General features: G+C 42.8%; 6 protein-coding genes and 1 long non-coding RNA gene across 15 annotated transcripts; 4 read left to right on the top strand and 3 right to left on the bottom strand.

Moving 5' to 3' along the window:
* Positions 1–3,031: 3,031 nt before the first annotated feature.
* On the bottom strand, positions 3,032–30,800 carry LOC118211407 (immunoglobulin superfamily DCC subclass member 3-like). Its single transcript, XM_035388601.1, has 14 exons — positions 30,707–30,800; positions 18,665–18,970; positions 17,051–17,195; positions 16,755–16,885; positions 16,429–16,566; positions 15,915–16,073; positions 9,438–9,603; positions 8,442–8,692; positions 8,163–8,327; positions 7,581–7,769; positions 6,812–6,928; positions 5,212–5,341; positions 3,783–3,915; positions 3,032–3,152 (listed from the first exon to the last, which is right to left on the bottom strand). The coding sequence occupies exons 1-14, from the start codon at positions 30,750–30,752 to the stop codon at positions 3,042–3,044; spliced, it is 2,187 nt and encodes a 728-aa protein (XP_035244492.1). The 5' UTR covers positions 30,753–30,800; the 3' UTR covers positions 3,032–3,041.
* Positions 30,801–42,992: 12,192 nt separating this feature from the next.
* Positions 42,993–49,727, bottom strand: creb3l4 (cAMP responsive element binding protein 3-like 4). 3 transcript variants are annotated; one of them, XM_035395041.1, is made up of 10 exons: positions 49,392–49,727; positions 47,634–47,765; positions 47,191–47,452; positions 46,782–46,918; positions 46,315–46,404; positions 45,660–45,766; positions 45,395–45,463; positions 45,187–45,271; positions 44,908–45,004; positions 42,993–44,184 (listed from the first exon to the last, which is right to left on the bottom strand). In XM_035395041.1, exons 2-10 carry the CDS (start codon positions 47,760–47,762, stop codon positions 43,847–43,849), a joined length of 1,314 nt encoding a protein of 437 aa, XP_035250932.1. In that variant the 5' UTR covers positions 47,763–47,765; positions 49,392–49,727; the 3' UTR covers positions 42,993–43,846. The 3 variants fall into 3 exon arrangements, with proteins under 3 accessions (XP_035250932.1, XP_035250920.1, XP_035250914.1); XM_035395029.1 differs by having other exon boundaries at positions 49,261–49,726; XM_035395023.1 differs by lacking the exon at positions 49,392–49,727 and adding an exon at positions 49,066–49,249.
* A 2,901-nt stretch (positions 49,728–52,628) lies between these two features.
* On the top strand, positions 52,629–57,064 carry LOC118213639 (zinc transporter ZIP1-like). 3 transcript variants are annotated; one of them, XM_035392664.1, is made up of 4 exons: positions 52,629–52,949; positions 55,522–55,714; positions 55,950–56,080; positions 56,257–57,064. In XM_035392664.1, the coding sequence occupies exons 2-4, from the start codon at positions 55,534–55,536 to the stop codon at positions 56,980–56,982; spliced, it is 1,038 nt and encodes a 345-aa protein (XP_035248555.1). In that variant the 5' UTR covers positions 52,629–52,949; positions 55,522–55,533; the 3' UTR covers positions 56,983–57,064. The 3 variants fall into 3 exon arrangements, with proteins under 3 accessions (XP_035248555.1, XP_035248549.1, XP_035248539.1); XM_035392658.1 differs by having other exon boundaries at positions 52,630–52,949; positions 55,426–55,714; XM_035392648.1 differs by having other exon boundaries at positions 52,631–52,949; positions 55,466–55,714.
* A 1,869-nt stretch (positions 57,065–58,933) lies between these two features.
* LOC118208052 (CREB-regulated transcription coactivator 2) lies at positions 58,934–84,440 on the top strand. 2 transcript variants are annotated; one of them, XM_035382323.1, is made up of 15 exons: positions 58,934–59,159; positions 66,685–66,786; positions 67,288–67,401; positions 67,853–67,914; positions 68,989–69,057; positions 69,674–69,774; positions 70,105–70,131; positions 71,104–71,183; positions 71,339–71,388; positions 72,137–72,369; positions 76,292–76,755; positions 77,119–77,640; positions 78,267–78,353; positions 79,476–79,680; positions 80,520–84,440. In XM_035382323.1, the coding sequence occupies exons 1-15, from the start codon at positions 58,992–58,994 to the stop codon at positions 80,720–80,722; spliced, it is 2,487 nt and encodes an 828-aa protein (XP_035238214.1). In that variant the 5' UTR covers positions 58,934–58,991; the 3' UTR covers positions 80,723–84,440. The 2 variants fall into 2 exon arrangements, with proteins under 2 accessions (XP_035238214.1, XP_035238220.1); XM_035382329.1 differs by lacking the exon at positions 68,989–69,057.
* Positions 84,441–84,981: 541 nt separating this feature from the next.
* On the top strand, positions 84,982–123,563 carry LOC118208030 (DENN domain-containing protein 4B-like). Of its 3 annotated transcripts, none has more exons than XM_035382298.1 (29): positions 84,982–85,290; positions 98,316–98,630; positions 99,776–100,028; positions 101,483–101,552; positions 102,030–102,199; positions 102,946–103,187; positions 104,069–104,135; positions 104,694–104,752; positions 105,058–105,202; positions 105,534–105,709; positions 106,117–106,217; positions 107,360–107,575; positions 108,134–108,279; positions 109,602–109,735; positions 110,081–110,195; positions 111,638–111,844; positions 112,710–112,838; positions 112,964–113,108; positions 113,249–113,404; positions 114,353–114,581; positions 114,722–115,007; positions 115,730–115,825; positions 116,374–116,549; positions 116,916–117,072; positions 117,590–117,829; positions 118,103–118,202; positions 118,467–118,632; positions 119,681–119,739; positions 119,990–123,563. In XM_035382298.1, exons 2-29 carry the CDS (start codon positions 98,335–98,337, stop codon positions 120,133–120,135), a joined length of 4,482 nt encoding a protein of 1,493 aa, XP_035238189.1. In that variant the 5' UTR covers positions 84,982–85,290; positions 98,316–98,334; the 3' UTR covers positions 120,136–123,563. The 3 variants fall into 3 exon arrangements, with proteins under 3 accessions (XP_035238189.1, XP_035238195.1, XP_035238203.1); XM_035382304.1 differs by having other exon boundaries at positions 98,313–98,630; XM_035382312.1 differs by lacking the exon at positions 84,982–85,290 and adding an exon at positions 92,932–93,049.
* Positions 123,564–124,084: 521 nt separating this feature from the next.
* Positions 124,085–129,046, top strand: LOC118213471 (protein JTB-like). 2 transcript variants are annotated; one of them, XM_035392488.1, is made up of 6 exons: positions 124,085–124,226; positions 124,778–124,917; positions 125,037–125,077; positions 125,308–125,396; positions 125,802–125,881; positions 126,185–129,046. In XM_035392488.1, the coding sequence occupies exons 2-6, from the start codon at positions 124,844–124,846 to the stop codon at positions 126,339–126,341; spliced, it is 441 nt and encodes a 146-aa protein (XP_035248379.1). In that variant the 5' UTR covers positions 124,085–124,226; positions 124,778–124,843; the 3' UTR covers positions 126,342–129,046. The 2 variants fall into 2 exon arrangements, with proteins under 2 accessions (XP_035248379.1, XP_035248378.1); XM_035392487.1 differs by having other exon boundaries at positions 124,150–124,319.
* A 4,322-nt stretch (positions 129,047–133,368) lies between these two features.
* LOC118217690 lies at positions 133,369–142,516 on the bottom strand. The gene is made up of 5 exons (XR_004763266.1): positions 142,361–142,516; positions 137,499–137,591; positions 137,288–137,373; positions 136,031–136,138; positions 133,369–134,709 (listed from the first exon to the last, which is right to left on the bottom strand). It is a non-coding gene; the product is annotated as an uncharacterized LOC118217690 (long non-coding RNA).
* Positions 142,517–142,944: the final 428 nt, after the last annotated feature.

Here is a 142,944-nt window from a genome sequence, read left to right as displayed (position 1 = left end):
TCAATTAATGTGAAAACCCAGTTCACTAAGACACCTACTACTTGACCTAAAAAAATCAGAAGATGAAGCCATATTTTCCTGAAATCAAGTCTCACATAATTTTGTCATTTCTAACTGGCCCCTGCTGTGCTCAAGGTTTAACAACTGCCAGCAATTCACAGAATACACACCTACACAAATACAGCCATACGTATACATTCCTGTGCTTTGGTCATGAGGAAGTGTCACACAAGGTTCAGACTACGAATGTTAAAATATGTCATAGGTATTTGGTTGTATAACTATTATTTTTCATAAGACAGTTATTTGGCAATTTCAGCTCTACCGTGGTAAAGAGAAAAGCAATTATACTTTTTGTACCAACATATGAAAATATATCCCATTTTCATTTGTTATATTTTAAAAGTTAAATGTTAATTTCAAGAAAAGAAAAGAAAAAAAAACAGTTCCATGTCCTAAGAAGTCATCTGAAAGGACATACAAACTTGGCTTACCTCCAGTAAGGAGAGTCAATTAATTGTTCATTATTGCTGGAATGAAATTTGTGTTTTTTGGCTTTGGTTCATGGTAAGCATCTTTCTGATGCTTCTTCTTGGATCAGTTGTGTCATGAAAATGGCTATCCCTTAGAACAGGAACTGTACGAAATAAAATAAAAACAATACTGACATTTTTTTTCTTTTCTTAATGAATGTTATAAAGAAAAAGAATGAAAACCATCAAAAGTTTACATCTTTGGATATCATTCGGCTTGGTTTTCACGTAGGTTATTTGGAAAATTTAAGAAGAGAAGAAGGTCTACAGTAGAAGCTAGTGTCGTGCCTGGTGCTTTGAGGGGAAAATGACAACAAATATAATGTTGACAAAATCACTCATTACAAGAAAACCTGAACCAAGGTTTGCCATCTTCCACATGGCAACCACAGGCTCTTGTCTCAATAAATGACATCACTGGGGAGCTGGCCAATCACCATGGCGTAGTACTATCACCTGTTTGGCATCAGCAGAGCCTCTTAGGCTCAGAAAAAGGTGGTTTTATTCTTTTGGCAAGGGGTTGCTTCCAAATGTAGACTTCTGAAGGACACGCTAAAAATGTATTGGTACATCATTTTTTTGGAGTTCGGCAGAAAAGGCCCAGAACGTCTTTCATTTCACCTGGAACGGCCCAGAGGAATGCAGCTTATTCTTTTGGGTCCATACTTTCCACCATTTTTAATGCCAAATAAATTGAGGGGAAGATCGGTATGCTTCAACGGCTCCTGTCCAGTCGAACAATGTTGTTCCTGCAAGACAGCTGACGCATCGTCATCAAAAATTAGCCATGTCGAATCCTACTGTTATGAGGAGCCATGGTATTACAAGCCATCTGCAGGTGCCTATGAATCAATCACCCATCTACATGGAACTCCAGTATTGGTGATTCGATTCAGGCATGCTTTTTCCTGTTACGGGATGCAGTTCTCCACCTTGCTCAAAACTGCTCCTGAAAGGGGATGAGTCAAAGCGGTCACATCTCTTCTTGAAGCCCGACCGTGGAGTCAAAAGCAGACAAAAAAAGCAATGGGAATCAACAACAAGGGCAAAAAATCATAACAAAATGTCTGGACGACCGCCCTGCAGTTTTGGGAGCGAAACCGGACTGTGCAGGGCTTGTGCTCAGGACGGAAGAGGGCAGGCCTGGCCGGGGCAAATTGAGAGAGGGGGCATGGTGGCATTCAGTAACCAGGGCAAAGCTGTTGACACAGTCTCCCGGGTAACCCTCTGAATGCAGGCAGCAGTGGCTGGCACGGGACACTCACATTGGCACATAGAGAACTGGAGGAAGAAGGGAAGGGGATTTTGGTTGAGGTAGGACAGCTGCACCGGCAGCTTTGTAGGCAAACGGTTCTGTAATGGCTCGGACATTCTTGTCTCGCTGAGGTAGCTATCTTTGGAGGTATCGACTTTCAGTGGGGTGGTGAGGGGGGGGGGGGGGGGGGGGGGTGAGGCTGGCTGAACACACGGCTTCCCCAGATCGGCCGGCCTCGAGGCCAGTGTGGTGAAGAAACAATCACATCAAACAGGACCAAAGTTCCATAAAGCTACAGCAGACTAGAGTGTGAAGCTGTGGTACCACGCATCGTAATACAGGAGTAAGGCTACCTTGAGAAAACATCCCACTGACGAATCAAGTCAAGGTTCAGAAAGCAGTACGGCTTGCAATGGAGAGGTAGAGGCCCTGTTCTGTTCGAATGAGGCATTGAGTGTGCTCCCTTCCAAACCTGGCAGTAAGGAAGAACCAATCATTTTCCAGGATATGTCATAAGTTATGCTTAAACTTAAAATGCGTAAAGGTCAAAGTACATCTGTTTATGGTATTTGGCACAAGGTAAAATCTTAACAGAATAGTACCGGTGGAAATAATATTTCCAAATGAAGCAAGTGTAATAAAATATTTTGGCTTTAACAGGCACATCCGTTATAAAAATGACTATGTATTTACAATGTTTGGTACAGCACAGAGAATTGGCATTAAGGATGAATGTTTGCTATAGCCATAATGAGGTATGACTGACAACATTTTACCTTCAGGGAAAATGAAGCATGTAAAATGTCAGTCTGAAGTACGGCAATCATACAGCAAGATCTATCGCTCTGTTCTCACATACACGTGTTAGCACACAGAAAGGCATTCAGCTTTGGTTTAAGGGAAGAGAGGAATGAAAGATCTTTTTTTTTCTCACACAGATGAAATGCCGGGCATGTCTAAGGCGAAGCGCAATCGTGGCTTCAAGGTGACAAACGCTATGAGAGGAACTCGTCACTTTGAGGGTTTGACTGTGCGGCAAAATGCACTTCAAAAAGGGCTCCGTTACAAGGCGAGGACCTCTCTGTTAGCAGCTTCTGAGGCAGGTAAGACTATGGCTAACCCCGGGCATCACAGGGACACCAGGGGGTGTTCAGGTGGGCAGGCGAAATGGGGAAGCCAGTGAGCAGCCATTTGTTTTTTTTGGGGTGGAGGGGGGTGTGGGGGTGGATGGGGGGTTGGTGGGGGTGTTTGTGCTAGCCGGTGCCCGTGCCAGGCTGCCGCGACGGGTGCTGCTCGATGAGGACCTGGCATTGACCCGGGTGAGACTGGCCCTGCCCACTCGCTGCTCCTCGAGTGTCACAAGTCTGTTTACAGGAAGACAGCAGAAAAAAAGCCTTTAACCTCAGATCAATCACAGGCTCCCAACAGTACTAATGTTTAGTCCTCTTTTCACAATTACATAGAAAAATGGCTTCAGGGTAATGATAAGTCATCTTGTCATATTTAGGCCACTGAGCTGTTGCAGCATTAATTAATGAATAAGCAGCAGTATTTGAAAACACTAAGAAGACAAATACCAAAAATGTGACAAACACTATAGAATTACAATCAATACTGTCTTATGATTTATATTAGAGATCAAATGCATTACCTCCTTGATGATGTATGTTGCATCATCAAATCTGGCCCATCATATCAACCATAATGTTGTCAGGGCTGATGCCAATACATTTGTTATAAGCTATTATCTGCTAATACCAATGCGTCCTTCGATATTACTGTGCAACCCTGTGATCAGTGAACATCTCAGCTGTATGTATTAGCAAAGGCAATATGCATTTTCTTTGGTGAACAAATTACTTGACAGTTGAAAAGTGCATCATCATATTAATAACCATGAGTAGTTAGACAAAGAGTAGGCATGAAACGGCCCATAGCCAAGAGAACCAGGAGCACTTTGCTGTTGGAGGAGAGCTTTCATGCTGAGCTCTTACCTGCGGCACTAGCTCTATGACTTCTGGAGAGCGAGTGACCCCTTCCTTAGAAACGCTCCTCTGCCCCACATGTCCCGCGGCCTCCCCCTGGGGCACAGACCAGCTATCCTGGGTGCCCTTCCTGCAGAACAGACTGGCGCGAGAAAGGGCTATGGGTCAGTTTCACAGTCAGAGCCGGCTCTGTTCCTCAGAGAGCGACCCTCTCTAAAGCCTCTCTGCTACACATCAAAGCCCCATTCTCACTCTGCACCACCGCCCTGTACCATCACACCCAACAGAAAAAGACATTCATTATAGAAATATAAAGTGTGAAAATATACGATAATTCATGCTGCAGATACCCTTAATTGCCAAGCAGTTTTTACACATGACCCATATGTTTACTGTGGAAATTCAGGCCAGGCCACATGCCCAGGTCAAGGGTGCAAAATCAGTGCCCTAATCGCTCACTAGGAATTTAGCTTACAATCCTCTGGATTGCAGGGTCAGCACCTGAACCCGTACCGCAGCAAAGCTACGGAAGGCAGCCTTCAGCCGGTGAATTTCCACATTCCCTCCCGGGAGTTTGAACGGAGTGAGATGTAGGCGTGGATGCACCCCGACTTCAGGACAAATGGTGGTAAGGACCATAGCAGTGTGCGCAGAATGTGAGGCATGCGCAGCCGTGATTTATGTGGCTTTGTTGCGGGAATATTCAGCAGGACAGAATAATGCTGATGAGTAAAGGTGCCACAGGAGGTGAGCTCATGAATTTATTATGGCCTCCCCCACCGCCTCTGATTTACATGATAGGGATGGTAAAGCACTCTCTGAAGAGAGCGCACACAGGAGTCACCTGACAGGGAGGCACGGCTCCCGTGGCGATGACAGGGGAAAAAAGTCATCAACCTGATCGATGGTTTTCGACAGACCGAAGTAAATGATTGCTTATGCGATTTTTATAGATTGGATTAAACTCACTCAGGCCATTACAGTCTGTAAAAATCATAATGTACAAAGCAATCAAATTACCACTGAAGTTATTGCTTTCTACAGGGGTATAGCTAGACAGAAATTCTATTTACTGTGTTCAGGGTGAAAAAAAAAAGTAAAATATAGACCCACCTCAAATTCATGTTTAAAACATCATGCGGCTTTACTGTACTGGGTTATTACTTTACGATCGGATGTAATGTATAAAAATGAACAAGCCATAAGATTATGATCGGCTATAATGTCACAAACAGGAATATAAATTACGCACTGTGTGGTACAGATTTGTCGAAAGCTGGCCTGGGGAAGGATCAGAATGTGACAGATTCTGCTACACGATTTCAGATTGAACGCTAGCGGCATGAAGAGCAGTGCCTCAGCAAAGGGGACGGAGATGGAATGCGTCAAGTGTGCTGTGCTGAGCCCCGCCCCCAGCTCCCCCTGAGGCTACCCGTACCTGCGGCGGTACCCGAACATGAGGAAGAGCACGCAGAAGATGATGCAGGCCATGCCGATGTGGATTCCCACCACAATGCCCGTCATGGAGCCCTCGCCCTCCTGCTTGCAGTTACACGCAGTCTCTCCACCTGCTCAAAGACACGAGCACAGGGTCAGCACTGAGCCAGCTACAGACACAGACACAGACACACACACACAACAACACACACACACACGCACACACATGCGCGCACACACGCACACACACACACAGACACACATGCACACACAAACATACTGAAAGCCATTTGCACTGAAGCAATATAGCAGTACTAAAACACAGAGACAGCAATACAATGAACAAGGAAGCATTAATCAGACTAAGCTTTGTTATTCTGCAGTGCTATAGAACAGGGGTTCCAAAAACTAGGGTCTAGGGTTTAATGAAAGGGCCCTCAGGAGGTTTGGGTATAGTTTAGATTATATTAATTCCGTTTACCAAAGGTTTGTGAACCTCTGTCGCTATGTACAAAGGGAGCGTATGTATTAAACTCAATGGTCAGTTTAAACACGATGTACACAGGTTTATACCGAGCTGTAGAACACTGTTCAGTCACACACCTCCCTACTTGTACGTGACTTGACCTTTCAATACACAGTGATTCCTCAAGCGCTGACTATATCCTGACCCCTGTGCTCAGGAACAAGCTATAAAACAGCGCTGCGACTGTGATCCCAAATAACACTGCCGTTTTAATTACTAATGAGCGCTTGTGGCTAAGAGGCCAATATGCACACAGGCATAATGAGATTGTAATTCCACTTTAGCCCACACAGATAACCTGGTTATTGGAGACTACGGGGGCTGGAATGAAGTGACATCATTCTCCATTCCCTCCATGTGCAAAAACAAATCAAGAGAAACAAAAACAAAAAAGAAAAGCCTTGTTTGTCTTCCAATGCTAACATACGTACAGTGGAGCTGAGCTTTTATGGTTCCCACACAGAGAATCCCCATTCAGTTGAGAAGCCATTAGCTGAGAACTCACATTACCTTCACCTCATTACTTTTATCACAAGAGGTGCTTCTCCACACTTCCCCCTATTCTTCTCCTATCTTTCAGGTGGGGAAGTCACTGTATTGCTATTAGTAATGGGTATAGTTACAGCATACAGCAGGGGCGCGCTTGAAAGTCACAGTCAGGTTTCCATGGTTTTCTTTAAAATCATCAGCCAATTTAGAACTAGGAAAGTAGGTGTGTGGATTCTTTAGCCAATCAGTTACTTAAATTATACACTTAACTCCTGAAATTCACCAAAAAAAACCCAGCACACACCAGTCCTCCAGGCCTATAGCTGTCTGCCCATGACTTATATGCATATAAGTACATGGTACCAACTTGATAAAAAAATTCACAATGAAAAAAATATGAGGAGGCAAATATAGTAGTCTGGTTTTGGACACTACTGCAAACCTACAAACAGGACTGTGTGAAGCTGGATGTGGTGTAATCAATGTAACCAATTAGGCCGATACCACATGCAGTGAAACATGCTTTGTGTGAAATCCAAAGTGTGTCCGCTCCACTTGACTCAGGATTTTGCTGTTTGAATCTTACCGGTGCTGGTCTTGGCACTGGTGCCCTCCTCAGCCAGAGACACGAGTCGCATGTTGCCATCACTGTCTCCATTGCCATTATAGGCCGCCAGTTTGATCTCGTACACGGCCGCAGGTTCTGAAATAGAGTTTTCCAGCTTATTATAGATAAGGAAGCATTTTCTGTTAATCTCTCTATAAAACGCAAAACTGGCAAATTTGGGTCCAACCCTCTCTTTTTCCTGCTGTTGTCTTTTTGGACCATTTCACCAAGAGCTGCCGCACTGAGTCTGGTACATCATTAACTCTAACCCCTTTGTACTGTGACTTGTAACCAATGGGGAGGGACACTGGCACCTCTCCTACATTCACACCTCTCGCTGCATGTCATTCTGACCCACTAATTAACTTATTCATATACAACATAAATGAACCAGTGCTGTGTACAGTTAAATTTAAAAATCAAATAAAAAGCAAATGACAAAGACAACCCTGGCACAAATATCTTCGCTCCTGTTCAAAGCCAGCTTACTTATAATCATATACATATTTAACATTACAGGAGAGCTTATTGGCAGATTGTATAATGTACCATGTGTGCTCAATGCTTAACTGCAAAATATCTATGAGTAATTAATTAACCTATTATGAAGCACTCTGTGGCAAATCAGCAAACAGGCAGAATATTTTATTAATCTACTAGGTGGGTAACCGTCACTTCCAGGATATGTACCCTGGCCTGATTAAGTGGCATTATGAGTAAAGACATCACGTGTGGGGGCCTCACTGACCGAGGTGGGAGATGGTGTGGGTGTTGATTTGGCTGGGCAGCAGATAGGGCCCCTGGAAGTCTGGGTCGGGAACCCTGCGGTGGAACAGCTTGAAGCCGACCAGTTTGCCAGCCTTGCTTGGGAGCTCCCAGAACACCTGCAGAGCGGTGCTGTTCAGAACCTTGGTGAAGAAACTCGGGGCAGTGGGCACTGCAGGAGAGAGAGAGAGAGAGAGGGCAGAAAAGAACGAGGGAATGGGAGGGGGCAAGAGTGCGTAGAGCAGTAAAAAGAGGTTAAAAATAGATGAAAAGAGGGCCCAAGGATGGATATGGGGATGGAGAGAGAGCAGCAAGCAGAGGTAGAGGACAAGAAAGACAGTGAGGCAGCAGGATAAAGAAAAGGAATGGCAGGGTGAAAGAAAAGAGAAATGGAGTAGGAGAGCGTGCCAGAGAGAAATCGCAAGTTAGCGGCAAATTATTAGTAATATGACATTGCCATAAAAAAGAAAAATGCATTCTCCGCTTACAGGTCTAATAAAAGCACAGCATTTATCATTATTTGTATCCCTGCGCCATCACATTCAGCTCGCACACAGTGACTTACCACCCCCTAGTGTCGTAGCAAAAACAGTGTTGGACTGCTGGCTGGCTCCTAAGGGGGAATAGGCTTTGAGGTAGATGGAGTAGGTGGTGGCCGGCTCCAGGTTGCTGAATTCGTGCTGAAACGTGCTCTTACTGACTGCCTCCTGTAGCTCTCGACTGTCTGGCTCTGTGAGGGAAACAACAGCACGGAATGTTCCAGAGAGTTACAGTTTTAACAACGAACCGTCCCGTCGTTTAGTCATCCCCCCGGACCCCGCGCGCCAGCCCGCGGGCCCCTCACCTCCGATCATGCGGATGTGCAGCACGTAGCCGATGATGCTGTCGGTGACCTCGGGCGGCGGCTGCGCCCAGGACAGCTGGAGCGCGGTGGTGGAGAGCGCGGTGGCGGTCAGGTCCTGCGGCGCCTCCGGCAGCTCCTTGGCCAGGGAGACCGCCAGGCGGGCGCTGGCCTGGTTGGTGCCGGCGCTGTTCTCCGCGATGCACTGGTAGATGGCCTCGTCTTCAGAGGTGATGCGTGTCACTGCAAGGGTGCTGGAGGAGAGAATAAATAAAGGATATAAGAGAGCGCGTAGGAATGCTCTTAGTGCTCACGAAACAGAATTAAAAACAAGCAGTGAGCTTTCAGCAACTGTTGCTATATAATACTCCAACTGAACCTGTGAACTATTTGTCTCATGCAAAAAGCATGAGTGGATCTTACTGAAAAGACATAGCACAGTGCTGACATCATGTGGCAGACAGGAAGAACTGCACTAACTGCAGTTTTTCATTTAATCAATCAATTTAATATACAAACCAAACCTTTTATTATTTTAACTAGCCCATATTCCACAGAATACTAAGCATACAAACAAAGCAAATATGTCCTTTTTATTTCTTTTATTCTTTTTTCCAACCGTTTTCATTGCACCCTCATGGGTGTTGCTAAAACATCGTCGGATTTGCTGTTTTGACGTTTGATAAAAATCACTGAATGGGCCTCATTCACAAAACCTTTCTTAAATTATTCTTACTTTTGTTCTTAAAAATGTTCCTATGAAAAACCAATATGTGATTCATGACACATGCGCAGACCTTTGTTTTTGTGCATATCCCAGGTGCATGAGATGATGAATGCTGACTGCACATTTTATGCGCAATACTGTTCATGTGATTAGCAAAAGGAAACAACCAGGAACAAACACAAATAAATAAAAAAATTATGAATTCCGAACATTATGCCTCATTCACGCTTTGAATGAAGCTCAATGTTCTGAAAATTTTTACTTAAGCTCACCTGTTATTGTTGGTGAGTTTCACATTGTCTCCTGGAGTCAGTATCTTGCCATTCTTCAACCAGATCAGATGAGGCTCTGGGACACCCTGAGCTAAGCAAGTAAACACAGCACTGCCCCCTGCTGGCTTTGAGACAGATTGCGGCCACTGCAGGAACTCAGGGGGAGCTGGAATAGAAGAGAAAGATCATTTTCAGAATTGTGCAATATCAAAGCTGCACAGTAGGAGGCAGCACAGGCTTTTGAACAGGCAATAGGTAATCCACTGACCACAAATTCTTTACGTAATGCGTTGAAAGATATTTGTAACCAGGCACCGATTTGTCAGGAAAGAGAATTCCAAAAATAGGCAGAGAGTATAACTCAGCAAGCCTGCTCATGTGTATGTTTTTTCAGTTACCATTTAATTTTCTGAAAACCTTTTTCAATAACAGAATAAAGTGCTAGAAGTACAAATTTGTGTGAAATATAAATCCCAACAAAGAATAATTACAGGGATAATGAAACAACTGCTGTGTTATAGCAGGCCTATGTAAGCATGTGTGTGCATGTGCTTGTGGGTAAGTGTGTTTGAAGCAGACATTTATGGAACAAAAGGACTGCTCAAGATGGAACAATGTCCACACTTACACGAAGGAGATAGAGACCAAGTCAAACATGGACAAACAAGCACGCAGGCAGACACACAAATGGACAGACATAAAATCACGAATAGACGGTAACCTCGGGGTGAAGTCTTGAAGAAGGCAGAACCTTTGACAACAACAATGACAATAGGCTCTCACGAAATGGACAGTCTCCCCACACGGAGGACAGATGTGGGTTCAGCACTAGACTTGACACCCGGTTCAATGCAAACACAATGGGCATATATATATGCAGAACCTGGATCCACGGCCCCTTGCATCTCATTGATCTATTACCAACCCCACCCCCACCCCCACCAGAAAAAGAGGCTCCTCTCAGACCTATTGTAGCGACTCTGGGAAGAGAGTGCGGGAGGGAGGGGGTGTGGGGGCAGGGGGTGCGGGGGAGGCCCCGTTTCAATGGAGAGACATTAATCAATCAGGATGGATTTTATCCCCCCTGCTCTTACCCTCAGGCCCCCATCTCTTTTATTGAGTGGGAAAAAAATAGATTATTTATTTGATGGGTTCGTAAAATCTTAAAAGGGGACCGTTTACTGAGAACACAGTTGACTTTTTTTTATTATATTGTTATAACTTGTAAAAAATTCTATAAAGATACTGGCTGACATTAATAATAATTTTATTAGGAATGTCAGGCGATTTTGTTATTTGTGTTCTAATAGGGCATTGGCCTGGGAAGGAGAGGCAGGTGTGCGGTATGAAAGCCAGACAGAAAATGAGTCACATGTCTAAATATTACCATAGAACCCCTGGGTAAGGCTGCTGCTCCATGTTAAAGGACATTTGAACTTGACCATGTGCATCAACTTCACTGTCTATCAGCTGTGCACTCACTTAATGTTCTGAGGATAAGCCCTGAGGATATATGAAATATATAATATGAAACTGTTCTTTGTGCCATCGGTGTGTAAATACTATAGTGTGCACTCCATAATTTGCCAAGTAATATAATTTATGAAAATCAATAAGGAAGGCCCTCACCAGGTATAAACTAATAAAGCAAGGTTAACTCCACATTGTTCAAGGAACAGTGGTCACCTGACCCTCAGTTACCGAATAAAACAGGCATTTCTTTCAAAAAAATGAATTTAAGGATCTGTGGCTCCACACACAGCCAAATTCCCAGCGTTAAATGTACTCTAACAGAGTTAATGTAGGGACCAAATGCACACTCTTAGAGTGAAAAGCATCCATGTTAGTTTTGCACTGAACATCTTGCTGTATATAAGCACCGAGGCGGCCACTGCATTCTGATTGTTGCCTGGTGTCGCCAGGGCTTATTGTCAGATGCATTGTCATCGTGTTTACAAAGCAGAAGCCCTAGACTACAGCTCTCCAGCGAGGCAGGGATGGTTAGGGTTAGGGTGAGGGGGTGAGGGGCGACCAGTTCCCCAGTAGGAGAAGATAGATGGGTGGATTGTGGGGCTGAATGGGGGCCACTCCAGGCCTCTATACAGGTCCTGAATCGGACCCTGCACGGGGGGAGGGGTGTAATTAATCTGGCCGATCAGACACACTCTTCCAGCCTCGAGTGCTCTTCACACTTGAACTTCACTGGGATGGTTTATTTGTGAGGAGAGGGGCATCCTGGTCTAGGATGGGCCCGCGATTCAAACAAGGGAACCCATCAGCTCCCTGTTTTTCTTTTCTTTCTCTTTATTTTGACAGCACAGGAAAAAGTCATTCAGTTTCTCTTTTAATTGGCAGCTGATTGGCTGAAGGCTTATCTGTTTCTGTTTACTCTACTCCTGGAACACAGGAGGAGAAACATCCTGTGAATATACATCTAGCAGATCCTCGGGATCTATTGAAAAAACTAAACAATCTTGCTGAATGGTTCATGTCTCCATTTGTAATAATGTGTCAGTTTACAGTGCATACCTTCAGCTTTAAATTCTTTAATATGCATCACCTTACATGTGTTATGTTTTCAATGACTGACACATAGTATATCAGAAACAAAATAATATCCAAATGGATTCTTCTTCTGTGCGATAAAAGGGCATCTGACTCAATTCCTGGAGGCTGACAGTTATGCTGGTTTTTTGTTATAAACTGTAATTAAATTCTTATTTAGCTGAATCATCAGTTGAATTTTTCACATTTCTAAAAATGTCATGTCACAGCTCACATGCTGTCACATGCTGAAGGCTTATTCTAAACATTTTAAATGAATAAAAACATCCCTTATTGCTAGTTGTACAAATAAAATTATATTACATTCTTAAAAACAACCATCACAACAAGGTCCATCGCTATAACTCTAATTTCAAAGTGCCTTAAAGGCAAAATCACGACCCATAAAGAAATAACTCGTGTGAAAGGGTCTAAAGAATGTTGAATGAAGCAGGCCTTTTTCTGCCTTGCATATGAAAATGCACATTAAAAAGCCCTGGGATGAGAGAATATGGACAGACTGCCTTCAGGAAAATCTGTTGTGCAAACACAATAGCCCCCGTCCCATGTGACCCTGTCCCTTGAACTTGGCAGTTTCTGTGTCCCCCTCAGTCTCGGCTGTGATGAGAACAACTGTCCCCAAAGGCCGGGGCGCAGGAGCGAGGGGAGGGCCGTCACCCTGCTCCATCAGGACCCATCAATCTCCTCCCCTAACCCAATGCCCCTCCCCCCACTGCTCCGCCCCCAACCCCCTCTCTTTCTCAAACACACACACACACGTTTCCTGGGGGCCTACTGGGAGAGGGTCAGAGGTCAGAGGTGAGGGGGTGATCCTTCACTCTGACATAATTATTCCCTCCCCCTTCCTCCACCCTGCTCTCTCACTCCCCCCCCCCCCCCCCCCCCCCCCTCTCAGATGGGTACCTATTGTCCATCTCTGGTCTGCATCTGTCCAGGCTACTCCACATGCAAGCTGGTCTGTGTCTGCCCACCCCCCCTCCCCCCCAAAAGCTATGGCTAGGGAGTTCAAGGCCAGGGACACGGGATGGGGGGCTGGGGCCACATTCAGCATGTGTGAAAGGGCAGACCTCCACACTGCTCCCCACAGCCCGTGAACTTGGGGGGGATACATAAACAGGCCCCAGCTAGACAGCCAGCCAGACCTTAAACTTGACCATGGAAGTGGGGGCACAGAAGGCAGAAGGCAAAGGGTGTCCAAGTTCAAGTAGATTCTTTGAACCCATCAAGCCTTTTACATTAGCAGACAGATGGTGTAGATAGAGACATACGCACACGCACATATATATGGATATGAGCTCATACACATCAACTCAAGGAGTAAGTGTTCAAAGAGAGAAAAATAAATGATGAGCAGAAAACCTTCACATGCAAGGATTGACAGAACTATATCATACCAAAATAACATAATCAGGTACAGCAATGGAGCAAACTGCCCTGATAGATGGAGATGGAGAGAGTAAACAACTACACACAATGGGAGATAATGAAGGGTTAACAAAACCAATAGACTGAACAGCTTAAACTACATATTGCCCAATAAATACACACTGATAGACGCAGCAATAGATACCCCAGTACAAATCAATACAGAGACAGAGAAATAATTTAATCCATAGTCTCTCATGTATCGAGTAATAAGATAAATTTTCCGCAAGGAAAATGTTTTTCCTGTGGCTGAATGTACAAAGAATTATATATGTTACAGAAGCTAGTCTGTTTTAAATACAAACTCTGTACATTGGATGACCCTTTGCAATGTCTTCATTTTGTGCTTAGAAGTTATTACTGGAATGGAATGTCCAATATGTGGTGCTGTGACCATTGTTTTGGGTCAGACATGTACTTTACTGTACATGTATTTTGTTCACATCCTTGTCCATTACAAAGTATGATGCAGTGTTTAAGATGGGGAACTATGCAAATTTTTCAATTGAAAAAAAAAATGACACACATGAATGTAAAGCCTACAATCACTAAGTAATGATTAGGTGCAGGGATAAAAGAACTGCAGAACAAACTCACAGACATGAAAACAGAAAGGTACTGTCTGCAAATGTAAACAGCACAAAAAGGGACACATGAAAGCACAATAGCAGACATCTTTCAGAGGACACCAGCGTTTGGGTTCATAGTCCCTTTTCCAACATCAATCAATAAATTAATAAATGTGTTACACAGCCATTTCCCTATAAGGGTGCAGCTCCAATCCTGTTGTGGGGGTCTGATAGAAGATGAATTGACTGGGTGTGAAGAGAGATTAAACATAAATACTGGATGAAAACTTTTACATGCAGATATTCTGAATCATTGTACCTACATGCTTTGGATATGTATGCTATTTTTATCCATATATATCTTCATTAAAGTTTCTTGTTATTGTGAGCTGAACAGGACCCTCCAATTGTATTAACAATAAGACCCCGAAATATCAAGAGAATTAATATGTAGACAGGTTCATGATGATGGATGGATTTTGTCAGTGCAGTGCAGTGGGTTGTAGCTTTGGAGCTGAGGGGTCCATTACCCCAGTCCAGCTGGAGCCCAATATCAATGGTTAATTATAAAATGGGGGTTTGTGTCTCACACCAATGGCATAAAAACCAAGCTCCTCGGCAGCGGGGCAAAGGTGAGCACGGGTGGGTGCGAAATAACCCCTAAGGTCACGGCCAAATCCAATGTAGGTTAATATAGTCTGGCCTGCCTAAATTCACCCCCACACTCATTAATTCCTTTCCATCCCCCACACCCATGTTTCTCTGTCTGTGTCACTCACTGCCAGCGAATGGCCACAAATGCTAACGGAACTGGGGTTGGACCCTTTTCTAATAGATGAACAATCATTTCGTTCTTATGGGTTGAAGAAGTGCATGGGCCAAACAAACAAAACTACATTAATTAGCCTTAGGTTAGGTTAAATAAAGGACCAATGAGTCAATATTACGTGGAAGTATTTCAACAAAGATAATTTTCCATTATGTTATTTGCTTGCATCGCAGACATCCATATACAGCGTGTCTTAGACAGTTTATATGTCTACATAATACAGAATATATACCAAAACAATGCAGGCATGGCGTCTTTCATAAGGGTAGATCACCCGTCAATTTGTGTCTCAAGCCTGCAGCAGATAGAGGCAGTATTCCTTAAACATTACTCCTGTCCACAACATGTGGTAAAAGCCAATAGCAGAACCCTAATGTTGGGGTCTTAACTGTTCTGCTCTGTTCTGCTGTAAAGATTTTCCTCAGATGGCAACCATTAAGAACTATGTGAGGAGCACAGGAGACTGTATCCCATTCACCTTTGTGGAATTTACTCACTGATCGCTGTTAGTGAATGCAGAAATGCCAAATGTCAAATAGAAAATGTGAGTGCTGTAATACTATTCTCTACAACTGTACTGGACAACAAGAACACATCCTTGCTGTTATTTCCATGGGTACTAACATGGTCAAACAGATGTGACAGTGTATGGATCTTAGACAACAGGGATCTGTAGTTCAGGTGGAGATCCATCCATCGATCCATTATCTAACCTGCTTATTCCTAGTGAAGGTTGCAGGGGGGCTGGAGCCTATCCCAGCATGCATTGGGCAAGAGGCAGGAATACACCTTGGCCAGGTCACCAGTCCACCACAGGGCACACACACCATTCACTCACACACTCACACCAAGGGGCAATTTAGAGGCAATTTGTGGGAGGAAACTGGAGTACCCAAAGTTAACCCACGCGGACCCAAAGAGAACATCCTGACTCCACACGGACAGGCCCCCAACGGGATTGGTAACCCTGGGCCTTCTTGTGAGGTGACGGTGCTACCCACTGCCACCCTGTCTTGGAGGTGTTCTGCTTAAACAGATGTGTGTGGTAGTGTGTGCTGGTGCCCCCAGCTGTGCCGTCCAGATGCTCACCTTGCACTACCAGTCTCCCTAAAGCGGTACGCCTCATCCTGGTCCCGGGCCGGTTGGCGGAGCACACGTACACCCCGGAGTGCTGCAGGGTCACGTCCGAAATCATCAGGTTGCCTGTTCCAAGCACCTGGATGCCTTCCACTCCAATGGAGCGTCCATCTGGCACACATGCAGAGGGGAGAGAAGTCAGAGCCATGGGGGTACGGGTTACAGATGAGCCTCTCCTTTTTAAAACCCTGTACAGCACCTACACAATGTTCTTTATGTGCCACAACCCTCCATTAAAGTTTTTATGATTTCAGTTTCCTGAATGCAAGGTCTGAAAACTACAAGCCAATGATATTCACTGGAGGAACAAACAAGGAATCATCCTTGTTTGTGCTATGGCAGATGAACACAGCCATATTAAAATGGATCATAAAATACTGGCAAATCTTTAGTTTTAGTGGCAGCTGCTATGGCCCCACAGCTGAAGCCTGTGCTGTGTGGAAGGAGAGGGAGAGCCCAGTCTTACCCAGCCTGCTCCAGGACACGATGGGCCTGGGGTTTCCTGTGGCGATGCACTCCAGGATGGCTGTCTGGTGGACTGTGATGGTCAGGTTCTGGGGACCCGACAGGATCACTGGCTCCTTGTAGGTCCTTGGGGCCGCGACTATGGCACGTTGAAAAGAGTGGGGTGGAGGCAGGAGGTGAGAGAGAAAGCAAAAGAAAAAATAAAAAGGAAAGGAGGAGAGGGAAAGAGAGAAAAATAAGATACCTAAATACCATTTGTGATAATGATAAAAACAAGACTACATCATGTGGCTAGCTGGTGCCAGGAGAATTTGGTGGCTCACTCACCCATTACACTGAGCTGGGCCTCGTGGCTGTAGCGGGTGTTGGCAATGTTGGTGGCGACGCAGCGGTACACTCCGCTGTCTGCCCGCCTCACGCCCGTGATCTGGAGGATGCCCGCAGGGAGCAGGGTGTATCTGCGGAGGAGGCCGGACGGGTCATGTGACAGATCTTCACTCTCTTTCAAGAGGTTCCACTCCAAAGCTCAAATCTTATTTTCGATTTTTAGCAAAAAACTCTTAGCGTAGAATGAAGGTGCCAATGCGAGATTCCCACATTCAGCGTGTGCATGCATGCGTTACCTTTTATCCTGAGTGCCCAGAACAGTTCTGTTCCTCTCCCAGGTGATGCTGGCTTCTGGTATGCCGTTCACCTGGCACTGGAAGCGGGCGACACCCCCCTCATCCACGGACATGGACTCGGGGTGAGTGTGGAACTTGGGGAGAGCTGGGGGAGAGTCCAGCGATTACCTTCCAGAATGTCCCATGCACGCTTTTTTTCCAAGAAAGAGTTTTTTTCCCTGAGCAGTTTTAATTAATTAACTAAACAAGACAGACAATATTTTCAGGGAATTCCTGCGCTCTATCTATCTAATTAAGAAATTAAAACAGCATATTTAGGATTAAAATGAGATCAAATGGGATTTCCACAATTCTCCAAAATGTTCAAAATGTGTTTCCATTTACCGTTTTCTCAAATGCTAGGTAGAAATGTCCATTTATATTTTCCATTACATTAGGGCTCAAATGGGCAAATGGCAAAGCCCAAATAACCTTTTTCATAATCAATATGAGTGTGGTAGTGTGTGCATGTTGGGGAGGGGGGTCTTTAAATGAAAGTGCATTACCATGGTAACCTCTTGCCCAGAGGGAGCACCACCACCCAACCCTGTGACAACCATAATTCTGCTGTGTTACCCATAACCCCCCCTGGTTTTATTTGGCCGAAGGGAGGGGTCAGGGGGAATGGGTAGGGAAAAGGTCGCTTACTCTTTCAAATGGGATGGGGAGTTATTAAATGTGCTATCCCCACTGAGAAGCTTGAAAGATAAAGGGAGATGGGGTTATGGTTGTCAGGTATGATTTAGGTGTACACTGGGCAGAGTCAAATGGAGCACAGACACAAAAGCGTGTTTTGACCAGGATGGGACCTTGTGTAACATGTGAAATTAGTTTTTAATGTTCCTACAAAAAAAAATTCTGGTTATTTTTCAAGACTGTTAAAGGATCTATGTGAATCTTATTTTGCTGCCACTTTTTAAAGACCCGGTGGAAAGATTTCGACTGAATATTTTTTTAGATAAGAGAATATTTTTTTGTCATCTACGAAACATATTTTTCAATACGCTAAAAGGTTTCTGTGTTGTATATGTGTGGTACCACCGCTATTTTAAAATTGTTATATTGTACATCTGCCACTGCAAATAATAATCAATATGATTGTCCTTACTGACATACAAAAACAAACTGAAGACTTGGAGCAAACTGGAACTGTCCCTTCATAGTGTGACATAAATGTGACATAATATGACTCAAAGTTTGAAGTAAATGGAATTTGACAGAATTCCATTTAGCAGAATTAATTGATTTCAAGAAGACTGAGAGACTGCAAATAGGATTGGAATGGCAGTTAAAAAAGGGTAATTTGGTGAAGAACTTTCTGTTACATCCAAAGTAAAATACATCTATAAATACAAAACGTCACATTATGTACTTTACATCGATGGAAATCAACAGTGAGTGGCCAAACAGATTTATCTTCTTAAAGTTCTAGCGTACTTGGGCCAAGCACCGAAGGAAGACCAGAGGGCCCCATAAAATGAATGCCACAGAAATAGCAAGACACGTGGCAAAGATCAGATGGTGTCCAAGCAAATGTAAGATGGAGAAGTGCCCCAGCCCAGATCGCTCACTCACACGCCAGCTGGACCCGCGCCTTGCGGCTGACCAGCATGCCGTAGCGGTTCTGCGCGGCGCAGTCGTATTCGCCCGCGTCCGTCTCGTTGCTCTCCCTCCGCTTCTGGAAGTTCTGGATCAGGAGCGTCCCATTGGCCAGCACGCTTGCCTTGTGCCCAGTGGGCACTGGCACCCCATTCCTGCGCCATGTGACCGAAATAGGCCCTTCCCCTTCCACCAGGCAGTCCAGCATCAGGGGGCGGTCCCGCACCGCTATGACATCATTGGGTTCCATCAGAAAGGCCAGTTCTGAGGCTCTGCCCACCCCTGGGAGAGAAGAGGGATTTGGTGGTCAGCATTGTGCTGGCTGCACAGATGATAATGAAGATGAAGATGAAAGAATGATGCTGACAGAGATGAAGATTGGCTGGATGATGTTGTGAACACAAATGCAGCGGTGAAGAAGATGAAGATAAATAAGTCACCCCCACAATGATGATTTTTGTGAAAAATGAAGCTGATGACAAGTGAGCGTCATCATTAAGATGAAATAGGTGGAAAGGAGCAAGTGAGAACAAGATATGACTTGTTAGGGATGAAAACATTTATTTTTCATCACATCCCGCACCATAACTATGGTGAAAAATGTCTCTTTCCCATCAACGTAATATCAAGCAAACCCTACTAGAATAATCTGTCATTTGAAGTTGTCAATAAAACAGCCTAACCTGAACATGACTGACACTATCTATCCATTCCTACTTTTCCAATGAGGCAAAATTGAATTGTCAGTTCACATGCTTTTGGCAACTACAGGAGTGCACAGCCTGGTGATTGCAGAGGATCGGTTTATGTCCAATTACACAGGCAGGAAGCCCACTTTACACTTGCGCAGAATGTACACCATTCCTTGACGCTCAACAATCCAGACAGCAGACAATGAAAGATCTGAATTCGGTCTTTTACAGTGGTCTTCATGATCTAAAACACAAGGTGAGGCAAAGGGGCAGGAAGGTTATTCAGGTTTATAGACTAATAAAAGTGCTGAGGACTTATTTTATGATGGCCACTAATAATTGGGATGGGGTGAGAGTAAGGGACTTGTAAAGATAACTGATAGGATTCTCCCCAAGCAGACACTGATATCATCGATCCAGGCTTTTGCATGTGTGAGTGTGTGTGAGTGCATGCATGTGTACTTTAATTATTTCCCATTAGCAAGCTAAAAGGGAACATCATACAACATCTTTAAAGGGCATCGCCATTGTCCTGTCATTACTGTAAAAAATCTACCATAGGTAATAAATAGGTTAACGAGCACCATCAATTACATAGAGACATTCATTGTGGAATGAAACACAGAGGCAGTTTTCCTTTTGATAGATTTTTCCAGAACAAAATTACCTCAACTTTGTCATTTAAGCCCATCACCTGACACCTAACTCAAGTTAAATATGTTGTGTAGACCTAGTGCAGAAAGTGCAGTTGTGATTCTTTTTAAAAAAAAAAGCTATTTTTAGACTAACACTTTGTGAAATGTGTTCCAAGCCTTTATTTATATTCCTAGATTCTGAGAAAATCTGTAGCTGAGTGTTTTATATCACGCAGTAAATTTCATACCATCATTAAATGAGTATCTCTTTCCAAATCAATAAAATTGGCATATTTCTCAACACAGGAGACCCCTAATGAGCCCTCTGAGATTATGCATGCAAACTAGTGTTCAAGGCAAAGGAATGAAAGAAAATTAATAACCTACAAGGAGGCCTTCTTCCTTGCAAATAGCTCTTGGTTTATATCTCTGCCATGCCTTGACTTTGCGGCAACCAGCCCCTCATTTGCTTAATAGTGCCTTAATTACAGCCGAAGATCAGTCATGTTAATTAGGGATTAACGGGAGAAGAGCACCCTGTGAAAAAGCGGCGATCGCTCTCTCCCTCCCAGCGCCGGCCCGCGGTACCGCGCCAATGCGAGCGAGGCCGGATGAAAGGCGATGGGAACCACATGGAGGCCCAGCAGAAAAGTGGGACACGGCAGACACAGCGGTGAGGCCGTCCCCTCCTACGGAACGGCCCCGGCGCTGTGTCTGCTGGTGACAGCTTCATTCTTGGGAGGGAAGAACTTTGTGAAGAAGCGAAAAAAGCAGGAGACAACAGCGCAGGAGGGGGCCCCCCAAAAATGGATGGATGGCGTTGGGGACAGGGGGCTGTTTGAGTAGATTTTTCAGGGTGAACTTGCACTTGACATTCCCTGGGCTGATTGATAGCTCTGTTAGTGTTCCTCTCTTCTGTGCAAGATCTACGGCACCCCCCCTTCCCCGACTCCCCACCCTTTCACAATGGGGCAGAATGCCATGGAGTCATTGATCCAAAGAGGGCCACACAATACAAGAGTTTTTGGAAGAGGAGAAAGGGGGGTGGGTTGGGGGGTTATGTTGGGATGACTTCTATTGAGTTGGAGTGGAGGAGTAGTCTAGTGATGGCACCCCATCCCCCAACAACCCCAAAGTGTCTCCCCCAGCCACCATCCACTCTCAGGGAACCATCTGCCCCCCTTTTACCAACCCCCCCCCCTCACCCACCCCGCCCCCCATCTCAGTCTCCCCTTTTCACTCGAACTTGGAGGTGACTTTCCCATGCCACCCGATCACTCAAATCATGCGCTCGTCCCATCTCATAGTCCACCCCGCCGACACGCCCGTCTCCCCATTCTTCTCCCCATTTCAGGATCTCCAGACATGGTCTCCCCGCCATGACCTCAGTAATGTCCAATACCCCCTCTCCCAGCTGTTATAAGGGGAAAAAAACAACACTGGCTAAATCAAAATTCGCACTTGAACTTGGGTGATGGGATGTGAAATTGAGACGCTTTCAGCCACCGCATCTGCCTCAAAGTCTGCGGCATGTGAACGCCCTGACCCCACCCCCCGTCTAGGCTAAACTTCATAACATTGTCTACGACCAGCAACCTGCTCAACCACAACATACTAAACTCATATGACCACATCAGCCCTACCTCTGAATCTCAGTGTCTCCATCATCGACTGTCCACCATTTTCTCCCATTTACAAACACCAGCCCATCAGAGGCCTTAATCTCCCACATTTGGCTCTTCTCCAATGCATGCTGTGTAGCACTGATTGCCAGAACTTACTCAGTGTGCCAAATTAACTTCCCTTTTCTGCCACACCACTCTTAATCCAGTGTCATGGCTTTATTCTAAATCCAGCAAGGTTCTCATACAAAAGCCTTCATGGTAGCACTACTACATGTTCATTTTTTGCAAAGCAGCATGTCAAGAATGAAAGTATGTTTAATACCTTAAAACTGTTCAAGACCTCAGCACTAAAGTACAACCTTTATAAAAAATGCAATAGTTTTTACTTGAATTGAGATTTTCATATAGCATATAGTGGGACTAGGTGCCAATTCTAGGACCATATTCAAAGATTTACCTTGCGTCAAGCACCAGAAGCTCATATTCACAAATTTACAATGTGTTAATGAATTACCATTCACCTCAAGTATTATTTTGTTGTTTTTTCACCAAAGTGACCCTATCCAGTTGGAAATGGTGATTGTCTACTAGACAAGCCTAGAACAGGACAAATGTTATATTGTGCGTTTGCTTTGTTTTCGCATTTTGAATTAATGGATTTTATTTTTTAATGGATTAAATGAATGGATTTTATATTCCAGTGTAGAACATTTATAGTTAACAAAATCGCCGCTTTTATTCTGACCTGGGATTTTAATGTATCTGCCGCTGAGGAGTCAGCATTTAGTACTACACATCCCACCCTACAGTCTGCACCTGGAGCACACTGCTATTCTGGGGGCAGAAAAAAATCTCTGCTCTGCTGTGTTCTAAGCCAGAGCGGCTTCCCATGTTTCTGTTCTCTGGGGTGATATCCAGCAGATGGAGGGGCTTTGACTCAGCAGAGGCCCAGGCTGCAGACTCCCGAGGTGCTAACGACAGCCTTTGTGATTCAGCGGTCCCAGAGGACGCCTGCACCACACGGCAGACACCGCAGACTTCAGCGCACCCAACGCCTGACACTGTGAGGCCCCAGCAGCAGCCTCTTGTTGAGGAAGTGTTGGCTTTGGATACCTGGAGATCTCAGCACTTATAATACAAGCAGAGTGTACAGGGAGCAATGAATTACAGGGGTTTTTTCCCCACACGATGGCCTTCACCAGACTATAAAATTTCTATTCTTAGATATATAGAAACAAAGCAATGAACTCAGCAATGATCCTTTATAAAGGATTGGTATGAACCACGGCCATAGCAGGTGCTTTCAAAATGATGAAAGTCACCATTTGAAACCTATTACTTTTCCCACCTTGATTATGGAAAAGCGATAGAGCACTAGTTCATTGGGTTTTTAGGAACCTTTGCTCAAGGATAACTATAACAAAATCAATACCACTGGTATAGCCAGCCTAGAGCACAGGAAAAGGCAAAGGGTTAGATGGGTTCTTCATTAAATCAGGCCTTTTCAGTTGGCTTTCCCAGATGTATTTTTGCATCACGAATGGCGGGCCATCTCTCCCAGACTTTCTAGTAAAGTATTGTGGGACCTCTGTGCCCTTGGGTGTGACTGAGTGTTCAAGTTTAGGGATGAATTTGCACCCCATCTGGGGATGCATAATGAAAAGACGGGTTTGGAAGGCTGTCCAGAACAGTGGGACCCACCACCCCCCCAATCCCCAAAAAGGCCATCCTTCCCACCCTACCCCCAGACTGTGACCCCAGCCCCTTGGGGGTCATGAGAGAGTTGGCGGCGGAGCTGGGGTGGCGGACAGCTTGCGTTTGGCCACCAAAGCCCCCCGTCACCGCCCCCCTTTGTCTATTGTCCCCACGGCTGCCCGTGAACTTCACAGTCCATTGTGACCGTTGTAGTGCTAAGCCCCCCAAGAAAGCAAAAGGGTTTTGGGGAGACCAGGATAAGGCAAACACAAGCAAATCCCTTCATTGATTGCATTCCCTTCTCTCTCTCACTCTGTCTTCCATGGATGTTGGGGGGAACCAGTAAACCCTGGATGCAAGTCAGGACCAGAATCCTAAATTGAAATGTCCCGTCCTATTCCGCTCACCCTTGAGTAGTGATGCATGGAGAGAAAGGCGAAAGAGTTCTCGATCTTCATGCTCAATATACAGAGACCAAGACAATCCCTATATGAGCAGTGAAACACTGTTGGGATGTTCTTATACTCAAAGCTTGGTCTCAAAATATAATAGCCCTGTGCTATTAACTTCTCTTTGGGTAAATGCGTTAGACAAATGGGATGGTCAGGTTTACAGGTCCATAAAACTTTCAGGGTGCAGACTGCAAATCAATGCATGCAAAAAGAACACTGTCCTTTTTGGCTTTAGTATGTTGCATATGGTATTTAACTGCCTTAGCACCTATATGAGTGCTCCAACTCAAAAGTGTGGGATGCAAGTATCTCAGCATCCTGGTCCCAGAACTGGCTGCATGTATTTATTCACAATATAACCCCCCCAACCTCCTACAAATAAACAAATAAATAAATAATAGAACAAAAAATGAGAAAGCCTACGTTGAAAAACTTTTCTCCATGCTTGGAAACACAAGGCCTTTGTGCAGGATTACAAATGTATACGCGGCCAAAGAACCCCTCCCCTCCCGCCACCCTATTATCTCCAATAAAGCTGGAGAATTGGAGGAAACAATGGCTGAATACAGACCATGCAGGGAAGACACTGAGAACCCAGGAGAAGGATTCGAATCCGGGGGCAGCATGAAGCGCAAAGCCCAAAGCTGCTCCTTTGTCCCACTAATGGGAGTTAAACTCGCTCACTTTTGGGCAGCCATGAGCTCCTTTGAGGCAAGCAACGCAAACATGCTAATATCGCCCAACCGCCTTTGTTTAAAGATTGATCGTCATTAACTGGCGTCTGCCAAATTAGGAGTCATGTAAACATGCAACCGTTTCCGATTGGGAGCTAAACAAATGGTTCCAAGCCATACATTTACCTCCCCCATCCCCACGTGAAAGGGCTGGCTAATTTCTCTGTTTAGTACAGTGCAAGTGCTGCTGTTGCTTCACATGATATTACCAACAAACAAACAGAGCTGTATTAACTTTTATTATTAATATGCTTGAAATGCCAATTGTCCTGTTCTGTGGTAATATTTCCGAAACCGGCTAGCCATCCTGTTAACCAGGATTTCTGCCCTAACAACCAAGCATCAGAAAGTGTATGATTATGGGTTTGCTTTTTCTATCAGTCATTATTTATCTCTCATGCCGTTGATGGTCTCACAAAACTCATTTATAAGACAAATTAAGTTGAAACGTAGAATGCAGGTGTATTATCCAAGATAATACAGACAGCATGAGCGACCTGCATTTGCAGATTGGATGGCCTTTAGTGTTCAATACTCAGAAAATTTACCGGCCTGCCAAGCCTGTTACTTAGCAATCAATACCCAAGGATGTCTAATATGAGTGAGAGAAAACCACATCTCTCGCCCCCTAGTCCTTAATTATTGAAGTGATGAGCACCCTAAGGGACAGTTATTATGCCATTAAGGTTTAATTAAGAAACTGAGGCACCATGGGTCAAAGTCCCAATGAACCAAGGACTAAGAAGGTCGACATAGCCAGTGCATACTGTTCTTCCCATTTCTGTCGCCTATACTTTAACTGGGTAATTTTAAACATTCCATAGCTTTTGAATACCACATTCAGACCTCATTCAACCTTTTTTAAAGGCCAATATCGGTTGATCAAACTGCATCATGAACCATTTTATCATTTAAACTCAGAGGACCTACATGATTGGTTTGAGTGTCAATGCAAGAAATATCCATTTGATTTGCACTATGTTTTTGTTATTTGTCAAGTGTGTGAAGACTGATGGATTTCAATTCAAAGAACATGGAAAGGGGTTTGACTTTAATTAAAAACAACACTGGTATAAAGGTTACTCAAGTTTTTTTTTCTGATCACTCAGGGGACATAGGTACTGTTTTAATTAAAATATCTGATGTATTGCAGTGAAATGGACATGTGTTCTTTAAAATGGGATTGTGTGGATTAGCATTCAATCATGTAGGCTTCTTTGGAAATCTGTCAATAAACACATCCATCAATAAACACACACACCAAGACCAATACAGTACATAAAGGAACCTGAAGGACAACTGATATAGCACACATGGGTCTAGCCTGTTGTGTGTCTATCTACTCTACCCACACAAGACACAAATGAAAAGGTGATTTAGAATCATAATGATTCACTTCAAAAAATGGCTTGTAATTGTGTTACATCGATACTAATGACAGCTTCTGAAAAATAGATGTTTGGTGATGTTATCAGCCTAAGGGGTTGTGACTGTAAATTATGTCTCCATATCTGACATAACATCCACAACTACCACAGAAGATGACAAAAATAAAAATGTGTTTAGGGTCAGAGACAGAAAAAAAGACACAGATATGTTGTCTACCTTTATATCGAAACCTGAAACATTAATCCACAGATGTTCACCTGTATCATTGGTAAACAAGAACATAAAAATATTGTGAATACCAGCGTCTCAGCTTGCCTGGTTATGGTCTAACAGTACCTTTAGGGCCAATTCGTCCACTGTTCAACTGGTGAATGAAAACCCTTAATTGCTCCTGTTGGAAAATCTCCTGTGTTCATGTTTAAATACTTTATAATGTTGAAATGAAGACAACACCCATCTTCACCCCACTTCATGGTTATATTTTCTAAACTACAAGTTCCAGTTCAACAACTTATGATCACTAATCAAATCAGTGATCACTGGCTCAGAGAAAGACATGCCAAATAAAGTGGACTGCAGTAAAGTGGAGTTTTCTATGTGCTCCAAGGTGGTAATCAGACAAAATGGTCACATTTGTCAGCAAATTCACCATGTGGATAGTTATTAGCATAGATATTTAACATTTTAAAACACAAAACGTGTACTTCACTGTCTGTGAAAACCTACCACACACAGAATTTTGGGAAGATTACCCATGAAGCTACCATTGTTACTTCTACGATATTAGAGCAGTGAAAATAAATGGGTTTTTCTGTGGGAAAGACACTCTGCACCCCTCATGCATATGCCCTCACAGCCATTCCCACACTTCAGGACAAAGTTTAGCCCTGATTGTGTCGCTACACGGATCCCTGCCATGGCAGCACACAGTCACATCAGCTCATAAATGTAGTGTCGCTGGGTTCCCCCTGTGCCGACATTGAAACTCTGGCTCCCGTCCTGGCAGGATTCAATTTGACTTAATTGCAGATCCTTCGGATTAGCCCCCTAAATCAGAGGGGTGTCTTGCTGGATTAAAAGGGTCCTATCTGTGCCAGGACAGGGTGTGTGGAGGTGTGAGCAGGGGGTTTGGTAGTCAGGAGCATGGTCCCAGGCAGCTGTGGAGGGATTAGTGTCCCCCCATTTAATAAGATCTCAATCAGGGGCGCTCCGCAGAAGGCCAGGCCAGTCTCATGGAAATGAAGGCGTGAGGGCTGGTCCGTGTGGTGGCTGGGGTGGGCTATTGTCATCGTCTACACGGCTTTTCCCGGCTGGTCTGTTGACCACAAGGGGGTTATAAGGGTTAATCTCCCCAGTCTCGGCCCCCCCACCTCTGTCTTGGTCAGGCCCCCAAACCCTAGTTTCTCTGGTCCCCATCACAGTGGGTACACTGGTTCTCTCCCTCTTGGTTCTGAAACTACAATGGGAATTCCAAAAGGTCTGTTCTGGGGCTCACGGCAGCTACAGGACAGCACAACGGCTTTTGAGAGTCACTGGGTGGAGGTGTCACCAGGAACCAAAGTAAATGTGCTAAATGAGCTCGTATATTGCCTTTGGTTGGAAATCACAATTTTTTATTTATACCGGTCTAATCATAATGTGACTGACAAAATAATCATTTGAAAAACTAAGATGGACAAAATATCAGTCAGGATGTCCTAAATGATTAGGGGAGGACTTAAAGTCAATCCACAGTAAAAGTTAATTCAACTCTCGAGTACTTATGAGAATAATTGGGACCATGTGTACCTTGTAAAAGTGAAATTAACACTGAACATTTTACTGTGTGCCCCTTCCTCATTCATAACTGGGCATAAGGAGAGGGGGATGATAAGACACATTTTGATTAAAGTCCTGCCCAAGACAGAATTACACTAATGTAGTCCTTTAAACTTGCAGTCTGATCATTAATGTGTGAATGGAACTTGTGCATGCCTTGCATGCTGTCCTAACAACCCTGCAATTATGTGCCACAGCTTGATCAGTTTGGGTCTCATTATTTACTATGAGCATCAACTCGCCCACAACAGAGCTGATTAGAATCTTAACAAGAGCTGAAAAAACCAGGAGTTGGATCATTGTGCACTGATATTTCTGGGGGTGCACTGTTAAAAAGTTATTTTATAAACGCAATATCAATGCCCAACAACATTACTCCCTGACTCAATCTTCAAGTGAATCTAATTTTTAAAAGAAACACTTTTGGAAAGAGAAAAGCCGGTGCATACTTGAAACATGACTTGGCCACTGGTCACAGATAAGCCTCTAATTGGATAATATGGGGATGGGGAATGAGTTAGACATATGATGTTATGATATTTGATAACTGAGCTTTACTGGCCTTGACTTACACAGACAATTGATTCCCTGGAACACATATGCCTGGTCAGGTGGGCAAGTAAAAATTTGCCAATGCCATTAAAAGATTGTTTTGAAAATTCACAAATATAACTGGATATTTCTCTACAGAAATATTGTTTGCCCACTATGATTACTTGAGGGCTAGGTTTATACCTCAGGAAATAATCTCTATTTGCCCCTGCATTCATGATAAAATTAAATATTGATATTCAAACTATAGTTGCCAATGTCGTTGAGTGTAGGTTCATTAAGCTTAAGTAATAATGATTAAAATATTTAATAATTTAAATATTTAACTTAATTCCGCAGTTTGAGCTTTAAAAAGTGCAATACAGACGAAAATTTCATTAAAAGGTTATATAATTCGCTGTTTAAAAAACGGGAACTGACTGCTTTTTCAATGCCCATTACAAACCATAAAAGGTCAAAGAAATATGCACGCCCTGTCTAACCAAACTAAATAAAAGCCATATAATTCATATGAGAAGAAATTGGCGACTGCTCCTGATTGCTAGTGTTCCTGCAAGTCTCTTGTAACCAAAACAATGTTGTAAATAAATAATGACCCCCGTGATGCCATGTTTATCTTCATACAGGTTTAATTGCCTCGTTAATTGGGTCAAATAAACTTCCTGGTTTCCCATGGGTTGTACACAAAGCATATGCAGTATTATCAGCGGTAATTGGGTTTTATACAAGAACAGCTTCCACTTATTACAGCTCCCATTGTTGGAAAAACGTGGAAGTTACAGAAGTGGTTCGGAGCAGTAGAAGTATTTTCCAGTCTCCAGGTAAGTTGGAACGTATCGGTCAAACAAATTTGAGAAAGAATTCTTCAACTACTTACGCATTTTCTGGTATCTCGAAAATCCAAGACATAACTAATATTCAAAAACTAGTCTATCATATGAACAGTTTCTTGAGACCTGATTGTCCCTAAACGTCTGACAAAACGTAGCCTACCAAGTGTGCACAACTTAATTGCGTAAAACATACTGCCAAATTGCGTAACTCCAATGTAAAGGAAAGCGCAAACTCCAATCCAGCGATTTACACCTGACAAACGGCACAGTTTTCCATTTAAACTGAAAACAGAAACAATTTAAAAATGTGCACAGCGTCAGTCTTAAAGGGTTGTCTTCAATAAAACAGAAGGAATAATCGGAGCAATAAACGTAGTACAAAAAAATTCGTGCGCAATTACACATGAACTTGAACTTGTACTTTGCCGGACAGTATGGAGGATTGGTGAACTTCAACATTGTGAAAGCCACGCATACGGTGCAATTATTTGAGCCCCCACATTTCCACATATTCCTCAACATTTCCAAATATTTTCACCAGATACAGCCTACTAATTACCCGGTGACAATGCGATAGATATGTGCACGCGTACCTCCATTTGTATTCCAAGCAAAAGCAACGCATCTTGGATGCTCATGATCACAATGAGATTCTCTTATAAAGCATTATAACTCATACTTCACACACAGAATAGACTTCAAAAGTACACACACTTCTTTCATTATCATTTTTCAGAAAGGTTATATTGCATGCAACATCTTTCAACACATACCCTAAACATACTTCAGTTTATGATGTAGCCTAAGATCAAGTTGGACTCAATCAATCTTTAAAGTTTACATTTAACCCATTACGTACTTCCCAGCATAAACTGAGCCTTCCTCTTATTCTTGTTTTACGTCGGCTGCAGTGGTAAACATTTAACTACGCCACCACTTGACTCTTAGCCTCGCCGTACTCTAGTCTAGAAGTTGTGATGTCGATGTTAAATCTTTTTAATAGCCCATTGCCATACCCATACACCGTGAAAATGTCTTGTTCGCCGTGATAAGAAACAGGGTTCACTGTACTATCACGTAACACGCGGTCAATCACTAGGCTACTACCTGTAATACTGATATTCAAACCTTAATGTCGGTTATTCGTGACCTCTGCAGTGAACAAATATAGCCATCGGTTTGGGTTAGTTCATAGAGCCATAGGGCTTTTCAATAGAGTTATAATAGCTAACATTCAAGGCACAAATCAAGAGCTTGCTGTGATGATCTTCAAATAGCAACTGTCTCGTATAATCACTGCAAAGCACAACCTGACACAGTCAACGTGACATTTTAGCCTACATCTCAAAGATGAGTAAAATAAAAGTAAAGCATTTCAACACACTGCGTCGGTAAATTTAACAGAATCGTATCCAAAGATCTGTATAGGGTGTTTCCCTTTACATATGCTTACCAACATTTTCTTAGCTTTTAAATTAGGATTTTCAGACAGCGAAGCATCACTAATCAGCCATCTCCAAAACTAAAAAGTTTCTGGTTCTAGAGACCATCGTAGCCCGCAAATCAAGATGGTATTTTAAAAAGCACACTTACTTGAACAGGTAAGCATCACCAAAAAGGCAAATAAAATCCGTGCCATTTTCAAATAAATCCGTTATCAATTCGCGGGGTGAACAAGGACCTGAAGAAACACCGGATGTATTTTCATTTGCCCAGAGAAAGTACAGAAAGATTTGTAAAAAAAAAAAAAAAATAGAAAAAAATATTTATCTGATATTTCCAGAGGCGAAATGTTCAGTAAACTTTCTTATCTGAAGAATTTAACGGTACAAACTCAAAGAGACATATCAGCTTTTGTCCAAGTTTTCTTGTCCAGCGTACGCCGGGACAGTGAACTGGCCTCGTCCAAAGCTACTTTGAGAACAGTGCTGGTTTTTTCGTTATTCTATAGCTTAGGACCCTCACAGAGGACAGCAGGGATTAGTTATGCGGCGTTATTGTTGTCTCCGCTGACACCCCGGTCAATGAATGGACATTGATACAACAGCTTTCGCCACAGAGGCAGGTTTGGGTACCGTGAGCCAATGAAAGGCCAGATGGACACTAAAAGGGCGGGACCGTGTGCTTCTCCACTGCGCGAAGCTACAGGGATGTAAATTCATTCATTTGAATAGAACCCAGACCGCTTGCCTGCACCAGTATCTGATTTGGTGGACAGGATTTGAAACATCAACATAGCTTTACCACGTGCAGGATATGTAATTAACCGCATTTTCCCGCGACAACAACAACAACAACAACAATAATAATAATAATAATAATAATAATAATAATAATAACAATAAGAAGAAGAAGAAGAAGAAGAAGAAGAAGAAGAAGAACCTTTTCCATCCTCACTATTAAGACATCCTGGTGGTACCTGACACAACTTTGTATCTGTTAGTTTTACCAGTTGAGTTTTATAAATATTTTAATATGAACAAAATATAAATTTGTGATAACTTGTCTGTTATGGTCTGCCAAGCTCTTTTCAATAGGCTTAAATAGGAAAGGACACTGTGATAACTGTGGCTAGGGGTCTGCTGGAGTCACAGCCAATTGGCCATACTCTTGTCTTGAGATGTGGAGTTTCAGTTGGCAGGCCAATTCCTAAGCCCATAGTGCATACTCCTTGTGCTGCAGACTGAGCAAAAGCATTGCACATACACACACTGTACCTTAGGCTGACGTTGCAGCAGTTGGACAGTCAACGAGTATGTTTCCCAAATTGCATTCCAAATAAGTTTGAAAGTGAAAGATAAGGGGGAAAAGTAATACAACAAACCATACAAGTCTGTTGTGCTGCTTTGTCTGAAGACTAACTGGTAAACTATTCCCAACAACTCCATGAAATGTTGTCACCCAGTGAGCACAAGCCCACATCTAGATGGAATATCGACATCTAGAAAGGTGGAAATTTAGTTTGACACACGTTATGACGTAAATGGATGAGGTGAGTTAAATTTAGCTCCAATTTAGCTCAGGTTTTATCCAGACATAGCCTAGCTATGTCCTTGCTAGAAAACTTTCATTTTTGCAACCAAACTTAGCCAGGTTTTCCCAGAGTGTCTAGATGGCTCTGTATACTACTAATTAAATCTGAAGTGTACAGAAACATCTTATCTTCTCAGGTTCAAGCAAATGCAAAGTGAAAAACTGGAAAATTCTTGACTGGTGAAGTCATTCACCGGATCTGAATTCAATTGAGCATGCATTTCATACGCTGAACAAAAAACTTAAGGCAACTAGCCCCAAAACAAGCAGGAGCTGAAGCCTGTTGGGTCAAGCAGTCAAAGGATGCAAAGGATAAGTGAAAAAGTACTACACATGGCTACTTTCAATTATATGACATTAATGTGTCCCAAACATTACAATGTACTGAAATTGGGCGCTATGTATAAAAAGGGCTATAATCTTTACGTGGTGAAACCAATAAAATAAAAGCTAAAAAAGTGTGCTTTAATCACATGTGAATTGTTTGATTACAAATCTAAAATTGTGGAGATCACTATATGTCTTTTTTTGTGGAGGGCAGGTCAAAACCCACTCCCAGACAAATCAAGAAATGTGACAGGAAATTATGTTTTAGATTTTTTTTATGTTCTTAAAGGAATATCCATCAGAACTCATTTGAAAATTTTCTATGCTAAAACACTGGGCGGCAGTGTAGCACAGTGGGTAAGGTATTGGGCTTTTAACTGAAAGGTCTGTTGTGCCGTTGAGCAAGGTACTTAACCTGCGTTGTTTCAGTAATATATCCAGCTGTATAAATAGATACAATGTAAAAAATGCTATTTAAAAGTTGTGTAAGTCAATCTGGATAAGAGCTTCTGCTAAATGCCTGTAATGTAATGTAACATTCCACCTTACTGCAATTAACATATGACAACCCTGTTCAACTGAGCAATAAGCCATGTGTCACAAAAATAAATAAGCAAGCTCACAATTTGTTTTGATACCAAGCTATTATAATCATAATTACTTATGAACAGAGTCTGATACAGTGCAATCAAGACAATTGTTTGACATGTAGCTTGCCGAAAAGCACTATTGTCCTCTTGTTGGTGAAGTGAAGAACATACAAGAACATACAGGCAGATGCAAACTGCTAACCCTAGCTAAACTGTACAAATTCACAATTGGCCCTGGGGATCCGGGAATCCTGGGATTCATTTCAACTAAGCTTTTAATTAAGCTGCTTTGTCTGAACAGTTTGCAAAGTATGCAACTATTTCCCTTCATTCAATATGAATTATTTTCAAAATAATATATTCTTGGAGGGATTACTGTGTTTTCTCTGTTTCATTAAACATGTACACTCACCAGCCACAATATTAGGTACACCTGTTCCACTGCACGTTAACACAAATATCTAATAAGCATGTGGCAGCAACTCAATGCATTTCGGCATGTAGACATGGTCAAGACAATCTGCTGAAGTTCAAACCAAACATCAGAATGGGGAAGAAAGGTGATTTAAGTGACTTTGAACGTGGCATGCTTGTTGGTGCCAGGGTTTTCATCTCTAGGGTTTACAGAGAATGGTCTGAAAAAGAGAAAATATCTAGTGAGCGCAGTTATCTGGCTGAAAATGCCCTGTTGATGGCAGAGGTCAGAGTAGAATGGCTAGACTGGGTCGAGCTGATAGAAAGGCAACAGTAACTCAAATAAACACTCGTCACAACTGAGGTATGCAGAAGAGCATCTCTGAATCCACAACACGTTGAACCTTGAAGCAGATGGGCTACAGCAGCAGAAGACCAACCCGATACTAGTAAGGTGTACCTAATAAAGTGGCCGGTGAGTGTATGTTTGCGTCTTAAACAGATTATGTCTGGCTGTATCTAAGAGCTTAAGATCAAAGGCCCCAGTGATAAATTAATTATTTTCAATCAATAAAGATGTATCTGCTAATTTTACTAATTTGTTTGAGGGGCTCAAATGAATAATTACCTTACAGAAGCACCTTTAGATATGTATTGCATTTATAAAAAGCAATTACAAGTTCAATAACACATACCTGTAGCAATAGAACAGACAGGTCCTACCTTTAAGTGAAGAGTTCAGCATTAGTTACACATCCAGCAGCATGAGGGGCCTTAGTGCCAGTGTTGTTTTATATCTGGATTTCTTCAAAATCCATCTTCAGCATTTACTATATGCAGGGTGCAGCAGATCTAAGTTGAAAACTCCATTTGTGCAAGCCAAGCATTCTAAACCTGGCATTAAATTTGCCCTCACCACCTGTTTAAGCATCCAGGCCTTGGCAACCCCCCGTTGCCCCACCCCCCATCAGCATCAGTTCTCATCTAGCAGGGACTGAAAAGGAAGCCAAATTGTTGGAGGACTGTGCGCTGCCCAGCATGACACAACAGCTAATTAACAAGCATTAACATACGCAGTGGGGCACCCCCGGACACACAATGGGGAGCCCCTTAAAAAGAACCACATGCCAACGGGTGTGTTTCATTAGGTGGCCTTTCTGTTCCTTTACAAAAGCCATGCAAAACAGATCTAATTAGGGCTGAGATCAATCTGGTACAGTGCATCCATTGTGTACATTGTGTATAGGGTATCAACATGCAGAACCAGAGGCAGATAGGGATAGAGTATTGAGAATGTGTGTATGTGTATATGCTTGTGTGTGTGTGTGTGTGTGTGGGTGTATCCCCTCTGCTCACGCTCTGTTTTTGGAAAGGTTACAGGTTAGCTTCCGTTATGATCTTCTTAACAAACCTATTAACTTCCTGTTCAGGGGTTATTCCAGGCATCCAAGCATGCAACTGAATTCAAATGATGTTAACCCACATGTGTACAATGTGTGTACATGTGTGAATGGTGTGTGAGCAAAAGGGGGAGAGAGAGACCTGTGCTGTTTTCTGATAGGAATTGTGCGCATATAGTTTCCATTACTTTTTGTTCAAATTAAGTTGATATATTTTGGCTTAACTTTCAAAGTTGCATTTTCTTTTAGTTAAGAGCAACCTTTAATCTGGAATTGTTCATATTTCAGAGGTTCTACTGGACAAACACACTTATGCTATCCATTTAAAATGTTCAGATCTTTATTGCGATTTATGTCCAGGGATACAGTATTAATAATTTCTCCATTGTAGATACTGTACTTGACCTAGGCCATTGTGTTTCTAAGGGTGAAACTATGTTAAAAGACTTTGTATTAATACTCTGTAATAGCCTGCCTGTCATCAAAAATCATTCATGTGATGGATAAGGAATGGAACATTTTTGCCTCAGATATCTTTCTAATCTTTCTATTAAGACCACGGTGTGTGGGTGATTGAAAGAGGTGAGATTGAGGATTTTTGTTGAAATAGATATCTGTCACCGATGTCACAACCCTGAATTATGTAGGCCTGGGTATTAGAAAGCGTCTAGCTCATTGATTGGACTGGTAGCAGGGTTCAGTACAGTATCACATCCCCAGGCTCACTCTGACACGTTATTTGTCCCATTAATTATGATGTAGCTATGGAACACAGGCGAACCACAGTCTCATGAGTCTCTGCCTCCTCCCGTCTACTCCTGACTGTATAAGCTGGCAATGAAGCTCAGCGGCACTTGTTTAACAAACAGGCTGTCCATTACAGCCATCCTGTTCCCCTGGACTGGGGCAAAAGCCAGTGAAGGCTCCGATGGCAGTGGCTCCAGTTTTTCAGCATAGCAGGTTTAACACTTATTGACAAGTGTATGACATGCAAATCTCACACGGTGAGTTGGACCACAGGTTTGCTGCTCAAACACAAGAGTGGGTCGGCTACTACAGTATAGCCATACATTCAGCTGCTTGTTTTAAGACATTACTTTAACATTTTGTATAGTGTGTCTGACATATTGTGGCTCCATAGTTAAATGTGTTTTGATAGGCTAAGAAGTTTACTTATAGTAAATAATTTTATATACTGATAAGTTCTGGTAAATCATAATAAATACATGGTTACATGTTGTGTTTACATTTTAACAAATAATGGTAAAGCTGCTTATAAACACAAAATGAATTCTATTTTGGTTTACCATTTTGGAAGTAAACTACTTAAAACAATTAATATAGTAATGTTTATTACACAATAATTCAAAATGAGGAATCTAGACAAAAACTAGATTTTAAGGTCACCAATCTATAAATGTTAAAAAAAAAAAGTTTTCAGGATTGCTGTTTGTCATAAACATTTGCTTTTCCAAGTACATATTCCTAATGACATTAGTATGCTTGAGTTCTGTCCTCAGTGACAAACCCATCTGGAGCTGTGAAGTTCATTTCCAAAGTACTGGAATGGTGTTTCAGGCCTGCTGTCTTCAGCAGTCCTCAGCTGCAGATAAGGCTCATTTAAATGGCCTCCAATTAGGCTTACAAGGGCAAATTAAACGTTATCAAACCTTTTGCCATACAACTGCAAACCAAAGGTATTTCATCATGTGTGCAGTCCAGGATAATATTCAAAGCTGAAATGAAAGCAGTCAGTTAATCATTGTTCCATTATAAGAAAAAGGAAATGTAGTTCAGTAGTTCAGTTTTTTTTGCACTGGATTACTGTGATGCATATTGAGTGCACTGCTTCAAAAACACAATTCTTATTTTTATATTATATTCTTTTATTTATTTTTGATTGTATTGTTTTTAATTTTAATTTTTTTTCATATAAAGATTATGTGCCAATATAAAAAGTTAACAATGGGCAGTAAACTGTGGAAATAATGGAGTTCATCTCTTTATGACAGTGTTATTATCACTTTACAAAGTGCACAAAATAAGTCTCCAGCTGATTATCTAATTTGTTTAATAATTTAGATGATTGCAAATGAACATGAAAGGTATTTATAATGATCTATAGCAATTCACTGAAATTGCTTCTGTTTATTGCAGCTTTAACTTTTTCATCTAATAATGTGTGAGGGTTTTTAAATTGATTATAGGTTTTCAATAAACCATGCATAAATAATTTAAAACATCCCTATGGATAACAGCTTATATGCTGGATGCTTTGATATTTTCATGATTATAAATGGTTTAACACAAGGACTGCAAAAGAATGACTGTTTTACTGGCCATATATTGGACCAGAAGGGTTCCTCTTCAGTATTTTCATAACCATGTCAGAGAAATAAAACTGGATCAGTACAAAACCAGACAATTATGGCTCTTGGTATTGCCACCTTGGGATTGCAACAAGGGAAACTATTTGTTGTGATACTTTTACAGTTAGACAGTGATTATCCATGCATTATTTAACCCACTTATTCCTTATCTAACCTGCATACCTCTATTCCTGGTCAGGGTCACAGGGGGACTGGAGTCTATCCCAGGCATTGGGTGTCAGGCAGGAATATATCCTGGAGAAGTCACCAATCCATCGCAGGACACACACACTCACCCTTCGCTCTCATACTATGGGCACTCACATATTATGGGCAATTTAGACGTGGGATGAAACTGGAGGAAACCCACACAAACTCAAGGAAAGCATACACACTCCATACAGAAAGGCTCCCGGCCAGGATTCAAGCCTGGGACCTTCTGGCTGTAAGATGACAGGGTTATTCACTGCACCAGGATGTGGATTCAATTAAAGCATGTCAAGTCTCGATAAAGAACTGAAAAATGCAATTGGTTCAGAGTTTTAAAAAATTTAATTACTGCATATGATAGGAAATTAACAACAACAGGAATCCATAATCAATATTTGTTACTGATGAAAATTTAAGGACATTCAGGAAAGTGTTTTAAGGAATTCGTGTAAGATGCTGACTACAGGGGGAAAACATAAGCTACTGGAAGTGGGAAAATCACTGAAGACACTTGTGACATCACACACACGCACACACACACACACACACACACACGCACTGCGCTTGAGAGAAGAAGTGCCTCCTGATATTAGCATAGAGATTGTTTATACTGAAAGCCATAGGGAGACAAGCTTTCAGTATAAACAATGGACTTAATGTGTTCATGGCTATGAATAACTGTTACACAATGAGTATTGTACCTTATTTGACCTGTGTTTTGTAGTTGTTCCAATGACCTTCGGTATGCACCTATTGCACGTTGCTTTGAATAAAAGCGTCCGCCAAATAAATATAATGTAATGTAATGAGACAGTTCCACAGAACAGCTAATGTAAAAGAACGAACCTAACAAATATTTACACACATTAGCCAGACAAGCCACTTGTGCACACACACGCACGCACGCACGCACAATGTAAATATCCACGTATTAAAAGTTCAATAGATATGTCACATAAGCAAAAATTTTACTGGCAGACATTGGACAATGCAGCAGATGCGGAGATAGAATCCTGCAGCTTCTACTATGCCCATTTGATTCAACTGATTTAAATTAGAAGATTCATGTGAGGCAATTAACACATGGGCATGTAATAGTTTGAGATACAACAGGATAACTGTTAAGAAATTGTATTGCAGAAATGAAGAGTGTGTGTTTTAATTTTGGTTAGCCCCACCTAGCATGGGTAAGATTACTGTACTTTGCACTAGTATTTGTATTGAAAGTTTCCCTGGATAATATCATCTGCTAAATAAAGTAAAGTAAGAAATAGATGCATACCTGTCAGGAGTCTTAAAGATATAATCACCTTTTTGGCCATTTTAATATGTCCTCTCTTTTTATGGTTTTAAAGGCTCAACTTGAAACATTTTAAGGCTTCATTTTTTGTTTTTTGTGTTATTTGATGACAAATGAGATACTGCCTGGCCTCATTATAATAAATATCTCAGTAGAACACTGAAAAAACTCACGTACAAATGGGAGAGGAGCCATCAGAAAGGAAATGCCTTTCCATACAGTTTGTGTTGGCAACAGGACCAGGGTAATGGAGCTGTTTATTAGGCCTTTAGAGTTAAACGGGCTGGGCTGCACACTGCTATATTAAGTGCCCTTGGCTGCCCATTGCCAGGCGAGCCGCAGTCCCTTATCCTATTAGCTTCATAATGGCCTTTCGGTTACCCATGGCGACGATCACAGTGTCCTAATCCGGGTTCGCAATCAGTCCCCCACACGCTTTTCACGCTATCACTTTCACAAGCTGTTGACTCAATTATCTCCAGGGAGAGGTGGAGGGAGGTGGAGGGAGGGAACAAGCAGGGAGAGCAAGAGAGAGAGGAGTGATGGAGATGGGAAGGCTGGAGTGATGGAGAAAAACGGGAAACAGAAGGGTGGTAGAAAGGGAGGAGAGGAGAATGGACGAGCTAGGAAGTATGTAGAAAGGCAAAGAAGGAAAATATGAAAGAAGGGATGGATAACTGAGAAAAAAATGTGTGTGTGGGAAAGAGAGAGAAAAAAAATTGGGGGTTATGTGATTTGGGAGATAGCTATCTTTCCCTCTCTTGACAGCTCATGTTTTACAAGAACTGCTCTACCCCTCCTCCTGGCCCCTTTATCTCCATGGTGAAAATGACAAGAGCGCCAATTGAAATGCCCTTAACCCTGCGAGTTATTAAACATGTATTTGTTAATTGAGCCCCGCTTCCCGCCCCAGCCTCCCGCTCTTTACAGCTGTGTTGAATAAATTAGCGCAGGGCTGAGTGACAGCACAAAGGGCTAGTGCGAGGGGGGGAGCTGGTCCGCCTCTCCTCTCATTCCGCTCATTAGCTGAATCCCCCTTCGCTCATGGCTGTGCAAAAGGGAGAAAACTTTTTTTTAAATGTCAGCCTTAGCACTGTTTCTCTAAAACTGAAATCTTTCGCTCTCTCAGGAAAACAAACGGTTATCTCTGCAAGCAGCAGCAGGCAGACTGCACCCTGTGCCATCCATAATATTTTCTCTAATATCTCAAACGTTGATTTGTCATTTTAGCTAATCCCTTGCCTTTCAGAGAATCCTGTAACTGATGACTTCTTGTCATTACAGATCCCCCGGCACCATTCACAGTATTTTCTTATCCAAACACCACAATCCGTATCTCCTATTTGACTGTTTGAACATCCACCAGTTAAATAACCCAAATCACTTATTTCTGATTTACAACAACTAGTAAATGTTGGATCACCTAGCTGTGTGCCATTTTGGTGGGTGCTCTGTTGAAGCACTTCTGTGTAAAAATTTGTATAAAACTGAAATGCATTGATTGAGATTGTAAATATAATACACCATGCCGATTTTTCATATGAAAGACAGACCTCTTGTATCTGTTCTGCTTACTTTAGGCTATATAGCGCCTGCCTGAGGGTAGAAGCTGGAACTGAAGAATGGAGTACCTGAGATGGGACTGAAACAGGTTTTTTGGCCTCTGTGATGATTGTCTGTTCATAGATAGTTTGTTGGGAAGGTGTGCTGCCTTAACAGTCACAGCCATCTGAACCAGGTGGCCAATTTATGCGTGACCCTCAAATTGCCAAACCAGACTGTGATGCAATAGTATATGATGCTTTCTCTGACTGCCGGATGGAAAAAGAGCATGGCTATGGTAAACTCCAAAATCCCTGCGCACATGGAAAGGTATTGCACAGGCTACTATCAATATGTACAGTACACCACAACATTTGTAAGAATGTACTTGTGCTCTGCCTACATTATGAATAGCCACAGTGGTCCCCAATAGATTTTGGACAAAAATCATTTTTCTTTACATTAGTACTGAGGTGGTGGGCATCGCACTCCTGCACACACATCTCTATCTCTGACCGATACACAGTAACAGCAGACTCCTTATGCATCAGACCAAGGTTGGCAGTATCAGTAGTAAACATGACAACGTAATTATCAGGATAACTGCTCACACATTTGTGAGTGTAATATTTTCCTCCTGTTCAGTTAATCATAAAGGCCAGCAAGAATGTGGCAGTCTGATATTTGGCAAGGTACTCTTAAATTAAATGTAGCAGTGCCCCATCACTTTTTTCGGTGCACTGCAGCCAATCAATGCACAGAATGTTGTGCCAGGCATTCCTGCAGTTGGTGGACCAGCTGCAACCTTGGGAGAGGTTGACATGGACCAGGACAGCTTGCTCAAAGTTAAAGTTGGCAAGGTATTGTGACATGACTAAAGCAGTGTATGGAGTTGGTAATTATTGCTTATTAAATCAACCGAGTGCACGTTTGATTTTAATGTGCTAATTTTGTTGAAAACATACATTACATCAAACATTGTTATGTAAGAAATTAGGCTTGCTAAATAGCCTGGCATATTAGTTTGCTAACACTGACCCCTTTGAATGTATGCTGCGAGATGGTAGTCATAATTCAGCTACAATATGCCAGTCCACTATGGAAGAGACCAGGCCTACAGTTCATCAGATCAATCAAAAATAGTGTAATGGCTTTTACTGGTGTTTTTTGCATATTCATTTTTAACATGGTTCACTGGGTGACCCATGTAATTAGAATGCATGATTGTAACAGACGGTAAAATTAAATGCCCATGACCTGGTGTAGTATTATAAACATCTAACTATTGTAGACATCTATCTAGCTAAAGTAATGTACTAAACAAAACTGTCAGAACGTATTATTTTCTTGTATTGCCTTTCATGTTGTAAACACTGTCCTGAAATTATCCATTGACATATACAACTTGCTACAATCACGGCAGGTATAGAAGTGATCAAAAGAACAAATTTGGACAGTGGCTAAGACATCAATATCTGTGGCTTCTCCACTCTTTATATCCTTCAATCTAATTTGAAAGTGTGTGAATGAAAATTGAACAAAAAGATTTCATTAATCCCATCAATATCACCCTATCGATCAGGGATGCAACAAAGACAAACAGAAAAAGCATAATTCAGGCTTTGAGACATTTAAACGGAGAGCATGCGTTTGATCAAAAAATATTATTATATTAAATTACAATTGAATCATTTCTTTTAAATTATGGCTCCTTACTTCATCAGAATGTACAGATTGAACATAACCACACAATATTTAGCCAAGGTGAAAATAAACAGTAAATATAACACTACAGTAAAGCCTATTGCAATTTTGCTGATTTAGTTCAATGTATGTTGCTTAATTGCACCTTTGAATCATCTATATAAGGTTTGACAGTTTTGCTACAAGCCAACATGCGAGTGGAAGATCATTTTAGGGATCCTACTTTCTTTCCTTAAAAAACAGAATTTTGTATTTAAAAAGTAAGTTTCACCACGTACAACTACAAGAAATTACACAAAATGAGGCCCCACTGAACATGCTTCAAGGTCACTTCATATTATCAATTCAATCTTTGCATGATCTGATATACTGTAAATATTTGCAAGATGTTTCATAGAAAGTCTACCTGTACTGGTTACATTTGCATCGTACAAGTAGAATGCGTTGATTTCAGGAGCGCACGTCAATGTAAAAATCTTGACTAGCGCTGTATAAGAACTCACTTGTCAAACAGTTAAGTGAACGATCCTCAGTCTGTGAGAAATGGGCGCCATCTGGTGGAGATAATGTTATCTGCAGTAACAGAACAGTTGGAGCATGTTGACAATAATATGTTGACAAACTGGACTTTCCACTTTCTCATAGGCAGGCAGGGGAACAGGGCCTTCATCCCGGCACTCTCTATCAGGATGAAACGTGGACATACAGCTGATCCCCAAGCCTCACTATAGCCCAAGCAGGCACTTGAGCACATGCCTGACAAACAAGAGGGCAACATCATCTATTTTCCTGCCTCTAGTTCATGGTTTGCAAGTAATTTTTTTAGCTACAGCATGATATAGCTGATAAGTAAAGCATGTTTGCCCAGAATGTTACTTTACATACTTTATGTTACAGAATGTGACATTTCATGTTTTGTCTGTTTTGCTTGAAAAGGGATACACCTTATGGACAATAAACACATAAAATCAATGATACAGATTCCAAAAGGAAAGTTATTTAGAAATCTTTAATTAGAAACTGTACAAGTACCATTTCAAAGAGAAACCCCCCAATTTGATTCTGCAGTACCTAACTTACAAAGTGCTCACTAGGAAGCAGTTTTAAAAAAATTAAATTAAAGCTTTTCTCATATTCTTCCCTTTGTTTATAAATACAAACAACATAAATAATAAATTCAGAACAAGATTACACATGAAAGAAGCCACGTGTAGCACAGATCCATGTTTTTGATACAATGTTGTCAGGGAGATAAGAAATGGTGCCAATCATGAACCCGGTTTGACCAAATGCCTTCTTTGAAAAGCTCTGAAAAGATAAAGATAGTTTGCTTACAGTTAATAAACCTGTCTGAATTATGGTTATGTACTGAAACACCTACCAGTATTCAAACTACATAGATAATTTCAATTATCTACAGATATTGTCAATTAAAGCTCTGCAAGTGTATAAACTATTTATGTTCTGACTTGATGAAATCCTGTAGGAATCCTTATAGTCTTGTGAAGAACAAGATAATGATTTCATTGGTGAGAAAAGCCACCGTCGGCTTAGTTTGAACCATATTTCAAAGCACTTCCTGCCACATAATGTTATGATTAAGGAACTACATCAAACAAACATTTGGCATGTTCGGTCATGCTCACTGCAAAATAGACAGCAAAAGTAAATTGGGCAAGGCAGCAATCAGCCTAGTTAACTAAAGCATCGAACAGTACCAAAAAAAAAACCCCAATGTGCTTTCAAAGTTCCCTACAAAGCTTGGCCACCATTGTTCCAGAACTCAAAATGGTTCCAGAATATATGCTGATTTCTGCCACTGTACAACAGCCTACATCAGCCGTCTACATCTCGTCAGCATGGGCTGGTTTAGTAGGATCAACATTGGCACTCCCTTGTCCTTCGGCTGATATCAAGCCCAGAGCCAGCGGGTCAGTCCTTCCTTCAACCAAGTTTGAGACATTTCTGGGTTCACTCTGCTCCTGGGCCAGTCCCTCATTGATAGCCATCTCTGGGCTATCCATTATCTGCTGCTGTAGCCCTGAGTTCAGTTCCAGCGAATCAGCTTTGCCCGGGTCAGGAGAAAAGGGTGGAGTATTATCTTGACTGAGGGCAGGGCTATCTGTATCCTCTGACACTTGCACAGATGAAGCAGGGTCAGTGAGGATGTTTCTGGAGATAACTGCACCAAAAGACAACAGGACACATCATTCATACAGCAACTATGGCCCGCAGCGCAGCAGAACAAAGACCAGAGTGACATTTGAATCCCCCACAACCTCTCTCCTAAACAGCAGGAAGGACTCCTCTGAAAGTCTAGGTATACAAGCAGAAGAGAGCAACACCGGTAGACCCAAACTGAATGCTTACTGTACATTTAGGGCAGGGGTGTCAAGGTCAGGTTTGGAGTATAGAGTAAAACCATGTGGTGACAAAGCTATGAAATATGATGTTTCATTGAAAAATCATTTGTAATCATTTCATTTTTCCTTCTATGTGCAATACAATGAAAAAGATAAAATAATTTCAAAGTTCAAAAAGGACTTCCAATCCTAAAGTCTCCGAAACAGAACCCTCAAAGCTTTGTTCACTCTCATGTTGCACTTTCCCCTCGTCTTGCTTTTTATGGAGAAGAAACTCAAAACTGTAAGTTCACCTGTGTCCCATGAATGTGCTACAAAACCACATTTTTGATGCAGGAAATAGACCTGCTTAACAGTATTGGTAACAGTTGAAGTATGGTTCAAGTTACTGTGTAATAACAGTCAAAACTATTTCAAAGAACACAGACCAAAATGACAAAGGCCACTGTACATGGCCATACTCCAAGACTTCCAAGATAAGCACATTCGTCAAACATTGTTTTCCAAGTTAAGAAAAGGATAAACACAGAACAACTTCTGACCTCCAGTTGGTGCGTAGCCCTCCTCCACCGAGACAGCATCCCAACTGAACGGGCTGTAACTGGGAAAGATGATGAGAGCCAGGGAGAAGAGGAAGATCTGACCCAGAAGAACACATGCACATCCAGTTAGGTTAGTCTCTCTTTCTAATATAATACACGCAAGAGCCCTTTGTGCATGTGTAGTTAACATACGCTACAGTGATGCTGAGACACAGTGATCGGGAGGTAGACAGAAATAGTGTAACAGAGACAAAGAGAGGCTTGCTTTGCTGCTCTCACCAAGATGCAGGTGCTTGTCTGTGCAGCTTTGGTGGCCGTATGCTTGATCAGCGACTGCAGCCTGCGCAGCTGGGCCAGCAGGGACCTGCACCCAGAGACGCCGCTTTAATATGCTCTCCTGCCACTGCGTGCAAAATCTCATTGCTGCAGTCCACCCATAGTGCATACGAAAGACCTTTCAGAGTGGCTGGGGGTGTGTGATACCTACACGTTGTGTTTCTCCAGCTGATCCACAGTCTTCTGCAGCTCCTGATTCTGCACAGAGCAAGCTGCCACCCTGGGGAACAGAAAGAAAGCAGTCAGCTCACCCAGCGGGCTGGGATGCAGATGCACACAAATGCCGGCAGCAGCAGTGAAAAGTGACATGATGTCAACAGTGAAGCAGCAGCGACATGAGCTGTGACGAGCAGCATTGGCGCAGGCGCAGGCACAGGCGATGCCGCGCGCGAGAGAGCGCAGGCAAACTGCTTCACCTGCTCTCCAGCCCATCGATGTACTCCTTCTTCCTGCGCCGACTGTCCTGGGCCGACTGCTTGTTGCGGATCTTGCGTCGCACTTTCTTCAGTATCCTCTCCTCTGCCTGCAAAGTTGCCCTGTCAGTCACAGCTCCAAACGCTACACGTTCTGGCCCTCGCTACCACTGCGCAGTTTCATTTCTGCAAAGATAGGATCTACAACTATCGAGTCAAAATCTTTCGTGATATGACACTTAAATTCAAACTCTAAATCTAGCCACATCCTGCAATGATGCAATCACACTATGTGCATGCCAGTTTATTGGACTTTAGAAGCAGGACATCTTGCAACTGACATGCAACATGAATTGGGGCTCCTAATTTTGGGTCTCTACACATATGTACTTTACAAAGCTAAAACAAATATATTCATTGAATGTAACCGACTTGCACTTTTTCATGTAGCTCAATAAAGAAACTTGGCATCCAACATGAAATTAAATTATTATCATTATGCCTGTATTATTTCGTTTCAGACAAACAGAGCAACTTACACCGTTTACATGGCATGCTGTATTTTATGCATTGTCTGAAACAGTCACACATGGGAACTGGCACTGCAGTATAACCCGCGTTTGGTCTGTGAGTGAGAGCGGTTAGAGGACTTTTGTACCTTTGTCAGAGGCAGGTTGTTGGGTAAAGATATGCCTTCTTGGTTCAGCAGCTTCTGTTCCTCCTCAGTCAGACGGAGTTCAGGGTAAAGCTATTGAGTGCGAGAGAGAAGAACCTATGACTTGTACTGTTTCAATCACGTAGAGCCAGAGCAGCTGAATACAAAGTCTAGGGTAAAATACAGAGCATTCAAGCAGACTGGGAATAAACAAGTGCCAACTGATAAGCCTGTATCTGTGAGAAAAGGTGCACTTAAAACAGCCGCACAAGCATTCCCTGTACAGGGTGGAGATCTGTATGTATGATTATAAAGCAGGCGAATCCTGTGATTACTAATATTGCTGGGCACAGGGAATCCCATCTTTTCTGACACTTTGTTTCCTGCTACAGGATAAAACTGGAAAAATATGCCTTTGTTATGGTCTTCAAAATGGCCACTACCCCTTTCTGCCTCCTGCGGTACTTAACCGGTATGTCGTCCAGACTGTGGTCATCTTTGGCAATGGTGGCGGCAGCAAGGACACTTTCAGATTTTGCAGTGGGAACCACGGGAAGCTCGTTCACAATGCAGGACTCTGAGATCAACATCTGTGAGCTCCACTGATCTGTCGAAAAGACCCAACGTGTGAAAAGCAGAGTCTCCCACTGCTCAAAGCCACACACTAGCATGGCAGAGGAATATTAAACACATTAAACACGACAGGAATTAGGATTTCAAGAGCTGGCATCACTGGGCCATTACAGAACTGGACCTCCTCACAGGAGAATTTGTTTTATTTTGCAAATGCAATTTTCAAATGTATCACCTGTGAGTTCCGTTACATACCAAGAACCACGGAAGTTTCGAGAAAGCCGGCTGTGCAATCATACGACTCACCGAGCTCTATAGATATGACATCCACATTGTGTTGCTCTGGTTCAGCCTTGATGGTGCTCAGACTGCTGATGTCATATACCACCTGGTAGATGGTGGGAGGGCCTTGGAAGGGCTCAGAAGGCCCTGATGGGGGTTCAGAACAGGGGTCCTCAGAGATACCACTGTCACTCTCAGACAGGGACTCCGCAGCGGGTCCTGAAGGAAACACGTCATTTGGGTTGATTGCATGGAGGACGTCTTCTGTTTCACTATCATTCAGACCCTATAAGAGAGAGAAGTTATCAGCTTTATTGAAATGAAAGAAGCAACTAACTTCTGAAATCATTGAATAGATAGACTTCATAGAATTTGAAAACCAAAAATTTTGATAATGAAATACACTGAGCACATATGGCCTATTCTAACTGGCCGACTTTACTATAATACTATACTATAAAACGTACACAGTGCGGTTCCAGAGCCCACTCCTCCAAGGTTTTAGAAGAGAACAGCTCTTCCACACCCAAGGCACCATCTACTACCCCTTCCTCATCCCTTTGCCCAAAGAAAACTTCTCCATTCTCTGCATCCATCTCCTGGAATAAAAAAAGCAGAATGTAAGGAGATCTAATGAAGCTTTGTCCTTCAGAGTCCTGTTGTGGCAGTCTCTTCATCTCCCATTAATCTGCCTTTCTGTCCTTGAATATGAACACATATGAATGTATCAGAGCTGATGTACACTACCGAGATCTGAACAGAAAAATAGAGTGGTGGAGAGATAGCTGGATAGCTAGCTCCTCTTTTATGTACACAAGGTTTCATGTCAGCCAAAACAATATAAAGAGGTTAACATATTAACATCTCACACTGAAATTCAGCTTCATTATCCCCATGGTGAAATTCTTGTTACAGTTATTTGTGTCCTTGTATTAATTCTATATCTGAATTATACGACTGGTTGTTCCTTAGTTACAAACAAAGACTTGCTAGACTTGCTACTCCACGCTTCTGTGTTTATATAGATACAGTATGGAACAGGTGCGCTGAGTTTCAGTGTGTGTGGGTGTGTGTGTAGGGCGTTCCTTTAATGTTCTATTTGAACACTGCTTCAGAGAGGATGTCTGTATCCTGGTGGGGGAAGGGGGGGGGGGGTGGGCAAGGTGCTTCAAGGATTCAGTTCCACAGTATTATTGTTCTCAATACACTTTCTTAAACCCCACACCCTTTTGGAACTTCAGCCCACATTACAGCATTTCTCAGGAGCCCCCCTGAAGGTGAATCCACACACATGCCCCATGCCCCATCCCCCCATCCCCCCCCCACCCACCCACCCCCCAACAACTCAAGGAAATGAAGCCTACTGATGTTTTCATGCACTCTGCAGCTCATCTGACTACAAGGTTGTGTGTTCAAGGAAACTTCAGTCCGTAGTGAGTCAATGCGGCAATGCGTTTTGTTATCATAATTGTCAACCTCAGTAAAGGGTTTCAGTGACAATAGAAAATTAAGGGTGTATGAACATAAAATATTCGAACGGCAGTTTAAAAGAAAAATGTTACACTGTGCATGCCACAAATTATCATAAAATCACAAATCATAGCATTAACACAGAGAGAACAAGAATTGATTATTTCAACACATTGAGAATTTCAGATTGAACTAACTTGACGAAGGTAATTCAAGAATTCCGTGCATAGGTAGGAGACCATTACCCCGTTAATCTACAAATCCGCTGTCATTCCCATGCTAAATGTAGGCTAATCGCTGTGAATCTGTGCCATTTGATAAATTATTAAACGGCACAATATTACATTGTTACGCACATACACCTAATAATCGCCGCTGTCATTGTTATCTGTATCAGAAAATGGTCTGTAAAAGTGAGCAGTAGCCTACCATAACGTAGCCACAAACATCCATAACCTCGTTTCCTTTCTATTGCGCTGTCCCTCGATTTTCTACCATTCCGTCCGGTAATAGCTTTCTTACAACATGCCCGCACAGACTGTGAACTCGATTATCTTCTCAGCATTTTTCTATCTAACCCCTCAACAGGATACAAACCTTAAATTGCGACAGTAGCATACCTACCTCACTACTCCACTTCTTTCTTGCCTATATGTGGGTGGAGCTTTCGTTGAGCCGGATAAACAAGACTTGCATTGTAGTTTGAAAGCTTCTCAAGCTGCTAATTATGTTTAATATCAGCGCGTTCTACTTACTTGTTATGTGGTTATGCTGTATTCAGACTTGATTGCTAATAAGTATATATGCATGCCGTAAAATATGCATTCAAACGGATTATTTTCCGACACATAAAGTCTCTCTCTTCGCTCAACCGGCTGCAGGACAACGCACTTCAGCCTCTTTAATCCAGCTGGCAATTCCTATGTCAATCATTCCGCCAACATCTGCGTACACCTCCCACTTCCTGATCCTGGTTGGTCACAAGCAGGGCTCTGGTCCGAACAATTTTATGTAACCAATAAGCATGCGTAAAATGGTAATAGGTGGGGTGTGAATATTTTCTTTAGTTTACTGTCTGAAGAGCAGTGGTTAAGACGGCCCGGAAGCAAATGAATTATGGGTGTGGCAATAGTGGAATTCTCCGTAATGATTTTTTTCTAGATGTCGCTGCTACGCTGCTAAGCATTTTATTTTTTTTAAAAAAGGCTGATATCAAAATGAATTGTTCTTTTTGTGATACAATATTTACTGTACTTCATATTTTTTGGTATTGTTCTCACACTAGAAAGCTTTGGCAAGAGCTATCTGCATTCATGATTAACCACATATATTCAGATTTTAGTCTGTATTACAACTACGTTCTGTTTGGTTTCTTTGATTGTGATTAAATAGGTCTATCACAGAACAAATCATATTTAATGAGTCTTATTATTATTATAGCGAAGTAGGCCTACCATGTACATAAATGTACATTTTCAAACAAGAGACCTCTTTTTCTGTTTTTATTAAGGAATTAAAACATTTTTTGGAGTTTTCCTCTAATTCAAAAGCTGTAAAAACTATAAATGTATATACTCTTTTTAAGGCCTTTCTTTAATTCATTTTCTTCTTTTTATTTATTTGTCTGTAGTGTTCGGGATCTTTATATTCTCCTGAACCGATCTGTAGCCTACGCAATTGTCTTTTAATAAATAAATAAAAATAAACATTTTTATAGCATTAACAACTTCACACTTCAGAACTACTCTTGCATTTCTTGAATAAATGATTGAGCAACTTGTTCCCGTAGTTTAACTTTACAGGCCGGTCCAATGAAATTGTTCTCATTGTCAGGTATGTTTCAAGAGAAATGGAGCCGGTATGACCTGAACTAGATAACCTGCAGGCATGCGAGGTCAGAGCATTGTTGGGGCAATCCAGAGACAAGTCAGGAATCACATCCAGGAACACGTACATGAGACATATGAGGCAACACATCCCTTGCCAGTCTGTATGAGGATAACCCAGTAAATGGAGCCAGGCAAATACAACATGTTAGCTCATTGCCATATGTCTATAGATTGTTAAGATAGTTGTTTTCTCCACGAACAGTGAGGAATAAGATCATGGGAACATCCTTTATCTTTAACATCAAACACATATGTACCAGCCATAATTCCATGGAGTGAAATCAGTGCCAAAATATGTATGTGAATTTAACATTTATAATTTTTATCCCCAAGTAATGTTCTTGAATGCACAATTTTAATCCTCAAATGTACTATTTGAATATTTCATATTTTCTTATTCAAGAATTCAAGTGCAAAAAAGGAGGAAGAAAACAAGTCAAGGCTATAGTGAATGTTGATTTCATATTCAGGTATTGAAATAGTACTTTAAAATCACAATATTCAAAACTTTCACATTTGGACAGTTCTGTCAAGGATGAGCTGGAGAAAGATGGCTTCAAACCTCAAGCAGAGAGGTTGTGTGTGTCATTGTAGGAATGACTAGAGTTTATCATTTTCACCCAGAACCGCTACTAAAAACTTCTTCTTGGGCAGAGTTTAAAAGTTATTCCAGCCAAATATGATGATACTATAATTAACTATAATTAAATATATTTCATAATATAACCAGTTTGCTTCCACTTAAACATGTAGGACCATGTAATATATAAATAAATAGTAGTAAGCTATTTTGACACTAATTTCACCCCATAAAATTATTCCTGATATTATAGAAAAACCAAAGAGGCTGCCAATATTTTGTAACCTCAAATGGTCAATACATGCCAGCATTTTCAGAGAGCACCATTAGGAAGGGGACCTAAGTACCTGTTACCTTGTAGGCCACATTGTCCCTGTGTTGTGACATTGGTCCCTTAATCGTGGAGTTGCCACAGAAGCTGGGGAAGCAGTGAGTAGCTTCCAGGGATGCAGTGGTCCTGAGCCAGGAGGAAGCAGAATGGCTGATCCTCAGTGATCACATGATGTAAACCTCGCTGCCAGGTAGCACCAGTATCAATTACATGGGAACCACTGAGGCCCATTGGGGCCAACCTGGAGGTCCCTGTGCAGGAGGGGAATTACAAAGCAGCGCTCAGTCTGTGCAACCCACTGTACTCCACTTCACTCCACGTGGTGCACTGAACTTCAACATCAGAATGTTTTAGTGATCTTGGCCCTCTTGGCCCACCCTGTGCTGTTTTCCTGAGGAAGCTCGTACTACTCCAAGCTCAGCTGGATATCTCATCTTCCATACCTATGTTTACCCCAGCATCTTGCCTTGTTGAGCCCCGCCAGATTTCAACCAGTGTCTCATAATTTTGGGACTATTGGGAAGAGCTGGAAATTGATAATCTGAGTGGAACAAACAGTCAAAATTCCCTGGACACTCCCTGATGGGAGTGTTTATTCTATTCAGGGGGCGACATAGCTCAGGAGGTAAGACCAATTGTCTGGCAGTCGGAGGGTTGCCGGTTTAAACCCCGCCCTGGGCGTGTCGAAGTGTCCTTGAGCAAGACACCTAAACCCTAACTGCTCTGGCGAATGAGAGGTATCTATTGTAAAGCGCTTTGGATAAAAGTGCTATATAAATGCAGTACATTTACCATTTGCCAGATTATCAGCACACACATTATTATTATTGTTGTTGTTGTCTAATTAGGTTCTACTATAACCCTGTGGGAAATATAAACATTTTTAAAAAGGCTAAAACAAACAAAAAATCAATGTGTCAATTACTATGCATATATTGCACTAAACATTACCATAAAATCAGGGTGCATGCATTAACAGAAATATCTACATTAATCTCAAATCAAGTAAATCGCACAAAATAAAGGTTCTCTTTTTTCTTTCTTTGAACATCGGAAACGGATTATGTTATTATGATATACTTTGGTGTACCAATCAGCCACTGTTCTATTGGAAATCCCCTGAGTTTAAACCCGTCCAATGCCCCTGATAATAGGGGAGGGGCCTGGAAGAGGTTGCTCGTTGCTGAGCAAAACTCGGAAACTGGCAGCTCAAACCTCCGTTCAAAACTTTGAAAAAGAACAGCTTTGAGCCAATATGGTGGATGTGCATAGCTGATTTTGTATTGGATACATTTTGTTCCGTTTCCACCTATCAGCTGAGTGTTGTTGATGGAGGCGAGTGAGTCACAGACGCGAGTTCCCGCATAGGGAACAGCATGTTTCTCGGCACTATCGAGCCGCTGACATTAAATTACAGTAAAGTTTACAGCTCAGTGGATCGCTTCAGAAGTGATAGATTTCACGAAACTGAAGTGCTGTGACCTGTCGCCGATTGTTAATGAAGATGTTCAAGGTAATATCGCCAATACCAGAATATAACATTAACGTGGCTAACAGCTAGCTGTACCGTTGTTTGAAATGTATCTGGTGGGATTCATTTACAAAATAGTTAGTTGGTTAAGTAGGCCTAGCCATTACGACGACTTTTGCTCGCTATGTTACCCAGGAGACAATTAATGTCAGCTAGCGATTGACTAGTCAAGAATTGGTGTTTGTAACTGAAAATATTGGCTAAAGACAGTCACGGAGCATTCTTTGCAGAGTTGTGAAAAATCACAGGAAACTGAAATAAGAGCCCAAAATGTGTGTGAGTGTTTCTTAAAATAAAAAATAAAACAAAAAAACATTTAGGCTATTTATTGTATTAACCAGTAGGTCTCACGCGCAGCATTGTGGATTTAAATAGCATGTGCAACTTTTTCAGTAAAAAAGGGCTTGAAACTTCAGAAAATTTGTGACAAAATGCAATGCCTTTTGAAGTAATATGGTTAAATGTTTAGGCATACAAATCGCACTGTACACTAATTGGTTAACAGTTACCATCTAAAACGGTAGAAAAATCCAGGTTCAGAAAGTAACGTTAAAAGTCCTACCCACTATTTTGTTAAAATCACCTGGATTTAGTAATTAGCACAATTCTTCAGACAGGAGGAGAACTAGCCTAATTAGTTAAATTAGCTGGCTGTATTCATAGGTGGAAGAAACATGGCTGGAGGACGTTTGCTTTCTAATCCCTAGACTTTCCATCTCTGGAAAAATCACGGAAATCACTGGAGCAAATGACCAAAATGGCTAAATAAACAAACAAATAAATATCCAAGAAAGTCACGGAACTGCCAGAAGAATGTAAAAAATCTCGAAATCCGTGACACACACCCAGCAATAAATGTAGTCAATAGATGTTTGAAAACTATTTAGAAACGCATTTTAACACTATATATTTATTATTATAGATAACTTATTTTAGGATTCCATGCCTGTTTGCTAACAACATTCTAAATGACAGATATATCCTTTTTCGTACTTATGGAAGCACAGATTGTTTCCCCCCGAAGTTGGATTAACGTTAGATTAAAATATAATTAAAATATAATTCGTTCATTGAAGAAGATAAGCCAACGCTTTTCCTGAAACTGCTGTTAACGGGAAGCTGGGGGCTGCAAGGCTGGTCTTCCGCAAATTTGGAATCATGAAAGCATGTGGTTCGATTAAGCAATTACAAGTTGTGGAATCGAGCTGCGAAATTAATATCATATAAACAACTTTCTATAAGACACGACAAAGGCGATGATGATGATTATTATTATTGTATTGTTATTCTTGTTGTTGTCGTTGTTTTATTTTAGGCTATTTTGTCGTTATGTTAACGGTTGAATTCAAATTGGGAAAACGGTAATACTATATTTATTCTAGGGTTTTGTTGAGTATCATACTGTAAATATTTAGGCATGATAAAATAAATTATTAGTATGACAAAGGTGAAAGTGCAGGCAGGTTATGGGTTTATCATGGTATAGGATGTTTGACTGTGCATTAAGATAATATTGTCCTATAACCTAATTTGGCTGTAAGAGAGAGGCTGGTGGGACATGGTTGTTGTTGTGTGTGCCGCTGTATTGTGGTGTAGCTGTGTGATGCAAGTGCATGTATGCGTATGTCAGTGCCTCTTAGTATCGGCTATACATGAATGAGTGTGCTTCTTTTTTTAACAAAATGTTTTTTTGAGAAAATGAAGTTTTTAATAGAATAAGCTGTGGATTGCTTCGAAAGGGTTTTGCATCCCTCTTTAGGGTACCTGTATGTTATGATTGTTTTTATTTCTGGAGTCATGTGATTAGCCTGGTGGGCAGTGTTGAAGCTTCCCTGTGGTTTGTATCAATTTGGTGTACTAGAGTATGGAGGGCAGGAACTTATTGATGTCACCTCAGATCATGCAAGAAACTGTATTGGGACATTTTAAGTGGATTTGGACTCAAATTACCTTGACCTCTAAGGTTTTGAGATTTGGATCACAGCCTACTTTTTTCGAGAAACTTGCAAATCAAAGTTCTCATTTTCGGGCATTTTTAACCCTGTAGGTACATCCTGTAAGACACCATAATGTTTGATATGTACGTTGCACCAACAATATCTTTGTATCATTGTAATCATTTTCTAGGTTTTCTACTGTTAAGAATGATAATGAATGATAATGATTCTGTCAATTATTTTTGTACAATAATGTATTACTTTGCATTGAGATAGGGTATTATTATTACATACAAGTATGTACATATAAGTATGTTATTGTTTAAAAGGGCAATTTTTGATATGTTGTTCTATATACTGTATTTTATAAACACAGAAAAATGCAGGGTTGGATCTCTGGTGCCTCTTAAGATACATCTCATTGTATGTGTGGGAGGAGCCAGGGTTTCATCAGATAATGCAGACTGCAAAACATGTTTTTATGTAATACTGAATTATTATTAATTTAGAACCTATTTCAGGATTACATTCCTGGAAAACATTTTTTGTGTTTTGTTCTAGACCCCTTTGTGATTGTGTTAGCTTTGGACTGATTTCATGGATGTGGCTGTCTGAAGGGAGTCTGAAAGATGACTGGGACAAAGACCCAGGGGGATTCACTAAGATGGGAATCGGGGGTGGACTACAGCCAGGGCCTGATGAATGGACTAGAGGTCAAGCTGGGCTCGCTGGTTGTACTACTCTTCATGACTCTGTTGTGTGGTTTTGCCCCATTATGTATTGTGAGAAGGAGGTGCAGCACTGGCCCAGGTGAGATCTTTAAACTCTTTAAGGCCGTTTAAACTATGGTCAATTACTTATTCAATGTATGTGTAACAATAATGATAATAAGTATATGCAAAGATCTTTTGTATTTGTATCTGAGATTTTTCTGAATTGTATAGTTTGCATGAGAGGCCTGTATATTTTTTATTCGTTTGGCTTATACCTGGCTGCTCATTCAACTGTACATTTCTTTCCTGTGTGTTGCATGTGAATGGCACAGAAACAAGGCACAAAGTTCTGAGTTTGGTGAGCTGCTTTGCGGGCGGGGTGTTCCTGGCTACCTGTCTCTTGGACCTGGTGCCTGACTACCTTGTGGAGATAAATGAGGCATTCAAAAGCCTTGAGATCACAGTAAGGATGAATTTGACATGTTAATTTATGTCATTACAGATGTTTTTGATCTTCTCCTGTCAATTGCAAGGCATGGCAAACTTTTAACGGTTTCAGTAAACTTTCAAATCTTGTTTCTTTAATGCCAGATATGAGTTATTGTATTGACTTTCACACTCTCTCCTTGTTTACTCCAGCTGAAATTCCCACTTCCTGAATTCATTATGGCTATGGGCTTCTTCCTGGTCCTAGTTCTGGAACAGATTGTTCTGGCCGTCAAAGATCAATCAGGGCGATCCTTTGAGGAGAAGCGGGCCCTGTTGGTGGAATCTAATGTCCAGTCCCATGAAAGGGAAAGCCAGGGGTGTGCCCACCTGCACTCTCCCTTTTCCCAGGCCACTGAAGAGTTGGGCCGGTCAAGAGTCCCAGGCAGGGAGCATGTTCACCTTCACGTGGACTTCAACTCCCATTCAGCTATTCGCTCCTTCATCCTGGTTTTCTCGCTGTCACTGCATTCTGTGTTCGAGGGACTGGCCGTGGGTCTGCAGCGGGACAGTCAGAAAGTGCTTGAGATCTGTTTAGCCCTCCTACTCCACAAAAGCATCATTGCCTTTAGCGTGTCGCTCAAGCTTACCCAGGGCCGGCTGAAGCGGACGGCGGTGACTGCATGCATTCTGCTATTCTCCATAATGTCACCTCTGGGCATTGGGCTAGGTATTGCCCTCACAGCAACTGAGTCCACGCCACAGCACCACTTAGCATGTTACACCCTGGAGGGCCTGGCTGCAGGCACCTTCATCTACATCACATTTATGGAGATCTTGCCTCACGAGCTGGGTGCCCCACATAATCGCATCCCCAAGGTGGCACTTCTGCTCACTGGTTTTGCAGTGGTCACTGGTATCCTCTTCATAAAGGTCTAGGCCACCCACGTCTGTATTTTGCCTGTATTTGTGTAAAGCAGATGTCCAAAAAATAAATAATAAAAACTTACGTATACCAGTGTGTTATGTGATCTGATATTATCTAATTTGATAAATTGTATTTGAGATAACATGACCTATTTACTCATTTACATATGATAATATTTTTGTATAGAAATTGTTAGTCTTCAGCTTGATTACACTTGCTTAGTGAAAACCTTTTTTCAGAAATTCTATTTTCATTTAAGTGTATATGCCATTGGTTTTGGCAATGTACATATTAAAAATAAAGGCATAAAAGGACCAGCTACTGTATTGCTGAACAAGCATTAATAGTACAGAGTACAGGTTAATGTGACCAGATAGGTAATTGTGGCTTAGCCTTGTAGGCTTAATATTACTAAACTGAGTCTGGTCTATGCCACTACCTAACTAGTACAGTGTACATAAAGGGATTTCTTACTACTGTATATGAAACTTTTCCATGTGGATAATCAAAATCAATAACTAGCTAAGCACTGCTGTGTTTTCAGGTTTGTTTTATTAAAGTCTTTCACTGTTTATCACTTGATTATTTTACAAAGGAGAAATGCATCCCTTGCAGCTTTCCAGCTTTTAACTATATAGCTCATCATTTTGAGTTAGCAACACTACATGACTGATATATACACTATACACGTCAACCTAGAACTAGCGTTGATCAACAACTTTTTTGGCAGCAAATTTTGTGGCCTTTTCGGCTGGTTTCCCTTCTCTGCCAGCTTTGCACTGCTGAGACTCTTTAGAAGTAAAAGGTTATTTTATTTTTAACGTGTCTACTCCAAAACCAGAAGGCAGAAGGTGCGGTTAGCCGCTATTATCTTAACTTTGCTGCCCATCAACTGAATTTTGCAGTCATTGCACCAGTGGAAACTGGTTATGCTTGTGCAATGACTGTGCAATTCAGTTGCTGGACAGTGAGTGTAGATGTGTGATAGCTGACTGCACATGCTTAAAACGACAAGCTAGTGCATTCCTGCTTGCCCAGGCAGTCCCGATTGTCTACATAGGAACATAAAGAATGGATGACCAAAATGATCATACTTGTGCTAAGTTTCATGACTTAGTTGACAATGATAACATGCTGGCTAAAGAAAATGTAGGCCATATTTAATGCATGTTAGTATAGTGATTTATGGCAAGGCGAGTAGTGTTGAGTACTGTATTTCAGAAAACATCTTGATGGGGAATAATCTTTTTTTCACTGGAATCAATTCGGATTTCACACACCCCTCAGGTATTACCTGTTCTATTGTGACACTCAACTGGGTGTTTCCTGCTGACTTCCTGCAGTCTAATGTAAGGAAGTGTATAGAAATACACCTCTTTGGATAAACACAAATTGCATGTAAATCTTTGATATCCCAGTAAATAAAATCTGTATCTAAATTTTGCACAGAAATATTACAAGGTCACTCTAAAAGTCTGGCCTGGTAAACCAGACTGTGGTACTGTACACTAGTTTGCTTTCAATGGCCAAGAGACTGATAAAAAAACAGATTAAATGTTTCTATGTTCTGATAAATCTGCTTAATTGAATGATTTGAATGGATAGACATACAATTAACCTATATACTTAAGTATAGTCTAGTTCTACATGTAAATATATGTATATTTATCTATATATATACGTCATTTATTATTCCAATAAGGGGACCAAAACAAAGGAAGAAGTGGGGAAAACCTATTAAAAATACTTGTGCAGTTCATTAGCGCATTCGAAATGTAAATAAACTACCTTTCCCAGTATTATAGCCTGTTGTTTTAATGCGTCAGTGACACCGCCTTGCGGAAAGCAGGGAACTTGTAGTTTATCATTTTATGACCTTTGACTCTTGAAGCCACGCTCTCTCTGGTAAAAACTACACGTCCCAAATTGCGTTCTGGGCAGATGTCCAGAATGCCCCCCCAGCCCCTCCCGTTTTGCCCTCCTCCCATCAAGTCAACTCGGTTCACCAAAGTAGCAAAAGATGTCTGCGACGGGCACGGGAGCGGGCGGTTGCGGAGCCGGATCGGGTGCCGGCTCCGGTGCCTCGAATCCCAGAAAGTTCAGCGAGAAGATAGCCTTGCACACTCAACGACAAGCTGAAGAGACAGCCGCCTTTCGAGCGGTTATGATGGATATCACATCGACCCGGGTAAGTCGGGGTGGGGAGAAACCCAAAGAGGACAGGCCTCTCGGGGGATATGACTGGCAACGGGACTCGCTAGCTTGGTTACCGATACCAGGCAACAACTTCATGACTTTAGGTACTTGGCTAATGTGCAGAGACGGTCTGCATTTGTGACTTGGCCGACGCTAGCTGACTAGATAGTTGGCTACCTAGCTACACCGCAACAGAAACTACTCAGTGGACAAATTGGCCATCATCTGTCATTTGACAAGTTTGGCGATCTAACGTCACCTAGCTAGTTAGTTCTCTCTCGGGTAAAGGTACTTGGTTGCCAGTTTGCTAACTAGTTAACGTCTAGTTAATGAATGTTAAATTGAATTTTGATTACGTGGCTATCTAGATTACATCATACGACACAACAAGCTGATTAGCTGAAGAAAGCCTTGCAGCCGGCATTAGCTTGCGAACTACCTGAAGTTCATCACTTAGCTAGCTAGCTAGCAAGCTTGTTGAATAAATGGTGTAACTGCGTTGCATGGGCTAACTGTACAGTTTAACTGATTATCGTATATTTTAGCTAACTGTTATGTTAGTGACGCTCGTCTTAGTACTTGACAACGTGTGTTGGCTAAGCAGATGCATTTGACGTTTTTTCATTTGTTGGCTAGTCTACCGTTAGCCAGAATTACAGCTAATGTTGGCGAGGTTTTGACAGTGTAATGTATCTAGTCTAACGTTACTGCGTGCCGTGACAAGAGTACATTTTGCAGCCCACACAGATGAGTGAGTAGCTAAACTAGAACAGCTAGTTTATCGTCTTCTTCGAAATGTAATTGTTGAACGCCTGGTGATCTTGCTGGCACGTCAAAACTAACGTGACTACCTAACTACGAGTTAATGCTTAGTCTTTAGCAATGTTTACTTTTGGTCTTGCTTACTAGCATGTTAGCTATTAGTTTTCTTGTCAGTTCCTTGCCAGAATGGCACTGTAGCCTTCTAACTAACTCAACAGGATTATTTTCTAGTTCAGTTATTTTCGATTAGTATTAACTTATGGATTCAGGTTGCTGGCTAAAATAACGCAACGATTGCTTGCATAAAGTAACGTTGACCGGTTTAAAAGTGCATTCGACTGAAATAATTATTTAAAAAACTGACGATTTTCTCCTAAAAAATGACAAGACAGCATTGGGTTGGTTAATAATTTCCCGGAACATAAGATTTAGCCAAATTGTCCGATGTCTGAATGATGATAATACACACAAGTACCACTCAGGCACTCATGGATAGGCTTCCCCAGAGGATGTGAAGGACAATGATACAATTTGTGAGCCCATTCTAATATTCAATCATTTTGTTACAGAGACTAAGCTTTAGCATACACTAAATTGACTTACCAGTAAGCACCTGGAAAATGCCACCTGCTCTGCTTTTCTGACCTTTCCAAACTATTAAGAGAAATGCATGAAACAATGGTGCCTGTGATTTAGTCGGTTTACCTATTTATTTTGAAGTGTAGCCTGATTTGGCATAATGTATGCATGATCCATTCATAAGGAAGGTTTGAAAGGGAAATTATGTTTTTGGGACAACAGTAGCCTGAACTTTGCATAAGGCACATATTTTGGTAGTTGTAGACCCTGCTTTCTTATACCCTCACCTTTTCTCTTTTATAAAAAAAAATCCCCAGGTTGACCAACTTGTATACCTTTTAGCATGTGAGGTGTTGGAAAACAGACACTCAATCAAGCTAAGAGCATGTGGCATGGGATGGGGGTGGCCGTGGTTATCGGTAAATGATAGTCAGGCTGCTTCCTGATCTGCTGACAAGGCAGTGGGCCGTTACATGCTGAGACATAATTCCATCACACACAAGGTTGTATTGGGAGGTTTTTAGTGGATACATGCCTCCTGTGCAGTTACTCTTCCGGATGTTGATTTGGTGGGGCTGGCTTTTCACGGTGGAATGGTTGACAAGAAAATATCAACTACTGTGTGCATTATGCATTCAAATGGGCCAGTTGTGCTGTATAGTAGATGATAGTGGTCGATGCTTATCATCTCCTGGGTTTGAAACCAGGGTGGCTCGCTGCAGTTTATTTGACCCTAACTTAAGGTTGCAGCAGTAAAGACAGCATTGTAGTAGGTTAAGTGGATGTTTGAAATCTGGCTAACAGAAAACCTGCTATGTAAAAAGTTGTGTAAGTGGCTCTGGATAAGAGTGTCTGCTAAATGCCTGTAATGTAATGCATTGGTTTGGCCAGCTGTGATAATTTTTTGCATGCAGATATGAAAACAGAAGCAAAATTAGCTGTCTTAAACTGAATGAAGCATTTTCATGTTGGTGGAACTACAAGTGTAATATTAACCTAACAAACAGCAGTTTGTATTGTAACAAGAAGGTACAATACAATACTGCCTCACACAGCTGTGCCCATGATGGAATCCAAATAGAAATCCATGGAAAGAAAGACGGAAAGGGTATATAAAGAAGGTCTCTGAGTGAAGTCTATGCTAGTTTCAGTGTCACATCATTCTGTTGTGGTTTACTGATGTAAAATTTGTCACATTGGCAGCAGTACAAAAGGCTGTATTGTCACTCTCATTCCAGAAAATAATTCATGCAAGTCTCTCAAACTATGGAATGCTTAGTAAAATGGGTCTGGGATGTTTATTACAATGATTTGTTTGTGATGTGGCTTGAGGCGGCAAATTAAGGCCACGCAAGAAAACTGGGGTAACAATGGCACCCATTTCAAGTATTGAAAGAGTGACATCCGCCACAGGGGAGGATGAAAAGGCAGTTGTTTTTGATTGGAGAAATGGCCCATACATCCAGCCTTTTGGTCGACACGAATCCCTTTCACATAGCGGCTGAGGCCGCCCTTTTGCTGGAGTCGATCCGCTGTTGCCATAGCCTTTGGTGCACTTTGTAAAGGGTCTGCCCGCAGCAGCCCAGATGGCGCGTCTGTTGCCTATTTTCATATTCTCTCCGAGCTGGTTTAAAGCTGCCTACAAGCTGGTGATTGTAGAGTGTACAGGTAGAGTTTCTGAGTCCCTGCTCAAATACAGTTTCCCATACATCTTTAGCTACCAGTACACTTGCTGAGCTGTATTTATGCAGTGAAACTGCTGCTTCCTACACCTTCTCTCCGCTTTATTCAGCCTCCCATTTTAAAACTCACTCTCTCTGAAGGAATCTCTGTTTTCTGTGATACTGTTCCCATTATTCCCCAAATTGGAATGGCCAGTAACAGATGTAAGACAAGCCAACGGCATCGTTTTCACATCCTACGTCACTTTGGTAAAAACACAGATAGTGCATGAGTGCTCCAGAATGTGTGCAGCCAACAGGTGATCGTCTCCCCTGCAGTTCACTTTCAAGGATGGTACATGTTGCAGGTCTGATGCAGGCAGACCACAGGCGTCCAGTCGACCAGAGGTGCTGCTATTTTGTAAAAAGGTGGGGATTACCCTGCTGACAGTAGCCCTACCTCCATGGGTGATTCTAAGCGCACGTTGTCCACAGGGCTCCCAACCAGAGTCTTTTCCACGTTATCTGACCTACCATTGCTTAATGAGTGCTCGTTTTTAACTTGCATATTATAAATGTTACTTAATCCAACTATGATCGTTTGTGTTATTCAGCAGTTCATGGAAGAACTCACCGGAGTATCTAGATGGTCGACAGTTGATTGGGTGATGAAAATACCTGTTTAAGAGTAAGAGAAAGGGGAAACAAAAGACAAGAAAACTGCATAATTTACCACACGTATAGGCCTGCATGCACTTATACCCATCGAATCTGTCACTACAGCTGCTGTCCAATCTCTACAGAATAAGATAAGGAAAAACAGCGAGTCCTTCCTGTAATGGTAGTACTAGAAAGGTGCAGGATGCTGGCAGCCAAAAAATCTGTTGCTCTCTGTCCTCAATATAATCTAGCAGTGGGAACCACAATTTTACTAATATTGACTGTCTGTTACGCAAGTCGGTAAGTTCCTCTAATGATATAAATACAGCTAATTTATTAATCTTCAGCCCTTTATTCAGTAGTCAGTTTTCCTGTTAAGCTTATGGTTATGAGTTTTGAGTTTTTCAAGTTAAACATTAAATTTTATGTGGACATAAAAGCAGGTTGTTTTGCAATATAGATTTGTTAATATCGTGAATAGATTGCTTTATTGTTACATATTAAGCCATCACTGATGTCTGTATTCTGCTTGCTTTCCCAAATGGTTTTAAGTGGTTGAGATTTTTCTCAAATTGATGTTTTTCTGGAAAGTGAACAGATTTTTCTACTAGTTGGAATATGAATAGGAAGTTATTTTTAGCAATGAGTAAAGTAATCTAGGAAAATCAAAAATATTTGTTGTACGTATGTTAAATTCAGTCACAATTTCAGTAGAATTATTTGTGTTTTTTGCGTCACTATGAGATGAGTCTGAATATAATTTCATTACAAAAGCGTTCAGTTTTTGGAAGTCTGTATTAGATATGGCCTTTTGCTTTTAGGGTTAGCGTTTTACATCTGGGTTAAAAGATAACGCAAAGCATACATACTTTTTTTTTTCCCCCAAAATGACCATTATTTTTCCAATCCTGCTATGCTTATAAGCCATCATAAACTATAAATGTTTTTGATATATCTTCAGGTTTACAAAATAGTTAATGGAAAAAACACAGTTAAAGGTGACAGGTTTAAAAAAAAAAAAAAAAAAAAAAAAAAAACTGAACTTCACACAGGATCCCATTGAGATTCTTAGCCTTCCATAGTCCATGTTGGTAAATTTTGAAGTAGAATAGTGTTGGAGGATTGGCAGAGAAAGACCTCCTAGTCCATTGGGTTTTTAGTTTAATGCTTATTTTTTTAGTTCCTGATGAACCAACAAATGTGCCTATAGCATAATTTAAAGAAGTTGTGCTGCTGAATGTTTACTGAAGCTTAGGTAATGTGCCTACTACATGTACAGCAATGGTGCCCCTTGAGAGATTTGAACTCAAAACCTTCTGGTTCCCAAGCTTTCTAACCAATATGACATGCTGGTGTTTGACATTGTCTTCCCTGGGGCTGGGCCGTGCTGTTCAGGTGGGGCCACTTCTGTATACTGCAGCAGAATAGCATTATTCCACTCTGGGTTCAAACCATACATCTCTGTGCTCTGCGATAATACATTGGGTCTTGCAGGTTAATGCAGCCTCACAAACTAATTTTAGTCCCTGTTCTCAGAGGGCAAATTCATTTCCCTGTGAACCAGAATGATGCAGAACTGTGTATGTCCTTTCACCTGACTTATGTGATTTATGTAGCCTACTTATATCATTTGGCCTGTTTACTTTCAGCTGTTTGTGGTTTCTCATGCTATTAATGTTTGTGGTTGTTTCATTAATTTCTCAACAGCAGGACTGTTACTTTGGTTTGCTGTAATAATGATGTAACAATGAAAAAGGAGAACTGGTGAATGCTCAGAAAGTGCAAAGTCTTAGCTTTTTCCTGTCTTTCATAACTTATGTCCGGCTTCACCTTATCAAAGAAACTCCTCCCCTTCTAAAAACATCCTGTGCAGTCCATTATATTTTGAGGGATTGGTGAGGGCAGGGCCTTGTGTTGATACAGCTACCTGGAGGAGCCTGCTAAAAGGCACTAATTTCTAGGAGTAACAATAGCACTGCGTACTGCTCGTGGAATTTTTTGGAATGGGCTTGTTGGTTGGACACTCCTGTGAAGTTTCTGTGAATTTTAAATGTATTCACAGATATTGTGTTTCTGGGCCCTGGTTTTAAGCTTTTCTTCTGTTCTATCCCATCCCCCTGTACTGAATTTTACATGGACATTTTTTGAGCTGTATAGCAGTAACACCTGAAGCTGAATGCTTCTGTCAAATACCAGTACTTAAATCTGTTCAAATGTACTTTAATCTCACATGTTTGTTAGTTTGTGCATCTCAGTTTCAATGTACATTAAATCAATCAAGTATTTCTAATTAGTATGCTACTTGAAGAATTCTTAACATTTAATGTGGGATTTGGTTGATGTTTGAAGGGGTCATTGCACAAAAAATCAATGTATAATTATGTTAATGAACCTATGTTTTTGCAGTTATCACTTATTAGCTTATGTAAATCAATCAATTTTATTTGTATCGATGGAAAACTGTCACTTTACGGAGTAGAAGAACAAGGGCAAGAAACACAGCAAAAGAAAGAGCAAAAAGAGCAAAAACCAGGCCTGAACCCCCAAATAGCAAGCACATGAGGTAAAATAAATAAATAAATAAATAAATAAATAAAAAAACCTCCCTGTGGGGAGAAAAACCCTCAAACGGTGGCGAAAAAGAATTCCCTGATGGGAAGAAATCTCAGGAGGAACTCGGCATGAGCCCCTCCTCCGCAGGCTGGCCTGGTGTAAAGTAGTGGTAGAATGGAATGTAACAGAAATAATAAGGGATCTATGACAACAAGTAAAATGGGTTGAGAAGGTTACAGTTGAGGTAACTGGGATAGGAGAATTGTATAGTTCAGTCTAGTGCAGTTTAGAGGGTCCACGGAAAATTAACTCTGGTCAACACACAGAGTAAATGTAGTCTGTGCCAAAAAAATAAAAGCTTGGATAGAAGCTTCATCTGGCTACAGTTCAATCCTTGGCTACCAGTGTATAACCTATGATGCTAAGGCAGTCATTTCTGAGAGCCCTCCTACTGGAGCCTCGACTTGATTTTAGTTTATGTTCTAACCCTGCAGGGCTAACTCAGACCATACATTCATGAACTAAGCTAAACTACCAAGTGTCAGCTCCTTTAAGACCAGCCTGACACTTGACGCTAAGCTACCTTGTGTGTAAGCACCGTTAAGGCCGAAATTGACACTTGATGCTAAGCTACCTTGTGTGTAAGCTTCATTAATGCCAGCTTGACACGTCAGATATGTATAAACAGATGATGATACTTGACAATTTAACAGGATATAGGACTACAGGAGTGGCTAACTATAGGATTGACTAAAGAGTTAGGTTTTATATCCTGCACTTAAAGACGGAAAGTGTGTCATAAGCCTGCACATGTATTGGGAGATTGTTTCATAAGACAGGAGTTCTGTAAGAGAAGGCTTTACCTGTCATTGTCATTTTAGATATGCATGGAGGAATTCATGTATATCATTCATCATGAACTTTTCACTTCGAGTCCATCCTGCTGTGTGCTCCCTACATCTTTTCCTAGAAGTTGGGATGTCAGCTGGTTTCAAGGTCCACAGCTGTGCTGCACTGTACGGCACTGGAGCTGTGTGTCCGGTTTTTTTCCTCATTTAAAGAAGGGACTGAACGTGAGGATTTCACCCAGTCCCTGTGCGAGCAAGGTTGCCAAGAACGATTGACTCTGGGTCAAGGAAATGGTAGTGTCCTTAGGAAAGAGGCGCGACACAGGAGCACTGTAGGCGGCTTTACTGTGCTTTGTTTTAATCTGTTGCCTTTCATAAGCAATGACGTGTTGAGAGCAACACGACAGAGATGTCTGTTAAACCTGTAATGACTGGTTTTTCCCCATATTTTCAGTTACAGGCCCAGAAAGTGCGCTTGGCTAGAAGCCAGGGCCCATATTATGGAGGCTCGTTGCCTAACGTCAACCAGATTGGGAGAAACGCTTCTGATCTCCAGGTATGTCCCTGAGACCTGCCGCTGTTGTCAGTGTCTCTACTGTGCTCAAGTGAATACTTCACCTCCAACGGCAAGTGTGGATGTGTTCTCACACCACATTATATTTGATGAGATTTAGGATATGCAGCCTCTAATCGTTCAAAGATCATGTGCAGTCACCTTTTAAATCACTTTTTATTCTTACGTGTAGTATTCAGTAAGACACCAAGTAGAGACATATTTCCTTTTTCCAAATAAATCAACAGGAAAATAATTGTTTCAGTGTTTATGTAGCTTTTTCTCACTTCTGATTATCGCAGAAGTTTTTTCACATTGCATATTATGTCTCATAAGAATCACATCCTGAACCCTGACCTCCTAAATCGTGAAGTTATTGTTGGTCTTCTGTCTTTCTCTTTCCATTTGACTCTATCTCCCTTTCACTTTCTCCCTCCCTTTCACTCTTGCTCTCCCTTTCACTCTTTCACTCTTCCTTCCGCCCTGCTGCTCACCCCTTCGTAGGGAGCGCTTCACTCCAACCTGGACTCGAGTCGATCCACGCGGCACCATGGGCTCGTGGAGAGAGTGCAGAGGGACAGGAGGTTCATGTCCCCAGTACGCCCCTACAGGAGACAAGTATCCTTCCTGGTGCTGCGCTGAGCGCGCTCACCAGCTGGCCCTGCTGGTGCATGGGATGGAAGTGGATTGGCTCGTGAGGCAGGCTGTCACACCCTTCCATCTGCCAGCTCCAGACTCAGGGCATTGAAAAACACAGCCATGCAGTTCAGAACTGAGGAATGACTGACAAAGTGACCTAAGCTACAAAGCCACAAAGCTTTTAATTAATTGTTGAAATAATTATGCATTTAAATCATTTAAAAGATCAGAACATGTGTTTTAAATATTGTGGGCAAGTTTTTAGTTTACACCACACTTGCATTTAATGAGAAGTGCACTGCCAAAGTCATTGTCATAGTGAACGGTTAGGGGGGGTAGGTGTATTTCACTTTTATAGTCGACATTGGTGTCTGTGGCCCTTGCTGATGATCCATAATATCAACATTTGTACCTTAAACATGGTCTGCAGATGGAGAGCTCTCCATATAACTCAGCGTACCTGTCTCCGCCCCCCGACCCCAGCTGGAGAAGGTAACGTTCAGGTGCCCTCCCGGCAGAGACACTGCTGCTCTTCGGGGCGCCTATTTTTGTCTTATATTTGCTTTTCCATTTTAACCCTGGTCACTGGTGCATATAAGCCCTGTCTTGGGTAAATTTCACACTAACTGGACTAACACAGGGGAAGTTTTCCCAGGCAATAGTCTTTTCTGATCTGGTATCCACCTCTTGACCTCGCTTGCTTATTAAACTTCTGGCACCTTTTTTTATTATTATTTTATTTTTTTTAATGGTTTTTGCACATGCTTGAGTTCTTTCACTCATAGGGCAAGAGTCCTTTTTTTCCAATCCACTCTCAGTTTTTGCTCTTCTGCCAAAATCTTCCTGCTCCTTAAACTAAGAAGAATGGTGGCAGTCTCAGAGGTGGGGAAACTGACGTGTGTGGGCCGTGTGAGAAAGGGCTGCATTTGGCACATCTATGTCTGTCACCCCGTTGCAGATTCCTGCTTGAGACCTTCCCTTTCATTTGCTCGATTTTGTTTTTCACTTAATCTTTCTACACCAGTTGGGGAAGTCCTAAACAGAACATGCCTTTGGATTAAAAGAAAAATGTTCATGATATACCAATGATAAAAATATCTCCACTGCACAGTTCTGCTTTACTACATTAGATGCAGCCTAATGTGTTTTTGGAGATGGGTGATACCAATCCAATTCATTGAAGGAATCCCTGCTGAACTGTTTTCCGGTGTCAGCAAAGTCTGTCCATTTTCTGAAGTCAGCGCTGGGCTAACACTCGATAAACAACACTGTAAATTCCACTTGCATCGATCAATAGCTGTCTAACTGATGCTTCGGAGTCTGGATGGAATTGGATTCCACAATGTTGTGTAATTGAGAGGCCTCACAGGAAAGAGAAGATTGCTGCAGTATTCCTAATCTGAGGAATTGCAGCCGCGGCAAGGTTTGATTTCCATTTTGATGTCAGCCTCCCTCTCTCTGACCCTCCTTCTTCTCTGCAAACTGTCTGCTATCAGTCATTTATGGCTGCCGCCATTTTTGTTTTTATTTGGAGATTAATGGGAAATTTTTCTGTCGATCATGAAGGAACTGGTCCAACAACTTCCCCATGGACAAAAACCAGTCGTTCCGACTTCCCACTACTGCACTCAACAGGTGAATCCAGACCTCCCTCATTCCCCCCCGGTTAAGTTACCATCAGCACCTTTTGTAGTGTGGCAGTGACAGATCTGCACTTGACTTCAAGGGCTCCGTTCTGTACAAGATTAAGGAGTCCCTTTGTCGTCATACCATTGATCTTTCAGATGGTCATGATCAATATGTCTCCAGTGATTGGCACTGCTCTGAATATATTGCCATGTGTGTCAGAGATGTAGATGTTTCATGTGGGATTTGACTGCCTAGTGATGCATGACGTGCCATTTCTTTGGATCACTCATTGGAGGTGGACTGAGGAGTGTGCAGTCGCTGGCTTGGTGTGTAAGCTCACTCTTCCTGGTCCAGGGAAGCTATTCAGTATAATGTCTATTTACTGTTATTGTCTGAAAAGCTACTGTACATCTCGGTAGGGTTTTAACTGGGTTTGAAGGCATGAAGGCAACTCTCTCCAGATCAGCTTGGAACGTTCCATCTGTGAGAGATGGCCTCGCACCCGTATTTTGCGCCATGCTGTTTGGCCACTTCCAATATCAGTGGCCAAGTCTACACGTGTGTTCTGCCTTCCAGTTATTGTGTCCTCATTCCTTCTCCATTTTCCTCTTCACCTCCACAGAACAAACTCAGATTCCGCCCTGCACACCAGCGTCATGAACCCAAACACCACTGAAAGGTTCGGCTCGGGCCACACACTGACCCCTCAGAGCAGGCTCAGCGGTGAGTACCGCTCACCCACACACCCCTGTGATGGCCTTAAAAATCATGGGTGCAATTAACATGAGATCCAAGAGCAGCCTTAGGAATAGAATTTCATTGTAAATCTATTCTGGTTTTTGTATTAATTAAAGTCGCCCATGGTGGAGAATCGTGTGGCCTTTGAACTGCAACATTTGTAGTCATTAGACAGATGGGCTATGAGCCCATAAACATGTATTCGATTCACCTACCTGAACCAATAGTGTCACGATTTCTATGCCATTTTGTTGGAGAACGTTGGGGTCCCTTTTGTTTTCTGTGGTTTAACCGCGTTCATTTTCTGTTTTGTAGGCATGGCTGAGACAGAGGGCAGAAAGAGTGAGTCTACATTTAACTCCTGATTCCATGTCAGTGTCATGCTCGATAGGGGTGTAACGGTTCACGGCTTCATGCTGCACTGCCACTTACAGCATATGTGTTTCTGTCCTGCAACATGGTTCTGATTGCGTCTTTGTCTCTGAGTACGTGAAAATATTTATCTGTGAGTACATTCATATTGTTATGCTTTACCAACTGTGCAACAGACTGCTGCCCTGGTTTTTAGCTTTGAAAGAGGTCAGAAATTCCAGTCTCCTGTATGTTGTCTATATGGCCGAAGGTCCATCTAAATGATAAATTATTTAAATAGCCAACCTGTAGGTACATTTGCTTATCTACTTTTGTTTGTGCTAGTGTTTCAAATAGGATGAAATTCCAGTGTGAAGTTGATTTTTTGTTAATCCAGAATGGATTGCTGGCAAGATATTCCCTATTAATTGCAAGCTTATCCATTGTTATTGTTGAAAATACAATTTATAAGCTCAAAAGCCGTTAGTATCACATTCACAGCAACCGTTCCTCATCAGTACAGAGACTTTACTCATATTAGTTCCACAGTAGGTGACCTTAAGTATTCTGATGGAAATGTTTGTGCAGCCAAATGTTTGAAATTTATTTTTAAACATTTCCTTGCAGCATTCTGCAATAGAAATCCTTTATTCTGTGTGTAGACAGTGTACTGTGGATCTAAATAAGATGCATTCATAGTACTACTTTTTTTTTTTTTTTTTTTTTAAACGGTGTTTTTATTGCAACAAGACCAGACATATGAACCCTAAAGCATGACTCACAAACTGAGAATTGAACCGTGGAGTTCAGGAACCCTGAAGTCTGGTTATGAGTGTAATGGCCAGTAAAACGCACAGAATAGTTGCTGTTTTCGGTAAATGTAGGTTGACCAGGTTTTGACCTAGGTGTGGATCTCCTGAGCAGTTTGCTGTACCAGGATTCTCTCCTTCTGTCTTCCTCTAGTGTTCCCATACCCAGTGCCCCCAATTGAGGAGAACATTTTAGATGAGGGGAAGCTACCGAAGCCCTGGGACTCCAAGAAGGTACCCTTTAGCATGTCATGCTATGTTGGGCCATATGTACTACTGTCTAATTACAATCCTTGTAATCACAATCAAGTCATTAACACACTGCTTGCACATTCTTAGTGTTTTTGAGCTCTGTAAAGAATGGACCCTTGGTTCTCTCTTGTTTTCAGTTACCAATCCTTTCCTCGCGACCAAAATCCTGTGAAGTCCCTGGTATCAAGTAAGTTGATGTCTGTGTGTTCCATCCTTACATTTCACAGTAAACAGTTCCATAACTGGCTACAGGTTGTTTGTTCTATACAGAATCATAATTCCAAAGATTTGCTTAGGGGATGTTGTCATGGCCTCATCTGTTGGGTCGTATTTGGATTTTGCATGCATGTAAGGCAAATTTCGAGCAAGGTGTTTTGCCTGAAACTGTGTGGTGGATTTTTATAAGCATGCTGACATAGGAGCCACACACAGTTCTCATTAATTCAATTCTGAAGCATTTGGTTATTAATGAACGCTCTCCCAGTCATCTATGACCTTAGTTTCTCTTTCAGATTCATATTTTGCCTTGCCTTAATGGCATGACCAAACATGCCAGTTTGCCAGAGGGTTGCCATAATGCTATCACCTCCCCTCCTACAACCTTCTGTTTTTTACCACGTCCATGGTTATCAATTTCTATCTCACGTCCAGTATGAATATGAGTTTAAATTTGCTGTCTGCAGGGCATTTCTTCCTTCTGTCTTCCTCTCTTTACTTTCCATCTCTCGCCTGGTCTCCAAGCTGCTGCAGTATGAGTCACCTCACATTACAGCACAGAAGGCACCTCAAATGTTCTGCCTTTACAGGATATTGTCTCACACATCCATTCTCTCTTTCTCTCTCTCTCTCCCCCTCACTATCCTTATCCCGAAACCTCCCCCCTCCCTCCCCTCTGCCTGTTTGTCATCCCGTTTTTTCCTTTCCTTTTCCTTCAGTGTCTTCCCCTCCCCGGACCAGCAGTCCAGCAGCCCTCATATCCCCCTGGCCCTGAACACGGGGGGCTCCCTCCCAGACCTGTCCAGCCTGCACTTCCCCTCCCCGCTGCCCACGCCTCTGGACCCGGAGGAGCCGGGCTTCCCCTCCATCAGTGGGGGCTGCAGCACCGGCAACCTGACCAGCACCCTTACCCAGCTGGGCATCACCGCCGGCAACGCCTTCCCCTCAGCAGGTACCGTCAGACATGGAAGCATGCGATGACAGCTTCGCCTTCTGGGAAGCTTGTTTATGCTGGAAGCAAGGCCAAATGCAACACAGGTGGTGGAAATGGTCAGGTTCACCACTCATACTGTATTTGTTTGGTGTGAGAAGCACACGTGAATGTGTGGTGTGTGTTCATTTTGGAAATAATGTCTCAATTAAATTGTCATATTTAATTTCACCTGAAGATGGGGGGAAAAAATTCTGTCTTCTATTTTTATGTTATTTTTCAAATTTAAAGACTAATTAATTGCAGATTGAACACTGTAAAGTATGGTCACACTGATAGAATGATCTCGTTTGAGAGATTTTGGCCGAATAACGGAGTGTAGCACAGTGGGTAAGGAACTAGACTTGTAACCGAAAGGTCGCAGGTTCGATTCCCAGGTAAGGACACTGCCGTTGTACCCTTGAGCAGGGTACTTAACCTGCATTGCTTCAGTATATGTCCAGCTGTATAAATGGATACAATGTAAAATGCTATGTAAAAAAAAAGTTGTGTAAGTCGCTCTGGATAAGAGCGTCTGCTAAATGCCTGTAATGTAATGTAATGTAATGAATACAGGGATAGTAGTATAAAGAATAGGGGAACACATTCTGTGGCCTTATTTACACTAAACCTTCAATCTAATTTTCTGTCATGTTCTGCATTTTAGGTAGTGAAGTAGTGCACTGAAGAAGTGCAAACACAGCCCGCCGTCTTATCTGTGCTGCTTGCTTTACCGAATAGTGCATTGATGCTATCAATACTGGAGTGTTCCACTTTGCATTGAGCAGAAGCATCACTGCACCACTGCAAGATGTATGGGCACCGTTACTCTAATACGCATATTGCTATAATGTCTTTAGAAAATAATGCCTTATGTCAGTGTCTTTTTAAATTTTCACTGGTTGCACAAACCAAAACTTAGCCTGGGTGGAATTTATTTTTTTAAATTAAGCAGGCAGCAATTAGTATCTAGCAGCACTTGTTTTTTAGCTATCAGCAATATCATCAGAAAACCCCCACTACTGATATGATCACTCTCGTTTCCCCCTGCTCCCGGGATAACATGCAAGGGGAAACCCCGTATTATATTAACCCAAAATTAACCTTTATGCTCTCTTGAGTGACAGGCTGGACATAGACACTTAATAAGCATTCTCAGTTTATTTATGTAAGGTTGTGTGGATTCTGGTGGTATCGCTGTCTTGAAAAAAATCTTTCCAAAAACCCTGCTTTGCAGGGAGGCGTATTGGCATTTTTCATGCCAGATTTACTTTTAAAAGATGTTGCCAAAATTTGTTTCCATCTCTTTTTCCATCTCACCAGCAAATGAGCTGTCTCTTCCGTTTGCTGGTGTTTTTCCAGAGTATTGCTGTGGGCGTGATGTACGGTGGTGGCCAACGGGGTCGGTTCAGGCTGGTTAATCAATGCAGGATCAGCTTGAGGGAGCAGTTCTTTCTCTGGCTTCAGACAGGGATGACTAACAGATGTGAGAGCAGCACGATGAAGTGGTGGCAAGGGGCTGCCTGTTCATTTTTGAAGTCCTTGAGTCAGGTCTTCAAGTGAATGCTCCTGCTATCAGTTAAACTGTCTAAATGGATTGTACATACAACACAAGCAAGGTTAATGGGAAATTTGATGTCTGTTAAGCAGGTCTTATAAAGTATGGTGTGGTGTGGTTTGCTGTGGACCTTCTGAAAAGTTCTTAAACTTGAAATCTTGTGGCCCAGTTCCTGAAAGAAGTTTGTGGTTGCAGTGGAGCATTTTTTTCTTTCTTTATCTTCATCATGTGCCAAGGCACTCTAAACAGGAAGTAGCACATCCACTGAAGGCTGTGTGTAGAGGCTCTTAGTTTGAAACCCAACCCTGTTTCACTGCTCTTGGCTATTCGATGGATGGCTATTCACTTTGGCTGATTTTAGTTACCAATGTGCCGCATTTGCACTTTCACTGCACAATCAGCAAACAAAACAGCAATATCACCCATGTGAAAAGGTAATTACCCCCTTAGTTACTCAATCAAGCAATTAACCAAATTTAATAGATAATTAGATTAAACTGATTGAACACATCCAGGATTGATTTAACACATCCTCGTTCATATTGAACCTTACCATCAGAGTGAAGTAGTCACCATAAAGTTTTTAGAAGCACACTCTGCCACGATCAGAGAAAATTCCACAAGAGCTAGAAAAAAAAGGTGTTGAAATATGTCTGGAAAAGGTTTAAAAGCCATTTATAATGTCTCTCACCATAGTGAGAGCCATTATTTGCAAATGGAGAACACTTGGAACAGTGATGAATCATCCCAGGATTGGCCAGCCTGCCAAAATTTCTCCAAGGGCACAGCAGCAACTCATCCAGGCAGTTCCCAGAAGGAGAGTAGCAAGGCAGAAACCACTGCTAATCAAATGAAACATCAATGCTCGTCTTGCTTTTGCACAATTGGATGATCCCCAAACCTTTTAAAATAATGTTCTTTGGACAGATGAGTCAGGAGTGGAACTTTTTGGATGACGTGAGTCCCATTATGTCTGGCGTAAAGCAAATACAGTATTTCACAGTAAGAACATCATACCAACAGTGAAACATGGTGGTGGTAGTGTGATCGTGTGGGGATGCTGGACGACTTGCCATTATTGTTGGAACCATGAATTCTGCTATGTAGCAGAAAATTTTTAAGAAGAATATCATTTAATCTGTCTGTGAGCTGAAGCTGATGTGTAATTCAGTTATGCTGGAAAACAATGATCCAAAATAGAAAAGCAAGTCCACATCTAAATGGCTCAACAGAAACAAAATGAAAGTTTTTGAGTGGCCTAGTCCTGATTTAAACCGTATAGAGATGCTGTGGCAGGACCTGAAACGAGCAGTTCATGCTCAAAACCCTACCAATTTGTCTGTATTAACAGTTGTGCAAAGAAGAATGGGATAAAATTCTTTCACAGCAATGTAAAAGACTGATATCAAATTATAAGAAGCATTTGATTGCAGTTATTGCTACTGAAGGTAGTGCAACCAGTTATTTTTAAGGGGCAATTACATCTTCACATGGGTGATACGGGTGTTTGATAACTTTTTTTAATTAAATAAATGTGTTTTGTGTTTACTCTGGTCCTCTTTGTCTAATATTACATTTTGTCAAAAGAAAATGTGCATTAATAGAGGAAATCAGGAAGAGGGCAAACATCCTTGCTATGAGGAGAGACTTAGCTAAGCTGTTGCTGCCTTCATGAGATTATGAACTATCAGTGTTCATGGCTTTCCTGGTTTTAATGCCTTTATGTGGTCACCAGCTACAGATTCACCCTCTGTACTTTCCTGGTATTACAGCAAGCTTCCAAATCAAGAAGTGAAAGTTGGCTACGTTGCATAACACACTTTACTTTTTTTATTCAGATATTCAAGTGCACATGTGTATAGCACATATGGTCAGTATTACATAATGAGATTTATTGAGACAGTACTTGCCTTTCATACTGAATTGCACCGATTTATGGAGGTGCCATGAGTATTTTATGATGCTTAAACTGAATACAAACTGGCTTTGTAGGACCAGTTTGTATTCAGTTTAGTTGTTCTTCACATGCATTTGCTGTTTTCATGTGAAGGCAGGCTTGCCAAACAAGTTTTAAACCAAACAGATTTCTGCACTCTAGCAAATGTGTGTGAAAAATCAATAAATTGTGTTTTTTTGGCATTGTCTGCGGAGGTATACAGCTTGTAGAGGTTTTGAGTGCTCTGTCTTTGTTTCAACATCACAGTCTGTCCACTCACTATACTTGAATGATGATGCATCTAGAACGTTATTTGTTTTTCTGGGAAACCAGTTTCTGCCACAGTGACAGAGTGAAATAAAGTTACCAGACAATGTGTTTTTTCTTATTTTTTGTCCCCCTCTGCATAGGTCTGTCAGCATCTCTACAGGGGACTGCATGTCATTCCTTCCTTCAGTCATCGCTTAGCAACCCCAACATCAAATCATCTCTCAGCAGCCACTCCTTCCCTACGTCCCTTAGCTCCACCTCCCTGCACTCCTCCCTCAGCAACCCCTCCCTTCAGTCCTCCCTCAGCTCCTCCCCTTCTTTACAGTCCTCTTTCAGCAACCAATCCCTGCACTCATCGCTCAGTAACTCCTCCCTGAGTAGCCAGTCCCTCCCATCAGCAGCCAGTATTACTAGTTACAGCAGTGGCGTGGGAGGATCAGGCTCCTGCTCCCCCTACTCTCCACTTCAGCCGCAGCTCAGCACGTCGCCACGGAGACGGGCTCAGCTCAGCCCACTCTCACTGCCCTTAAGTGGAGAGTCGCGACGCCACCACCCCAAGCAGTTCTCACCTACCATCTCCCCCACACTCTCCTCCATAACACAGGTAATGTTATCAAGATCCCAAACTGGTACAAATAACTGCACAGAATGGCAATGTCTGTAATAATGAAATTGTTCAATTGCATGTTAAATCTTTCATTTGAAATATAACTCCTATGATTCCCTATCAGTGTCTCTTCACCAGTGTGTTAAACAGTAATTTAATATCATCCCTCTTTGAGATGTCTTGGGGCCATGAAGTATTTTAACTAAGACATTGTATTTTTTTTTGGTATTCTTGAGGGTTTGACCTAAGGTGCAGCCCTAAAGATACGTCTCTTTAGCATCTGGTCTTCACTGGTGATTAGTCCTGTTGAGTTTAGTTTTCATCACAAGACTCACCAGATCCTCCTCTTTTCATCCTCAGGGCGTTCCTCTTGACACCAGCAAATTGCCTATGGACCAGAGGCTACCTCCTTATCTCTACAGCCAACCCCAACAGCCACAGGCTGGTCCTCCAGTGTCCCATCAGTCCATGCAGAAGGGTCCGATGTCCTCTCAAACAGGTCAAACAATGCAGCAGCCGCAGTCTTCTCAGCAGGCTATGTTACACCATTCGAACCAGCAACAGCAACAGCTGCATCATCATCATCAACAGCAGCGCACTCACATGCACCTTCAGAACATGCAAGGCCTGCAGTGTGCGCCAATGCAACACATCCAGAGGTCGACCCAAAACCAGAACCAAAACCAGAACCAAAACCAAACCCAAACCCAGACCAAGGCCGAGGTTTCCATGGACGCACAGGGCCAGAACTCTCAGCACTTGCAGCCGCATCTTCGGGAGCAGAACATGCAGAACCTGGGCACCCAGGAGCAGCAGCTCCAGAGCCTTCCACAGCTCCAGCACATCAGCCACTCTCTGGCTGCGGATCTGGGCCTGTACAGCGTGAGTCACCGGCTGCTATAGCGCATTGCCCAGGGATATAAATAACACCGCTAATGTGGGTATTATCATTTTTGTAGCGGTGGATGTAGCAATTTAAATGAATTGTTGTTATAGAGGAATACAGTTGTGATTTGTGACAAAATTCTGATCTTATCACAGTGTAAACATTTTACAGGAAAATTTAAAAATAAGAAAATTGGTAAAGGCTTGGCCTGAACTTGCAAAAAGCCAAAGATGGGGTTAAAAAGACCCTCTCAGGAAGATCTTGGCTGAGAGGAGGAGGAGGAGCCCATCCTCTGCTGGCCAGCCCACTGTCAGTACTTCTGTGCTAAATTGTAATGGGGAAGTCATGGGAAATCAACTAGGTAAACAATCATACTGTTGCGACAGAATACGGCCAGGTGTGTATTAATAGGCCGGTCAGAAGAGCAAGATGAATCATCCAGGCCTCCAGGATGTGAACTTACGTTGGGGACAAAGGGCAGAAGCCCCAGGAAAGGGAGAGACTGTCCTAATGTATACACAAGCAAGCTCAAAACATTTTAGTCTGTGAATCCAAAGGAATGCCAATAAAATTTAAATTAAGCTGCTGTGCTTAGCATGCTGAATAGAATCGTCTCTTGCAGGATTCCTCGCTGTTGAACTCTCTGCTGGATGACCCGTACCTGAGCCTGCAGCTCACACCCAGGCAGAGCCAGAACCTCTCCCAGCAGGTAGGACATCTGTAGTACAGCATCCAGACCACCGTCTAACAGATAAATGTTTTAGTTTTAGAGCTTCACTAACTTTTAGGGATACAAGTGTTTAAATGAAGAAAAAACTTTGGCGCGCTAAGACGATTGCAAGTCTCTTTCAATGGAGCTCAGCTTTCAGCCGGTCAGAGCACCTGTGTGTATCTGGATGTCAGATGTAAGGACGCTTACTTTATCTCCTTTAAGGATACGCGTATACCCAGTGCTACATTTTAAAAAATATGTAGTCATTTCAGTTCTTGCATTGGAGTGTAACAGTTCACCATTCAATTTTTATGTTTGTACAGTTGAATTTTTACAATGGGCATAATCATTGTGAAATTAATTTGTTATGCATGACATTGTAAAACAAATGTCATAACTTGCTTGCTTTCAAAACCTATATATAAATTCAATCTCTAAATGATTTTGAAATAAAATATAATGTAGCAATGGATATAAATAAATCATTGCTTTATTCTTTCACAGCTGTAAAAATATTTTTATTTCCTGTAAGATCTGAATGGCAATATTATGCCGTGTAATAGCTCAATCTCTGAGTCACAGTTATGCAAGACATGAAAATACCAGTATGGATTTGTCCCAAAATGCAACACTGAACACCTTTCAGTTAGGTAACTTGGTATGAATATGGCATACTATGAATTAGGGTTTGACACCAGACAGCGAGGTTGCACTACCCAAACCCAATGTGTAATCTGGATGAGTCACCTGACAGCCAAAGGAAACTGAATTATCCTTAATGCAAAGCCACGTAGGCTATATTACACACTTTGGCTTTGCATTAAGGATAATTCAGTTTCCTTTGGCTGTCAGGTGACTCATCCAGATTACACATTGGGTTTGGGTAGTGCAACCTCGCTGTCTGGTGTCAAACCCTAATTCATAGTATGCCATATTCATACCAAGTTACCTAACTGAAAGGTGTTCAGTGTTGCATTTTGGGACAAATCCATACTGGTATTTTCATGTCTTGCATAACTGTGACTCATCCGAGTTGGAGTGCACAATAACGAGCTGGATTTTGCACGTCTCTGTTTCTCCCCCCCCCCACTCGCCCCTCACTGCTTCTCCATTTGGTAGTTCAACATGGAGCACCAAGCAGAAGGTCTGTCCTTCACCCACAGCTCGGGCTCCAGGCCCCTCCCCAGTAAGGGACAGGGCGGGTCCTCTGCTGACCAGGGCTCCGTGGACTTCCAGAATTTGGGCGACCAGCAGCTCCTGAACACCCCAAACCAGAACTGTAGAGGCGGGGGACACCACAACGTTCCTAACATTATCTTGACTGGTAAGATGAAAGCTGTCAGCCCAAAGGGTTATTGCAAGCTCTTGCCAAAATAAGCATCTCACTTGCCTTCTATTAGTCCGTGGTTGGAATGTTAATATAGCAAAGGTGATTTTTTAAAATGCATTTAAATTTTCATTTATGCCATTGTTGGCTTGAATATGAATTTCATATACGTACTGTTGTTGGGTATGTTGTAGCTTCTGCTAGAAATGGTTTAGCATAATTAAAATACATGTAATAGCTATCTGCAGCAGATACCCCAAAGTACTTCTGAAATTTTAGAAAAGTACGTAATGTATTTAAAATGCAAGTCCCAACAACATCTGACCACATGCAGAACTAGAAGTTAAAAAAACTCATGAAATTGTACAGGGAAAAAACCTGGAAAACTGATTATAAGAGACTTGAGTGCATAATGAACTCCCCCCCCCCCCCCCAAAAAAGTGGAATGAAATGAAGGAGCAGGGTTTAAAAGCAAAATCATCCCATAGTGGTGAAGAAGTGAATGTGCCAAATTAATTTATAAAAACATTTAAAGTAGTCTTAAGACCTCTACTAAATCCTTTTTGAAAATTAATCAAGTGCTCTTTCAGTGTCCACTGGGATGCAGATTGCTCAGTCTAACAGTAAATTGATTTAGATTTAGGGCCTTAGGTTGAGTGTTTTTTCAACCTTAAACATGGCTTGTGAAAATGTAGATGTACAGTATTTGTTAAAGCAGCTTTTGCGACTTGACTGAACAGAGGTGGTGAGGACATATTCTCTTCTGACGGATGGAAAAATGTAATTAGCTTCCTGAATGCAGCCACGCCCTCACCCCTCTTCTCTCACTGGCTCAGGTGACTCCCCGCCTGGGCTGTCCAAGGAGATCACCAGCGTCCTGTCAGGAGTTCCGGGGTTTGAGGTGGACCCCTTTTCCCTGGACGACCCCCTGCGGATGGACCCCTTGGCACTGGAGGGGCTGGGCATGCTGGCCGAAGGGGACCTCATGCTAGCCGACCCGGCTGTGGAGGACTCCTTCCGCTCTGACCGGCTCAAGTGACGGAGGCGGGAGGCGGGAGGCGTAGGACAGGATCGGGGTTGGTTAGGGGAAAGCCTGGCTCCTCCCCGATTGGCTGTTGCAGGATCCGTGCAGTATGGATGTTTGGTGAATGTTTGAATCTGTCTGTTCGGAACAACAGTCGTTCTCCGAACGGAGTGGCCAGTGAAATGACTGAACAATGCAAAAAGAAATGGGACCTCAGGAGGTTTTTCAGCCGAGAAGTTGGATCCTGTTGAGATTTTTGTATGCCAGCACCGAATTTAATTGTCCTTGTGTCGCTTGAAAAATATTTAGGCCATATGGTATGCGTTTAACTGCATGTTAACAAATGCACTTGAAGCAAGGCAGAAAATGGTAATTATACAGCATGTGATGTTGGCTTTTTATTTATGAGTCTACATGGGGTAAACACACCACTCTGACTGCTATGCGATTAATCTTCTTTCCAACCCTATCAAGTGAGGTCTGTTATCCGAAATGTTCTCTTGCTGCTGGTTCTTGCCATTAATAATTTCGCTAAACGGAGATTCAGAGCATAGCAGTGAGGCTGAAAGACAAGCAGACATTGTCTGTTCCTGGACCAACAACAGGATTGGGATGAGTTCTTTTGAACATGTCTGCTTATAGCACCCCTGCTCTTGCTATACAAAATTAGCTGGTCTTCAATGCATGTTTCTAGGTTTTTCTCTGGGAACCCCATCTCTGACCTGCAACAATATTGATTCGTCAGCCCCTTCTGACAGATCGGCTGAGCTCGTCAATAATGATGAGCTTAGGTGGGCTGAACAGCTTGTTCTTGCCATTATGTATTATGTTCTGTTCTTATTCAGAGAGCCAGTGACAATATGTAAAAGTTGTGAAATGCATACAAATGTAATTATGTATGCTTTGGAATCGATAGCATTGTGGGTGTTGTCTCTTTCTCTCTGTGGAGATGGGACCTCTGGGGGGGGAGGGGGGGTGTTGGGTAATCCCCGCTACTGTGACCTGCTCCAATGCTCCCTTTCATTTATCTGTACATTTTGCACTCGGGTATTCCAGACTGAAGGCCATAAAGAGATAGTGTAACATTTTTTAAGTAACAAAATAGTAATTATTATTCAAATCTATATTTTTTAACAAAGTTGGATATATACACAGTATATATGTAGAGATAGATACAAAGGAAGAAAAGCCTAATAATTTACTGTTGCGTGTAATAACTACACAACCAAGCAACTGCCTTCGAAAACAGAGCTTTCGTCTGTGTTATTTAAAGCAGCCGTTTTGAATGGCTGCGTCTGCTATGTCAGTTCCCTGCTATGTATGTTGTGTGAACACATGTTTTGTGATGGTCCTTTGCTGTTGTGGCACAGCGCCAGCCTAGACATTCTCAGTAGTGTCACGTCCCCATGGCTCAGTGGAATTGCCTAAGAAGAGCTATCAGGGGGATTGTGCTTTCAAACTGCATGACCTCACCGCTGAAGCAGCGAATGCATGTTTTGAAGCCATTCCTTTCTTTCCATGTTTTCTGCCTCTGGAATATATTAAAATGTGCTGGTGGAAAAGCTTGCATTCAATTGGAATGTCAGACAGTGGCATGGAAATGTATTAAATTCCCTGTCATTTAGAAACAGGATGAGAATGGATTTGGCCCTTCATGTTCGGCTGAAGAGCTAAGTTGGCACTCGTGCAGAAACACAATCCATCCATAAGCTATTGTGATCGTACCGTACCATTTCTTTCTCTTCCATCAGTCAGTCAGATGAAAAAAAAACCCTGTTCAGTGCAGCAATTAATGAAAAAGTACCTTTAATTACCTTCATGAAATCCCTGCAACTAGTGACCAGGAACTGTGTGCTGTTTCTGATGATTGTCTATAATGAATGGGCTCTTGGAAAATAATGCCAGTAGCAGTAATGGTCGTGGCATTAGAGTGCCAACTGAGCTCCACTGTGCAGCCCCTCATCCCTTCTCCATTCTCCCAACACTGCCACCACAGTTGTGTTCCGCATAATTTCATGTGAAAACCAGTATTGCCCCCATTACCCCTGTGCATCCCTGTGTCGCTGCCTACTGTGTAGGCAAATATTCTGGCGAATCATGAGTTAATGTTGTTTATGTAATGATTGTGATTTGAAATGTGTGTATGGAGCTTGAGAGAAACGTCTGAGTCATAGATTCAGCCGTCTGAGAGAATACAGATGTGGTAGAAGAGGTCAGGGGGCATGTGATGAAATGCGTAGGCGACAGAGTGTCCTGCAGTTTGTTGCTAAGTGAGAGATTAACGTCAGAATTCTGATTTTAAAAGATGGCAGATCAACGAAAATGGTTTTAAATCGAATGGAAGCCTTGAATCGTCTGCTTTACTATCTGCTTGACATTGTCCTGTTTCTCCCATGTTGTACACTGTGAGTTTTTCTTTCGCTTGTTGTTTCAATCTTAACAGCACTCCCTACCTGGAATATAGTAAATGTACTAAAGCTGGGAGGATTAGCTTAGCATAAAACTGTGGAGCCAATTATTGTTGCACTGTGTTAGTAGCTTGACCTATCCTTCATGAACAAAGTGTTCATAGTGAACTCTCTGCAGGACTAGAGGAATGGGGCATGTAGCAGAAACAGGGTTGGGATCTTGCAGGTTGTGGGGAATGACAGCGGTGTGGAAACCGAGGAAGAGGCACAGGAGAATATGAAGTACTGTGTGAGGTAGGGCTCAGCGCAGGCAGCTGGCCTCATACCTTGACTGTGTTTTGCAGCTGATGTGAAAGCAGACCCTGAGTGCAGAGGTTTCTCAGTACACTTTTATTATGCATTTTCCAGTACCGTATGCTGAAGGGTGAAATTCTGCTCCACAGAATCTAAACTTGTGGCCGTATAGCCTATTGGCCACAGGTGAAAATATAAGCATATTGCTTTACGTGATTCTTGCATGCCGTCAGCTTGTTCATTCTGTGATTGTGCTGAATGCCAAGACCTGTGACTGCTGGTGTCACAGTGCAGGTTTTTCATGGTATTGTCATTTTCAGGAGGCTGCGTATAATACAAAGTGACACACTGCCAAATTTGTGTTTAAAAAGACCTTGAATAACCTGAATGATTAAGTTACTGATTAAAAACAAAAACAACTCTTTAATGGCATTAACAATCACTCTTAAAATAGGCCATTATGTCTTGTGTAAATTTGGTACCATATTAGATTCTGGTGAATTGGAACAAGTGGCTTATAAATTTATGTGAAGACACAAGAGTACCCTGCAGTTTAGGGTTAAGTCCCCAGTAACTCCTTAGTCCTGAAAAGGCCCTAGGGATATGCAATGATTTAACTGTTTCACCCTGTACTACAGTGACATAGAATTTCAGTACCTATTCTCTGCCAATAGATGTAGCTGTCGAGCAGCAAAAAATGTGATTCATGGGATGATAAGACAATGGCCATGTTTTCTTTTTTTTACTGACGTTATTATTAATTGCTGTAATTGTTATTTTGTATTGTTTGCTCATGTATTTTTATAAGTTTCCTTTTTGGTGGATAAGGAAAGTGCTTCTGTGAAAACTATATTTTCATTTGTGTTAATTTTTGAATTTTAATAACCAGGGAAATTATGTCTGTTGTATATAATAATCTTGAAACATAGGTGCTTCTTAAACCTAACAAATGTTTTTTTTATTAAGTAAATGCTATATTCACAATATTTTACAAGAAAAAATAAATTCGATAAAAGGTATATGTATGGTTATTGGAAGTGTTTTGGAATGAATCTCTTGCATCTTTGTCAATTTGATTTTCATTCATACAGCACTTGTTCATGACATGACATTACATTACTATCATTATCCAGAGTGATGAACAGTAGTGGAGAATATCAGTGTTAACAGTTTAGAAAGTGGGGAGACCTGTATTGAGCGCTGAAGGAGTTAAATGAACAGCGGCGCTCAAATTTGCATTATTATTGGACAAGCCAGAATGAGCGATTGATTACGTTTGTTCACATTGTGTACTCCACCCACCTCGGGGCCTCTGTTAAAATGTTTTGGAAACTTCCCAGCAGCAGCACAAATTTGGACCTTTCGATTAAAATGCAAGTTTGACACATGTAATTAATTGACCTAAATAAACATTTCACATTGACAAATGTGACCACGTCCTTAATAGAATTTCCCCTTTTAAAGAAATCGTGCATGTGCCGCATATTTCTTGGTGTAATTTTTCTGTTATAATACAGGACATAAATTGTATAGCTCATCCACACCGACAGTAGTCAGTGTTTGCTCTGCCGCAGCGCACCATGTATCTATCTCACATTATTGACGCAGGCAGAGCCCAGCTAGCTGGCTAGCGGATAAACGTTGGATGAGGTACTTTTGTTAGACCCTCTATGGTCGGCAGAAGGAGGCCCGTGACCCCTCCCAACTTAGCTGCGACCGACCAGTCTAGTCTCCCGCATCCTTTAGAGTTGAAGAAATAGGTTTTAGTGGTAATGAAGACACCATAATTGGTTATGGACGTAAAATACTTCATCATGACCTAAACCGTTAGAGAAATGACATTTACAGAGCGCCACCGAAGCTGCCAGCAAGCATTACGTGGTAAGACGTTTGTCATTTGATATTTATCATAAGCCAGTTCAAGTGTTGTCGTCTGTAGACAGTGCAATACAGTTCGGTAGCTCGTGGTAGTATCCCATTTCATTTGCAGTGTTATTGCTAAGCTAATTTAGCGGCGCTCAAACGAGGAAAGAAGGATTTGCTGTACCGCTAACGTTACAGAAATAGCTAAATTCACGTGCAGCGTAACGCTATCTAGCTAGCTGGCTATCTAGCAAAACATACCCACATTTCTTGTTAATATCAAATGAATACCGCGGTGCCGCTCTTTATTTTTCCTGCTAATATTAGCTGTATAGCTGGCTAGGTTATGATACGAGATAGGTTTATTCATTTAATGCAAAAGGAGCAACTTACAGTTAGAATACGTTCGTGATATCTTGGATGTTATTTCAATTCAGAAATCGATAGGTAAACGCTAAAACTGTAAATATCGGCATGTAGTTGGCTTGCTTATCATTTTTTTTAATTGATGTTTTTTGCTGGGTAGCTATGCAACAAACAACCTCTTATATTGTCATACTGCACATGTGCATGAAGTTAGAAATTCGCAAAATGTAATGGAATGCATGCAGTTCAAGTGTGTGTTCGCGTGGGTAGAATTACATGTGGTTTGTGCTACGCTAGTGCTATCCGTTTGCTCGGTCTGTGGTAAATGCGTCCCATATGCGTTTTAATAATGATACAGATCGTGCAACAAGCAGGACATACTTGGTGTGAGCTTGTTCAGACTAAATTTGAAATGAGATATTAGGAGCTTGCACACTGGGTTTCAAGTGAGAAGTTTGGCAAAAATAAATGTAGTTCACTAGCTAACGTAATGCTTTAAGCTAATTTATCTGTATGTTCGATCCCCAAGCAAATATGAGATGCTCCTTTGATTCGGGGTAATATCGTAGTTTAACCTACATAGCTGCTGTTTTTGAGCAGTATAATGCACATCGCATTTTAAATTGATATCTTAAATGAAATGTTTAGAACATTATTCACGCTTTTTAAAAATCATAGAGTATGCAGTGTTGGAAGGGATACTCGTTTATTAGATGAACCCAGAAATGTAACTAGCTTGCCTCTTATTGAAGAGACTAGCCTATAGCTTACGAAGCTTCGACGCTCTGTGTCGTTGATCAGTCCATGGAGTCTCCACGCTCCCCATTATATGGCAGGCTACTGCTTTAACACTGGATTACATAAACATAATGAAGTACTCTTCTGGTCATTGATATTTTTGAAAAAGAAACGCAACAACACGTGACTTTGTAACCCTTGTACATTCCTTGACATTTGTCCTGAATAGGCACTGTATGTGCTGGCTTTATTCCCAGTCAATCACTGTTCCTGTCTTAATGGTTTTGTTTGAACTTTTGATTGAAGTAATAGGCTAATACAGCGTGTGGTTAAAGTAGGTGGAAAAATCTGTTGCTTTAGGGCTCTTCCAAGAGATGTATACCATTAAATTTGTTTTTGGATTACTTTTCAAAGTTTGGTCATGCAGACATGATGTAACAGTATCTCAGCGTTAAACAGAAACATCAAGATAAGAGAGGACTTAAATGTGAGTGCCACGTTCTGTGCATTCTTGAGATATCTTCCAGGTCTCCCTTAGATATAGTACAAAGTTAGATACATTTGAACTGAACAGAGAATCCGAATCATCGTCATGAATACCACTATTTGGACCTGCATTTTCATCTTCTAATGCAATATTGTTCGCTATTTTCTGTATCATTTTCATTGATATTAATAACTGTCCTGTAAGCAATCTGCTGTAATTAACTTCATGTTCATTGTTAGTGTTACAATGTGAGACAATGTGTCCCATGTGAAATGTAGATATTTAAAACATTACATAAACAACATAAACAGTGTGGAGAATGTGTATTTACTCTGTGTGTTTCTGCAACTAAAGGGTGTCTACAGTACATATTCAGGCATAAAATGACATTTTCGGAATATTCTGCCTTCAACTAGCCTATGTGTACCTGTTTAAAGATAATGGGAAGCGAATGCTTCAAGGAAATAGCTCTTGGTGTTATTACAGTGAATTTAAAAAGCCTCCAAGGAACAGCCTTGCTCTGGTGTGATTATCAACGGACATTTTTGACCCGCGAATGCTGTTCTGCTGACATGCGGAAAACGTAGGGGGATGGCGACTCGGGTGCCATTTGCTACCCATCATTCTGAGCCGGTGAGCCGCGAGACTCGGACACACTTGGGCAGTCTGACGTCCACCTCTGGATGTGAGAGATGAGATTACCATTTCGTGTGTGGGGGATCAATAACACAACGGCATTATAGAAACAATATGTTACAAATACTGCACTTTGACCTGCTGGGAAGTGAATCGCATGAGTTGTAATGCAATTCCAGGGGGGAGTGCCTTATGTCAGAGGCAGTTGTAGTGGTGCACAAGACCAGCTCAGGAGTACCGGCCGGCTTGTAGTTTCTGCTCAGCTGAAGCCTGTCATTACTGAACAGTGCATTTCCCCAAACACAGTCTTACTCTACTGAGGAATATTGCCAGTGCAGGTTCTTAATTACAGTTTCCCCATAGTTCTCTTAATCATCTACCATAATCTGAGCACCTATTAATTGAATTGACGGATTGAAAGCCTGGAAATATACATGTGGATGTTTGATTATTTCATGAATCTTATGAAGAGAAAAATCCACCATACTCGCATCCTGCATTGTACTACAGAACCAGGACTAAACTCCACTACCCTTATTAAATTAATTGCTTATTTGAACAGCCCTGTTAATTTTCCTTGCTTGTTCTTGAGAAGCTAGCAATTAAGGATCTTGTTACAGGCAGGACTGACCCACTGATTGCACATCTCTCTGAGGCATTTACAGCCACTGTGATTCTAGCCAGCTGCTTTGTTGCAGGATTTATTTCCCTTTATCTAAACCTTATCTAATTTATGAACAACCAATCTTGTTTTCCTAGGTGTTGAATTATGAGGTGGTTCTGAAGAGGTCTGAAAGGATGGGTCCTGGGTCCTCAGGCATGGGGCTGCTGTGGTCCGAGGGTACTGAACAGGATATGCTCAAATTAAGGGGGGGATTTCATTGGGTACTTTCTCTCTGACTCGTCACCACGATCTTCGTGACAGACGAGTTGACTCGCTCTCCTTTCTTACCTATGGTTCAGATAATAGCTGTGCTGTGGCATGTCCTGTCTCGTTAGGAATTGCAACTGTACTTGGGAAGCGTTTCCTTACGTTTGATAAAGAATTGAGTCTCCTTGCCCAAATGAATGGACACATGTTGACTCAATTGTAATTTGAGTGATAATATTCACATAAGAGATTAATTTGGTTGATGGCTAAAAAAAGGGTTTATCATGAATTAGGGGCTGTAGGCCTATTTATTGATATAAGGAAAGGAAGCAAGCATGGTTTACTTATTTGTTTTAGTTCTGACTGCCAGCCTGCCATCAAGTTTTAGCATGCTTTTTGTGTTCTCTGGAATATTTTTTAGGGCCAATTGTTCATTCATTGCCCATTTTTTATCATGCTCAGAAAGGCAATGTAGTTAATGTTAGTGTTAAAGATGACTGGTGGTTATGTGGGTACATAATGCAGATCACAGTGGCAAAGTCACAGCGACTGACTGGCCCAGTCAAAAATAAACAGCAGTGTTTCCCTCAGAGTATGCTGTGCAGTAATCTGACTGAAATTTGATGAAGTCAAAACTTTGTCAACAAAGTGACCATTGTGTGGTTTCTTGTTTTCAAAATAATATGATGACATAGTCAGAAATGATGACAAGGACACTTAAGGTAATGAATATTGATGCAGATCATTTTCCAGTACAGAATCAACAGTAGCAAATAGATTTTTTCACCTTATATTATTTACATTTTTTTTTTTTTTTTTTTTTTTTTTTACAAATAGAATGATACAAAATCAAAATATTAATTCATACCCCGTGGCAGCATAATGCTTAATGTTTCTATCTAAAAGGGTCTGTATAAGAGTTTCATTTTTGATATCCCTATCTGTACTTGTTTGAAAATAGGTGGTGATATTAGGCTAAAATTTATCTTGTAAATAAAGAATTAAAGAAGTCTGGTGCTGAGTGTGCTTACAAATGAAATGACCGAATTAACTTGGATATTGTGCACACATGAACCAAAGGAAAGGAAAATGTGCGGGAGTGGCGTGGACTTTAGCGGAAGGGCCAGTTTGATAAATAAGAGCTCTGCTGCAGGATGATGACGGATATTGTGCTGATATTCTCTGCTGTAATTGGCTCAGCATTGAAGGCCAGAATTGACCTCTGACCTGCCCCTCCTCCAGTTTCCCTGTTTCAGGGGCACTGGCTGTGGGACAGAGCCTCTTCCCTGGTGTGGAGAGTCACACAAGCTGGCCTGTGCTCCGGGTCCAACCCTTTTCCCCCAGCTGTTCCTGACCCTCACCAGCTGAGAAGGGCTTTGAGGAACTGCTTTATGTATCTGTCAGCGAAACCGCTTAGCCAGCTGTGAACTGCTCAAAAGAAGGCAAATCCAAGCCATAAATACCCCAGATCAGGAAGTGGGCGTGCAGATGGAGGATCCGAGCTGTGCTGTGCGGCTGTGTGCCTCCCCCTGCGTGGTAGAGCACTTATCCCAGGTGCACACTCAGGGGGGCGAGTGGAGAAGAAGAACACTCATGACTCCCATCACTGTCACCTTCAGCAAAGGGGTGACTGCATGCCTGTGTGACCTTGACGTCCTTTATTCTCTCTCCGGCCTCATGCTCCCCTCTGTCCTCTCGCTTTTATATAACATCTCTGTTTGCTTCTCCACATAGTCTAGACCGCATATCTGTGTAGTCTTGTGCTCTGCTGTTGAGCACACAAATAAGTCACAGTCCCTTTATGTTAACCTCATGATGTTGACCGTGATAATAGTATTTTAGCTGCTCATTGTAATGTCAGACTGTTTGCCGTGACCATTAATTTTATGTTATGTGCAGTTAGCCTGGGCGTGCATCCGTTTATTGTTCTTGCGTAGTCGGCCAAGTTAGCGCTTGGACATCTGCTGCTAAATAAAGGTGCTGTCTCTTATAGAATACCTGCCTACCTCCCCGGCCTCAGTAGTGAGGTCACTGCGTTTCTGTTTCCATGAAGCAGTGTTGGAGATTGGTTTGGAGTGGGTTAATGCATCACAGCCACGTGTCATAAGGTTATATGTTCCTCCTGTGTTACGCAGCTAAATTTCAATCAGTATACACACAGTCTGCCTTTATTTCATTGTCAGAACAGTTGATCACTGTTCCTTGTTGAACTCGTATTATGCCATTTGTGTTTGCTGTGTAATAATTCAACAGTCACACAAACATTGCTTCCTTTTTTTAACAAAAATGCCTTATTCTGTTTCCAGAGGTCAGTGACCTAATTCTATGTATAGAAGCTCAGCACAACAATGCTTCTTTGAGTCTTGTGTACGTGTGACTTAAAAAAAACAACCTTCCAGGATTCAAAGTGCCCCAGGCCTGAAATTGCACTTTATTTGCTGGATTTGACATTGTCTAATGCGTGAAGTGGCCAGCCCTCAAATCTGCCTCTGTTTTCTGCCATTCAGTGCAATAGCCTCTGTCCCAGGGCGCTAAGAGAACGTAGGTCTATTTATTACGGTTTTGTTATTAGTGCATTTCCACCACGCGGAGGCCTCCGAGGAGTAAATCTGAGAATGCTTTTACCTCAGAGCCGTCATCCGGTAACCGAGTGTCTAATGCATGGGTTTGGCATCGAAGCCAAAGCTCCCGGCCCTTTAACGTGCAGCCTCCCAGAGTGCTGTGTACAGAGGGAGCTCCATCGCTGCACGAGAAGCGCGGCTCTGCTGTTGGGTTTCTGGGTCCGAGTCTTCGGAATCGCTAACCATGTCCCACGCCCCCGGCAAGACTGACTAGCAAACGGCCGATTACGCGATTCTTTGTCACCGTCTGCTTTGCTCCCTTATTTCGCATCCAGTTATTGTATTTGTATCTGTATGTCGTCGCCGTCCTCCTGAGCTGAACTGAATGGTCTTACGGCGTGCTGGGGAAATTCCTCTTGCATCATTGGGTGTGTGCATGTATGCACGCGTTAGTAGAACATACGTGGACATGCATGCACACGTTCGCATGCATGCAGGCGCATGTCCTGATGGATGCGTAGAGAGATTTTACAAGCTCCCCCCTGCTCAGCATGGGGAGTATATTTATCCAGCGTACTGCTATGATTTCACGTCTGCTTGCCACATCAAACCTGGCGACCGCTCAAAATAAACCACTCTCCCTTTCTCTCTCCTCTTGCACTGTCTCACGGGCTCTCTCCCCCTCGCCTTTCCTCCTGTCATCCATCTCTTTAATCCCTCTTCTTTTCCCATTGGTGGCTGTGCAATGGTTTTCTCTCAGTGTGAGGATCATGGACACACTGACAGACATATGGGCTCACATCAGCTAACACCAACACTCGCACAGGGTTTAGCAGTGATATACACGCTGGGTCAGAACTGAAGGACCCTGTGTTATGGTCTGTTTTTCACCCACTACATCCTCTTAAGTTTCAGTGGCTTTTCTGTCTCTGCTAGCTAAACTCAAACCCTGTGCATCGCTGGCTGCTCTAGTGCCTGGAGCAGGTGAACACAATCTACTCTTTAGGCCTGATTTGTCTCTCTCTTACATGGGTAAAAGTAGAGAAGGTGACTATTGCTGTATTTGTATCTTATTTTCGGCCCATTTTCCCAGCAGTTGCCCTTAACCTGGGTGCCTGTGCTCCTTGTCTTTAGAATAAGCATGACTGTACCTGGCGTGAACAATGAAAATTTAATGCCTTGCTCATGCAAGCGTCCCCTCTGTGCCGGATTCAAACCCGCAGCCTCCTGAGCGCGTGTGCTGTGCCTGAAACATTACACCATGCTGCTGTCTTGCAGGGCTTGCCAAATAGTGATCTCATGAGGGCAGTGTTAGACTAAGGGCATGTTCAGCATCACCATAGGAATTGCTTTTGTGCACTGATTTGGTTGCTAGCTTGGAAGGAAGTTGTTCATTGCTACCTAACAAAACCCTGGAAATCCTGGGACGGTTTTCGGCAGGCTTCTGTAGATACGATCATCGGACTGCTTATAAATATTAGCGTGAATGACCCTGCAAGTCCTTTGAATACCCTGCTAGTAAAGGGGTGGATGTTCCGTTGTTTCCTGTGATGTAACCGTAAACACAGACTTTATTCACCCCAGCTGTTCTGCTGTCACACAGCAGGCTCCACCCACCACCTCTTGCGGATGAAGAATGATCTCTTTCTGTCCGCCATTGTATTTCTGTGCCCCATTGTGTTTTGCGACGGTCTGTAAAACTGTGACGAGGCTGCGAGAGCGAGTGATGTCACAGTGGGGAAATGAAACGCTGATCAAACGGTGATGGAGCGCAGGCCGCTGCCTCGCCTCCCGTGTTTAAAGCGCGGCGGTCCAACGCAGCGCCCGTCTGCCCCTGGCCGTGTGACCCAGGGGCATTTCTGAGCGCCCTTTAAATAGCGCTGCCCGCTGGAAATAGCCCTTCCTCAGGAGCGCTGACAGCCGCGCAGACACCGGAGCCACGTGCCCCACCGAGCGCCGGCGGCGGTTTCGGGCGAAGCCGGGCCGGCACGAGCACCGGCGAGGCGGGCGGGCGCTCCACAGCTGGCCTGGGACCCCGAGACCGGCGTCCCGCGGTGACACGGGGGAACCACGCTGCTGTCCTGGGAGATCGTGGGAGTCCTCAGAAGCTGCATGCAGGTCACATGGCTAGCGGCTAATTGGGGCTTTCCTTTTATTGTTTATTGTTTTTTTTTGTCATTGTTAAAGCTTGATGGAAAGCGTGTTGAAGTTCATTAAAGAAACACATTTACTATCGGGAGTATGGGGCATTTGTGTTGTTGAGCCTGCATTACTGAACGTCTGGTTGTTCCCTGGTGTTGATATTTAATGGCTGCAGTGGGTTTTGTGGTTGTGTGCTCTGGTTTCATGTGTGAAGGAGAAGCCTTTGTTGTGGTATCATTATGATGAATGAGCCAACATTAAAATGGTCTTTTCTGAACCTTCTACCACCGGTATGGAGTGGTCTTAAGTGGGTGATTCATTGTTGACTGTTAGTCTTACCTGCTTTATGCTGAAAATGCGCCTTTGCCAGTTCATTGCGACATAAGCGAGACGATGCTCGAAGAGCGTTTGGAAAGGTCTGTGCCAAATATAGATTTAAGTGTTGTGCTTCTAGCTGCGTATGATTGAAGTGGGCAGTGTAGTTCTTAAACGGATCAGGTTTCAGTCGGGGTGTTTTTTTTTCTTTTCCTTCCTTTGGGTGTTTTAATGTGTATTAAATGTATGAATAGGTTACATTTCCAATGAAGCATTTGTTGTCTTTGACATTGGGTGACAGGATGTTTGTAGTATTTGTTTTAAACAGGAAACATGCACTGTTTCTGCTAAATGTATAAGTATAGCTTTTTGACATTTTTTTCCCCCATTTATTTTCATTGGTGTGGACAATTGGTTTAAGGTTCACTTAGCTATAAGACTGATCAGCGGCTAGTGGCTACGTGCACATAATGGATGTAATCTCCTATACGAGTGAGCTGAATTTAGCAATGTATTGCTTTGTTTGTTGTAGTAGCCGAACATTGCTGAATGCAGCTTACTGTGGGGATTTACTCGAGTGAATCACAGGGGAGGACCCAAAGCTGGAGGATTAGATGTGTATGAGGCCTGTGAAGTGAGCCGATCTCTGGCCTGGCGTCGGGGTTGTGGATGATGCGCTTTCCGCTCGGCCTGTTAATGGCCGCCGTTGTTCGCCCGCGGGCCGCGTTTGGTCTCCAGCGCCCGGCGCTGTTTTTGTGTGAGTGCGCGCGTGATGACATCACATGCCCCGCTCTCAATGAGCCATTGTAGGCCGGCCCAGTCTCCCATGAGAGTGCCATTGTCGCGGTGCCCCCGCGTTGGCGTGGGCGCCGCTGTACCAGCTGGGCATCTCTGTGGGCACCTCTGTTCACCCCTCACATTGGCGCTCTGAATGCCCGTGCTGTCAGCTGCCTCGGCTGTGGCGTAGACGTGGGCGCAAACGGACGAGTCGGCATCACTAACATTTACCCTGGAGAAGCGGAACCTGGCCACGTTCCACTCATATTATACCACCATTGACCACCATGGCAACGGTCATTGCAGCAACCAGTTGGTCATCAGTTGTTGTTTTTTCTTTTCTTTTTATTCAAGATTTTTTAGATGGTGTCCTGGACTACGGACTGTTAGAGAGGCCTGATGATTGGAAAAGACGTTTCAATGAGGGGTTTAAAATTTCTGTGGTTTAGGTTTGGTTAACTTGGTTTGAATTTGAAAATCCTGACTTTCATAAAGCTTCAGCTGTGTCATGCTGTCTGGTTGAGATTGCACCATGCAGTGTGAATGTGCTCTAATTTCCTTTAAAATTAGACTTGCTCCAGGGGTAGTTCATTAGGTTTCAGAGGCGGGAATCGCTTTCAGCCGCTGCCTTCCAGGCAGTCCAGAGGTTCATGGCTGATTTTTATTCATGTTTTTTTTTCGGTTGAGGTTCTGCCATCAGTAGGCATTGATGGATCTGAAGGGGATGCATTTAGAAGCAGTAATCAAAGGAGATGCTCCCGGAGGCATCACGTCCATGGCTCTGTGAAGATGGATGATTCTGAGATGCATTAGGCTGAAGATGAGAAACTATCTTTAAAAAGTGTCTGATATGTGAATGACACACCCAGTACCAGAGACAACGCCAATGCTGGCAGTCCTAGTGAAGGCTTTACAGGTCCCGTTGAGTGAATGAAGGGCAGTGGACAGGGTCAGGTTCTGGAGTGGGCGGGGTCAGGCGCAGGAGTGGGTGGGGTCAAGCACGAGAGTGGGCGGGGTCAGTCTGGTGAATGGGAATGCCTCTGTGGAGGCGGCTGCTGAAACGCCAGGGACTCCAAATGGGCGCAGTGCTGAGGGGTGGCGGAGCGCTGGGTGAAGCAGACAGGACCAGTACAGGCCACTGAGGCAGCTGGGACCTGCGCTGTCCGAGGAGCGCAGGGGCTTATGGGTAACTGGCAGGCTGAGTGGCGCCGTGGTGCTCGTCTCTGCCGTTTCTGCGCAGTGCTTATCGGCTTCACACACCTGGGGGTGGATTCTGCTGCCTTTCTCAATGGGCTGGATGAGGCTTCTGTAATCTGCACACAGACAGACAGATACACACACACATATTTATACACATATTTATACACATACCGGCATGCGCATATACACACACACACACACACACACATATGCGCGTATTTACACGCACACATATATACGCACACATTTATACACACATTTATACACAGATGTACACACAAACATATATTTATACAGTACATGGCACATAAACACGCACATGCACACACACACACACTCTACACAGCTGAAGAGCAGGGTAATAATTACTGCTCTGTCAATACACGCTATTTACAGTAAATTGGGCCTAATGAGACCCTCAGGCCTCGTGAGTCCAGCTTTGCCCCCAGCTCATTTCTCTGAGTGTTCTTTTCCTGGTCGTTTCGGTTTTTTAAGGCCCGTCAGTCTGAATGGGAAGATTTAAACATCACGCCCTTTGCATTCACACACTCAGTCTCAGTACATTTTCCTCTGTTTATTTTTCATGCTCATTGTGCTAAGTATTTAGCTGAGGGAGGCAGAGTGGTTCGAATTTTTACTCTTGTTTTCATCTTCTTTGACCCACAATTGACTCGGGTTGCTGTTATGTAATTCCTTCCTCCTCGGGGCATGAATGCCAATTTATTATGTGTCGCGTAGTGGGTTTGTGTTGTTTGTTTCCATGCCAACCACCTGCAACGAGGAGGAGGCAGTTCCCAAGTGGAGGCTAAAGAGGACAGTGGGGGTGTGGCTGCAAGAGTAACTTTTTTCTTTTTCTTCCAGTGGTTTCTGTTGCTGTTTTGATCCCTTCACAGTCTCCGTGCTGTATACGGTGAATAGCTGATGTCAGTTGGTTTTCAGCATATTTAGTATGTTCTCTGAATAAATTAACTGCACGTTGAAGGCTTAAGTTTAAAATATGGAACCCTTTGCTGGTTTAGATGGTAAAAGTGACATTTGAAGGCATGTTTAGCCCACCCTGTGTTAAAATTCAATGACTGCCTCATTGGCTCTTGATTTCCTCTTACCATATCCTCCTCTTACTCAATTTATTTCAGATGATGTGGGTAATTCTGTCATTTCTTTAATGTAATTCTTCAGGTCTAAAGCGTGTTGGATTCAGGGCACATTGTCCACCCTTGGGAAGTTCCTCATGTTACTTCCTCTCGCGCTGTTGACGTTTTTCCGTTTTGATTTTCTGAAGTGCAAAGAATGAGTCAGATTGCACTAACCTTCATCCCAAATTCGGATCAGCAGAACATATGCAAATGTACAGTCTGACTGCGTCCTGACGTACTTGGTAATCACATATCATATTTTTAAATGCCCATTTGTAAAGTGTACTGTCAGCAAAAAACATCTTGACCAGTGCCTTGGCAGACTCACTCTCTAATCTAAGAAGGTTTGCTTCAAATCAAAGTGTTAGGTTTTCTCAGGCATGAACTGGAAGCACTTAAGTTTGCATATATTTGATCTCGGATGTTTAGCTACCATGATCGAGACCATGAAACAGTTTCCTCCCTTGGAAATTCAACCGGCAACTCTGAATGTATCCATTGTATCTTTGAGCACCAACTTCTGTATTTTACGGTCTCAAATTTTGATGCCAATCCTTCCTGTGTAAGGCGGAGTCGCCACAGAAGAGCCATCATCCGTTTACCGCTGCCTCTAGGAAGTAGTTCATGAGAAAATGAGTGTCAAACGGGAAACAGGTTGCTGGTGTTGGTTTCCTGTTTTGACGTTAACCTCTCACTCTGAGCTTGAGTTCCTTTGCTTTCACTTTTGGACACGTTTTATAGGCCCTGGTTGCGTTTGAGAATCACCTGCTGGCAGAATGAGCTGATGAGAGGGGTCCTGGGCCTAGGGAAGGTCTTTTTTTTCTGTCTGTTGTGAAAGCATCAGATGAGGGAACGTGTAGCTGACTTGGGCACATTTGTTTGCCAGTTCCTGTAATGCAACTTCAGCAGGACAATTATGCAAGTGTCATTTACTGGTAGTTTATGAGCCCTACAAGAACCAGATCCTGTTTTTACAGTCTATGTTTGTTTTTTGTTTTTTTAATTGAAATTGGCTATTGCACCAAGTCGGAATCGTTTGGTACGGTACTGCATGTGTAAAATTAAAGTGGTTGCAATAATAATCAGGCTGATATGAAAGTTATGTTTTGTTTTTAAGCTTTTAAGTTATTAAAGCTTTTTTTTTTTTTTTTTTTTTTTTTAATAAAGTCTTTGACCTGCTTTGACTATAATTGATTGTAGTGGCCACAAATGTTGGCAATAACAGTGTAAATGGATTGGGGTGTGTGGGCAGAGATGAACATTTCAGGCAGTGGAGGGCTGCTCAGAAAGAGGTTAAAAAATCTAATGGATAAAATGGACCAACAGCCATTCTCACTGGGGAATTGCATGTGCTGCAGCCAGCCTGACTGGGGAATTTAGTTGTCTGTTCCTTGGTAGATGCATGCTTACTTCAGGGTGCCTAGACTTTCTCAGTGGAAAGACTGAAACAGTGCATGTTCATATGGGAGAACATCTGGGGCAATGAACTTTGCAGTAAAAGCATGATTGCAGTACAAACTAAGATTTTTATTCTCGCATTAGTGTCTGCATTCAGTTATGTGTGTGTGTGTGTGTGCGTGTGCGTATTGAATTTTTTGTCAAATATTCTTGCTTATATAAGTCTCTCATGTCTAACCACCTCTCTCTCCCTCTCTCTCTGTATTTCTTTTCATTTTCCTGTCACCCTGTATCTCCCCTATACTCCTCTGTCCCTGTCCGACTTCTTCCCTCTTTCTTTACTCCTGTGTCTCTCTCCCTCTTCCCCCTCTCCTCCCTCTCTCTTTACCCTCCCCCGTCTCTGCTTGCCCCAGCAGTGGCGGGCAGGCAGGCGGCATGACTGAGGAGAAATGTCCGCAGCTGGTCGATTACTTCGTGGTGGCTGGGCTGGCCGGGAGGTCGGCCCCCCTGGACGAGGAGGGGCAGCAGAGGGGGGGCCGGGCGGTGGAGCCGGTGACGGACCTGGCGGTGATCGCCCGGGGGCTGGGGGAGGAGGTGCCGGAGGGCTTCACCTGCATCGAGAAGACCCAGGGGGGCCACCCGGCGGAGCTGAGCGCCGGGTTCATCAACAACCCCCACATGTTCCTCTGCTACAGGAGGGGCCACGACAAGGCCCCCATCCTGGACCTGGGGTGAGACTTCCCCCGGCCCGCAGCCGCCGTCACACGGGCCCCACGATGGAGCGAAGCTAGCCCGTTAATGCCCAGTGCGATGTGGTGACATCAGCAGTGCAGGGTTCCAGCTGTCCTTGAAATTCAGAAATCCAAATTTTGAAAAACTCAAATCAGGGCCTTAAACAGTACAGTAATCGCGCACTCACCGTTTCAGCCTGGCTTCGCATACCGGGATGGGTGGAGTAGTTCTGTCACTTTCATTTGCACGAAGCAATGTGAAACTATTGAGCCCTTGAATTATGGGAATGGGACCTGTCATGCATTTGAAATGCACGCTACGCAGCACATTGTGGACGCAGTCTGCATAATTGCTTTGGCATAGAAAGAACATGGGTACTGTGCTTTTGTGCATTTACTCCTGCTCGGTAATGTCGGGTCTTGACTGATTTTAATTCCTGCTGTAAAGGACGTCTAACATGGCCCGTATAAGGATCTTCCATAGTTTATGTGTCCCTTCTGTATCTGCATAAATAGGGTGAGAAAAGTACACTACAAAGGAATGTAAAGACTTGTGTATTATAATTCAAATATGTGCAGGTATCTGTCAATTTAAAATGCCCAAATCGGCAAAAAAAACATTGCTCTATAAAATACATTTATAAACAGGTTAAGTGCTGAAGATGTTTTGCCAATTTAAACTATTCCAGGTGCCTTGTTTAAACATTCTGAGCGCTTCAGTGGTTAATTGATTTCTCTCCCGTTTAGCAAATAATTTTTTGGAATAAGTAAGGATGTCTTAGTTTGCAGAATTTATTGCCTGCTGATTAAATCAGCTCTTATGCTGATTTGCTGGTGTGTAATGTATTTGATAACCAAGGTAATTGAGTAACCGCCCGAATCATTAACAGCAGATTGACAGTTTGTGTGTGTGTGCTTGAGTGTGTGTGTATGTGTGTGTGTGTGTGTGCATGTATGTAATAGCCACACGACCGTGCATTTTCCTCATGATAAGGTCACTGTAACTGAATTGATTGGTGTCTGATTAATTGGCCTTATTTAGCCATGCCTGATGGGCAGCCCTCAGATGGATTAGCTGTATTACACGGGATTATGCAAACGCAGCGTGATCATGTGACCTCCCGCTGCTTCCCCCCCCCCCCCAGGGTGCTGTACGAGGGCAGGGAGCCGGCCAAGCCCAGCTGGCAGGTGATCGAGACCACGCCCTACAGCCGCTCGGCCAATCTGAGCTCCGGGGGGCCGGCCACGCACCGCACCTTCCTGACGTACCGGCGCGCCCCCGACTCGCAGGCCCTCAACACGCTGGGCATCACCGACATCTCGCTGCTCCTGCCCAGCAAGGGAGAGACCGCGCCCCACACCTTCTGCAGAGTGGACAAGAACCTCAACACCGGCATGGTGAGACCCCGGGCCAGGCTGAGGGCTCTCCAGGGCCTCAGGCCCTGTGCCCTTTGCACACGCCTGGTGCGGTCGGATTTCACACGCCTGCTCATGCATCTACACGTGCTGCGTACTTTCATGTACGAATGCTTGCGTTGATGAGCAGTTATTTAAGAAGTCATTTTAATTGCATTTGCAGTCATCCATGGAGCTTAACTGAGGGTGAATCTGATTCACGTTAATGGTTGTTATTACGGATTATTAGGATATAAAGTTGCATTTTGTGGACAGAATATCTATGTGGATGCTTCAGATAACCTATGATTCTGTGCTACGGTAATGTGAGCTTTTGGCACACGTACGCACTTTCATTTTGAACCGCATTTGCGTTGTGGTAAACTAGAAAGTGTTGACGGGGGGTCAGCAATTAGCAGGCGTTGCTCACAGAAATGACTAAATACAAAAAGTCTTCATGGGCCGTGCAAATGAAGTCAACGTATGAGAGACTCTGCATTCTCAGTCAGAAGCTTAACTGAGGACATTGCAAACCAAATGACAAAACTCTGAATCTGATTCACACAAGTGGTGATTACTCTACTGATTTATTAATAAAAGTGAGTATTATCTAGCTTCGAAAACTACATGTGTCTACCTCCTCTTTCACGTAGTACAAAACAATTGTACATTGAGACAGGGAATTTTGGGAAACATTTAATTCCAGTGCTGTTCAAGCGCTGACTAGGAGAGGAGCACTGAAGCACTACATTTATTTGAATGAACGAAGTTAACCTTTGTGTGTCATATGGAAACGTTCATTCTGACAGGGCGTGGTTGGCCTTGCTTAACTCTCCTTATAAACAGAATAAATACCAGCAGTACTAACATCTGGCTGTATTTTCTACAACAGCCTGCTGCTCGTTGGCTAGCATACAGCACTGCTCCATTCGGCGCACATGACAAGCTGTGTGGTCACTTGACGATAGCCGCTTTGAAAAAGCTGCAGTTGCGTTGTTGCGTGTCGTTTCACTCTGTGTCTCACAGTGATCCGGAAACCTAAAAACAAAGATCAACCTTCCATTCAAGGCCACGCTGTCCTGTCTTCATATTCATCCTTTCACTTTCCCTTTTCATCATCACATGCCTTTTCTTTATATAACTGGCTAACCAGTGTGCTCTGTGCTGGTGTCGCAACACCCTCAGAGTTTTATCTGAAGCTGAAGCTGAAGCTTTTGACTTCAGCTGGTTATTTATGGTCTTAAACAGTTACAGTTACAAAGAAGCGTTTCTTTCTGCCCGTATTAACATTACTTTCCATGTCGGCGCAGTAACTGTGTATGTTGTTGTGACTGGGAGTGTAACAGATGAAATATGTTACCAGCTAAAGAAGCATTATTCTGTAACAGCACTTGTTAAGAAAAGAGTTTTTGACCTTTCGTCTGTTTAGGCGTGATCTCCGTCTGTTTTGTCCGCAGTGGGGTCCCGCTCTATACCTGTGCTATAAGAGAGCTGTGGCCAAAGCTAACGCCCTTGTGTACGAGGCTGGTGAGTGTCCGCTCTCTGTCCTGTGACCTTTTAACCAGTTCTGTCACAGTGATGCAATACCACTTTGGTGTCTCTTGATGGCGAAATGCTGAGTCAGCTTTTTAAAGTAGAAAGCACTTGTAATTTGAGGGTGCGTTAGTAAATTCAAATTCAGAATGTTCTAATACTAAAAACATTTTAAAAATATGCAAATCTTGATCTAAAATGTCTCAAATTCCAGAGCTCCCAGCTACTATTCCAGTCTGAGAATTTGAGATTGGTTGATTAAGGAAGTTGGGGGATTTATCTGGTTAGCATACCAATGACTGTTTTGGAAGAACAATTACTTTTTGGAGAGTATCAATGTAAATCTTAATTTTAAACAAGTATTCAGGCGAATCCACGCCTTTTTTATATGTAGTCAAATGTATGTGAAGCCTGATGTATGACTCTGTGCCCCGGTCTGTGGCTTACGTTCTCACGTGTCTGAGCGCACAGGCCTGATCAGCCGCTATCCTGAGGCAGACCTGGAGTCCTTCCCCCTGCCCGACTCCGTGCCCGTCTTCTGCCTCCCGATGGGCGTCACTGTGGAGAGCTGGCCCCTCAACACCAAGTACCAGCTGCCCGTTTTCTCCACCTTCGTCCTCACCTCCGCCTGCGGAGACAAGGTATGCCCAGCAGGGCTGCTTCGAGCACGCTGCCTAAACGATGAGTTGCACATGTATAAAAGCGTCAGGAGAGCATCAGATGCTGTCTTTGAGGATGGTGCTTTCATGCTTTATTAACTGTCCTGATAAGCATCTTGTTTGGCCAGTTCTTCTTGCCTGACTTGCCTGAAGTGGCTGTCTTCAGGGTGATTTGAGGTCGCTGTCCAAAGATCACTTCCTATGCCAAACTTCCTTTCAGTGCAGATGATTCCTTCCTGCCGTGTTAACAGGTCTCATTGTGTGGTCTCAGCTGAATATTTAAGGAAAGAGATGTGTGAATTGCAGTGTGTGTCTGCGTTCGATGGCTTTTGTTATTTGTACTTGGGTTGAAGATCTGCTAATTCCTCTACTGCATTAAATGATGTAGCCTATTTGAAATGTCCTGACAAAGACATACATTTACATGTCTTCTTCCTGCTGACTAAGACGCAGTAGAAGGATTGTATTGCTGTATGTTTAGTAGCTGTAATATCCACTGTTCTGTGTGAGTCTATATCCAGCAGACAGGTTTTACAGTTAAAATGAGATTGGGTTAATTTGAGGAAGGGAAATTACTTTTTCTTCTGAGCCAAATCGGTATGCAGGTTCTTTTCTGATTCATTCTTACTTCCTCAAAGTTGCCTGCTCAACAGAAATGTAACCCGTAACGCAGTCTGAAATTCTTTGCTCTCCGTGTGTCGGATTTGACGCCTCCTGACCCCTCCCAGGTGTACGGAGCTGCTATCCAGTTCTACGAGGCTTTTCCCCGGGAGGGGCTTTCGGAGCGGCAGAGCGTGCGCCTGGGCCTGGTGAGCGTGGTGGACCGGCGGCCCATCACTAACCGCTCGGTGCAGGTGAAGAAGAGCATCTGCGTGCTCTCGCACTGGCCCTTCTTCACCGTCTTCCAGAAGTTTCTCACCTTCGTCTACCGCTACTCCATTTCCGGCCCCCACGTGCTGCCCCTGGAAAAGTGAGCTTCTGCCCTCTTCAGCTCCATGTTCAGGAAGTGACACATACTGTACATTAGGAACGGCTTACTGCATCCTCACTCTCAACTCTGAATGTGCTGATTACAACCATACTGTGAAGTTCTAGTTGAAGACCCTATTGCTGTTAGTCGTTATTGCATCTATATAGTTGGAGTTTTGAGTTTGACCAGTACAAATTAGCTCTTTTCGTTCAAGGAATTTATATATTTAATGCGTCTTTGAGAAGAAGCATTTCGGTACTATCGATGGCCAAATTAGTCTTAATTCTGTCAAAAATAGAACAATTCGGTATCACTTTGGTTTATCTTCTTATATCTTATAATTGGATATAAGACCATACTATCACTTTGTTTGACTGGTTACATTTTAGTACAGTACTTTTTTTGCAGAGAGGAAGCATGAAGGGGACACAAAATGATGTGCTGATGGGGTGTCTCTTCGCTGCACACTGAGTGAATCGCTGCTTAAAATAGCAAAAAGCAGCATGTTGCGAGCTAATTGAAATTCATTTGGCTCGCTTGAATCCTAGGTCTTTCAAGCCAAGGCAAGAACTAGGTTTCATTTCTGAGAACAGTTTTATTGATTTGATATAAAGCTGAAGTTTGTTTCTGGATGGCAATACAGTTTCGTTCGACAACCCTTATTAGTGATTTGGTAGTAGTGTATAATTTTTAAACTTTTCAGACTGAACAAATAAAATACTTGGTTAAATATTGTCAGGGAGCTCACTCAAAGAGAGCTGTTTTGGTGGCACATCGGAGTGTGTAGAAAGCTGTACAGCGTTGGCAGTGTCGCCTACATAATGCCAGTGGGTGTCTTGCGTGCCAGTGGGTGATTGGCGTCTCTATGCCCCTGCTTTTAGGCACATCTCCAGCTTCATGCACAACGTCCCTTTCCCTTCCCCACAACGTCCTCGTATCCTGGTGCAGGTAAGCTGCTGCCCCGCAGCACGACGTGCTGCTCTGTAGTAGGATGTCTTAGCAGTGCTTCTGTGGTTCCAGTGTAATAGCTGGGTGTTTTTTTTGTGGTAGGTCATCCGCATGCACACGTTCATTTTAAGCAGTCGTCGCTTCCCCTTTCAGTATTTCAGTTCCAGAAGAGCCGTGCGTTCTTAACGAGGACTCCACTTTCTCCGCAGGTGTAGCTTTTGTTGCTGTGCAGGCGGTGATGATGATGATGTCACTGTTAAAACTGCCACTGGTTAGTGTGGCTAAACTTTGGAATGGGTAAATCACCTAGACTACTGAAGTGCCTGGAAACCCAATCACGCAAATATTGATATGACATTAATTTTTAACCGTCCAGATTTGCAATCAACCAGTGTTGAAAAGGTGCATGTATCGGTGTCTGATGAGCGGGAGAAGCAAATCGGTGCATGGGTGAAGTTTTGATTTGTTCGCGGGACGTGATTGTCATTAATTAAAGGTCCCTCTGTTTTTGGTGTGTGGGAGTTTTAACGTGTTCGCTGACTGCGCTTTTCTTTCCAGCTCTCTCCCTACGACAACCTTCTTCTGTGCCAGCCTGTTTCCTCCCCTTTGCCCCTCAGGTAAAAACCCACTGCAAGCACATGCCGCTCTCTCTTTCACTGTTTGTGCTTGAGCTCTCTCTTAACGCCCTGCGTTTGTATCTCTTGCCATTCCCGGTACTACTCGGGCCGTGGCAGGATGTGTGGCCTGGGTGACCTTTGACCCCATATTTAAAGTTTTAAAAAAGCTCTGTATATTCTATGGTGTTCTCTAGATGTCTGAATCCCCCCCCCCCCCCCCTAGTTCGCTGTGTGTTGAGCGTATCGGTTTTGGCGTGCCCGCGCGTGACCCCCCCCCCTCCCGTGCCCCTTGTCGTTGCCCACAGCGGCGCCAGCTTCGTGAAGCTGCTGCAGAACCTGGGGCCGGAGAACGCCTGCGCCCTCCTGCTGCCGGTGCTGACGGAGAACAAGCTGCTCCTGCACTCGCTGCGTCCCGACGTGCTCACCTCCGTCAGCGAGGCGCTGCTCTCCGTGAGTCCCGCTCTCCTTCCGCCGCAGACAGGAAGTGATGAATGTGCCCGTCCAGTCCGGGCCTGATTGCAGTGCTTAGACATCAGCGCTCGCAGTGCATTTAGGTTTTCTTTGTTAAGCTGCACAAAAGTGACCGTTTCTCTGGTTGATGTTCTTTCTGTGTCATTGTGGTAGAGAATTACAGTCAGTTTAAACTCCGTTAGATCTCATAAAATTTTCCAGTGAGATTTAATTTCCAACTGAACGAAAGGCCGCGTGAAGTTTGCAGACATTTTGCAAGGTAAAAGTTCAGGCCTCTCTTTGGTGACTCTCCCTCTCCCTCCCGCTGCAGATGACGTTCCCGCTGAGATGGCAGTGCCCGTACATCCCCCTGTGCCCTCTGCGGCTGGCCGACGTGCTGTGTGCCCCGATGCCCTTCATCGTGGGCGTGCACTCCAGCTACTTCGACCTGTACGACCCGCCCCCGGACGTGGTTTGTGTGGACCTGGACACCAACACCATCTTCCAGTGAGTCCCCGCAGTGCCAGGGTTGCCTGTGTGCAGAGTCCCTGCTGGAGTCCTCTGTCTGTCACATTCTCTTGTGTAATTGAGTGTGCAGTTGTCAATTGCGTTACCCACAGAATTAAACTCTTCTGCAGTCTGTTCTTATTAACCTCTTTGGATGCGTTTTGCGTTTTGCTTTGTAAGTTGTTTTTGAGTGTCTACTCAATGAAAGTAGTTTGGACAGTTTTGGCAGAGCTTCAGTTATTCCACTTTCAGAATTGGTAATTGTGTCTACATTCCAGCTCATCGCTGGCATCCTTGAGCTGCGAAACTCTGGATTTGTCTGGTTTTGTGGCAGTAGTCAGTTAGAATTAGGAGGACATGACATGGCGGTTTGAGGGAAGTTCCAGCATCTTTATGTTCCGCTTCAGGTCAGAGGATAAGAAGCCGCTGTCGTGGAAGTCTCTACCAAGGAAGCACGGCAAGACCCTGCTCAACTCCCTCACTAACCTGCATAAGACGCTGGAGAAGAGTGAGTCTCTGTGTCTGTCTGTCTGTCTGCCTGCAGGATGTTCTTAAAGAGATTTCCTACAACCAAAAAAAGCCAGAAAATGTTCACTTTACCCCAAAATAAACTCAGTGAATCATGTTATTTTCCCATTGTAAATTTACATGCTAGTTATACAGAGCCCTGGACTTATAAAGCTGCTACTAGGATTTGTGGGTTTTATTACATTGAATCATTGTGGCACTATGGTTGCATAATTATCTGTCCATCTGTTCAGGTCATTTGGTAGGTAACCATACTGAATTCTTAGATTGTTTGTGCAAATAAGATGTATCATGTGTTTTTAGTGCACAGTATTCCTTAATTGCAGAAAGAAAAGGGGCGTGAAGCAATGTTTTCTTTGAGTAAGAAGCCTTTTTTAAAGAAGGCCAGTAAACCTTGCTGCTTAGAATAGGCCTTTTCTAGCTAGCTTCATAGTGTTTTTGAAAAAGGAAAAAACAGCTTTCCAACTGGGTTTCAACCATGCACAGGTTTCACTCAGAATAGTAAAAAAAAAAAATTTTGCTTATTTGATAGCAATCATATCCTGTCAGAGATATGTTGAAACGGATGTATTGCATGTGCAGGAAACCATGACACGAAAGCTCTGTACGTAATGTCATACTGCTTATAATTACACAGGACACTGCCATGCCTGGTTGAAATGAGTGACAGATTGTGATGATGCAGATGGCAGTTACAGCTTGTATCCACCCTGGTTTTATTGCCTTATCCTCTCTGCTCCAGTTACTTGCCGTATGAGAAATATTTATGCTCTCTTTGTGTCTCAGTTGCTCTGTCATCTTAAAAGAGATGCTAAAAATCTGTTTTATTGATGTTATTTTCTTTTCAACTGCTTTGCTGTCGATCCTCTGAACATCTCCCTCCCCCTCTGCTTCTTCTTCTCCACTCCTTTCTTTTCTCTCCCTCATCCATGTCCCTTTCTCCCTTCTCTGCTTTCTCCGTCATTCGTGTCACCTCGCTTCCATGTCCCTGTCTCCCTTCTCTGCTTTCTCCCTGTCTCCCTTCTCTCCTTTCTCCCTGTCTCTCTCTCTTCTCTCCTTTCTCCCTGTCTCTCTCTCTTCTCTCCTTTCTCCCTGTCTCTCCTCTTCGGCCTGCTCCCCCAGTCTACACTCCGGGGCAGGAAGAGGCCACGCTGGAGTTCCTGCTCACAGACTATGACCTGATATACGGGCGTCAGAAGCAGCTGGAGCTGGAGATCCAGGAGGCCTTCCTGCGCTTCATGAGCTGCCTGCTGCGTGGATACAGGGCCTACCTGCTGCCCATCACCCAGGCCCCTTCTGAGAGGACCACCGACTGCAGCTCGCTTTTCAACCTGCAGGGTGTGTGTGTGTGTGCGCGTCCGTCTGTGTTTATCTGTGTATGTGTCTGCGTATCTGTGTACGCATGGATGTCATGGATGTACATGTGTGTGTTTTTTTTGTTTTTTTTGTGTGTGTTGGGTGTATATGAGTGTCTTGTACTGTGTGGCGCTCTGCTATTTTGAAGTTCTGCACCTCTGAGTTTGCCACTGTAAAACTGTATTCTCATACAGGGTTTTTAAATGGTCAGTGTTAGAGCTCCCAAACAGCGCCTCTGTTTGAGACACGCTTTCTTGCTGACTGGGACCAAAAGTCCCACAGGGTGGCACTCTGGGACCGAGGGTTTCCGTTGTCGTCATTTCCCCCACTTCATCGCACAAGCGCGATTCTGGTCTAGCGGAGTGCTGGTGACGTGCCGTCCTCCAGAGAGGACAGCTGCTCGACTGCACAGTGAAAGAAGCAGTCAGCTGACCCCACGCGTTCCAGAGGGTGTGACCGTTTGGGTGTTATGCAAAGAGCGAATACTGCGGTTGCTGCTGAGGGTGACGTCGTCTTTTTTTTTCTTTTCTTTTTTTGCAGGGTTCCTGAAGTCGCGGGACCGCACCCAGCAGAAGTTCTACACCCAGCTGACCCGCACCCAGATGTTCACTCAGTTCATCGAGGAGTGCTCCTTCGTCAGCGACAGGCACACCTGCCTGGAGTTCTTCGACGAGTGCGTCCAGAAGGTGCGGATGACATCATTAGCAGGCCGCATCATCACTGCGTATAGGGGTTTTTTTGTTTTTTTTTTTTTCGGGATCACGAGCTGTTCTACTTTGTGCAGTGCTGATGGAGCATTATTGCACTCACAGCCTCAAAATACAGCTTGCGTTCAATTATGTGATTCATTTGTGTTTCCCCTCAATGTGATCTGTAAACTTCATTTCTGTGAATACATGGTGGCAGTGTTTCCGCTGGTAAGGTTTTGCCATGGCATGGCGCCACGGCAAAATCCTTGCCGCCACACCATAACAAAAAAATAATAATTAAAATAAAATAAAAAATTATAAAATAAAAAATTATATATATACTGTATATGGCCTATATATTAAATTCATAAATTTAAAATGTTAAACTTTCTAAATATTTCTGCCTAAATGCGCTTTCAAAACCATACTGTCGCGTCCACATATTTATTTTCAAAAAGAGCCTAGTCCGCGCGCTCCGTGCTTGCTCCTTTCTGAGGTGGTCGGATGACTTGCAGCGCGCGAAGGTCGCACGGTCTGTCAAAAGCGTCACTTTTTTTTCTTCAGCGACCGAAAGACTACGAAAAGGCGGGTAGCGATGCTTCAAACATTACAAAAATACCATAGTGTTAACCAGTGTTTGAACTGGACCAAAATACGTGCCGGTACCTACTCCTCAAAATACATACCAGTGTTTCCTGTGGATTTGATCTCTTGGTGTTCTGGTGGGTGTCTGAAGGGGAGGGGGGGGGGGGGGAGGGTGTAGCAAAGGCGAAAAAGTTTAAGACAATAAGAAAATATAACCTCTTGAGACTTCTTAAAGGGTTTTTTTTTTTAAATATCTAAATCTATCTTTTAGCTCTGACAAGCTCTTGATACAGGGAATAGCAGTTTGCAAGAGCTAAAAAGTAGTTTTAGATGTACTTTAAAACCATAAAAGGTTTGTTAACCCTTGTATTGTTTGTAAATATTAAAGAAAAATAGGCCTGTATTTTGAGTTATGGTGGGGTGAGAACAATTAAAAGAGCACATTGTCCATCTAGAACAGTGGTGTCAAACTCGTTGCCATGGAGGGCCGTGTGTATGCAGGTTTTCCGTGTGTATGCCTTTGCTAGACCCCCCCCCCCCTTCAGACACCCACCACCACACCAATAGGTCACTTCCACAGGAAACACTGCATGGTGGTCTTTCAGCATGTTTTGCCATGCAGAGTAGGTTCTGTTTCCCGTCCTCTCCTCTCTCCTCTCCTTCCTCCATGTTCTGTCTCCCGCACTCACAGTCTCCCTCTGTTCCTCCTTGTCTGGCGGTGCGTGTGGGAGCAGGTGGACGTGGAGAAACCGGAGGAGGTGCGGCTGGTGGACCTGGATGAGACCCACAGCGGGGAGCACACGGTCTTCATCATGCCCCCAGAGGAGCCGCAGGAGGCCGACGGCTCAGAGTGCCCTGCTCTGTACAGGTGCCTCATTTTGGGAAATTTTACTTCCAGCACCATGTAAAGAAAATGGTGTCTGTGCTGGCAACTTTCTTTTGAAAGAGTATGTTGACTCTTCCTCAAGGTTGTGTTGCACTCCCTTTGACTTTAACTGACGCTTAACTAACGTCCTTATGTACTCCAGCCTTCATTTAAATAAGCCTGTGACAATCCAGGATGCCTGAATCAATTACCTATCTGTCAGCATTCAACACTCCTCTGCAGGAGCCATAAGCTACTTTCCCTTCTGCCTTCATGCTCATTGATGGATGAATGTGAGTCATTGATCTTGGAGCCCGGGATTGACTGACTGTGTCTGTGTTTGTTTAGCTACGAGACCTTCCCACCCCTACAGCCAGAGCTGTTCGACCGGCCGCAGGACCAGCTGCGTGCTCCAGCCAAAGGCAGCGCCCCCAGTAGCCCCGCCCCACGACGCACCAAACAGGTACAGACTCCTCCCCCACCAGGGTCCCAGGGGACATTGAAGGCCTGCCGAGTTGACAAAATCTCTATTAGATCTAACCAAATATATTATATTTCCAGTATATTTTCTTTAGTGGTACACTTTTTATCTCAATTGACTATTTTCTGAATTTTTGGTAGTGAATTTATTTAGTCAACCTGGCACTTGAAGTCATTTTCACATCCAAGAAAAAAGCACAAGTAATTCTGGTCTTCTGACACATTTAAATAATTTGCTCAATCTGTGTACTTTTCCTGCTCAGCCCAGGCAAAGTGCCAAATCATTAGTCATTAAATCATATAGAATTTATTTTACCATGCATCGTTGTACATTTCGAGCTTCCTCCAAGAAAAATAGTCCTAAAAGCCAACCGCAACGACCACAAACATTCTAGCTTACAACATTTTTGTGTCAGTCACACTGTTTATTTAAATTAAATTGGAAATTTCCATGTTTTGTTCTGCGCCATGTGAAATGGAGCGTTTTTTTTGTGGTTTTGATGGCCAGATTTGTGTCTCTGCTGTTTGTGTTGCATGGTCTGCATCTACATTTAAATTTTTAGCTTTTATCCCATGGTAACATTGTTTAGCGACACGGGAGTGCATTCTAACAGAACTACTTGGCTACATAGAGAGTGGATGGGTCCACCGTAGTATTGAGCCTTTCCAATGGGAGTAGACTGAAGACAGATAGGGCTCACTATACAGTGAGAGGAAGTTTTCTTGTATGTATTTATATACCGAACAAATGCTCTTTTGCTTTTGCATGGTCCAGACGTGTGCCTTATTTATTTAGAACCTTATATCTTCAGTTCAATTGAGCATCTACTTGATGGACAATTTCTGCAAACTTCATGCAGTTTATAGAACACATTTGTCTTCAGTTTAGTTTTTCCTGCTTAATTCTAAATAAGTACATTATTATGTCTGGATTTTTTCCAGACGTTGATGTACTTTGGATTTAAATGGTTCAGAGTACTGTATGTACCTAGCAGTTCCAGACTTTCAGAAATTCAGGTCATCCTGGCACTTTTTTTCTCATTGCTCACTCTCACAGAAACCTGTCATTACTACAGATTGTTATACCTCAGGCTGTACTCTTTGTTCTAAGTGTGAAATTAGAAATCTAATAAAGGTAGCTGGGTAGGTACTACAGATAAATGATCTTAAAGACTTGTAGTATAATTTGAGGAAATTGGAGAAGTAAAATGGCTTAGTTTGGTCATCAGACACATCTGAACTTCAGAGGGTGATGTGCTTTAAAAAAATTGAAGCTGTGTTTGTATATGAAAGCTGAAGTTTAACTCCGATAGTATCATTACCAGCATTGTAAAGTATTTTCTCGTCATCGTACTAATCCTGGCTTTCTTAGGTCTGTCTATAGTGTGGCCCGATTGCCTCTGCTGACCGCTCTTTCCTCAACAGGAGATCAAGCTGGCACAGAGGCGGGCGCAGAAGTACAGCTCAGTGCCGGACATGTGGTCCAAGTGCCTGCTGGGGCACTGCTACGGGCTGTGGTTCATCTACCTGCCCACCTTCGTGCGGGCGGAGAGCGCCAAGGTGCGGGCGCTGCAGACGGCCTACGAGGTCCTGAAGCACATGGAGACCCGCAAGGTGGTGCTGCCCGACGAGGTGAGGGCGCCGTCTCGGCAGGGCCGTCCCGTCTCGTCGGTGGCCACACAAACAATGGTGTTCCCCGGCAAAGCTCAGAAGTGCACAGCGTCGCCTCCACTAGGTGGAGCCAGTTTCTTCCCGACTGTAGATGCATCGCACACATCTGATTGATGTTATAGTGATGTGGGTACCATAGGCCAAAATAACACGCGTCAAATCCTGGCTTTAAACCGCAAAGAACGTGTGTGTTAAACAACAGAAATGCCTTATGACAATTATTGAGTTTCTGTGTGTGTGTGTGTGTGTGTGTGTGTGTGTGCATCTTTGTTTTTATGGGTCTAGCTAGTTAATTATTTGTTGCACGCACACATACATACACATACACACACACACACACGTTCGCTCTCTCGCTCCCTCTCCCACTCCCAGTTCTTTTTTGTATTCTTTGTTTTTCTGTGATTTAGTCCCCTTATTCACAGTAATGCAGTCATTGGATATTGTCTGTACAGCTCCTGTGGAGCGGGAGTGGTAACTGCCTTATTAAATACCTGTGCTAAAGAGGGGCCCTGTAATTATTCTACCTAAGTTTGCTCTCAGCATCGTATAGGGCATGTTCTTATATACCAGCAGAGTGCAGTATTGCTAAAGGACGTGGGCTTGTTACCAGAAGGATATAGGAATGAGTGTTGTACCTTCCTGTTGTATCTATGAATATTGCTGTGTGCCTGGGATAGGTTTGCTGCAGAATGTCCTTGCCTACACTGGGAGGCGGCAGGAATGTGAATGCCTCTCATCCGCTCACCTTCCACATTCTGAGCACTCGCGGACGAGGCATTTGAATGCAGGATGCGTGTTTGAAAAACGCTCTCGTTTGTGCGGGCAGGTGTGCTACCGGATACTGATGCAGCTGTGTGGTCAGTATGGGCAGCCGGTGCTGGCTGTTCGGGTTCTGCTGGAGATGAAGAAAGCCGGCATCACGCCCAATACCATCACTTATGGGTACTACAATAAGGTCAGTTACCATGGAAAAGCAGCGTCCTCAATGCGCCCCATTACGGCAAGCTTCAGTCTTCGGTCGGTAACGGGCACCGTTTCCCTGCTGTCAGACTAAGCTGCTGTTTGTCACCTAACCTGCAGGCTGTGCTAGAGAGCAAGTGGCCCTCCACTAATCAGGGTGGCCGTCTACGCTGGGCCAAGCTTCGAAATGTGTTAATGGGCGTGGCACAGTTCAGACAGCCAATTAAACGGAGGCAGAAGAGTGGATCGGTTGTATCACGACCAGGTATGGTTGAAGCTGAGTGGGTTAGATGTTGGCTCCATTTCATTAAAGTGTTTGATGCACAAGTGTTTTACAATTATAACAGCATATGCAGAATTGTTTTGTATCAACTGAGCATGTGTACTGTGCTTGGTATGGCACAGATGTCGTCAGTGAGCGCCCTCCGATGGCACGCCCCCACTCCAGTCTGGTTCGCCAGTCTAGCTGGAGTGGGTTGAGTGAAGGCTCCAGCCACGAATCCCTGACCAGCCTTCTTGTGAAGAGCAACAGTCTGAACAGCATGCAATCATCAACTGACAGTGAGTGGTGTAATGCTGAAAATGTCTACATCATCCTTGTATTTTTATAAAGGTTTTAAGAAAAATAGTAACAGTCTTGAATAATTCTGTTTCAGAAATAGTTGTTCAGTGTAGAGGCAGTTGAACAAAGGACATAACTGTGAAATAGTTATGCAATGCATTTTTTCATACATTTTAAACCGCTCGTGTACATTCTTTAATGTCCCAAGCAGGGCCTCTGAATCAGTAAACCAAGCACATTCTTACAAATTCTTTTGCTGTTTGAGTTTGGGGAATTAAACATTTTTGGAAATGTAAGTCATCTCCCCTGAGCTTACTCTGGCCTTGTCCTGTGGATGCTAAGTGTGCTCAGAGAGAGAGAAATGCTGAAGGAACAAAAATTCCCCAATGGCCAAGCTGTAAGTGTTTCAGAAATCGATTGCTTGACCGGGCCAGATAAACAAATGAGCCATCAGAGGCCCACAAAAGCCATTACTCAGCTTTAACCTGTAAAAATGCAGCAGACCTTCAACTCTCCTAAACACAGAGGCGCTGTGCGGAGTGTGTTCAACAAGATGTTCTGCTCTGGATTACCATGTTTCATTTGAGCCGAGAAAAGGAATCAAGCTAGATTTTTAAAATAACTCCATTTTAGGTTTTAAAAAAAAAAATTTTTTATTATAAAGTAAACTAAACTGTTCTATTTCAGAAGCACCCAGCTAATTGCCAAAACTGCATCAACAACACAGAAAAATATAACTCCCTGCTAAAAATGCAATTGGCTTTCAAATGAGCACAAAGCATGAAATAACAACAGCAGTTACTTCAGTCAACCTGCATGCTCAACACCAGAACGGGCTGCTGTCTGCCTATATGTCATTACATGCTGTCTGCTGTGGCACTCAGACATAATTTAAAGCATCCTTAGTGGAGAGCGCCTTTAATAAAAGACAGTTTTTCCCCTTACAGAGTCTAAGGTATCCAAGAAGGGCCTGATCCACTGTGCGGGCACAGACGACGCCGCTGCTCGCAAGCCCCCTGCTGGCCCACGCGACACTGCCACTTTACCCCTGCTGCCCCCTGCTGGCGGCATGGTGCGGCGCAGCGAGGTGTGCCTCTCCACCTTCTACAAGGACTGCGCGGAGACGGCCGACTCTGAGCCCGACTGCGTCTGCGAGCCCGGGGAGAGGGATAGCAGGTGAGGGGCGGGGTGGGCTGGGGGGTCTGAGGAGCTGTAGATGAAGCTCGGGGTCCAGGCTTAGTCCACAGGAAGCAGTGGTGTGCCCCGCAGTTAAACCTGCGTGAAGACTGATGCGTGCTGTTCCGATCTCCTTTCAGCCCCGTCGGCAGGGCCGCCGCCCCCAGGGAGACGCTGGGCCGGAAGGCGGTGGACGAGAACTGCAACAACGTGGCGTCGCCCAGCCGGGGGCTGGCGGGGAAGCTGCAGCAGCTGCTCACGCCCACGCGCCACCGCTCCTCGGTCCGACGGGCCGCCAGCGTGGAGGACCGGCGCTCGGCGGGCGGGAGCGTGCCAGCGAGACGCGTGTCTGAGCAGCGCCAGTCCCGCAAAGTGGCGGAGAGCCTGCTGAAGGCCAGGGAGCGCCTCTATAACGCCACCTCTGAGGTGGGCCCCCCCCTGCTGGCTGCGTCTGGAATGGCAGTAGCGTGCCCTGATTGGCTGTGTGTGTAGAGAGAGCGAAACAAGAGCGAGGAGTTGAGCTGTATTGAATAATTCTTTGAAAGTGATGCGGTTGATTATTTACTAATGGTTACATTTATGTTTTGTGGCCAGAAATTTGTTTAAAAAAATAACTTGTGCTGTAAAATGATACTATTCGAAAAAAGAGTAGGGGGTTCCCCGGTGTCCTGGCTAAAATCTCAGATCTGGCTCTCGCAAAAACTTGCCACCTAATCATCCCCTGATTTAATTGGCTAAAAAATGTTCTGTTCCTCCAGTGGAGCTGCTCAGTGGCCAGCAACAGAGGATTGTGGTTGTACTGGGCAGCTCCCAGGTGTGAATGTGTATGAGTGTGAAGCAGGGCGTTCCTGCAAAAGAGCATCCGTGCTCAGCGAACCTGCCCTGGGTAAATACAGGTTAAATAAATAAATATTAGTGAATGATTAAAGGTGACAGCACCATCACTGTGTCAAATTGCAGTGAGAGTGCAGATGTCGTTTTTTTCTTTAATTTTAATACTGAGGTCATTGTAATGTTTTCCACTCAAATAGTCAGTTTGGTATGTCTGTGTAAGCGTGGCCTGAAAATATGAGCGTTTCCTTTGTCACCTCTCCCAAAGCTCTTACCCTGTACTTAATTTCGTGTCGTTTTTGTCCCCCTCTCCCTAGAGTTCCCTCTCAACCAGCAGCGACATCGACACTGCTAATTTAACCTTTCAGCTCAGAAAGTCCTGGGATTCCACCCAGGAAGGAGCCGGGCTTGAGGTGATTTGCTGTTGTTATTTTTTAATATCCAGCTCTGAGACGCGGCCGTCCGCGGAGCGGGGCCCCTGCGGTGGGACGGGGTTCCCACGGGGCGCAGAGCGCCGGTGGCAGCCGTGGGAAAAGTTTGTTTTTCCCGGGCCGGGAGCGGACGGCTAGGAGGGGAGAGAGCTGGGTACTGCGGCGCTGCTGGAGCCCTGCTGTGGAATCTGTGTCCCAGGAGACTCGGCCCAGTAGTCGCAGACGCGCCATAAATGTGCTCTGCTGGGGGCGGGGGCGGGGGCGGGGTGCGGGTGTGAGGATGGGGGTGTGAGGATGGGGGTGGGGGCGCGTGGGTGGGGATGAAACGGCACAATGTACGGCTCTCCCGCACAGTCTTACTTGTCAGCAGTTGCTATGTGCAGAAAGCTGTAGACGTATGAAACGAAGGCGTTCTCCGAAGTGCGCTGTGTTGTGTAGGTTGTGTTGTCGGGCCTCAGTGTGACAGTGCTGTGGGACTTGTGTGCTGGGGCTTGTGGCTGACTGTCATTGGCTGTGACGCTCGTGCTCAGGTGGTGATGTCCAGCTGCTCCCTCTGCCGGAGCTGCAACTCGCTGGTGTACGACGAGGAGATCATGGCCGGCTGGACCTCCGACGACTCCAACCTCAACTCCACCTGTCCGTTCTGCTCCGCCACCTTCGTGCCCCTTCTGAACGCCGAGATCTGTGACCTGGGGCCCGTCTGCAGGTGTGTGAGCCGAATCCCAGGGCACCGCCCTCCCACCCGTCTGCAGCCTTAGGACTGAGGCCCTGTCGGTGCCCGCGGGCTTTCCTTCTGCACAGTAAACGGGCACCTTTTCAGCATGGAAAAGGCTGTTGCCTTACTGGAACTTGTTTAACATTCAGCTGCGTTCTGAAAGGATCATTGATCCAAAGCTTATAAATATTTGCGCAGGTCAGAGCGGGCTTTTCCCCCCGAGGCTGATAATCTGTAAAGTTCACAGCACCTGCTCCAACACAAATTAGCAAAGCAAACATGAGCCGTGCTATTAGCCAAACAGCGACAGGTTCCCGTGTTAAATAAAGACAGACTCTCAACATTGTGTGTTCGCAGCTTGGAGCGCAACAACTGGAACCTGGAGGATGGGCCAGAGGCTGGCACGGTGCCACCCGGTGGACAGGAGGGGTTCCTGCGGCACCTCCATAATGGTGTGAGCGAGGACTCCAGCTCAGAGACCAGCGGCTATTCAGAGAACAGCAGCACCACCCTGGTACACTGTTTATTTAACTATGACTGCCTACGCACTCCATATGCTGCCACCTGTCACTTACCTGTGTATTTGTTTTTTTCCATTATGATTCTATTTTGTTGTCAAACAGGGCAAACATATGAAGGGCAACATAGAAGGCAAAACGTTCATAAGACAGTGTACAATATGAAATACAAATAGTTACATGTAGCTAATACAATATAAATTGTAATTTATTAAATAATTATGAGCTCTTTCTTGCATACAGTATGCCTTGAACATAAAGACTTCTTCCTTTTGTGAGCACTGGCCTTGGTTTTTATGCACAGAAGCAACCTTTTGTTTATATGGACAGTTTTTATTATGAATGAGAGTAAATGTGGTAGAATGTCTGTGCACTATGGCACAAGTGAGTGTACCGTTGTGCATGCTCATGCAGTGTCATACCCGCATGTGTACCCGGTTAGCTCTGTGCGCTAGCTGCCTGGCTGTATGAACGCAGCGTGCTCATTAGCGTACCGGCCGGCTCTGCGCGCAGGGCTCTTCGGTCGGCGGGCCGCCCCTGGTGACGGTGGCCTACCTGAGCCCGCTGGTGCTGCGCAAGGAGCTGGAGAGCCTGCTGGAGAACGAGGGGGAGGCCGTGCTCTCGCAGGGCCTGCTGCTCGACAGCCACTCCATCATCTTCTGGAACCTGGTCTGGTACTTCCAGCGTCTGGGCCTGCCCAGCAACCTGCTGCAGCTCATCCGCTCCTCGCAGCTGGCCTCCCAGCTCTCTCAGGTGACCCCACCGCACCTGTGTCAGAGGTCAGAGAGTAAAAGCCCTGCCATGTGTTTCTTCCACCCATGAACTCAGCCAGCTGATTTAATTGATTGGTTCTCCCTGATGGTTGAAGAATTGTGCTAATTAGCAAATCCAGGTGATCATTTGGGGAGGACTTTTAATTTCTGAAGCTGGATTTTCCACCTCTGGTCTGTGTACGTGTTCACTCATGTCTTCGTTATTTCAGGGGAGTTTTCTGTTAACTTACGTGTTCCCTTTATGTCTCCTCAGGGGCAGGAGAACTCAGCAGTGAGGGTGCGGTTGCTGTGGGACACTCTGACCCCCGATACAGACCACTGGCCACCCCTCTACATCCTCTGGAGGATACACAGTAAAATCCTACTCTTCCCATGCCTGTATAAAACACAGTGGTCCCAAGTAATTTCATTCTGTCTGGAATAATTAGCTTGACAGATGGAATTTTGGAGGGCAGCGATTAGTTGTAATGCTGTTCTTAGCTTGAAGTACTGGAATCTGTTTGATGAGAACTGTCTGTATGAATTGACACTTGGAGACTTTGCTGCTCCTGTACTGTGATTGTGTGTTATCTCAGTGTCTTTCCCTCTTTGTTTCCTCCTGTCTGTGTCCCTGTCAGGCGGGGTGCCCATGCGTAACCACTGCTGGAGGAGACACAACCACCCCTTCACCCTGGCCTTCCTCGAGGAAGTGCTGCGCTGGGTCGGCATGAATGAGGTTCACAAGGCCATCACTCTCTTCCTGGACACCGTCGCTAAGCAAACCGCCACTCCTCGGATACAAAGGTGAGGGATGGAAATGACTGGAGGTACGGCACATGTACGTAGCCGCTATTAAGCATACGGAGTTCAGTGTGTAAACCTGGGGAGAGTGTGAAGGCTCTGCATCATTAAGAGGGAACGTGCTGTACAGACATTTTTTTGTGGATGTTTGTCAAAATCCAGTCCCATCTATAGAACTGAGAAATGATTTCTGAAGAACATTTAGGGGTCGATCCACTGAGAAAAAATACAGAGTGCAGTTGGTGCCGTTTATTGCACAACAGCTGTGATGGCTATACACGCCATTTTAACAACTGATTCATTAGAGCATTCATGCATATCAAGTAACTGTGCAATCATGTCCAAATAGATAGCAAGCGCGGTTCACAAGTACAGCTATCTGACACATTTTTGGTTACAGAATATTACATTTCGGCTGTCAGATCAGCCTTCATAAGTTATTTGAGCAAGGGTGCATAAAGCTTCAGATTCTCTGCTGCCTTGTCTCTCTATGGTTGTTGTGTCAATTATCTCCAAATGCGCAAAGAAATTAGAAGGCTGCTTTTCCCTGCACCTGTTTTTGATTCAAGAACATTCCTTGGAAACGTGCCTGTCATTTACAAGATTCATTTTCATTTGGCTCACAGATAATGGTTCAGGAATAATAATGACTTAAAAGGGAACATTGAACAAAATTGACCTCTTCAATGTTTCTGAACGGCTTATAGAATCAAATCATTTTGAATGAAATTATTTTTGTTCAAGTAACATGGTTATTGGAGTGGTCTATATATTATGTCCTGATGAAAAATTTTGTCATTTTAGCACTGAAATTGTGGTAGATAGCACAGTTTAAATATGCATGGGCCAGGCAGTGTCCCTATTTTAATGGTAGTGCAGTTGCTGGCCCTTTGTAAAAACTGAAGTTGCTTTGTGAATCAAAATTTGTTCCTGGTACTTTTGATGGATTAATGGACGCAAAGGCATTGCGGTCCTTTCCTGGATTCCCCCTTAATGAAGTTCTGCTGGTGCACCACTGCGTTTGACCTGAGTCTGACCTGTTTGTCTGCAGGAGTCTGTACAGAGAGATCCTCTTCCTCACACTGGCTGCTATGGGCAAGGATCATGTCGGTAAGCAGGCTTTCCCTCTGGTCACGTCTATGCAAACCCACAACACCACCTGGATGACTGAGATTCAGTGTCCACACGCAGATTTTCTTCCTGCATTTTCTTGTTTTTTTTTGCTCACCTACCGCCAGGAATGGCTGGCGTCTGTGTGAACGGCTGGCCCTTCCGTGTAGAGCCCTCAGTGGCATCATAAGCAGGGCGGCGTTACCCGGGAGCCCCAGTGACCCCACCCTCCCCCTTCCTGTGCCCCCAGCCGCGTTCGATAAGAAGTACAAGGCCGCCTACGCCCGCCTGAGCAGCTCCGTGGGACGAGAGGAGCTGCGCAGGAAGCGAGCCCAGCCGCCCAGCCCCAAGGCCGTGGACTGCCGACGCTCCTTCCTGGTTCCGCTGGAGTGCTGATCCCCGGCAGCGGGGGGCGACGCTGCGGCGCACACACACACACACACACACACACACACGCACGCACACGCATGCACACGCACGCGCACTCACACAATAAGACCAGCTGTCTCAGACATCTTCCCAGTGCAAGCTGCTGTTACCATTGCTATAGCCTGGCCATTCAATACGAACACATCTGCCTGTTATGCCTTATGGTGCTTTGGCCCATATACCCCAGTTCACCCTTAGGTTCTGTTGACCCAGGAAATAGTCTGTTCTCTGTCCACCCCTGAGCTACTGCTAAAGGCTAGCCGTACTGCTGATGTAGCCTGGCTCATATCTTATATCCACACTGTGCACCTCATGTGTCTGTTCATTTCCTGCCCTGATTCATATCCTGCTCTGAAGTTCCATTGCAGTCAGCCTGATATGAAGGTCCTTAATGGTGAACTACTGTATGGTGTTCATTCATGACCTTCAACCCCTCAGTCCAAAAACAGCTTTTGTCCATTGTGGAGAGCATATTTAAGATTTGAGGGAAATTTTAATTGCATCGCTCCACAATATATGTTTTTGATTGGACGGATGTGTCTTTCTGTTTTGAAATGGCACATTTAAAAATGATGCAGGTCGTGTAAGAGGCATATTTTAAAGTGCATATGAAGTGCTAATTATACGATCTAAAGATATAAAGTGCACATAAATTACTAACCAGTATACAACTGTATTCCAAATATGAACAGATGACTGTGTTTTCCCCTCAGTAAGAAATGCATGCATGACAGAGACCTGCAGTCTAACTTAATGTACCCAAGTAATATTATGGTAACCAGTCATTACAAACCTGAAACCTGGACCCAAATGTTAACTCCTTTTCCCATAAAGCATAGGAACTTACCACTGCACCAGGTCTGTATGACCAGGGCTGAACATCGCTCACAGATTGGAAACACAGCACTCGGTACATGAACCAAACGAGGTTTGTTTTGGGAGAGAATGGGTGCAAACTATCTTATACTTCCTTTACAGTAAATTACTGTGATCTCGATTATTTTGTACTCCGCCTCTCGTTATTGCCGAACCCAGCCGGCTTTCTTAATTTGCGGTGAAATGGCGAGGCGCAGTCGTTTACCACTTGGGGAGCTCGGTGGCAGCCTGCATTGGCTCATTGCTTGCGAGATGCAGTAGGAATTTTGGATTGATTCGCTTGTTCATTAAGGGGAATGTGGAGATGCGGAGAGCAGCCCACAGGGCTCAGGACAGGACTTCCAGCCGGGGAAAGGGAAGGACTCGGCGGAAAAGAAGGGATACTTGTGACAGAGAGGCGCTGCGGGGTGGTGGAACGGTGGAGGGCTACAGACACTGACGGTTGACCTGGTCAAAAGAGTCTGTCCATCTCCCCCCACCAAGGACCACCTGCCCAGCTGGTGTTAACCAAACGACTTCACGGACTCATTGAAAAGATTTATGTCTTGTTTTTGTATTATATATTTTTTTTGTTGATGGAACTGTTTCTGTATTGGGATTTTTATGCCTGGTGGAAGAGTGGGTGTGCTCAGAAGAACAAACAGTTCCTGTTGAACTGTTTGCGGGAGTAATTTAAGGTGATTGTGAGTAAAGAGGAGCGTTGATGTTGATGTCATGTTTTACCCACATCGTATCCCTAGTTACCTCGTTTTACACTTATTGTCCCCCGATAAATGTGATGGGTATGTTTGTGTCTTCTGCAGATGTTTTTATGGGATTTTTAAAACCATCTCAAAGTGTAGTAACTTGGGAAATGTCTGTCAGATGCTTTTAGAAAAGGTGAGCCATTAAAGGAAACCTGCAGAGCGTGAACCACATGCTATAATCTCCACAGGGCTGTGAAATGTGTGGCCCTCTGACTTGCTGAATCACCAGACCGATCTGTTTATTTTACATCAACCTCATATCACCCAAAATTCTGACAGTAAATTATTTTAACTGATGAATCGGCTGACATTTTTGTTCCCCTGTCAGATAAATACTCAGATTCTGCTAAATATGTAAATAATTGGTATTTTCACACACTCAATCTCATTAAGTACAGTAGTTTATTCTCGCTAAGTGCTTCTCCCTCTATGCTTAAGAAAAATGCTTGGGGAGAGTGGTTTGAATTTTCAGTCTCTTCACATTGTTGATTGACAATTTTGGGCAAGGCCATTTTGTGCTGCTTGTGCCCTAGAAGCATAGTTTATTCATTAATTCTGACACATCACACAACATATCAAGTGACAGACTTTAACAAGTTATCCTGCATTGTAGGTTGGAATAAATCAGTCTAGATCTTATTTTCATTCACTGAAGGAAAATGTATCTTAACAGGTCCCTAGCGGTTATTACCATTAGTGAAGATACTACATGTTGCAATAAATGTTGGTTGAGATTACTTCATGGCACCACGGCTAAAGTGTGTTCCACACCAGGTCTTGGCCCCTATATCAGAATACCTGACTATTTTTGACTCAACTAAAACTGAAACTATATTTTAAAAACTACAATTGAATTTATAATTGTACTTCTCCTTGAAGCATGGCTATATAGTCTGCAATAGCACAGAAGTAAGAACTTTTCTGTTATCAAGGGTTCCTATTTGAATCTGTGAATGATGCTGTTGTCAGGTTGAAGAAAGGGTGAAGTCAAGCTAGCAGTCATTCATTGCCACAACATTCTGGAAAGAGAAAAATATATTAATTAGTGGCTGTAACTGAGTAAGTGGTCAGTTGGAGACATCGCTTCTAGACCATGCCTACTTAAGACATGCAATAAAAGACCAGATATATATTCAGCACATTTGTTTGCTGCTTAACAGCTGAGCAAGTAAAGTCAGTCTCTCCTTCTGTATGAAGGCACAGCTGCTGAGAGCAGCTATGAGGTTGGTTTATAATGGTCTTAAAGAAAAATAAGACAATTTGAAATTCCACCAATGTTACTGTATGTTGCTTTGATGTATGGACATTGTCAAGGGAAAACGGCAATTTTTTTTCTTGTCCAAAACTGTATAGATTAAATGTCAATCAATGAGAAAAAATTGTCCTTCCTATACTTGTCCGGGTCACACCAAGGTTGACAAGGCTCTGTTTCGCATGGGAGAGGCCTGACCAGCAGAGGGCAATATGCCAATGTGATTCAAGTCAACAACATTGCAGTAGTGGAGTGGTGACACATTCTGGAGTCACAGAGACCCTACTTCTAAGGCTACTATTTCAAATGCAAGACTGCAATTATAAAGAGGGAATTTCAAATGTCACTTTTTATTTTTTTATGGGAAAATGAATAATGAAGAAAACAGAATTTTATTTAAGATTTACTTTTTATGTTGTGTTTGCTGTTGTAATTTATATGGCTGTGATTTCTGTTGTAAATGTCTGTTCTGTTTCGTTGTTTTTTAAAAGAAAGAACAAAGACCCCTCCACCCAAATAAACCTGGGTCCGTGTGTTTAATTATGTTATGAGCATATTGTGTTTGCGTTGGTTTCAATTACATGTTTTGTGGATTTGACAAGCAGGTGAGATTAGCTGGCTACCCATTAAAAATGTGTGTGACATTTTTGAGAGGCAACATGTTTTACTTGTTTACTATTAAATGTTTTCCTAGTCTGTTGAAAAGGTCAGACCTGTCCATAAGCATATTCATTTAAGGGACTTTGTACCTTTTGATCAGCAGCACATGATGACTTAAAACACAGAGGATAAAAGACTAATGTAATGATAAAGACTGGAGAGACCAAGTAGCCAGCAACATTGACAGTGTGCCTGTATACGAATTGTCAAAAGCTTTAGCTAGGCTAGAAAAGGCAGCCTCCTACAAGTCGTAGATTGTGTAACATATTTCGTGGATAAAACAGAATTTGCCTTGGTGGGCAGCATTTTATATGATAATGTGAAATGTAAGCGTTAAAACGTATCCCACGAAGGAAAAGGTGACGAGGATCTGTCCATGGGCATAGGTTTGCGCAATCTTTGTGAATGGACGTCAGTTGTTCTACGTAACGAATTAACTACGCTGCACGTTACCATAGAGTCAAGATGGCCGCCGCAACACGAAGGCAGTTGTATCTAAGGACGAACTTTTTTTTAGCGGCTGGGTAATTATGTTTTGACAGCGTAAAGCGTGGACCAGTGGTAGTTGTAAAGAATTAACATCACAGTATAACATTGTTTAACTTTGGAGAGTTACGGTTAGTAGCTAATTATATTTATGGATATGGTTGTACGTTGGTTCACTAACGTAGCTAGTTAGCTAGTTAGTTTTTGAACCCTGTTGTACCGAGCTATCTGTCAGATACTGAGTTAACGTTATGGGATGATAGAGTCTGGTTTTCTATACACGAACTCGGTGTCTAGTTTAGCGAGCTTTTAATTGAAACATAAACATATGGTACTACCCCGCGATGGAAAGCTGATCGGCGCGTTAGCTTTAACGTTAGGTTAAATGAGGAGTATGTGTCATTTGTCAACTCTCAAAATTGAAGTTTAAATACCAGCTTCAGCCGGATGGATGAAATCCGGTTGTAAATCCCTGAAGTACAGTATCCCCGAAAAAAACCTTTGGCTGTCATGTTGAGTATTCTCGCTGTAATTTAGTTAGTAACTAAATTAAAGTAATCTGACTGCTGTTATTTTGTTACTTTATTAGATACCCAAGTACAGCGCTTAGAGGTATGTAATTCGGAGTGTTGACTTGTCCAAACGCGCTCCAGCAATGGAAAGTGGCTGCAGACTCTATGCTCGATCTCTGGCCATCTACGTGGTGTTCTGCGGTTGGATGTCTCTCAGGTGAGGCTGAAAGTGTGGGACACCCACACAGTCAGGAAACCTACTGTAGGATATAGTTACAGCTGTCAGACATTTTTAATTACTTTCTCTCTCTCCATCCCCCCACCCCCCTTCCCTAGAGTATTTAGTGCTGCTGTATTGAAGGAAGAAAATACATCAGGTAAGGTGACATTCACATTTACCATATTTATTTAAATGTACAGCAATGCCATGATATTGCATGTGCTTTAAAATGTTTCTAGTAGTCCTTCAACCAGCTTTAAGCTACTGTAAACAAACACATAAACTAGCAGGAGTGAGTTTGTTTGTGAATGAGGCAGAAGGTATTTTATGTGTGCAGTGTATAAAGGGTCCAGTTCTGCCTCATCACATAAGTGACCTGTGTTGCAGTTGCCGTTGTGGCAGAGACCACACCCTGCTGGCAGGTGGAGGAGTTTGTGGTGTTGGCAGAATGCGCTCTGTGCAGTGATTTTCAGACTGTAAGTAGGCTACCAGCAATCTTCCTTTATTTCTCCTGTTGCAAATTCTAGTCTGGCCTTTGTGCAGCCATGCTGTGTCTTCAAGTAGAACTTCCTGAGAGGAGGGCAATCATTATTGTTATTAATTCATATTCTGTTAATTTCTTATGTGGTTCTATGTTTCTCACAGTAATACAATACACCAGAAAGCAGAGACCTTTCTTTTCTTGAATGTCATATAGCATAACCTGTGGGATAAAGGAGTTGCCAAATAATTAAGTTGATGTGAAGGATGATCATTGGAGGTCCTTTAAAAGCATGAGCTATTCAGAATGCAGATGCTGCTTGTTACATACAGTGTGCTGTGGCTTGTGGGCCAGTATAAATCCAGCTGTATAATGTAATGGTATGGTCTGGCTTCTTTAGAGGAGCTGGCCTGAGTGCAGCCCAACTGGATATGTGGAGAGGGTCAATTGCACCAAGTCACAGAAAGAGGAATACAAGAGGTGACTACTTGCTTTTGCAACATTTTTATTTTATCGTAGGTTTTGTAGATTATTATACTGTATTCTTATGGTAGATAGCTTCCAGTGTAGTTGTATTTTTATTGCATTTAGAAGAGTGGCCATCGCTCTGTCAGGGTGACTGCAAATTAATGTTCTATCATAATCCCTTCCATATTGGTTCCTTAAAATTATCATTGTAATAAGGCTGTAATCTATGCTAAGAATGACTATAGGATCATAGTTTGCTTAGAATGTAGCCCTCTCATTTTAATATATGCTCTCTCTTCTTTCTCAAAACCCCAGCTGTCGCTCTCCCAGGATGGAGGAGCACCTCTTCTGGAAATTTGAGGGCACCATGTTGGCTCTGACTGTCCTTTTTGCACTACTGGTAGTGTCGCGTCAAAGGGCCCTAGACCGCTTAGCGTCAGAGAAGGTCCGCAAGCAAATAGAATCCATTTAGAAACTTTCCTGGGATGAGGAAGCGAAGGGGTGTGTGCAACCAAGCCCACAGTGTAACCTCAGTTTGAGATAAGAACCAATGTCGTATTTCTCCACCCCACCCATCTTTCAGTATTGAAATGAAGTATTTTCAGAATTGGCCATCTGAGGATAACGTTGGCTATCAATGATGATTGGCAATGAAGTGCTAGCCAATTACAGCCAATATCAAATCTGAAATTAATATTTAAAAAGACAATCTGCCAAGCTATCTAACCAGCTTTTCCAGATAGGTGATCACCCTTAATGAGAATTTAGTTCTCTATCAGATGGTGTTAGTCTGGTTTCTTTCTTCAGAATCATTCTTGTCAGTTATCAATAATGCATTATCTGCCACTATCTTTATGGAGTGTGTGCTCAATATTTGATTTGTGTTTGAAATCTTTTGACTATCAAGTGGAAATCCCAGAATAAAATGTGCAAACTGTTTAATGCAAGGGTTAAATGCATATTGAGTTCCAGCTTGTGATTCCTGTAGTAGCTGTGTGCTGCTATGTAATGGTATGGAAATAACTACGCACTTAGGGGTCAGATTTAGTTCAGTCATTATTACACTATGGCCATCAACAGTTCTGTGTGGTTTCATTTTGTGAGTAAAGAGAAAGGGAGTCCAGGCAAATGTGAACACTTTCACAGGTTTCAGGAGTAAGAAGTAAAGATATCTGCACACTGTATTATATGCTTCCAAAAACGTTTCCGGGTGCAAACGACACACTGATCTGCAAAGATCTTTGTAAGGTGTAGTTATCACAAGGAAAGCTATCAACTCTGATAGCTATTCCTGGCAAAGGCCTTTGTAGGTGGAATGGTATTCACACCATTGTGCTCGTTTGGGAGAATATAATAAGGTATGTCAGTGTCTGTGTTTCTCATCAGTTCTTATATTGCTGTATGTGGAACAGGGATTGCACTTAAGAAGACCCAATGCAGAGACTGCATAATCTCAGTGTATGTTTTGATGTTATACGGTGGAACTTTAAATGAAGAAATATGAACTGCCTGAGCCATATTGGGTCCTGTTTAGAGCTTAGTCAATCACCAGATGCTGCTTGGATGCACAAAAACATCACTTTGCCCTTTTCGTATTTGTGTTATAAGGGGAAAAATGAATTTGTCTTCCTTGCCGATAATTTTTAAACAGCATAGCACAATTCCCTGTTTTGAAGAGACAGGCTATTACAAAATGTCGTCTCAGGGACATTTTACAGTCTATTAAGCACAGTTTATGGCTTTGAATTGGTTTGAAACCTTCCATCTTAGGTATATACTGTACTGTACAGCTTACGTAGTTCCCTTTATTTTCCGGTCTGGGAATTCCATAGTCATTGGCTGCAGTTATTACCATTTTAATCATAAATATTTGGCTTTCAGAAAGGAGAAGAGAATGTTCAATATTCTTTTAAACTCTTACACAGTACAATGTCCAGTCCAATGTCCAATTCAACTACATTAAGTACATTTGAGTCTAATAGTTACCATATGTACTCTGTAAGAGTTGATTTTCACTGTAATACTGAACGTTTTACTGTGTAGTTCTTAGTTTCATTTATTCCTTTTTTAACAGATACTGTCATGAGTATGGGGTTCCTGATATCTTAACGTTTTCTTTTTTTTTTTTAAATCAGTAATAGATGTGCAAAAGTCTGTTGGCTCAGGCTTTGTCTGTGTTACGATTCAGCCACCATTGGTTCTTTAGAGCCGTAAGAAGCAGGCTATGGTGGTACATTTGGTGCTTGGAATTCCAAACTTAAACCTTTCTGTCTGCCTGCTGAATTTTTCATTCTTCAGTTGAATACATGTAACAGGCCTGAAGTTTTCCACAGAATGCAAATAGAATACATGTCCATGGTCTGCTGTGATTATTTTGACAGTGAGGTGGCTTTGGAAAGGAGCATGTAATGCACCTCTCTCAGTGAACACAGAATGTTCTCCCTTGGTTTGTGCTTCAGGGATGCTGCTTGTCAGAGTAATGGCACTAAGGTTTTCAAGAACAGTAGTTTTGCACTTAAATTAGTTTATTAATTTTTATGTTTGAGTCTATATATTATTTCTTTACTGTCCAAACATTGTTACAGTTATATGTATGTAGGAGTTTAAATACAAAAATTTATAACATTGTTTTCTTAAACTATAAGCACTCTTGTACCATAGATACTCATTGAGGTTTAATGTATAAGAGATTACCTACACTTTGGCTTATGTTAACCCAGAAATTGTTTTAATTATTGACTACTTAACTAATTGTTTCCAAATTGTTTTCAACATTTTCAAAGGTTTTATGTCTGTGATTTCATTCCATGATTAATGCTAACTTGATTAAACCTGTAGTTTTTACTGGTTTGCAAACATAGTGCAGAGGCATTTTTATCATATTGCTTTTTAAAAGTTTTTTTTACAAATTATTTATGAAATGTGAAATTTAATGAGATGAGCTACTTTTTTTACACAACTTCTGTAGAGGATGGTGATTTAAAATGTTTTATTTTTCTTCTTGAGCTTTTCCTAAGTATTTATAGCCTGTGAGTATACACAACTGTGAGGTATCAAAGATCATAAAGAAATGCAACAGGTTGTTCATAGCTTATTTTCCAAAATATTTATTCTGTGTTTATGCATTTATACTCAGCTATTGCCAGCCTCTGAATAAAATATCACATGCTGAAATAAGTAAGGCTTTTATAGCTGTTATGTCTACATGCAGTTGATGTAAATCTAAACGCCGTGTTCACATTCAGAACAAAATGCACATCTGTATTTAAGCAAAATAAAAACAGTACTTAAGAGCACACTACATAGAGCATTCCCAAAATACAGGCTGACTTCAAAATCTGAAGTAAAAAGCATCTGCAGCTATACATGTACATTTGTATTTGTGCGGGAAGCAGATGCTCACGTCCAGAGCAGCTTTCCCTTTCCCATAGTGTTCTCGTGGAAAGCACTTGATGCCAAGACTTAAAATATTATTTAAACATCAGTAAATGTTTAAAACAACCAGTCTGTCGTAGAAAATTAAAATGCATATTCTGATACAAAGAAGGGGCTGAGAAATCTATTAGGCTACTAGGGTGCCCAGAGTGCAGGTGGGGTCAAACATTTGAGGAAAAAGTAGTTGCACTTGGACCCTCGTGGACAGTCGCATAATTGGCCGAAGCGAGCACCCTTCTTCACGGAGCAGAAGTCGCCGACACTGCACTGAGGAAAAGAAAAAGCAAGTTTTGAGAGAAGTCGGCAGGCGTAGTGCTGTCCTAAAGATTGTCTTTACCGTGAATTGCGCGTAACCGCTTTTATTTCAAGGTCTCAATTTCGCATTATACAGTTGGTTGTATCTCTTGTAATCTTTGCATTTCTTAAGAATATGGTTTTTCTCCGAACTTGGGTGAGTCACATAAAAAAATAATTTAAAAAACCTAAGATTGCATGATTGCAAGTGATAATGTGATAGTCTATGATATATAGACTAATATGTAACGGTTTTAAAAAGTGAATTTGATATTAATATATTATTGTGATTGTTATTTTGCGGTCCTTTTTAAATAAATGTATTGTATGTGAATCACTTTAGTTTGCAAATAGTTGAACGAAAAGTGATATCAAAGTAATACATTTTTTATGTAGCTGGTTGCATACCCGAGGGAGACGACTGTGCGTCCTTTCCAAAATAGCCATTCTTCTATTCCGAAGTTTTTCGAGAACGTCATGGAGAACATCTAGCTGCAAAAAAGAGATAAAAAAAAAAAGATGTATATAATTTTCCCGCATCATGAAAAGCACAGGTCTACAAAAAAAAATTTTTTCTCTTTACCTCAACTTCAGATAAGATCGTCCATTTGCACATACTTAGTACGAGGATTTATACAGTGACCTTATTCCAGCAATACAAACATTTTCATTGGTCAGTGAGAACACACTTAATATCACATTTAGGTACAATAAAGAGTCAGGTATTCATGGTGACTATTGTCTAAAATTGCTGAGGGTACGATAAAGGTGCATTCTAACTATATTGAATAGGTTGTTCAAACTCACAAGTTCCTTCTTTTGTTCACCGGTATCATCTGTTTTCAGGCGTAACTCATCCAACCGTCTCGCTTCCACTCTGGATGATAGGGAGTGTCCGTACAAAAAGATACACAGTGCCAGCAATAGGGCAGTGACATTTGCCATGTTGTGATTTTCACAAGCCACCGGGTGGTTGTACCAATCATGTACCAAATGTACTTTGGTGAAGTCGAGCGCGCGCTTTAACAAGGTTGTGGTTACGCTGTCCAAGGTGCTGAATGAATTTCAGCTGTTCGACTGGTCCGCAGTGACTGACGAAATTGATTCACGTCTGTTGGTGCAATTAATCCACACACCACTCTAATTCGAATTAATCCACACACCACTCTGTAACAGCATTAAGAGGGCAAATCGAGAATGGAGCATGCTGTTCCTCTTCCAGTTACGTGAGAACTGTTTATGGTGTAACGCACATTATGACAAATGTATTCGATCTGTTTAATTCGCAAACTAATTGTCATAATGTCAAAACCTGATTATGTCAGGGTAACTGTAATAATCCATATTCAGCAGATTGGTATATCTCCATATAGCATGAACTATTTTTCATTTTTGGTCTAGGGCTACTTTCCAGGGTTTATGTTACGTACCCGTAACATTGTGAAAAGCCCCTCAAGGAAGGTAGTTGTAGTTTAGTAGTTGACCTGTTAAACAAATCTGTTACCTCGTGTGTTTGCCTGTCTGTTACGTAAAAAGATAAAGGGGGACCCATACGCACATAATCCTTTGGCTGCTCTCTGCTTAATCGTTTCCGTTTTTAGACTGGTATAATGATCAGACAGCGTCATAGTCATGAGAATCCTGAAAATCATGACTTGGTCAACCTTTTGGCTTCCATGAGTACCTTCACTCTCAGCGGGAAAAAACTACGAAAAAGTGCCTAAAAGAGTACAAACGTTTGTCATTGGAGTGGTAGGCTACCCTATAGATACATAACATTATCCTTGGTCAGCAACAGATAAATAATTTGCATCTTTTTTTGCTTTAAAGTGCTTATCAGTACCTAAAAAGAGCATTGTTGTATTTTCAAGGTACATTCGTTCTTCAAAGGAAAAAATGTATCTCCGTTGTACCTTTATTCCGGAGAGTGATGATCAGGCTACTTATCTACAGTAAGTTTTAGCCTTTTACTGGCCTTGATGTTGGGGCCATCGTATTTTAAATCAATGTTTTGTTTAGGGCGCCACACTGACTGATTTCTTTCTTATTTCCTTGAACTGCTTAAGGAAAGTGTATTGCCACTTTCGATTTTGGCCCTAACGTACCAATGGCAGCAGCTTACTTAACGGTCAGAAAACTATCATTGCACTAGATGGCAGCACTTAAACGTTAACTCAAATAGTTTTATTTTTTTTTATTTTTTTATTTTTTTTAATTATTTGAATCTAATTAAGTTATGAAGTACAAGGATTAGGCCTACAACTGGTACAGACATCCCAGGACCTGAGTTTGAACTGCTCCACTATGGTGACCCTCATAATACCCACAGAAGAGCAGCTGTCGTTTTGTAGACATAATAATAAGACAGTAATAGAGTCCTCAGGGTTGTTACAAGAGGCCTGGGCCCAGAAGAGGGGTATCATAGAACAAAAAAAAAAAAACTAGATTTACTGCTCTCCCTCCACTCTGCGCACTTCCAGGTTCCTACAGTGTCTCAGCTCCCAAAGCAGGGTTCCAAAGTGGAGCAGGCCAAGATAAACACGGGGGTGAGGATGTGCAGATGTTGTGGCTGTCTTTCATGTACCTGCAGCTGGGACTGGTTTGGAGGGTGGGTGGGAGTGGGGTGGGGGGGTGAGCTGCAAGCCGTTGAACCAGTGGTGCGTGAGGCCAGGCCGAGGGGTTGAGGAACCCGTATCACTGGAGCTCTGTGGACCATCACTCGTTCCCTCAGTTGCCAAAATTCCCATCATCGCCTGAGGTTTGGTATGTCACCCCTGGCCTCCTGCATATCCCCCTAATTCTTTGGTGTTATCCACACCTTTTTTCTAGTCTGGTTCCATGATGCTCTGTGCTCTCGTATAACTGCTGTCATCTTGACAGAGTTCACGCAGTGGTTTCTGGTTTCATAAAAGACATTCCCATACTCATTTCAGTTCAGACGTTTCTCACGCAATGATCTCTCTCACCAAATGATCTTCGTGCAAATATGCTATGTAGACTGTATAGACAAACTGTATCTATACAGTGAATTACTAGAATACATTGTTCATATAGTCCTGCATACATCACACAGTTATTTTGGGGGTTCTGCCATGTGTGCCCATTCAAATATTTCTATCATTAGCATTATGGTAGGACATTTACTATTACTGCAAGGCACATGTTTTCACCATTTTCATTTACACCTGTGGCTCTTTTAAGATACCATTCTCACACTGTTTGTGTTATGACAATCAACCACCCTTTTTTATACCCATAATACATTGGCAGCTCATCAGAAAAAGATATGTGTGCAACAATCATGATAAAGGGCAAAATAAACATGAGCATTAATATACTGTAGTTGTGTTGGTTTTCCCTGATTCAGAACATTTTTCAAAACATATATTTAAGGTAGGGATGCATAAACCTCTGTTAACTGTATGTAAGTGTTTTTATTAAGGTAGTAGCAACCAAAACCTTTTAATGTATCCCATTCAAAGAGAAAATAATCCTCTGGAAGACCCAACAGATTTAATTAATTTGTGAAAATTATTTTTGCATAACATTAAAGAGATAAAGAACAACTTTTGATCAAAGAAGAATTCTTTACACTAACTACAGTATAATAACGTTGCTCCTCCTCAATCTAAAAAACGAAACAATTAGAAATTTGAATACCTCTACTCAGGTCATTCCTCTCAAAAGTCGATATACACAACTTTAAATCTAAATCATTTAGCACAATCAGTTAATGAATTCATTTCTTTACAGAAAAAAGACTCAAAGAATTTATTGAAAAATATTTATTAAAGAATATAAACAACACATATAAATGATATTCTCCTCTCCCAAAGTGAAGAACCATGGATACAGTGAGCTTTGTAATGTTTTGGACATATTTTTTTCTGATTTGGCTCTATTCACATGTGGTGAAAGTTCAGATTCTCACATTTTATATTGTACATTTTGGTTTCACCATATAGAAATTATTGCACTTTCTATATGCAGTCATCCCCCCATTTCAGAACCATAATGTTTGGGAAAAACCGCTTTGCGGGTGTTTCTGATTATTTAGGTGTGTGCAATTGCTTCCTTTGTGCAGGTTTAAGAATGTTTTCAATATGTAGTCTTGATTCTAGTCTTCTGATTAGCTTTGGGGTCTGTTTTTTGCAAAAGAATTTTGAGCATAATGAAGAAAAAAACCCCAAACACCTGTCTGACAGATCAGAAACAAGCGACAGCCATGGATGTGTCAGTGACTACTGTCCATTTGTCCCAAACATTATGGTCCTCTGAAGTGGGGGGACTATTTAAAAAGGGCTGTAATATCTACATGGTGAAACTAAAATGTATAGAAATACGCTTTAATAAAAGCTGAGAATCTTCACTCCACATGTGAATTGTTTCATTACAAATCTAAAATTGTGGAGTACAAAGCCAAATCAAGAACTGTACTTACTGTATATACATTTGTTAATGAGGCGATTTAATAAAAACAGTGTGAGGGAACTGTGCCATCGCCTGTTCTAGTGATGTTTCCTTTCCTGACGTTTTGTTAATACATTGTGAGACATATATAAAAAAATGCAGCATAGAGAGAGAGTGCATCCCAGAAGCGAGCAGTCCCTGGTAAGATAATACAGATGATCCTGAAAATCAGCGAATCATGCCTTGATGTGCCTGTGTTTCACCCCATAAACAGCAGCGTGCATCAGGTCTGGAGCCCACAGACATGTGGCCTGGAAGACCTCTGACCAGGAAAGGAAGAGAAGACACATGGACACTTACTTGAATTGTATAACCAACTAAATAAATTAACCTAAGTAGATGGTTTTGTAGACCGAATCAAGATGTTTCCCTACATTGTGACAGAAAACAGCCTCTCTGACTGCAGTGTGAGTTCCTGCTGTGAAGCAGACAGTTGTTTGTCATGTATGAGGGGTCACAAGCTGTGAAGCTCTGGCCCGGGATGGGGCCTGGAATACTTTTGGGTGTGTTGATGGTGCTATTGATTTCCCAGCTGTGAAGTGTTTGCCTATGCACATGAAATGTCCCTTTGTTCTGAAAGATGGCTCATCCAGGCTCCTCCGACCATCCATACTTCCTGCATTGCTCAGGGCCACGAATGTCTGAAAGAAATAATAACATGCACACCGCTAAAGCTTTGAAAGAAGACATTTATAATCATGATTAATGGCTCTTGCTGGCAATGGCTGTGAGAGCTCTGGATTCTTAACCTGAGGGTCCTGGGTGCCCTTTCTGTGCCTGACACTGTGCTTATGCTACAGCATGTTTATAAGCTCTGTAACTGTGATAATGCCATTTGGCGACAAATGAATTATTACCAGTTTGATACTAAATGTCAGATCAATTATTGTGGGAGGAAAACAATGTAGAGTATCCTTCTGAGTTTTTGTTACAAATGAGGATTTTGCCCTTGTGGGACATCATGAAATAGTTTAATTTGCGATGATCAGTGATTTTATAAATTGTGGTTGATATTCAGGTATTACACATGAGAATATAATTACACAGGAAATGTGGCAAAAGTAAAAATCATTGAAAAATTCTACAGCAGTTTTCTTGTTGGAAACAGGACACAAACACAGGAGCCTTGTTCAGATACGAAAACCCTTTCTGCATGGCAGTCGTCATTAATGCTATTCTCTGCATGTAAACAGGTGAGGCTCGATTAAAAAGTGCACAAATACAGTGTTTAGCTTTCTCAGTAGGTCCCAGTCCTGACACAAACTTTAAAAAAATCTGCTATATTACAAATGTATTGTTATTGGATGTAAAGTGCCACCTGCTGTCTCAAAGTGGAACTAAACAAGCTAGTCGGGACTCGCATCACTGTTTTGTGTTTTGCCCCCTGAGTCTTCTGAATTTATTATGGAAGCTTGCAGACAACATCTCTGTCATGTCCAATTAAACAAGAATGAGAAAAGCAAAACAGAAAAAGACTGACACCCTGTTTTTGTTCCCAGGGATCCCCATGGGTTTGCATACAAATAAATGTTTGGCCGAAGGCCAACTGCAGTCGCGATGATATAGAGATCACATAGAATCTCAGTGTTTTCGTTTCTGTTGCCTGCATATTTATATTTTCCTCTTTAACGTACTGCAGAGGAAGTTTCAATCCCTCTCCTAGGCCTGTAATAGGACTCCTCATTCCAGAGCGACCTAATCCAAAAAAAACAGCTGACACAGTGGCCCCACCAGACGAAACCCCATCCAGTCAATCAGATATTAGACCTCAGAGAAAGACTCACTGTAATACACTGTAGCTCGGTATGTGCTTTTAGCCCGGGCCTAAAGCACACTTTCAAAAGGACAGAGATATGAAAAAGAAAATACAATTTGAACGCAGTATCATAAATATTTTTACATGTGATGTGTTGTGTGTATGAGGTATCTCATGTTGGATAATAGGAATTTCATCAGAATTACCTTTGTGCAATATGCAGCAGTACGTAGTCCCCTTCAGTGCAGTTGGTAGAGCTGGTGTATGGACAAAGTCACAATTAGCAGAAGGTTTGGGAGGCCAGTCTCTGGAGCCTGTAGGAGCCAACACAAAAGGCCATCACAACACGCTACACTGCAAAGTTTCTGCTGCAAGCCCACTGGAAGCTACTTTCAGACAGGAGACTCTACTCTTCAGATGGAATGCCTACTTTTTAAATACCAGTGATATGTTTCAGTTGAGGCTGTCTCCCATAAAACAAAGGAAATACATTTGTTTTTTCGGCTGATACTGGAGAAATTAATGGCACTGATTGACATCTATTGTAGGGTGACACGATAAGCAAAAAGGTTAAAAATCTAATTACTACCAAATACGCAATGACAGCACAACTATCTTATAGAACTTGCACATCAGTGGATGCTACCATTCAGTTTTGGACAAAAACATTGGGGAATTTAACATAGATGTTCATTATGGCCTATAAACATAAGGGCTTTAATAAGCATGCTGCAATTGATGCAACACAGTATTTCAGCCATACGTCTTGGCTGTGAGGGAACCTCTTTCCAAGCAGCCTTATTATATTGTTGTAGCATTGTCCCAGACAGCTTTGGCAGTTTGGAAATCCACCAGATGTTGTTGTCAGATTAAAATATTTTCTTTGTAAAGTCCTCCCGTTCCTGATTTCATTCTCTCTTTTAGGAAACAATTTGTGCCCTCCATACGCTCCATAATCCGGCCAACGTGTATCCAGGAACTTTGGGTCAACATTACCTTTTCCGCAGAGTGTTTTGGTATACAGCTCTGCTGTTTTAGCAGGACAGGAATAAACATGTGAAACTGAACCTGGCTTGTATTGGGGAATTGTAGCTATGTGAAACATCACAGTGAGAGATTATGAAATAAAAAAGGACCCAAAAACTAATCTGAATTTTTCTTTGTTTTAAATCATATGTGTTCTGTAGGATCAAGGGTTCCCAAACTGTTAATCTAATCCCTTATGAGTATTTTATATGTATATGTGCACCCTCAGGATTTTATGAGATTATTCATCACTGACTCAAAGATATAAATAGGTTATACTCGCATAAAATATATTTTGTAGATATCCAGCATAGAAATGAGAAATTCATACTAAGCTAATAATGTGTATGCTTTTTCAAACTGGGTCATCGTGTTGAAATATTAAAGCAAATATTCAATTTGGAAAAGAACAAAGGGCGGTGAAATTATTACCTTACCGTATTTCCTTTATCAACTTCCTGTGTATCTTTTACTCTGGATCTTATAATTTCAAATACTCCATAATCCATACTGCTGGAATTACCTGATTAAAACACAATAAGTAAATTGTTTTTTGGGATTATTATTTTCAAAGGAAAACACTGTAAATAAAGAAATGTATAGCTAGTTTAATATTCATTTGGGATGTATTGATACTTCTACACTTACTGAAATACATGTAGTCAAAGGTAGCATTGTAGTCGTAGTCTGGCGCTGCAGTTGTGTTATAGTCATAGTCATAATCGTATTCAACATCGTTGCCTGTGGTAACAAAAATTGGTAAACAATGATCCACAGAGTATTCAAAATTTGACCTGAGCTACTTTCTACTGTCAAATACTAATTCTGTTTAATTTCAATATTCATTCCAAATAAACACTTTGGATATTACCATATTCCGTTTAACAAGCAAGGAAAAGAATCAGTCATATCTCAAAATGTCTGCAAAAAAAACTGGTTTTGCTAACCAACTTCTAGGTAGAGCCCACAAACAGACAGACATACATTAGATTGGCTGTTGCACATAGCCTTCCAGTCATGCTAACAATGTTAAGCCATGTGGTCTTTGTCTTTTTTCAAACACCTAATCCAAAGGGGCGTCTCAATCTTGTCCCTGCTTGATTACATTACAGGAATTTAGCAGACGCTCTTATCCAGAGCGACTTACACAACTTTTTACATAGCATTTTTACATTGTATCCATTTATACAGCTGGATATATACTGAAGCAATTTCGGTTAAGTACCTTGCTCAAGGGTACAACGGCAGTGCCCTACCCGGGAATCAAACCTGCGACCTTTCGGTTACAAGCCCAGTTCCTTACCCACTGTGCTACACTCCGTCCTACTGACTGCTACACTCCGTCCTACTGTGTAGCACTCCGTCAGTAGGACGGATGTGCGGTTTGCACTGCACAAGCCCCATCAGACACCAGCATTATTGTAACATCACATCATTTGTTTTTCTCTGTTCCCCCAGGGCAGAAAATCAACTTGGATATCCCTAATTCACACACTGAAGACAAACAAAGCAGCGTAGCGTGAATTATGGCGGTGGGGATAAATTAGCGGTACAATAGGGGCACATGAGATGAGGCTCTCTCAGAGGAACTGATCTGTGTGCCGACACCTGGACAATGAAGGGGGGGGGGGGGGGGGGGGGGACTGGGACCGGGTCCATGAATCACCTGCCCTGAATGGAGGGCAGTGCAATGTGCCTCATGATGCGCTGTGCTCCCGTGTCTCGAGAGGAGTCTTGTGCAACAATGAGAGTCGAGTTTCACTCCCGGAATCCCCCTGGCACTCTGGAACGTCCCGGAAAGGCTGCCGCCGCCAGTAAAAAAAATTTTTTAAAATCCCAAACCAAACGACTCACATCCCATTTATCTGTCCAAGAAAATGTCTCTCCCAAAAGTACTGAACTCATCAGATAACAATGTGATGGTCTGTTGCGTGCTTATGTGATGGGTGGCAAGATGCTGGTTGTTTCAGGTTAATCTGCTTTTTCATCGCACTGCAGAGGGACGGTCATGCCCTTCAGCCATTCCTGGGACAGCAGGACTATTTTTTTTAATGTTACTACTGAATCCCTGTAAGCAGACTCATATCGCATGAGTGCCATGTGATATGTGTGTTCAATGGTGTTTACCTGCTTAATGGGGACATGATACACTTGGTAAATATGACTTTGGTTCATTTGCTTTTTACCTTAGATAAGATATGGCTCTACATTCAAATCTGAAATTGAACCATATTTGCTGAAAAAATTAACTTTGCTTTTTTTTTTACTATTAGCGCTAGGGTGCAACCGTCTTGGAACAAGCTCGGTTATGACGTCACTATTGTTGTCTTCGCAGCTCAAGCTATTCCTGTTCCTAGACTGCTGACTTTCAATGAGCTCAATGGTAAATCGTTTAGAAAAAAAATCTGAGAGCCCTAAGAAAGTCATTTTGTACTGCCCAGGGGTCATTGTGTACTGTTCCCCTTTAAGAAGAGACTCATATCTGCACACAGAATCTAATAAATTCATGGCACAGAAGGCAGAGACAAAACAAATCCAGAATAAACCGAAAATGAATTAAAATTACTTCACGTTAAAGTGCCTCGTATAGTATATGCTTCATCATACAACATATTTAAAATGCAACCGCACTGCATGCCAGTTTCATAATGTTATTCCAAAATGATCGCAACTGACAAGTTTGTTCTTCCTGTTGGTATTGGTTTTGTGTGTTTCTGTTGTCTACTGATCCTCCAGAATTATAATCTGCAGTGATTTTACTATCAACACATAGGAGAGCACATAGTAATGATGTTTACCTTTTCAAAGCAGACTAAGTTGTGTGCCAACAGATCTCCACCCACCACCATAAAGGTTAACTACAGTTACATCAGACCCACAGCTAATCTGGATATTCTTGGACTTGTCTGCTTAAATAATATCTGGCCATGAGAGCGCCATAAGATTTTCCATGTGTCAGTTATAGGCTTTCTAGGAAATCGGGGTCATGTGACCTAGAGTGCATGGCTGTGCTGAACTTAGGCTCAGGGCTAACTACGGCTGGCTTCAGTCACTGAAACTGTGAAGCATTTGGCTTCCTTCTCTATGAGGAACTGAAGAACAGAACCCCCTTCTACCAACTGCGGAAGTCCTCTGGTTGTTTTGGACCATTAGAGCCCTTTCAGTTGTGACCCCAGGGCGTGGGTGTTTGACAGAGGAGAGGGTGGGAAACTGACCCCCATGACTCACTTCCCCATTGCCCTGACAACCTGTCACCCTGGAGCCACACCCTGACCCACCTCAGCCTCCCACATGTAGAAACCATTACCGCCTTCCGCAGCTGGGCTCCTGCTCATGGGAGGAAATGTGTTCATTGTAAAGCTTGATTGGGAACATCAGTAAAAACAAGCGTCATGCTAAAGCATGGGTATACTGTATGTCTGTGTGTGCCCTATGGCCTAAAACAGATGGGCTTCACATTTATTGTTTTCTTAATTTCTTCATCCCAGTTGCTAAGAAACAAATGTTTGAGGGGATACTATTGTCTTTAAGGTTATGGTGTTGGGGACAGCGGGGAATGAGAAACAGTCAAACAGTGCTTTGAAGTGGACCGACTCCATACTCTAACAGGCCCAGTCAGACCACCCTATTGCCCATACTCTGTGGATACACAATCCATGCCACATTTCTGCCTATAAAAAGCCCATACACAACCCATATCACACTATTCCCATATACAGTGCCTCTGCAGTCTACACCTCTCCATTGCACATATACGCATGTATGCAGTCTGCCTCTTTATCACCCAAATACAGTTCTTCCCAAATTTTCCTAAATGTCCTAAATTCTCCCCTGCAGTTCTTTCCCACATTAATCACAAGTTGAGGACTACATAAAAAGGTCACCTAACAAATGGCATCCACATTATCAATGATTCAAGCCAAGGCACATTCATAACATTCCCATTAATCAACAAATTCCCAAATCAACCCAGCCTGACCACCTTTTAATGGAGTCTTTTACTGCCATTGCAAATGATGGGTTTACAGAATGCATATGGAAATGCTTCTGGAGTTGCAGGATGCACACACTATTGTCACTGTAGAATGTGCTGTTCAAAGCATGTGGGAAACAACTCAAACTCACTGCGTGGTACACCGCATTCATTAAATCCATGTGCTCATGAAATATAGAGTTCAACAAACACTTGCAGAAATACTAGTAATGCTCATAATATATAAGATAGATAAATACTTTTATTGGACCCTGTGGGGTAATTCGTCCTCTGCATTTAACCCATCCCATCTACTTTAGCAGCGGAGGGCAGTCACAGTGCAGCACCCTGGGGCCCAATTCCAGTTTTAAGGACAGTGCCTTGGTCAATGGCAGGAGTATAACTAACCTGACATGCATGTCTTTCAGTATAAAATGAGGAAAATGTCACTGTTAACTTACACACCTTTAATAATAGAAAACAAAATGTAATTGTGAGTTAATAATCAATTTCTGTTAACCACAGAAAAGGCACATTTCTACCAAAGCTGTTTTACTATGCATAACTGTACAGTAACTTGCTGTTCACGCTGTATGGACATCAGTAAATTCATACAGTATAAGCAGCCTCTCTTACATGCACACATGAAGGTTTTACCATCAATTTTCATTTCAAGCCACAATGGCAAGGAACACTGCCATTCCTGAGTGCAAAAAAGCCCCTCAGAAACTTCACACATTTCCTCTGAATCAGGTTTTGTTAGAGACAAAGTCGTAAAACTCACAGCTTCTTGTCACGCGCCTATCTGTCAGACTAGAGCATGTCAAAACACTCATTTTATCCTACAGGAGGCTGCTTCAGAGCAGGGCTCTGGAAGCAAGTTATTCTATAATATGACAGATCATCACACGTCTTAAGTAAGACAGACTTCACAACAGTTCTCTTTCATTCACTACCATTCTAAACACATCAGTTACTGCAGTGTTAAAGAAACGGGTCATTGAAGGCTTGTCACTGCAGACACCGCACACTCAGCTGATAGCACACATCCCCCACGATGCCCTTTTCTCAAGAGTCGGTCCTTCACTCTTTTTCCTGCACGCAAACCAGACCGGAGTTCAGTGGAAACTCACGGCGCTCAGGCCACACGCACTAGACGGAGGATAAATGCTTTTCCACGTCTCATGAGTCAGTACCCGCTGCCTGCGCAGCCGAGAATTAAGCTGACTAACAAACCAATCTATAAAAGCAGCTGTGGAGAGCCCGTGGGGGACTGAAAGAGCTGCTTAGCTGCTACACTCAGCCTGAAAAAGTGCTACACGCTCTCCACGGGATGATTCCAAAGCAGTTATTGTTCCCCTCTGAAGTGGCTCTACTTCTCCTGGTACCAAAGAGAATGTTTCCCCAGTTCTTCATGCCGTTCTATGGTAAAGCTCTCTGGAACATTGCACAGAGTTGGCCGCATTTGGTCCTGTTTTGCCAGAGACACACTTTCAGAACGAGATGTGGTCATGCAGCAAGAGGGGTCAGTACTCACCCTTGCACAAACGCAGCAGCAATGCCCCGGTCAGGCAGAGACAGAGAAGTTGCTGGGGCAGCCTCCTCATACTGATGGAGAGAGAGAGAGAGAGAGAGAGAGGAAGAGAGAGGAAGAGCGAGCGTTAGGCTGAGTGGTGAATGCTGACGATGTGTGTGTGTATGTGCGAGTGTGTGTATGGGAGGGAAGGGGAGGGCCATAGGCAATAGGGGGACCTGCCCCCCTCTCTGACACCCTCCCCTCCTTACTGTGGAGGGAAGAGGGCTTTTCTTAGGTGAGAGAACCCAGCTGGCCAATAAGCAAAGCCCTCCAGTTGACAGATCCCAGCATGTCGTGCTCCATTATCTTCAGCTAAATCTTCACATGCAAAGAATGAATTGTCGTGTTTCGCTACTGGTTTTGCTTGGGGATAATACTATTCATAATAGAAAGGCAATGAAAGGTGGTAGAAGGTAACATGACATTGTGTATGGCTGTGTGCGTGTGTGCAGGCCTAAAGAAACACCCAATTTTATGTAGCTAACAGTTTAAATAACTAACAGTTTACATACTTTCTTAAAATTATATACATACTGTATGATTAT

Source organism: Anguilla anguilla, chromosome 1 (genome assembly GCF_013347855.1).
Source record: "Anguilla anguilla isolate fAngAng1 chromosome 1, fAngAng1.pri, whole genome shotgun sequence".
NCBI classification, from domain to species: domain Eukaryota; kingdom Metazoa; phylum Chordata; class Actinopteri; order Anguilliformes; family Anguillidae; genus Anguilla; species Anguilla anguilla.
The sequence above is the reverse complement of the archived record's forward strand: the minus strand, read 5'-3'. Positions and strand labels throughout refer to the sequence as shown.

Coding starts and splice junctions, on each gene's coding strand:
- LOC118211407 (XM_035388601.1), bottom strand. CDS start 30,752: ATGGCACGGATTTTATTTGCCTTTTTGGTGATGCTTACCTGTTCAA. Junction 8,693..9,437: donor AAACTCACCAACAATAACAG/GTGAGCTTAAGT, acceptor TCTCTCCTCCAG/CACCCTTGCAGTGACACGCA. Junction 8,328..8,441: donor GCACATCCGCATGATCGGAG/GTGAGGGGCCCG, acceptor TTTCCCTCACAG/AGCCAGACAGTCGAGAGCTA.
- creb3l4 (XM_035395023.1), bottom strand. CDS start 49,089: ATGGATGTTTGTGGCTACGTTATG. Junction 47,766..49,065: donor ATGTTTGTGGCTACGTTATG/GTAGGCTACTGC, acceptor TTTTTATTCCAG/GAGATGGATGCAGAGAATGG. Junction 46,405..46,781: donor ACAGTCTGGACGACATACCG/GTTAAGTACCGC, acceptor CGCACTCAATAG/CTTTACCCTGAACTCCGTCT.
- LOC118213639 (XM_035392664.1), top strand. CDS start 55,534: ATGACTGGGACAAAGACCCAGGGGGATTCACTAAGATGGGAATCGGGG. Junction 55,715..55,949: donor GAGGTGCAGCACTGGCCCAG/GTGAGATCTTTA, acceptor TGAATGGCACAG/AAACAAGGCACAAAGTTCTG. Junction 56,081..56,256: donor TCAAAAGCCTTGAGATCACA/GTAAGGATGAAT, acceptor TGTTTACTCCAG/CTGAAATTCCCACTTCCTGA.
- LOC118208052 (XM_035382323.1), top strand. CDS start 58,992: ATGTCTGCGACGGGCACGGGAGCGGGCGGTTGCGGAGCCGGATCGGGT. Junction 66,787..67,287: donor GAAACGCTTCTGATCTCCAG/GTATGTCCCTGA, acceptor ACCCCTTCGTAG/GGAGCGCTTCACTCCAACCT. Junction 77,641..78,266: donor CGGATCTGGGCCTGTACAGC/GTGAGTCACCGG, acceptor CGTCTCTTGCAG/GATTCCTCGCTGTTGAACTC.
- LOC118208030 (XM_035382298.1), top strand. CDS start 98,335: ATGACTGAGGAGAAATGTCCGCAGCTGGTCGATTACTTCGTGGTGGCT. Junction 100,029..101,482: donor AGAACCTCAACACCGGCATG/GTGAGACCCCGG, acceptor TTTTGTCCGCAG/TGGGGTCCCGCTCTATACCT. Junction 115,008..115,729: donor TCTATAACGCCACCTCTGAG/GTGGGCCCCCCC, acceptor CCCTCTCCCTAG/AGTTCCCTCTCAACCAGCAG.
- LOC118213471 (XM_035392488.1), top strand. CDS start 124,844: ATGGAAAGTGGCTGCAGACTCTATGCTCGATCTCTGGCCATCTACGTG. Junction 124,918..125,036: donor TGCGGTTGGATGTCTCTCAG/GTGAGGCTGAAA, acceptor CCCCTTCCCTAG/AGTATTTAGTGCTGCTGTAT. Junction 125,078..125,307: donor GAAGGAAGAAAATACATCAG/GTAAGGTGACAT, acceptor CCTGTGTTGCAG/TTGCCGTTGTGGCAGAGACC.